Source organism: Delphinapterus leucas, chromosome 19 (assembly GCF_059928025.1).
Source record: "Delphinapterus leucas isolate spDelLeu-1000000601 "Yukka" chromosome 19, BTC_Dleu_Yukka2, whole genome shotgun sequence".
NCBI classification, from domain to species: domain Eukaryota; kingdom Metazoa; phylum Chordata; class Mammalia; order Artiodactyla; family Monodontidae; genus Delphinapterus; species Delphinapterus leucas.
The window spans coordinates 46882726-47001612 of record NC_143147.1 but is presented as its reverse complement, the minus strand read 5'-3'; the positions used below and the strand labels follow the sequence as shown (position 1 = coordinate 47001612).

General features: G+C 44.1%; 1 protein-coding gene and 2 long non-coding RNA genes across 10 annotated transcripts; 2 read left to right on the top strand and 1 right to left on the bottom strand.

The window, feature by feature from the left end:
* The first annotated feature begins 10298 nt into the window (after positions 1 to 10298).
* LOC111166441 (uncharacterized) lies at positions 10299 to 29549 on the top strand. The gene is made up of 3 exons (XR_002642621.3): positions 10299 to 10814; positions 14898 to 15088; positions 16225 to 29549. It is a non-coding gene; the product is annotated as an uncharacterized LOC111166441 (long non-coding RNA).
* Positions 29514 to 95344, bottom strand: ZNF652 (zinc finger protein 652). Of its 5 annotated transcripts, XM_089901117.1 has the most exons (9): positions 95003 to 95344; positions 57945 to 58041; positions 55295 to 55395; positions 48246 to 48315; positions 46232 to 47391; positions 43500 to 43647; positions 43025 to 43140; positions 42414 to 42558; positions 29514 to 34771 (listed from the first exon to the last, which is right to left on the bottom strand). In XM_089901117.1, exons 5-9 carry the CDS (start codon positions 47132 to 47134, stop codon positions 34260 to 34262), a joined length of 1824 nt encoding a protein of 607 aa, XP_089757243.1. In that variant the 5' UTR covers positions 47135 to 47391; positions 48246 to 48315; positions 55295 to 55395; positions 57945 to 58041; positions 95003 to 95344; the 3' UTR covers positions 29514 to 34259. The 5 variants fall into 5 exon arrangements, with proteins under 5 accessions (XP_089757243.1, XP_089757244.1, XP_089757245.1 ...); XM_089901118.1 differs by lacking the exon at positions 48246 to 48315; XM_089901119.1 differs by lacking the exon at positions 55295 to 55395.
* Positions 53747 to 117601, top strand: LOC111166440 (uncharacterized). 4 transcript variants are annotated; one of them, XR_016388985.1, is made up of 5 exons: positions 53747 to 54967; positions 61437 to 61498; positions 92569 to 92662; positions 101595 to 102875; positions 104863 to 117601. It is a non-coding gene; the product is annotated as an uncharacterized LOC111166440 (long non-coding RNA). The 4 variants fall into 4 exon arrangements; XR_016388986.1 differs by having other exon boundaries at positions 53753 to 54967; positions 101595 to 105850; positions 106875 to 117601; XR_016388987.1 differs by having other exon boundaries at positions 53754 to 54967; positions 101595 to 105094; positions 105747 to 117601.
* The last annotated feature ends 1286 nt before the right edge of the window (positions 117602 to 118887 follow it).

The following is a 118887-nucleotide window of genomic DNA, read 5'->3' as shown; positions in this document are numbered from 1 at the left end:
TTTTGTGTGTTCATGTACCAATGTGCATTTTTAATGTAAACTTTCAAAAGGTTTCGTGACACCACCTGCCCTCCTCTCCCCTTCCTGCAAAAATGTTAAGCACCACTGGGGTAACACATGCTACTTATTGTAAATGGACAGCGGCCCATGTGCTCAACAGTCTGTCCTGTTTGTTTGGGTGACTAAGGCCCCAGCACGTGACCGTCTCTGGCCCACATGACCCATCCTCGGCACTGAGACCCTGGACAGCTCCTCTCAGCCACTTCTCCTGGAGGAGTCAACATACAGAAACACACACACGCCACACGCAGCTCTAAAACTGCTCCTGACGCCAGGGAAATACTTTGGTTTTTCCCTCTGGTATTAGTAACACACAGTACGGCCCACGATGGTTACATTTCTTGAGGGCTGTGCGGGTCGGACGCTAGGATGCTTACACCCTCATCTCTTTTCATCCCCACAACAGGCCCGTGAGTTTAGCAGCTTGCCCGAGGTCACATGGCTGGGAAGAGGTGGAGGTGAATTATAAGACAGCATCGTGGGGACAGAGGTGGGGGGGAGGGGGAGGGAAGCTGAATGTGGTCCAGATCCTTCAGGGATGGGGCAGTGGTCACAGCTGTTAGCTCCCCATGAGAACTGATTTCTGCTGAAATCATTCCTATCTTCCTTCTTTCATTCTACAACTGTTTCTTGAGCATCTTCTCTGTGTGGAAGATGTGTTGGAGATTGGTAGCCAGCTTCCAAGATGGCCTCAGTGATGCCTGCCTCCCGGTGGCCACACCCAGGGTTAGTCTGAGTGACCTGTGGCATTGAGCAAAAACGAAGGGACGTCTCTTCCAATATAGGTTATAAGACTGTGGCTTCCCTCCTGGGGGCTCTCTCACTCTCTTGCTCTTCCTCTTTTTGGATTACTTGCTCTCGTGGCAGCAAGGTACCATGTCATGGATAGTCCTATAGGGAGGCACACAAGGCAAGGAACTGAAGCCTCCGGCCAGCAGCCAGCGCAGACCTAAGGCCTGTCAGCAACTACACAAGTCAGTGTGGACGCAGACCCTCAGCCTGGGTCAGGCCTTGAGGTGACTGCAACTTCACCTCTGGCTCTCAAAAACTGTGGGAGATAATACATGCTAGTTTTAAGTTGCTAAAAATTTAGGGTCATCTGTTACACAGCCATAGAGAACTAAACGAGTGATACATCTGTACATATATTTCTTACATTCTGTAGAAAGGAGACAGTGGAAGGAAGGAAAGGATGGAGGGAGGGAGGGAGGAAAGGAGGGAGGGAGGGAGAAAAGGAACCCTATATGTTAGATAAGCAGTAAGTGCTATGGAGAAAAATAAAGCAGGGAAATGGGGTGGGAGTGAAGGAGGTTCCATTTAAATAGGGCGACCAGGGAAGGTCTGACTGCGAAGGGGCCAGTTAAACAAAGACCCATGGGTGTCAGCCCTAGAGAAACCTGAGGGGAAGAGCATCAGGCAGAGGGAAAAGCAAGTGCAAAGGTCCTGAGGTGGGAGCATGTCTGGATCATGGGACCTACCAGAGCTCACACTTTGTAATATATTTTGCCTCTAGATTGATTGTCCTAACCAGGCCTGGCTTTGGCCACATCATCAGGCAGCCTCCAGGAGCAGGGAGGCTTCTACCCCTAAAAGGCCTGGGCCCTAGACCTCGGCTCTGTGGCTGTATCCCTGGGAGTGGGTCTCAGGCTCTCGGGAGGTAGAAGCAGCTGCAGTGCCCATATTTTCCCAGTCTCCCAGGCAGGCGGTCTGGGAGAAAGTCAAGTGAAACTTCAGGATGAGAGAAACGATGGAGGAAATGCAATTTGGATGCAGAGATCAAATTTCAGAGATCCTCCAATAATTTAGGGGGATAACAGGTAGAACAATTTAACTCCTGCTTCATTTCTGTAGTTGTAGGCTCTTCTTTACAATGTCTGTCTTTGGAGCAAGCAGAATACAAAGTGTGTGATACGGACGTATCACGGCAAAAAGTGCCGAAATAAGAACCCGCATCTGCCTCCTAGTAACAGAATTGTTGCTTGTAAGTGACCCATGGCCTGGGGACTCCCTCTTTCTGTGCCTTCCTCCCTCTCAGCACAGGGGTGTCTGCCTTGTCCTACAGTGCGTCCTCAGAGCCCCTCAGGGCTCCGCAATGGCAGGCCCATGACGATAGCAACTGTATATTCCAGATCAGAACGGACAGACAGTACAGCAAGCCTGAAGTTATACTTAGAGGACAAAGGGACAGAACACTGAAGATGGGGCTTTCTGGGAAAATGAAGGGCCCAAAGCAGCAAATACCCCTGCCCCTAAGAGACCCACTCATCCTGGAGGGCAGAGGAGCCAACCCTTTATTCATCAATGAGTTCTTTCAACAAACGTTTTTTTTTTTTGGCCGTGCTGTGCAGCTTGTGGGATCCTAGTTCCCTGAGCAGGGATTGAACCCGGGCCCCCTGCAGTGGAAGCACAGAGTTCTAAGCACAGGACCACCAGGAAATTGCCTTTCAACAAACTTTTCTTGAACACCTACTCTATACCAGGACTGGGCTAGGTGTTAGAAACAATCTGAGCAAGACAGAGTTCCTGCCCTGGGAGCACTTAAAGCCAGCAAGCGAGAGAGACAAAGTGTATAGGCAAGGGCCTGGTGCTTCAGGTGAGCCTGGGAGGGACACTCATTCCAGTCTAAGGGAGGACCTGGGAGGAGCGTGATGTGTGGTGATGTCAGGGGAAGGGTCCATGAGAAGTGACTTCTAAGCTAAGACCTGCAGTATGAGTAGGAGCTAGATGAAGAGAAGAACTCTTTGCTTGTGCAAAGGTCCTAAAGTGAGAGAGGTGGTAGAAAGGGCAGAGGGCAGTGGGTGTTATGAGCCTCATCCCTAAAGGCCATGGGGAGCCGCTGAAGGTGTGGAGCTAGGGATTGACACAGTCACATTTGCATTTTAGAAACATCACTTTTGCTGCTGTTACTGACTGCCACACGCCCCCCCCCATGCCCCCCACCCTACCCCTGTGGCTGAGAATGCCGAGCTGAGGCAGGGGCCTCTGGGGAGACCACAGCCTAAGCTGACCCAGTCCTCAGGGTGTTGGGGGCATAATGACAGGCTCTCCTCTTTTCTGCACCCCACCCGCCCTGGCAGACTGCAGGGTCAGGTTCTGAGGGCTGCTATATTGGGCTCTGGTGGGTGAGAGTTCCATCCTTCCTTTGCCTGCCTTGGGCTGGCTTCCGCTGGGATTGAGGGGTCATTTGTATCTCCAGGTTGGCAGGGCCTCCTCCCCAGAGCCACGGGCGCCTAAGATAACAGGGCAGCCTAGGAGCTGTTTATGAAAAGGCAGCCTAGTGGGGGTGGGCAGGGCCTGAGGGAAGGGTAACTGCTACCACAGATAGCAATTGGGGTGGGGAAGGCCGTCTAAATTACAGCTCCCAGAATAGAGGGACTCCGGAGGGAGCGCTGGGGCATCCTACCAAGGAAGTACTGGTAGCCTGCCAGGCCCGTCCGGGCTCCGGGCCCTGCAGCAGGCAGAGGTGGGGTGACCACACGCTGGCAGGGGCTGTGGGGATTGCCCTTCATCCTTGGCCAAGGCAGCTGTGAGGTGGGGCTGGGGCCCGGTGGCAGGGTGGCTCCTGGGGGTTGGGAGAGAATCAGCCTGGTGTGACCTTCTGGAAGGGGCGAGAGCAGGAAGGGAGTGAAAGCCTGGGATGAGGGAGGGGCTGACACCTTGCTCACCCCTGAGGAGACTCTATAACATGTCTCTGTGGATATTTCACATAGAAGTGTGAGAAACTGTAAAAATAACAAGAACGACAGGCATAAAAATAGCAGCTATGTGTCAGTCGCTGCTCTAAGCAATAACATACATCAGTTCACCCTCACAGCTTGCGTGACATGGGTATTATTACCCCCATTTTATAGATGAGGAAACCGAGGCCCACAGAGGTCAAGTAAGTGCTAAGTAGAGCTAGTGAGCTGTAAACTTTGTCTGACTCCAAAGCCTGGGCTCAGAGTTGGGAATCTGGTTGGAGCCTTTACCCACTGGGTTTCGGTTTTCTCTTCTGTCATATGGATCATAGTCTCCTGCTCTGTAGAGATGTTGTAGGAATCACATGGGGACAGCATGCTGGGCTGGGAAGATCTTCAAGTCCAAAAACCTGGCTGAACTGTACGACTTACCCACTCTAGGCCTCTGTTTTCTCATCTGTAAAATGGGGATCTCATAGGACCCTCTGATAATCTGATGAGAATATATATGTGGAAAAGTATTTACATCTTTGAAGGCATTTTATAAATCAGAGAGTGCCACATTTCAAATGATTGTTATGGGGAAGCGGAATATTCATAAAGGCAACAATTTCCAGTTCACTAGGGGAGCTCACCCATGCCCACTATCCCCAAACAGAGTCCTTCTTTAAAATATGGACTTGCTCCTTGGTTTATCCTCAGGAGCTATGCAGTTTTCCTATAAGTGGTGGCTTAAAGCAAGGCACACTCATATTCACTTTCTGTGAGGATTTGCTGCCTCCAAACTGTATTTTTTTTTAACATCTTTATTGGAGTATAATTGCTTTACAATGGTGTGTTAGTTTCTGCTTTATAACAAAGTGAATCAGTTATACATATACATATGTTCCCATATCTCTTCCCTCTTGCATCTCCCTCCCTCCCGCCCTCCCTATCCCACCCCTCTAGGTGGTCACAAAGCTGATCTCCCCGTGCTATGCGGCTGCTTCCCACTAGCTATCTATTTTACGTTTGGTAGTGTATCTATGTCCATGCCACTCTCTCACTTTGTCAAACTGTATTTCTTCAACTACTTGTACCCCAGGTGCTGATTTTCAGCTGAGGCTGGGAGCCCCTCCCCACCCCCAAGTTCCCAGCATCAGCTGTTTTTTGTGCTGGGGTCTCTATACGGAGACACAGCCTTGGCCCTGGATGACCCTTGACCCCAGGCTGCTGCTGGCTTCCTGAGCCTCCTGCCCGCCCAGGTGTATTACTTAATGTCGCGCAAGATCCTCTGGCCCCGAGGGAAGTGCAGCAACAAACCCCAGAGGCTGGAACTTGCTGATTCATCCAGGGAGCCAAGGTCAGGTTAAGGGTACTGAGTCAGGGGATAAGAGGGGACACCTGGCCACAGCCTCAGCCACTCCCATCACACATGGCTGGCTCCTCTCTCTCTCGGTCCCTGGCTCAGGGTCTGTGGTGACTGAGCATGTGCAGGGAACAGGGAACCGAGCCTTCTACCTGCTCCACCCAAGCCCTGTGGTGGTCCTTCCCAAGGCCGGGTCTCCCTCCTCTCCCCGGGATCCTCATCATTCACTGTGAGGAACTGGTTCAACTTGGCACCTGCACCTTCTGCTGAGATTTACCATCTGCTCTTATGACTGCTCGCGGTGAAATTGCCCCAGGACGTAGCTGGCTCCTACGCTGTCCCCAAACCAGAGCTCCTGCCACCATGAGCAGCCCTCTCCATCCTAGGGAGGATTCTACGGAGAATCCTTAAGGGGAAGTCATTCATGCACTCATCCGTTCAACGAATGCTTATTACATACCTACTATGTGTCTGGTGCTATTCCAGGCACCAGGGGCACAGCCCTTTTTGCCCTCATGGAGCTCACATCTAATGGGAGAGGCAACCAATAAGTAAATGTATAGAATGCCGGACAGCTATATGTGCTATGGAGAACATAAGGCAGGGAAGGGTATTGAGAGTGGGGGGAAGGGCGATATTTACTCAAAGACAGCTGGACGAAGCCCAGCTGATAAGGTGTGGGACGCAGTGAGGGATCCAGCTGTGTAGATGTTTGGGGAGGAGGCTTCCGCAGACCGAACAAGCAGCAGGAGGCCAGTGCTTGTGAGAGAGTCGAGTGAGCCGGAAGGGGCCACGGGAAGGATAGAGCCGCTATTTATGGAGAAGCAGGTTTGAAGGATGGACGTTTTGGCTGTGAAGATCTAAACCCAAGTCCCTCAAGCCAGTTAGTTTAATTCAGCTGGAGTTAAGGTTTCAGGTCCCGATCTGCTGCTTCTTCGACTCTGACCGTGTCTGGAGGGACAGTGGCCCAGCTTCCGCCCCGCAGGAAGGCTGTCCTGCTGTTCCTCCTGCCTTTCCACCCAAAGCCTTCTCCAGCTCCCCCAAATCCAGAGAGAAGATGACTTACCTGCCTGCTCGCCCGCCTTCACCCCTCACCCAGCACACACCTGCCTCATGCCATCACTTCTATTTATGTCTTCTCTCTCCAGGTACATTGAGGGCAATGGGAGGGCAGGGACTAATTTTAAACTGCTTGGAGTTTATTGCACTGGGCACATTGGAGGTCTCCATAAATGTACTTGAATTGATCGGGATGTAGCTGCTCAAAGGAGGCCACCTCTCTTCTTGGGGACGTTGGGGCTTCCAGCAGCTTTCTCTGTAAACTGCCTTCATGGGCTTGAGGGATTCGAAGAAGCCTGGTGGAGTTTACCAGGCACCGGGGGTATCTAGGATTCTCCCACCTTGGATTTGACCATCTGAATACCAAGTTCCTGTCACCTCGAGGACGTCAGCTGAGACTGTGGTCTTTCAACCCCTGGGTTCCAAGCAGGTGCCACAGGGGCTGCCATAAGGCAGAGGAGGCTTGCTGAGTGCCCCCTACCCTGCCCCAACCCACTTCAACAGGAGGAAGAGCTCTACTTTTATTTTACATGTGTACAGGTACATGTTCCTTTCAAAAAAAAGATTTGCTACAAATCACACACACACACAGTCCGTAAAACACTGGGGTAGCTGCAAGTGTTGGAAACTCCGGTTCTAGGTCTGGCATGAAGCTGACCAGGTTTGGCCACAGTCTCCTCATCTAGAAATAGGAACATATGGAAATATCTTTCCAACCACAGGCTGATAAGCTGTCAAATTCTTCAAATCAAGTGTTCTCCAACTCTAATGACTGCAACTCAGGGAGCAGACACTCTGGTGATTCTGACTCAGGTGGTCTATAGAGCATGTCCTGACAAACATGGCTTAAAAAAAATTGCTAAAAGAGAGGGGAGGGATAAATTAGGAGCTTGGGATTAACACATACACACTACTATATATAAAATTATCTAACCAACAAGGACCTACTGTACAGCACAGGGAACTATACTCAATATTTTGTAATAACCTATAAGGGAAAAGAATCTGAAAAAAAACAGATACATATGTATGTATAACTGAATCACTTTGCTGTACACCTGAAACTAACACAACATTGTAAATCAACACTTCAATAAAAATAAAGAAGTTTAAAAAAAAGATCAAGGGCTTCCCTGGTGGCGCAGTGGTTGAGAGTCCGCCTGCTGATGCAGGGGACACAGGTTCATGCCCCGGTCCGGGAAGATCCCACATGCCACAGATAGCAGCTAGGCCCGTGAGCCATGGCCACTGGGCCTGCGCGTCCGGAGCCTGTGCTCCGCAGTGGGAGAGGCCACAACAGTGAGAGGCCCGTGAACCGCAAAAAAAAAAAAAAAAAAAAAAAAATCAAGAGGGCTTCCCTGGTGGCACAGTGGTTGAGAGTCCGCCTGCCAGTGCAGGGGACGTGGGTTCGTGCCCCGGTCCGGGAGGATCCCACATGACGCGGAGCGGCTGGGCCCGTGAGCCATGGCCGCTGAGCCTGCGCGTCCGGAGCCTGTGCTCCGCAACGGGAGAGGCCATAGCAGTGAGAGGCCCGCGTACAGTCAAAAAAAAAAAGATCAAGAAAAAGACAAAAAAGATTAAATTCATTTTTCACTTTAAAGTTCCTTTAAATTTCATTTCAAAGTGAATGTTTTCACTTTAACAATTAAAATCATCTATCTAAAATGTGCCATAGGTCTTCCTTGGGGTCCAGTTAAGACTCCGCACTTCCACTGCAGGGGGCATGGGTTCAATCCTTGGTTGGGAAAGATCCCACATGCTGTGAGGTGCGGCCAAAAAAAAAAAAGCACCATAAAATAAAGCAAACAACAATCCTCCTCCCCCCCAAAAAAAAATTCCTAAAAGAGAATATTTGATTTCTGGAAGGACATAAAAGAAATTAATAAGAGTGGTTATCTCTGGGGAGGGGAACTCAAGGCTTGAGGGCAGGGGAGTGAGGAAGACTTGCATTTTACTATATTCTCTTTTGTACCTTTTCAATTTTTTACCACATGCATGAGTATTTGAACCATATACATGTATGGGTAAATGTAAATTTATTTGAAAAATAAATGTAAAATATTTAGAGCATTGTTCAGGTACAAGGTAAGAAACCAAACATCCCAAATATGACCACCTGCTGTGTTTCCACTGCAGGTTGAAGCTGAACCACAAGGAAAGCCAGCAAACTTGTCCCTGGGGTTTTTGGGGAAAGGTTTTTGGAGACCTCAAGAAAAGGTGACAGAGAGTCACCCAACTGACCTCTCCCTTAGGTGTGGCACCCAAGCTGGGTGAAGGGTGGCAGGTCCTGAACTGTGCATATTTCCCTTAAGGGAGCTGCTCAGGATGGCAGAGACGGTAAAACAAAACAAACAAACAAAACAGAACCAACCAACCCAATACACTGGGAGGGGAGGTGCTGCTTACATGCCCCGTGGGGCTGTGTACTTCTTGAAAACCCGCCTTGAGGTTCTGTGCTCGTACTTGGCTGTCTTCTACCTCCAGCACTTGTCTTGCTCATCCTCTGAGTCCAGTGCCTATGCCCAGCCCTATTTATGGACCAGATGCAAATGTCTAAGGTAAGAAAGCTTCTCATAGCCCCATGCCAGGTCACAGTGTTACTGCTCCCACTGCAGCATCCAACAACTAGCAGTTTAACAGCTTATAGACAGCCTTCCCTTCTAGTCCAGCTGAGCTTCCTTCAGTCCTGTAAAACAGGCATTATTATTGTCTTCACTGAACAAATGAGGAAATGATCTTGTATCTGCCATCTTGTATTTTGTGGTATGCTCTTGGCCAAGTCACTTCACTTCTTCGGTTTTGTCACCTGTAAAATGGGAGCCGTTGTTTCTGATAAACCCACAGGCCAGGGAACACCTAAGACTCCAAGGGTTTAAAGAGGCTATGTGCCAGAGGCAGTAAGGGAGGGGCAGAGATCAAATTCAAACCCAGATTCTGAACTGAAATATTTCTGCTGCCCCACCAGCCTCAGGAGGTGGCTGTCAGCATCCCATCATGCAAGGTGTTGCAGAGATATTTGGAAAGAGTTGATAAACCCACTTATTTTTTTCTTTGGTCATCATTAGGAATTTGTTAGGAGAGAGCAGAGAGGCAAAGATATACCTTTATACTTACTTAATAGCCTTTTATTGAGTGCGACTATGGGCACAGGTGCTGGGGAGGTAAGTATAATTATGATATGGAGAAAAGGAAGAAAAGTTAACTCCTTACAGCAGGCTGTTGCCTGCAGAGAAAGTATCTGAATTAGAATCCTGGAATATTAGTGCTGGAAAATTTCTTAGGGGTTAATAGAGTCCTTATATAGATTGGAAAACTGAGGCCCATAATGGGGAAGGAGCTTGCTCAAGTTCCACAAGTTAGAACACTCAAGTGGTCTTTAATCAGATTTATTAATGAGAAAATAGGAGTGGTCCTTAGCCTCCCACCCTGATGGAGTGAAGCCAGGAAAGGTGGAGAGAGACGGGAGGGGGCAAGTGGAGCCATCCAGTAAAAAGAAGCCAGGGAGCCCAAAACAGGGTCCAGGACCTAGGTCCTGCCTCCCTTCTGGCTTACATCCTTGAAGCCTGCCATTCCCTCACCAGGGGATGCAGGCAGAAAAAGAGGGAGATTGGCCTGTCCAATTCTGAGCCCTGCAACGGAGGGTTTTCCAGAGCTTCACTGTGGGCGCTGACAATGGAGGGATAGGAATTCTCTCGTTTCCGTTAGTTGTATCTCGCGATGCGCTTTTGGCTAAGTGGCTTCGCCCCTCAGTTTTGCCATCAGTAAAAGGGGGTTACTGGTCCCGCCGAGTCGCAGGTCCAGATGGCATGAGGATCAAAAGAGAGGCGAGCAGACGCAAGATTATTTGTGCCCGGCTTTTCCCGAAAAAATTCCGCCCCCCCTCCTCCAGGACCTGTCCCAAAGAGGCGTCTGGAAATTCAACAGAGCCAGCCAGTCTGGGAGTTAAACAATCAGCTGTCGACGAGGGGATCCGCGGAGACAGAACAGCTATTCAGACGGCAGGGGTGGTGAACGGAGGCCGCGCAGCGACAGCTGGAGACAGCAGCTTTGCACACACGTCCCCTCCCGTCCCCCACCCGTTGCCATGGCCGCCCCTCCTGCTCCCAGCTCCTCCCCCACCCTGCCCCGCCCCGCGCCTGCCGGGCGTCCCTTGCGCTTCCTGGTTCGCGGTCGCGGGAATGCAGAGCGTGTCACGTCCGGGAGGGACGAGTTGACCCGCGGCAGGGCCGGCGGCGGGGCAGGCGGCGGGCTCGGGCGGGCAGCGGCCCCCTGGCCCCCGCCACGCCTCCGTTGGCGCCACGTCCCGGGACGGGTGCGGCCGCCGGGAGCGTCGCTTCTCTGGCCGGGGAGCCGACGCCCTTCCCGGCCACACGTGGCGCTCCCGGGGCGCGGGGCGGCAGCTCGCGGTTGCAGGGCAACGGGAACCTCGCTGGCCCCCTTGGTCACCTCAGGACACTTGCTCAACTTGAGTTGGCAACTTGGGGGCTCAAACAACTTACGCTGGGCCCCCGCCTCCGATGCCCGGAGTCGAGTCACGAGCCGATCGTAGAACTAACTGTAGGATGGCGTCCCATGATGGAGCGAGCCCAAGGTTTACCCTGTGCGTTTTACTGCTGGGGAAACAGAGGCCCAGAGAAGGGGGTTGATTTGTTCAAGGTCCAGGTCCCAAGGTAAGTTACTGCCCAGCCGGGATTGGAGCCTACGTTTTCGTCGCCCAGCCCAGGGCCCTTTCTCCAACACTCTCCTACCTACGTTCAATTAAATCAAACCCACCCTGGGGCTAAGGACAGTCAGACTTTTTGCCACGAGTGGTTTGGCTAAATTAGTGAAATGCCAGAAAATGGAAGGTTTCTAATAAAAGCCTGCCTCCAGGGGCCCAGAGTGTTACGAGGTCTCACCCACTGTCTCCACAAATGACCTGCACAACCTTGCTGGCCATTTGCCGCCTGGCAGCAGTGGGCCTTCCAACAGCCCCAGGCCCCCTCTTCCCCCAGCACACACACACAATGGCATTCTCTTCTCTGGCACCTGGAAGGGGCGGAGATGCCCAGAGACCTGATTTGACCTCAGAATGCCTGTTTTTTTCTTTACCTTTAAAAAATGCCCAGAACTGGGAAAGTGGGGATGGGAGGTGGATTTGATTATTCTACTATCTTGTACCTCTTGATCGGGTTCTTCCATTCTACCCACAGGCGATTCTCAAACTGTGTCCCAGAGTAATATTTAGACATCCCTTCATTTCTCAGTCTTTATGGAGGGCTAATTTAGCCATTATCCAAACATACCATGGCAGTGTTTCAAACCACATCAAGGAGGACCCTCGGCATATAAGTCCCACTTCAAAAGTAGCTCTTCCTAGGGCTTCCCCGGTGGCGCAGTAGTTGAGAGTCCGCCTGCCGATGCAGGGGACATGGGTTCGTGCCCCGGTCCGGGAAGATCCCACGTGCCATGGAGCAGCTGGGCTCGTGAGCCATGGCCGCTGAGCCTGCGCGTCCGGAGCCTGTGCTCCGCAACAGGAGAGGCCACAACAGTGAGAGGCCCTGCGTACCGCAAAAAAAAAAAAGTAGCTCTTCCTAGATCCCTGCCCTGCTCCCAAACAGTTCAGCAAGGAAGTGGCCAGCTGTGTCCGCTGCGTTGATTGCAAACCTTAGCCTGGTCAAGACTTTCTTTGGTCAGGAAAACCCAGAGGGGAAACTGAGAATGTCAGCTGAGAATCTGGATCACCCCTCAACATGTGTGTGGTTCAGCAAATCACTCAACCCCTCTAGATATTTCTCTTTCCATCCCCATTCCCTTGGGGAACCACTCCATTTTCTCACCTATTAGAGAAACACCATGTCGTCTCACACTGTGATGAGAGACCTCATGCCCACAGGTGACTGATCTATGCCCACAGAAATAAGAGAGGCACGTCTAAACTCCAGATCTTTGTCATGCCTGTGAACATGATGTATCCATGTAACTTCTCAGAGACTAACTAGGTTGGAACACTTGGATCGTGCACACTTGGTCTGAGGGTTTAGGAATCCTAGGTCTTTCACCTCTTTGTGCCTCTCAGGCATTAGGTCCCAATCCTGGAAGTCAGATTGGGGTCATCACAGACTCTTTTTTTTTTTTTTTAATATATATTTTATTTACTTGTTTATTTATTTTTGGCTGTGTTGGGTCTTTGTTGCTGCGGGTGGGCTTTCTCTAGTTGCGGCGAGCGGGGGCTACTGTTCGTTGTGGTGCTCGGACTTCTCATTGCGGTGGCTTCTGTGGTTGTGGATCACGGGCTCTAAGTGCATGGGCTTCAGTAGCTGTGGGTCGTGGGCTCTAGAGCGCAGGCTCAATAGTTGTGGCGCACAGGCTTAGTTGCTCCATGGCATGTGGGATCTTCCCGGACCAGGGCTCGAACCCGTGTGCCCTGCATTGGCAGGCAGATCCTTAATGACTGCACCACCAGGGAAGCCCCATCACAGACTCTTAAATAAGGAACCCATCTTCAAGACCACCCTCTCATTCTGGAGAAATTCCATAATTACTTATTTGTATATTGAGTATCTTGAAAGATGAGATGATCAAGACAGTTCTCCTTCCTCAGGAGCTCACAGTAGGACGATACACAGAGGAAGTGGTGCTTGAGCTGGGTTTTGAACGGTGGATGGTTGGCCCGGAAAGGTGGGTTGTGATAGAGGCTTGAGTTAGGACTAGACACGTGTTTTCTAGGCTGGTGCTCTTTGCGTACATGGTCAGTGTTTCTGTCATCTTGAGATGACTTGCTGGGGAAGCTGGAGACCTGAATTCCCAGCTGCCTGAAATGGGGCACCGATGCAGCAGTCTGGAAAAGGCCATTATTATGTTCAGCCTTGACCCAGCATCCATCAGCAAGACCAGAGCTGCCTGGGCCATTGAGGGAGGAAAGGAGACACAGCCTCGAAGACACACAGACCGAGCTGGCAGCAGCAGTGGGGATCTGAACCCTTTAAAATCTTGGCATCGCCTGGATGGAAACCAGGGTCTAGCGTTCCATTTATCCTAGTCCAGGAGAGGAGAGGTAGTTTCCATTTCTCTCTCCACTCGTAGACACCACAAGGATAGCCTGGTGAATCTGAGCATTTGATTCTCGATGATCTGAGTGTGGCTTATCCACTAGTGAAGAAACTATTTCCCAGTCTCCTTGGTCCCTGCTGTCTGGCATGGGGTGCTCAGAGGATGCAAATGTCTCAGCACAAGACAAAGCCAACTCAGAATGGCAAAGTGCTGCTTTAAACACGCGATTATAGAATGAATATCCAGTAAAAATGAAGCTGGAACCTACAGCTGTTTTTTGGGTTGAATATATTGCTTCCCCTCCTTTAAAATATGAATGAATTAGAACTTTTATATTATTTTGAAAGACTGATACAAGAGAAATACCAACATGCAAGTGTAAGGATGAGAAAAGAGTGCTACACGGAGGTCCTGGGACTGACTTTCCGAAGGATGCAGCCTCAGCTCTGCCATGAGCTTGCAGTGTGGCCTTGATTGGTCAGTACTCTCCAGGAGTCAGTTTCCTCACCTGTAAAATGAGGGCTGAGACTCCAAGCACTGTGAAACGTGGAGTTTAGACCTAGGGAACTCAGACTCTTGAAACTGAAGCCCACCAGGCTAACTTTATCCCCTGTCACGTGGATAACAGTGTCTCCTGGTGACTGTCCTGCCCGTCAGTCTAGGACACAGGAGTGAAAGTGGAGGAGGAGAGCCTGCGCCTGGGGCCCAGGCCTGCGTGAGCACGTGGAGGGTGAGATCAGGGCCAGGCGGAGGGGCCGTGTGGCGGTGAGAGGGCTGGTCTGGAGGAAGGAAGGTGGAAGAGGCAGAGGGGCTATAGACAGTGCTGCCAGTTGCTGGTCAGGTGGCCTTGATGGATCCTGCTCTCCTGTCAGGCCCACAAGCTGTGATTCAACTGATGGCGCCGCTCTCTGGATTCGCTAGAATGGGTCCCCGAGTACAGTGGGGGTTTCAGATGCTCCACTGTTGGTATCCTGAGCTGAAGTCCCCAGCTCTCTCCTTGACCCTTTCGTACGGTCTGGTAACTTGGATCACAAAGAGGTGGAAAAAACCAAATCCTCTGAAAAGGGCCCTGTTCTTTCACTCAAGACAGCGGGTGTGTGTCTTCATAGACCCAACCCAAACATGTCACATCATCCCCCAGTACATCATTCTATTCATTCTCCTTGTGGTGCCGACCTGGGCAGAAAGATGTGGCTCGCTGAGGGTGACGAAGGTAAATAAAAGAGTCTTAATTTGGTAACTAGCTAATGTTTGAAGTTCTAATTTTATAGCTGTCTAGGGTGAGCACTGTTTTGTGGTCTGAGATTGTCTGGGATATTATTTGCTAACCGAAGCCACCGTCATTTACCTCGGCCTGCCTGCATTCCCGTTGTTTAAAAGTTCTGTGGTTCTAGGCCCGCGTTGGGCTGGCATTTCCCCCAATGAGTTCCCTGATTTCAATCCTCCGCTGGGCCGGCCTACGGAAATGAATGTCCTCTCACCTGGGCCCAGCCTGAGACTAAGACAAAGCCAGCTGGGAAATCAGTGCATCAGTCACGGCAGCTCAGTGGCTTCCTAAACGGATTTTTACAAAGTCACAACCAGAAAGCAAGAAAAGTAACTTCCAAATGCTGAATGCTGACTGTTCTCATTTTTCAGTTCAATATTCCTGACTCCAGCGGAGCACCTCTCATTCCTCTGACTGGTCAACCTCTCATTCCTCTGCTTCTGACCCCTTTCAGGGCTTGATCCGGTCACTTCACACATGAGGGACTGCAGGGGGCTGTGCTGCATTCATCCTGCAGAGACCTCGACTTCACCCCAACATCAGCACCTGCCCATTTCTCAAGGGGGAGACTTTTCGATGAAAGTCTTCGTGTATTTAACATCAAGTCCACATTAATGGCTACCACACAACAGGTGCTTGGGACAGGTGAGCTGTGGCTTTAAGTTGGGTTCCCTTAAGTTGGGAAATTGGTGATTTGGGAGCCGGAGGCTTCCTGTCCACTCCCATGCTACTGTTTTTCTTAAAAGTAAGCCCTCAGATAGTGATGCTGCAACAGGCCCTATATCAGCCAGGGCTCGACCAGAGAGACAGAACCAGTAGGAGATATATCTGTATCTATCTATAGCTATAGAGACTTATTGCAAGGAACTGGTTTATACAATTGTGGGGTGCTAGCTAGACATTTCCCAAATTTATTAGGCAGGCCAGCAGGCTGAAACTCTCAGGCAGGGGCTGATACTGCAGTCCACAGTGGAATTTCTTCCTCCTCAGGGAAATCTCACCGTTGAGCTTAAGGCCTTTCAACTGATTAGATGAGGCCCACCATAATTATCGAGGATAATATCCTTTACTTAAAGTCAACAGACTGTAGATGTTAACTGCCTTCACAGCAAAACCTAGATTGAATTGGTGTTTGATTGAATAAGGGTGTTATAGCCTAGTCAAATTGATACAGAGAACTAACCATCACCGTCCCTGTGGCAGGAAAGGCAAACCCATACCCAGAATATGTGTTGATTCCAGTCTTGTCTTGCTTCATCCAGAGTGGAAGGGATCCAATGTGGCCAACTTGTTACCAAGTGGCTAGGTGATTTCTTTGAGGAGTGGTGGTGCCAAATCAGGGCCATGGCACTGGCCTCTTAGTGGCAGGTTGGTTGGCAGTAGCTAGGTGAATCTTGGTGAGTGGGAGTCCATGCTAGTTGGACCAGTTATAACTTTCATTCCCTGCTCTCATGGATCTCCATTCATGCACCCATTGAGTGAGCACTGGGTTGACCAATGATGGAGACTAGCTAATGTCAACTGGCCCAGTTGTTTGGTCTACTTGGCATGTGTGGTGTAGACATGGTAGATGTTTCAGATGGCCTTTAACGTGTATTGCGAAAATCTTCACACTTCATGCCCATTCCCATAGGTCATTCTGCATATCTCTTTACCATGCTTCCTTGTCGTGATCTTCCAAACTTTATTTCTCAAGTCCCTGGACAGCTAGTCAGACCCTTTGCCCCTGTGCGTGTTCCTGGTATGTTCTTACCTCAGGCTGCTTCTCTTTCCACATGCAGTGGATGTCTGGGTGTGCCGCCGAAGCTCTGCCCACGGGAGGATCCTCCCTCACTGCTGTTCCTCGGGAAGACCCAGAGAGGGTTGCAGTGCAGCACGAGTCTGTTCCCAGTGTGCGTCCAGCAAGCCAACCCGTTTGTGAACCAAGCTCTCCTTTTTTCCCCCCTCTTCCTTCAGATGATCATAAAGTGCCCCCCCCCACTCCCATGTATCCACCAAACATGGATAACTAGTGGAGAGGTACCTGTGTAGCGGGAGACATGGGGGTCTGGGCCACGTGCTGTGTAGCTTACTCGTACGTCTTACTTGTGCCCTCTGTCTTTGCTCAAGTTCAACTGATGAATCTGACAGAATCGACCTCATGATAGGAAGTTCTGGCCGCATGAACACTGATGGCCGTGGTCAGGTGTTCTGTTTATACCAGGGTTCAGTGGCATTCCAGAAGCTGTTCTGCAAAAAGTTTATAATGATCTTATGCAAATAGAATAGACCTGCTCCAGACCCCATGTGTCTACATAATTCTCCTATTTGGGCTTGCCATAAACTCCACATAATTTCTTCACGGATGCCTCTAATGCCACAGTTGTATGGCCCTTATCTGCGAGGTGGTAGGCCAGCTTGCACCATGGCCTGGAGCTGCTGAAGAACTCTTTTCAACTCTGGACTCTGCTCAAAGTTGGCATCCCTTTGTGCCATCATTTACATGAGTTGAAGCAGCATTGCCAAGTATGGAAAGTTGTCTCCAGAACCCATAGAGGCCCACAAGGCATTGTACTTTTTTCTTTGAGTTGGGAGGTGCAGGATGAAATCATTTGTCCTTCCTTATGGATGCCCTAGATCACTGGACCCCTAAACATTTCACTGATGTGGCAGGCCCTAGAATCTTCTTAGGGATTATTTTCTACCCTCTAGAGTAAACATGTCTTAGCAAAGCCTCCAAAATACTTGCCACTTCTTGCCCCTCCAGTCTGATTAATATAATGTCATCAATGTAGTGTATCAATGTGATGCTATTCAGGATGTCCAGACAGTCAGGTCTCTTTGGACTATATTATATCAGAGGGCAGGAGAGAGAACACAGGTGGAGGGTAGCGGGAATAAGGCCATAGTATGTACATTTATCCATTTAAAGTGAATGTAAATCTTTTCTGCTTCTCCTTGACAGGGATGGAAAAGAAAGTATTCACTAGATCAATGGCTGTAAACCATGTACCTGAGGCTGGGTTAATTACCTTTAGCAAAGATACTATATCTGGCACAGCAGTTGCAACGGGGCTACGATTTGTTGAGTTTGCAGTGGTCCTTTTTTTTTTTCTTTTCCGCTGTGCCACGCAGCATGTGGGATCTGCCCCAACCAGGGATTGAACCGAGCCCCCTGCACTGGGAGCGTGGAGTCTTAACCACTGGACCGCCAGGGAAGTCCACAGTGGTCCATTTTAATCCCCTAGGTCCTGTCTGTTTTTTGCAAAGGCCAGATTGGTGAATTTAGCAAGGATATAAAGAAGACTGTCCTTCCTGCCATGTTCTATTAATCACCTCCGTAGCTCTCTGTAGATCAGCTACACCACGCCCCCAAATTCTGACACAGCCACTCATTATACTTGAATCCACCTTGCCTCTGACGTTTAAGTGCTACCATCTGCCTCCGTTATGTACGGATGCTACCATCCTTATTGCTATTAGGGAGTCTAGCTCTGTACCATCAGCTCTGGGATGCAGAGGACAGACACATGGAGCTTCTCAGTGATGATGGTGTCCCTTACCAGAGATTTCTAATCCTTTTGGTAAAAGGGGTGTCCTTCAGGCCCTCCTGTGGAATATAGTCAGCTGTTGAATTTTCTAGCTCTTCATAGTATATCCACTCCAGCACTCTCACTTCTCTGGGCCTTCCATAGCAATTTTAACTTTTCTACTTCTCTTAGTGTAGGCCATTTCTTTTCTCCCAATTTCCAACAGCCGTCTTAGCAGTGTATTAGCACCATCTCCTGGGATCTTTGCTAGGGTCCATTATCAGAATGCTCCCATATCAATAAACTGTCACCTATCCAACCTTACACCACCCTATATCCCTTGATCTAGTCCCATAATACTGTCCTGGCTTCTGTTAGTACATGCTGGCTGGGTCCTGCAACTTCAGAATATGGAGCCTGAATCAGTCAGAGTCCAAGGAGGAGACAGAAACCACATTGTAATTTGGACAGGAAAAGTTCAATATGTAGAATAATGAAGTATAATAGGGAATTGGAGTAATAAAGGATTGGCTAGTAAGAAACAAAGAGAACTCAAAAGAGTATAGGAGTAGCAGATCTAAGGAACAGCCACTACCCCTAATGCTGGGATGGAGTCCCCAAGGAAGAGGCCATCCACCCCTGGGCCAAGATACAGATCTTGTTGAGAGGATATGGTCATGGCTCGAAGGACGGCAGAAAAGTCATTGTGGTGACGAGCAGGTGCCCTGCAAACTCACCAAAATCTGCCCTCAAGGATGCCTGGGGAAGCCATGCACGGGGAGGTGTGTCACTGGAGACAGTCCACTATGTAACTTACTGAGGGGAGTGCTGGGAAATGCTGCTGGCCGCTAGGTGCTGCTGACTGTCATGCACCAGAACTGGACAGTTCTGCCGCAGAAGCCAGGAGCTGGAGAAGCTGCAGGAGGCTGGCTGCCAGGAGTGATACACTAGAATTAGGAAGGAAAACCCCTTTCTCCTGCAAAGGTCCTCCATGGCCCTCTAGTGATGAAGCTTAGCATTTTGCCAACTGGCAAAGGAGAAATATTTCAAGGGCTCAGATCCATTCTTCCAGAGCAGGCAGTGAAGGGTGCATTTGGAGCGAAGAGGCAAAAATTGACAATGGGCACAGTCCTTGCCTGCCTTTGGCAAGGCCAGCACTTCCCTGGCTAGGTTATGTTGTGGCTTGGCCCTAGTTACTGGTTTGGTAGCCGGGAGGAGAGATGGAGTAGACTCAGCAAGGTGTGCGAGGCAGAGGTCTCTGCATCCTCTTTAAGCAAGAGGGGGAAATTAGTCTCTTCCAGGAAGGAGTGAACCACTTCTGCAGTACCAGAGGATTCAGGGAGACCTGGGACTCCTTGGATTCAGATGTGTCCCCATTACAGATCTCAGGGTTCCATCCCTTCCCAACCAGGCCCCTGAACTTGTCATAGTAGACTTGCAGTGGACGAGAATTCAACTTTATCTGGAGCTCTGCTACTCTTATATTTAAGTCCTGGACCTGATCAGCTTTTCTGCTTTCTGACTGCAGGAGATGAGAGTTTCTCCTTATATGCTGCCAAGGCAGTTCGTTTTCTATTGCTGCATAACAAGGGACCACAAACAGCTGATCTAAACTACATCCACTTAGTATCGTGCAATTATGGAGGTGAGGAGTCTGGGCAGGCTGGACTGGTTTCTGCTCAGGGTGTCAGGTCAGCTGTGCCAGCTCATAACATAATCATAGGAGCAGAGTCCCATCGAATTAACAGGTTCCATGGATTAGGGCACAGAATCTTGGAGGGCCAGCTTTAGAATTCTGCCTTCTACAGTCTACCCTGTGGCCCCCGAAGATTCGCATCCCTCCTAAAAACGCAAAATACACTCATCCCCTTCCAGTGTTCCCAAGGGTCTCGTCCTATTATAGCATCAATTCAAAATCCAAAATCTCATCTAAGTATCATCAGCTCGAAAGTATAACGTTTCATCACGTAGGTCAGGTACGGATGTGTCTGCTGAGTATCAGCCAGTAAGTACAGCTCCTGGGCGCAGTTCCTCTCCATCTAGGGACCTGTGAGACTAAAGAAATAAGTTATATGCCCCCAACACACAGTGCTGGGACAGGCTCAGGACAGTGGTTGTGTTCTGGTTCAGAAAGCAGGAAATGTCACCAGTCCAAAGCAGCTGTTAAATCTAGTCAAGCAAACTCCACTAGGTTTCAAGGCCTGGGAACAACTCATCATGGCTCTTGACTCTGCCCTCTGGGCTCTTGGATCCCCCCTCTTTGTTTTTCATGAAAGACAGGACATGTTTGTAACTGAGACCTTTTTATCAAACTGCTTCCTGTCAGTGAAATTTGGGGGACCGAAAAGCCTTCTTTCATTTTCTACTCTGTCTTTCTTTTCCTGTGGGTATAAATTTCTCAAGAACCTTGTGGGCTTTGCGTTCATGGCACAGGGAATCACTCCATTAGACAGAAGTCTCTCCCACATGTCTTTCTGGAATAATCCCTCTTCTATATTTGGCTTCTGCTGAGAAGGCTAAGGGGCAATAACCCCTAAGCTTCCTAGAGGACCCCTGGATTGATTGAGATCTATATCAAATACCTCGATACAGATTGAATCGTGTCCTCCCAAAATTCGTACCTTGAAATCCTAACCCCCAGTACCTCGGAATGTGATCTTATTTGGAAATAGGGTTGTTGCAGAGGCAATTAAGATGAAGTCACCCTGGAATAGGGTGGACCCTTAATCCGATATGACTGGTGTCCTTATAACAAGGGTAAACACACACACACACATGCACACACACACACACATACACACACACACACACGGAGATGCCATGAGAAGATGGAGGTAGAGATCAGGGTGATGCTTCTACGAGCCACGGAACTCCAGAGATTGCCAGTAACCCTCCAGAAGCTAGGAGAGAGGCATGGAACAGATGATCCGTCTTCAGAAGGAACCAACCCTGTTGACACCTTGGTCTTGGTTTTGTAGCCTCGGGAACTGTGAGACCATACATTTCTGTTGTTTAAGCCACCAAGTTGGTGGTACTCCATGGTGGCAGCCCTAGCAAACCAATACATTCCTTGATCTCTTGTGACCGGCTTTTAGATCTTTCTGAAGCCTCGGCAAAAGGTTGTACAGCCACATACCAGGGCTTTTCTCTACGCCAGTTTGTGGTAGCCATTTCTGAATTTTAGTATCTTTTGCAATCTGGATAGGCTGAGAATTTCTCCAATCATCAAGTCCCAGTTCCTTTGAACGGTTCTTCCCATAATTTATTTCTCTCCTCTTGTATTTTACTCTCAGCAGCAAAAAGAAACCAGAAACCTAGAAAATCTCTGCTAAATATCCACATTCCTTGCTTACAAGTTCTGTTTTCCACGTAACTGCTAGACACAACTCTGCTAAGCTTTCTGCCACTACGGAACGAGAGTTACCTTCCCTTCAGTTCCAATAACATATTCCTCACTTCCATCTGAGCCCTTACCGTCAGCGTCTTAAGTTCATCTTTCTATTAACGATCTGTTCATGGAGACTGAGGCTTTCTCTAAGGCAATTTAGCATCTCTACATTGTCCTCACGTTCTTTTGACCTGCACTGTCTTTAATGTACATATTTCTACTAAAAGTCAGTTCAAGGCAATCTACCTTTTTAGGTATTTGTTATGGCACCCTGCTTCCAGGTACCCACACATGTTTTAGTGTTCTATTGCTACATAACAAATATCACAAATGAGGGGGACTTTCAACAACACAAGGCCCCCCGGCTTTCACACTTGCCTTCAGTTGGTGGATAAACACCCTTGGCCATTCATTATCTTTCCCTAATGCGTCAGTGCTGCTCACCTCACCGACAGCCTTCAGATTCCACTGTCTTTAGAATTAGTACCTCCCCCGCCTCTCAAAAGCCTGTGATGTGGCCGCCCCCCCACCCTCTGCCACCCCAGAGGTGCATTCCCTTTTACAGGGTCACCACTGATGACAGTCTGAACAGTTGTCCCACCTGTCACTAGTGATGGTGTCTCCATCACCAGCTGCCTGCCAAGGGTACCAAATCCCGTTTTTGACTCTGCTTCTCCTTGCCAATCCTGGTACCAATTGTATTAGGTCAGGTTCCCAAGAATCAAAACTTGGCAAGTCTTCAAAGAAGAACGATTGGACAGAGGTCAAGTTGGGCAGAGTTGAGCTGTGATGAATTCACAATAAAGGCCTCGGCTGATCTCACAGGAGCTCAGGAGAGGGCAGCTCTTCAAAATTTCCCCCTTGAGGCAACAGGTCCGGGTCATTACACCTCTGTGCCAACTAGTCATTGGATGTGGGCTGCCCTTGGGGAGGGGAGGAGGTGTGACTTTGGGGCAGGTGGCTGTCTTCAGCTGAGAGCCATTCCTGGAGAGAGACTCAGCTAAGAGCTGTCAGCACAAACGCTCTGGAGCAGCTGGGAGAATGAGTGCCTTGACCCTGAAGAGGGGAGAATCTGGGAAGCACACCACAGCATCCACTGCCATCATTGTTTTCTCCATCTGCTAATAGACAACATTTGTACTTCGTATTAATTTTCTATTGCTGCACAAATTACCCCCAAACTTAGTAGCCTAAAACAACAAACATGTATTATTCCATAGTTTGTTGGTCATGAATCTGACCTCAGCTTAGACAGGTGCCTCTGGCTCAGGGTCACCAAGCTACTGGCTTGGGCTAAGTCACTTCTAGACCCTACTGTGCTGGAGAGCCCACTTCCAAGCTCACTCATGGGGTTGCTGGCAGGCTTCCGTTCCTGGACAAGTCCTCCATAGGCTGCCTTAAGTATTTTCATGACATGGCAGCTGGTGATCGGAGAGGTAGAGACCACGACCAAGAGTCTTTTTGTAACTAATCTTGGAAGTGACACTGCATCACTTCTGTCATATTCCATTCCTGAGAAGCAAGTTGCGAAACCAGCCCAACCAAAGGCGAGAGGATTGCACAGGGTGTGACTGGAGGTGGGGGCCACCCTGGAGCGGCCTGTCACAAATACTACCTGGCAAACACCAAGCTGAGCATTTTACCTGCACGGCTTTATTCAATCCTCGCAGTGACCTTAAGGGCGTTGCTATTAATATCCTCCCTTGCAGATGTGGAAACGGGTGCAGAGTGGTTAGATAACTTACGGCCACAGAAGTGACGGTTAGGGGAGAAAAGATCGAGCCCAAGTTTGTCTGTGAACAAGCCTGTGTGTTTCTAACTCTTATACCGTCTCCCCGATAACATCTCGGGAAGGTCGATGTCATTGCAAAGATTGAAGCTAAGTAAGGGGCTACCATGCTTTAGGTGCAGGGACTGGGGGTGAGATGTACCAGTCAGAGGGCTCTAAACCCAGGCAGTACCTAACCCAGGAAGTTCTGGGAACACAGAAGAGCAGGCCAGAAATCTGGGTGGAGGGCAATTCTGAAATGGTGGCGTTCTTGATGAAATCAGCTGTGGACATGAGGAAACCCTCCTTCCTCTCCAAGTCCACAGTTGCTGAATAGGGATTGGAAATAGAAGTAGCAGGGTTACACATGAGCTAAAACTGTTACTTCGTCATGCCCCCCAAAGTTCTTGCATAACGGACTGTGCAAAGTTATAAGCTCTTAGTAACTGTTAGACCTAAATCTGAGGGCGTTTCCAGGTTATCTTATTGCTGTGTAACAAACCACCCCAAATCTTAGTGGTTTCTAGCAAAAATCATTTATTTCTGGTGATTCTTTGGGTTGGTTGGGCCGTTACTCTGCTGGCGTTACCTGGGCTCTTAAGCATGCGTTTAGTTGGAGTGTCAGCTGAACTGAAGGGTCTGCGATGGCCTCAACCACGTGCCTGGAACCTTGACAGGGACAGCTGGGACCTCTTCTCTCCACGCAGTTTCTCATCAGTCAGTGGTCTCACCTGAGCTTCCTCAGTCACGTTCCAAGAGAATTAAAGGCAGAAGCTGCACAGGCTTCAGGACTTGCAACATCACTTCCCCACATTCTATTGGTCAAAGAATTCCTAAGACCGGCCCAGATTCAAGGGAGCTGAGAATGGCCACACTTCTTACTGGGAGTTTAATGGAAGGAGGGGCAAGGACAGACTACAAAAGGGTGTGGACACAAGGAGGCGTGACTCATCGAGGATCATTGTACCGGCAGTGGGTTAGAGGCCCCATGAGACGGGACTGACTGCAGTGTGCCCAAGATTTGACCTGTCTCCGCTGCAGGGCACCGGAATGAGAGATGGCTAATCTGTGCAGGGAGCTTCAGAGTTTGGACCAAGGCAGAAATAGAAACACGTAAGACTTAAAATGTTAGAAGATCCAGTTAAAACAACCCGATTCTGTAGGAAATTGAATTCAAGCTGCTGCTGGAATAAAATAATACACATATACACTGCTTTAGGAAAAGATTCTTCAAACGGGCTTAGTGGGTCTTAAAATTAATTTAGTAGTTCACGATCAGCATTTAAAAAATAGAATAGAGGGCTTCCCTGGTGGTGCAGTGGTTGAGAGTCCGCCTGCCGATGCAGGGGACACGGGTTCGTGCCCCGGTCCGGGAAGATCCCACATGCCGTGGAGCGGCTGGGCCCGTGAGCCATGGCTGCTGAGCCTGCGCGTCCGGAGCCTGTGTTCCGCAACGGGAGAGGCCACAACAGTGAGAGGCCCGCGTACCACAAAAAAAAAAAAAAAAAAAAAAAAAAAAAGAATAGAAAATATCAAAGTGCAGCACAAAGATATTTTTCTTGGATTTTTAATTCACTTGTATAAATAAATTCATAGATATGTATATTGGATAGCCAAGTAATGAGAAAATACATTTCTTACTATGGGTCACAGCCAAAGTTTGAAAGCCACTGATTTAGTATACACTGGGGTAGGGGGAATATCTACTTTATATTCATGAAAAAAGTGTGTTAACGTCAGCATCTAGCCAGAGTTACAAGATGATAAAGAATAAGAATGGTAATTCTATGATTTGGGCAGTTTTGTTCCGTTCTAAGAGGTTTGAAACAAAAGGAACCTTGAACAAGATTTCCTTTCTATGTGCTTAACTCCCCCACTGGAATCCTTAGACAGAAAGAAACGGTGGAATCCTGAGCTTGAAAGGCTCGACAGAAAATAGTTGATCCTCCAGTGGCTACAGTAATAGCTCTGAGGGCAAGCCTCACTGCTGGAGAATTATTTACTTGTTTGTTGTCAGGTTTCCTCCACTGGAACACGGGCTCCATGAGAGCAGGGACTGTGTCTTGTTCATGGCTGAACCCCCGGTGGCCAGGTCAGGGCCCAATACATGTTAGGCACTCCATAAACATTTGTGGAGTAAACAAATGAGTGCACGAATTAATGGGAATAGGGGAAGGAAAAGGAGCCTCATCCAAGTGCCACATTTTATAATCACTGCTTTTCACTGAGCGTACTTTGTAAGCGCTTTCCATCTGTCTTCTTTTTCTTCAAACTGATTCAGAAGCCAATCATGATCCTTTTTTTCAAATACTGTTTTCCAGGATATGTTCAGATTATCGTTCAGCTACACAGTGGTGTTACTGAAACCATCAGCGCTGAGCCAGGCAGCCCAGAATAAAAGAGAGCTAATCACTCTTAACTTTGGCCAGCAGCCTTGAAAACATGTTACCCTTCATAAAGAGGTCAGCAGGATTTGTGGGCTGGCCAGCCTATTATGAGGACTGTCACATGACGATAAGGAAGGAAGAAATGAAGTGAAGAAATACACACGATGGATATGACTACTTTTTTTTTTTTTTTTTTTTTTTTTACTGTGAACATTAGCATTAAGTTGGTTACCGTACACATCCAAAGGCCCAGCATCTCAGAAATATCATGAAGTGGCACACCTTGTACCAGAGTCTCATAAGAATAAAATAAACAATGCTACATCAAGTGGTTAAAAATACACAAAAAAGTAGTTTCAACAGTCTATAAATTTTTTATACTTAAAATCATGATTGAGTTGAAATTAAAAAGTGCATTTCAATTGCTAAAAAAATAATATTGGTATAGTTAACACAAGGGGGGAAAATCAGTACATTGAGGGATCTGACAGGATGCTGGAATACAGAGGACTCAGGGAAGCTGGGCAAGTTTGGAGACTCAGGAGGGAAGCTTGGTTCCCCCTCACTACGGTTCCCTGGGGCCAAGCCGCTCTCCTCTCCCCAGTATCTTTCCCATCTTACGAGATCCTGTCCTATTACCTGTCACCTCCCCAACTGAAAGACTCCTCTAAACTTCTTTGCAGCACGAGAGGTACCTGTCCTACATGAGTCCACCTTCACCTTCAATTGCGTCCTCACAGAGGTAGGAGAGGGACACTGCCCTCTTCTGGACTTGACACAAGTACCCCAGCTACGTGGCCTTAATCCTTATGACCTAGCAGGCAGAACAGGGACCAAGCAGCTTCTGTTTTGTCAAACTCCTTTGGACAAATGTTCAACATTCAACAACAAGCTTTGTAAACCTAACGCTGAACAATTCCTGGCAAGCAAACTGGATTTTTTTCTTTAAGAAAAGAGGAAAAGTGCAAGTGATTTCAGTACTGTTGGGGAAAACAAAAATAAAGACAGACAAGTTACACCTGGCCCCCCCCTGTTACCTAAACCAATCCCAGCTTCAGTTTTGTTTTTTGCCAAGTGCTGGGGTTACAAGTGGATGCCTCTATCTGTCTGTATTGCTCAGGGTCAGACTTGGCTGGGGAAAAAGGGCCAGGCAGGTATCTGTTCGCAAGGCCATTCCAGGTACAAATGCCTCCTGGCTCTACGGGCTAAACAGGGTCTGGTGTTTCCTCTTGGTTGACTACTGACCTGCCTCTTGTGAGGAAGGCGCTGCTATGAGCACAAACAAAACTCGTGGTCAGAGAGCCGATGAGGGTTAGGAGCCCTAAGACAAGTAACTGACACAGCGGGAACACACACACTGGATTCTAACCGTAACAGACATCTGCTTGGAGCAGAGAAGGTAAGAAGCACTTCCTCATTCATACTCCAGAGCTACCCCTGCCGCTCGTGTCCTTCTCAGAGATGTAATGGCCCCGCGCTGGCGGTGGGACTTGGGAGGAAAGAAGCAAGGAGGGTGGCCTTCCTGCTCTGCATTTAGCACACAACGGATCCCCCATGGGAAGGTTCTGGCTTTCAATCTCTGGCACCAGTATGTAAAAAGGCTAATTCAGATGCCTGACCCACAAGGACCTCTGACCCACATATCAACCTTTGTTTCCATCATGAAGGCTGAGCACTTAGTAATAAGGGAAATTGTCTTAAAAACCAAGATCTATAAATAAATATTGAGCCTAGAGAGAATATTCTATAAGAGACTTAAAAGCGGGATCTTTCTTTAGAAGGCAAGAATAAAGAAGCTAAAGTATTTTGTTGCTCCCTTGTGGACAAAGCCAGTACTGCTGGTGGAGCAGAATCATGCTGCCCATGTCAAGAGGAAGATGTATATTCAAACATATGGAAGATTGAGAAGAATTCATCTGATTTTCAGAGGCTGCATAGATATGGTTGGGGATGCAACTTCAGCAGTAAACACCAAAACTATGCCACACAGTTTCTTTCTTTTTTACTTTTGGAACAAGTCTAATGAGTTGAATAATGAAGCACAGAAAAGATATTTCTAGGATAGGCTGGAGCTTCTAAAAAAACAAAATATTTCCCACCAACTTCTGAATGCGATTAAACGCAGCCTCAGGTCCTATGCAGAATGTGAGTTGGTGTCTCTGGCCTTGTGATCACACGGTCCCTTTTCACCTGTAAAAGTCAGGTAAGAAGGAAGCTGTGTTTGTTCAGAGGAGCTGGATAGTTAGAAACAACTTGATTCTTTGGCACATCCGCTATAGAGACAGGCTCTTTGGTTGATCAAAACCAACAATGCGAGTTCCAGATTTCCTTCCAAAGTTAAGCAAAATTCAGCTCCTACCCCTTCTTGCCCCATCCCCAAAATCATTTTCAAGTAATTTGTAACATCGCTGATCTCACCAGGGAAGCTCAAATAGTGTGAAACTAGAAAGTGGAGGAGATACTTCTTAGAGGCAAAGGCCCTTTGATACTTGTGCCAAACGTCTCCTACGTACAAAGACATGAAACAAGCCAACAGTCTGTCTCAGGGATGTGGCTCCTCAGGTGTGAGCGCCCCCCCTCCCCCGCTCCCCGCACGGCTCCCACTGCTGTACTGCCTGAGAGTCCCAGGAGAAAAGCCACAGATTCAAAGTGGTTACTTTAGGTAGCCAGTTACCACCTAAAAGAGGCAAACTTCTAGGTTTGGGGACTATCAAGGCATACTAAAGCAAGAAGATTTCAAACAACAAGAAACTCTTGTCACTTATTTCTGTAGAAATCTACCTTTTGCATTTTGTAAACGAGTATTCCCATTCCAAACAGCCAGTGACATCTTCAAATGTCTTGAATTTATTCATTATCAAACATAAGCATTCTCACAATGTCACACTACCCCACCAATAACGTACTGTCGCCAGATAAAAGGAACAAGAATTTATTAACAGCTGCCTTCTTAGACTCCCACGTCACGTGGTGGTTAGTTAGCCTTGAAAACCTGAGTATTAGTATTATCAACTTTAAGGAAAGAGGCATGACGTTTTAAGTCAGAAAGGAAAAATTTCGACTAAGGCCAAAATACCCAACTCAATAGCTTTCATTCACTTAAAAAAAAAAAAGCAATCTAATTTCCTCATTTTAATGAGGTCTGTTTGTCTTCAGTTTGGGAGGAGAACTGAAAGGGAGCCAGACACCTGTACGCAGCACGAACTGCGGTTCTGACCGTGAAAGATGAGCCAATCGCTACAATGTTTTATCAATAAGGTGCTCATATCACATGGAGAACACACTGAAACCTCCTTTTTATGACATCCTTCATATACTACGTATCAACAATATTTTAAAAATTAATTAGATGTGAACAAGTAGAAGAGAGTAACCGGAAGTTTTTGAGGGACAGAAGGATGAGAGAGGCAGATCAAAAATCAGTAAAGGACTTCGGATAAACCCAGAGAGCACTTTTAAATTGATTTGACTAAAATAACATTATGGGTACAACCTGGCCAAATGTTTCTCGAAGAGAGAGAGCGTATCAGAACAGGGCATAGCAAGAGCAGCAATCTAGATCCCTTAATCAGAAAGGGGAGGCATTTCAGGAAGACTAAGACGAGAAAAAGATGTTCAAGAGAGATACTCAATGACCTTTAATTTGAAAGGAACATCTACTTTCTGGTGAAAGAAAGGAACATGAGCAGTTAAGATAAGGATAAAGCCTTTCATCACTAGAGATGTAATAAGTGAAGAAATAAGATATAAATAAAAGTTTAAAATGTAATCTAAAAGTGACATGGGGGAACAAAACAGAAATACATAAAAAATTCACATCCAAGGTTTTAGAGCTAGTTTGTGGAGACAAATCAATTGGAATAAGAGTGAGTTCCAATACTCATGGACGATGAATAATCAGAGGTAGGATTTAGATCAGGAAAAGAATGTTCCATGATGCTGGCTTTTTGAAGGCACTCAAGAACAGAGTGAGAGAGACTGAAGCTGCAGTGAGCTAATACAGGATTAGTGAGAGATGTACACTCACTAATCTGTCATAAGGAAATAAAAACAACTCCAGGAACATTATGACAAGACATATATTATCAAGTTATACACAGAGTCTAACAAGGTAGAAATCCGCTTTGTAAGTAGCTTCTTGCAACAATATAGCTTCTACTTAGGGAATGAGAAAGAGAAGTTTGTTTTCCCGATATGCAATTCTGCAAAAGAGTTTAATGAAAAATTTGATAAGTGGTACATTATCTAGTTCTTTAAACAAATTTACTGAGGCTAAAGCTTCAAAGCTGGGACAACCAAGGAGTTTGATTTTCCTTTGAATCTTGCAAAACCTATCCTCTAAGACAAAAAGATCTGATCACAAAGTCTATAAAAAGTCTAGAGAGTATAAAAGTACAGAACTATGAAAGTAGATATACCGATGGCAACTTTTATGGCTTCCATAGAAAGTGTAGAGAGGATCTCTGGTTTGCTTTATCGAGGTAGTGTCCAGGGTTGGAAGGTCATTGTTATTTGTTATAAACACTACAGATGACAGAAGCAGGTTAGCTAGGGTGTTGCTAGTACATAATAATGCCAGTATCTCTAGTGGCTAATGACCTTTCATTCCCGAAAAAAATGATCTTTTGGGAAATTTCCTATCTTGGTTTAGGTAAATGAAAATTAAAACCCAATATTTACTTGCTCAATTTTATAGTCTGAAGAATTCCAAGTGAGTTGATTTTTGTAATGGGAGATAGTTGATAAAATTCTTAGGTGTAACTTATCCCTTTTTCATCAAATACTTCCCATACAGTCTGGAACAGCATTGAAATGTTCATCATGTGGGTCAGCGATGTAATAAAAGTTGTCTCTCCTATGCAGTAGCTCAAACAGATGGGTTTCTCTAACTTTAGTTTTCCTCTCTCTCTCTCTCTCTTTTTAAACATTAAAACCCCACCTACCATTCTGTGTTTCACTAACGGAAATCTTCAAGATGCGGTAAATATAATACACGTCTGCAATGGATTTCTATTTCTGCTTGATTTTCTTAAGATTTAAAACTTCCAGTGAAATAAAAATTAAGCTAAACAAGCATATCCATTCAAAAAACATAAAAAGTGAAAAAAATTTCAAGAAGTAGAAAAAGTGTACAAGTATCTCTTCAGAGTATTTTGCCTCCAGTTAGTATACAAGGGACAATCAAATTATAGGGAGCATTCTAACCACAATGAAAAGGTACCTTCAACCAATGTAGTTTTAAAAAAGATGGTACAACTGTGGTAATATCCACGCTCAGTCATTAATTTAGAACGGTTAACGGAAAAACGGTAGACTGTAAAAGTATACATAACTGATTTGCAAAGGTTACTTTGAACTACTGTAGTAAAGTTTTATGTGGAGACTTCCCTGCTTGCTAAAAATAAGGATCAAATCACAAATATACACGGAAAGGAAGCCACGTGCTTTTAAACCGTTCATCTTATTTTCTTCATTCAGATGTAAAATCTGACTCAGTATGAGCCCGCCCCACTCAATTTGAGAAAGCAACAAGCAGCCTTTCATTCAGGCTAAGGAAGAGTTTATATTTGAATGATACATCTATGAGAAAAGAATAGAAAAGTGCAAAAAAAATTTAAAAAGCAATAGCAACTCAAGCTGGGAATTTTCAAGTAAGTCTTAACTCTAGCAACGACACAAGCCTTTGAAGACAGTAAAATTAAGTCAGGAGAAACAGCCTCAATTTGGTATCTATATAATGCTGAAATGTGGCCTTTGCTGTCTTTAAAATTTAAGTACAGATAAGGGCTGAGAACTCAAACTCCTCCACAGTTCTTTTTTTCATAAACAGATAACAAGTAGTTAATAAGTTTTGAATAAGTCACAGGGTGCTGTACTATAGGTGGGAGGGAACACACCATATATAAATGCAACTTTTATTTTAGTAAAGGACCCCAATCAAAATTTTAACCCTGAGTTTGAGTCTTAAGCGTGTTAAACCTGATGCACGTATACGTTTAAGGCTTAATTCTTCAGTTCTTCTATTCAGAAGCATTAATGGTATGAATATTCTTAATGCATTTCATTAGGCATATGTAATATGACACTGGTGAGGAGTCATTATATTCTGAGCAGTCTTCCCGAAGACCACAAACCCCAAATCAGGGAGGGTATGCTTATCTAGGGGAAAAAAAATTGGAAGTTTCCAGATTGTTCCACAATACATTTCACTAAGAAATGTATTGTTTGACAATGCTGATTTTTAAAAAAAGATAATCCTTTCTTTGCTTCTGTTAAGGGTGGTGGTGATTATTTGCTTAATATTGGTTTTCCTATGTAGTAGATATTTTCTTATGGCTATATTCACTTGAATGGAAAATCAAATATGACTACCTGAATTTTCCAGTGTGTAATTATAGTACACCTCATAAAATGGTTGATTCAATGGTCTCAAGTCTAGAATTCAGAACTGCTGCCCAATATTGTAAATTTATTTAGAACAAAATAAGGTATAACCAATTAACTAAGCTGTAATTTACATCTTAAACATCATTTTAATATTACAAGCTTGGACATGAAATAATGGTATGTCCACACATATACCACACATGGTATATCCACAAACTTGTCATGGAACGCCAAGGAGACTGTGTAAACAAGGGGAGGCAGCCACTAAAGATATAACAGTCATAAATAAGGAATTAACTTTTCTTATTGGTTTGGGTACTTGAGTGTTCAAAGAATGTATACAAATATTTAATACCACATTCCTTAGAAGTTACATCCAGAAACAGGAAAAGTATGTCTTGAGATACTTTTCCGCCTCACTCCCAAATTTTCCTATGCTCATTATAGAAGACAAAGGCAGTAATCAGAAGGAAAAAATCTGGAAATATTAAACCAAAAAGCTAACAGAGAATGCGATATTTTAAAAATAGGGGCTTAACCTCAATGGAAAGAGTTCCAGTTTTCCTACCACAGAGCTAATCAGCCAGAAAAAGTGCTGTAAGTCTATCTGCACACTTAATATTAAAAATAAAAAAATAAATAAAAGTCAGGGTTCTGATTCAGGCAAAGATTTAAAACCTTGAGGAAAGAAAAATGAAGAAATTTCAAGATTAAAAAAATGAGAGAGAGAGAGAGAGAGAGGGAGAAAGAAAGACCTCGCTTTGAAACTCAGTTCGCTGAGATGAAAAATTACAAAATTTTTATCTACACTGAGTCTGGATAAATGTGATCAGTTAAATATAACCAATCTGTCAGCCCTTCTGTTCAGCCTTTCTTATAATGAGCTCCTGACTGACCATGCTCTTTAGAAGTTACCCAAACTCTTTCAAACCTGCCCCATTTTGCGGCTCTCCTTATCACCAAGAAGGCTGCTATCACATCATCGCTTGCAGAGGACAGGGCAGCAAAACGTCGTTTTCTCTCTCTCACCACAATTTAAACTGTGTTAGAATAGCTCGAAGTTGTGACTACATCCATGGATAGAAGAGACATTTTAAAAGTCATAACCGATTTGTGTTCTTATCCAAATTTCTCAGCCGCTATCAGGCAACACCATGCTTGTGATTTTAGTGTACTATTTTATCTTTTTGTGACAATTAGAAAAATAAAGCAACCTTAAAGTGAGCAGTGTATTAGGAGACTTCAGTTGGTCGTCCCACAGAGGCTGAACCTGAACACATTTCTGGGGGAAGCGAGACGTGACTGAGAGGAAACAGCCTCCGCCACCTCCTCCTCTTGACGGCGAACGGCTTTACTCAGATTTTCAAAACAGGCCAGCTTCAGGTGACCTCCCTGGAAAAGGCTCAACCCTCTGCAAATCATTCCATTCAACGTACTAACTGAACCGAACGAAACATGGAGGACACAGCATGTCCGTGAGCCTAACAGGCCCCCGAGTGTTAAGCAGAGATTAAAAAACTACCAAGGACTTCTGCCAAATTCCGAAAGCAAAACCTCATTTTCGCAGTAACCTGGTCTGGAGACCCTTTCAGATACATCTAGTCTCTGAAGCACCTTTGAGTTGTACGGATGTAAGAATAACTTTGAACTATAGAAGTTATATGCATCTTTAAGAATCACATTTTGATGATTATAAAAATTTTTTCTATTTTACAACATAGGTCCAGCTACACTGAAAAAATTACACTGCTTATTGAAATACATTTCATTTTAGAAACAGACTACTAAAGAAGTCTATACAAAAACTCTAAAATAATTTCTGTAGTAAAATAAAGAGTGCATTAGGAGAGCTACACAAAGAAGAAAATTTCTGTCTTTCTCTATAATGCTTGATATACTGTGAAACATGGCTAGCTCAACTCTGAAGCCAGCACCAAAAGCTGAAAAGAATGTTACGATACACAGTGATACAATTAATGCTCTGGATTAATGTCACAGCCTTCCCGATTAGTACAAAGGAAACCAGGCCTGTCCCCTCTTTGAGGAGAAGTCCAGGATATAAAAGCAAGCATACCTCATCAGCTGATATGAAATTATAAAATTCCACAAGTCTGAGTATTTGAAATTTATAAAAGTCACCAGAAAATGCAAGCAAATTGGGCTTTAGTTCGGTGGTTCCCTGGTTCGACAGTTCCCTCCGTGAGCTCAGGGTCTTCTCGTCCACTCCCTCGGATGTGCTGATTCACCAAGACAATGACAAAGCTCTTGGTGGAGGCTGAGGAGAGTCTGACAGCTAGAGAAACGCTCACCGACCCCTACTCTGCAAACTCACACCGGGGCACGGAACTCGCGGAGAACGCATTTAAGGAGATGGACGTTAGTGATGCTGGGCTGAACTGCTCTTCTCTGCCAGGTGCCGCAGAAAGGTGTCCTCACCCTGGCCCCTGTTATTTAAAGGCTCACTCTTAAAGAGAGCTGGAGGTGGGGGGAGGTGAGGGACTGGGGGGATAGGAAGGTGGTGTGGGTGGTGAGGGTGTGCGTGGATGTGAAGGTGCGAGAAGGGGTGGGGCATGGGCCGAGGGGTTAGCGTGCTGACGGGGTTCATGCTGATGGGAGGGGCGGGGGTCGTGGGGGTGCTCCCCACAGAAGGAACTGGGGTGGCCGGGGAGGTTGTGAGTGGGATCTGGACAGCAGGCGGCACGTTCACGGGGCTGGTCACCCGAAAGCACTTCTCCTTGTGGGCCTTAAGCATGTTGGAGAAGCGGAACCGCTGGCCGCACACATCACACGGATAGGGCTTCTCGCCTGTATGAGTTCTGCGGTGCCTCTTCATGTTGGGGCGGCTGGTGAAGCTTTTGCCACAGATTTCACAGATAAAGGGTTTCTCTCCTGAGACGAACACAGACACAAAAACAGGATTAACACACTAGGTGGCAAGTGTGTGCCCCAGCTATTCCTCATACTAAAAAAGGAGGTTACCACTCCTCTCCCTTATGGCATATTATATTCTAGTAGTCATAAAAGAGTTCCCCAAAGTTGGGACTTAACAAAAAGGAGCAGATACAACTAAAACTTACTTACAACCTACCATCTGGGCTTGGTTAAAAGAACAAAAAAGGCTTCTACAGTAGTGATCCTCCACATCCTACAGGAAGAAGTTGTTCAAATGGCTTTCCTGTGTTCCAGGGAACCAAGCCCACAGATGAATCTCTGCCTCTAAGCATAGGCGAGCCGATCTGTGAGCAATTTCTGACATTCCAACCCAGAGTAGGACTTTGCTGAAAATGTCTTGTGGAGGACATAAGTCTCCGCACGTCTACTCGAACATAATCCTTAGAATGCGGCTTACGCTTTGCTATCTGGGGAAATTCTGGACTGACTCACCCTACAACACAGATTTCGCACCACAGTGTTTCTCTGCAGGCGGCTCTCCATTACGTGGGGCTGTCTGCACACCTGAAGAGCGCTCAGTGGTCCTGGCGCCAGACTACTTATATGCCCCCAAGAAATTCTGACCATCAAGAATGTCCCCACACCATTTCCAAATGCCCGTGGGTGTGGGGAGGGTTGAGCGGCAGGCTACCGTTCTTGGTGGAGAACCACTGGGGAAATGAGCCAAAAAGGAAACAAAACCCCCTAGCTCTAAGGGCACTTAGGGAGGAAATTAGGTTTGGGTTCCAAGGGCTTAATTTTTAAACTTCCTAACTTTCCTTTGGACTTACTGCTTAGTTCTATGCTATGTCTGCCTGCCTCTCTCCCCAGACCATAGGGAGAAACAAAATGATGTCTGGACACACACGTCCACGGTCACTGCATCCAGAACGCTGTGGTGCGGCGCGGAACACCTGTCCACGTGTGCTTCAGTGACCATGTGCTTGTATTTAGCAATTCCTTCACCAATGCTCAGTGTATGTCGCTTGTATCTCTACTGTAGCTCCTGCTACAAGAGTTTGCTCTCACTTCAATTATTACTCCCTTTGTTTCTAACAGGTGTCCTTATTCTACTCTGTATAAATAAGAGCTGTTGTGTATGGAGTCTTAGTGTGTGCTTGGCACTGTTCTAATCCCTTGACACCTTATTAACCTCTGGTGATCCTCACAGCCTCATGAGGTAGGTACGCTATTATCCTTATTTTACAGAGGAGGAAATTAAGAAACTTGCTGGAGGTTCTACAGTCAGTGGAGAGGCAGGATTTAAAATTCTGCGGTCTGGCGCCAGACATGTAAAACAACGGCGCTTCACACCTCAACGTTTTGTGCATTCCTGAACACGCAAAGGAATGTTATTTTCTTACTGTTTTCCTCCACTTTGGGACTCCTTCTAACACTATGAGCAAACTCCCCTTTATCCATATTGTAGTCCTTATTTCTTCTCTCTGCCTTTGAAAACTGACATCTCCTGTTGCCTCCTTCCATGGAAGCCAGACTTCTCCTCACTTCCCATGAGAGACTGAATCGAACCATCAGGAGGGATCAGTTTTCTCCATAGTTACCGGTACTATTTGCTGACTATAATATTTCTTTTATCTTCCTACCTTTCATTATTCAATCACTGCCACTGCTAGGCTCTTCACTGTGATTCATACTCATCTTTCTAGATAAATTCTGTACTGGCTTGTGTTCCTTCCTTTTAATCCATTTCCTCCAATTAAAAACTTCAAATTCTATGTTAAATGGAATTGATTAAGTCAGTTGTGGTATGCCCATCTAATGGAGAGTGCCATTAAAAACAATATTATAAAAGTATAGAAATGTAGTTATTAACATGAAAATCTATAATCTATTATCTATAGTCTATTAAGTAAAACAAGCAAGTTATGAACACGTACGCATGGTATTATCCATTTTTAATGAAAAATACGTGTAGGAACATACGGAAAGAAATAAAACAAATGTTACCGGTGATCATCTCTAGATAATGGGATTATGAGTGACATTTTACTCTATTTTTGATGCTTATATGTACTTCCTGTTTTCTAAAATAAACATGATTTACTTGTATAATAAAATGTTTTAAAAGCACACCTGTTTGATAACCTATCAATCCCCTTGACCCCTTCCTCCTTGACTCTCCAGAGTTAACAGTCTTCATTGCTAACAGCCATGAGGAACCAGAGCCTAAGGACCTAATGTTTGAATTATTAGTCTAATACAAGCAAACATTCTCCACTTAATTCACTAATCACTTCCTAGGTTCACTAGACACTTTATTCATTGACAGTTTACTTAATGTATGGACATGTAACTTTCTGTTATGTGCTCAAACCTGGATCCAGTCCTGGATCTCTCTCATCATCCATCTCTCATGTGTAGTCTTCTAGGCTATAATGATTTGCCGCAGAAAGACTAAAAACTGTTAGAACTGGCCTACCATAGATCCATGTATTCAAATTTAAACGGGCCCTTTTAACTACTTAGTAATCTTTTATCCATTTCTTGATGTCCTACCAAGTTTTCCACATTTGCTACTCAGACGTAAACCCACAATCCCACCCAACTCTAGCTCTCATTATTCATTAGGCCCCATCTCCTAACTGTGCTAATGACTCATGATAAGGTTTCCCTGAAACCTCAAGGTAAGATTACCATGAGGCTGAAACAAGGAAAAATCAAAATGTAACATTTGAAATCAACCACCTGCACAATGTCCCACTTTAAGGAAGTGCTAGTAAATGGGTGGCTGGAGGAGGTACTAACAGCTAAGTCCATCAAGGTAACTAGAAAGCACATATGTCAATACATCTTATGATGTAACCTAACTTACATACAGATAAAGCTAACCTAATTATAAGAAACGGTACCGTAATGAGTCTGAAGAACGCACATAATAAATGAAGACAGAATCTGCAGGGAAGATAGAAAGAGCAAGAATTCGGCTACTTAGCTGTCTTTTGAACTTTCAAAGGAAAAAGTGATCTGGCCAATGAACACAAGCACCCCAGTCTGCTTATGAATATCCTGGAGCAGCATCAGAAATCTGTGTATCTATATATCTGGCCTACCATCACGTTACAATCGTTCACCTGGATTACTGCAATGTCCACCCGACTGGCTTCACCATCTCTATTCTTGCTCCCCACCCTCCAATCCACTCTCCACACTGTAGCCAGAGCGACCTTTCAGATGTGTCACGTTCTGCTTAAAGCCGCTGAAGAACGTCCCGCTGTCCTCAGAATAAAGCTCAAACTTTTCTACACGGCTCATTCTGTGATGCGGTACTTGCTTACGGCTCTCCAGTATCGTGTCTCATTATACTCCCTGCCTCCCCTCCTCCCCCAATCCATCAAACTCTAACCAACTTCATTTAGTTGTACTTACTGTGCTCTCATCGCCAAACCACTGTAATGCCTTGCCTGTCTACCACCCCAACGTGACTGTAAGCTCTGTGAATCCAGGGACTACTTCAGTCTTGTTCGCTACAGTAGCCCCGTTTAGTAGATTCTTGATTAATATTTATAAATAAATATTAGTTCATTCTAAGACATGCATTTCCCCCCAAATATTTACATTTGTGAAACTGACATATACCATAACAATCGGTGACGTGTCATTCTTTAATTTGCAGCATTTTCTTAGCGATATATAAATGAGGTTTGTCTTAAAACCGATGGCTTCTTGGATTCCATGAAGGATGGTACTCACAATTAAGATCACTCAATTACCTTCCTTTGCTGTAATTTTCTGTCCCTGATGATCTTGTGATTATAATTTAGCTTCTCATATAAATTTATTTCAGGCAAAGAATATTCAGACCAAAGAACGTAAGAGTTCGGAAGCACTTGTCACTCACTCAGGCTTTTCACTGTAAATTAGCAACTTTATTTACATATTATTCAGATTGTTTAGCACAGATCAATCCCTCTGACCCTCATCTGCTTGGGTACACTGACAAATTCTGGAAGCTGAGAACCAGACTCTGGGATGGTGCTTTTTGCCCTCATCATGTCCTGCGTATCCCTCCATTTTATTACTTGCTTCATTAAGTTTGTATCAGAGTAACTAAGTATGTGTTTCTGGAGTCAGACTGCCTTGGACAAGTTCTTTTCTCTCTGAGCCTCATCTGAAAAGTGAAGATAATAATAACAGGTTATTGCGGTAAGTCAGAAATTCAAGGAAAGCGCTTAGAACGGTATTTGGTACGTGGCAGACATTCGGTGCATCTTAGTGCTGCTATTATCATCATCACTACCACTGGACTGTAAGCCCCTTGAGGGCAAGAAGCAGGTCATAATTCATCCTGTATCCCTCGGCACTTAGCACTGTGCCTGGTACAAAGAGAATCGACAATTATGTCCACACCATCCCAGGAAACCCTGCCTGAGGGCTGGTCGGCTTCCCTAGATAAGATCTACCTCACTTCTCTTTAACTGCAAAGAAACAGCCCAATCAGTGTCAGTTCCTGCAATGGCCTTAACCCCCACCAAAACATACTCTAAGTGTGGTTTCATCCAGCCTTGAAAGACCTATCCCTTTTCTTCTTTAAAAGCTAACCCTTCTCGGATCCTTTCAGGTACTATTGTAATCCTTATTTAAGTACCAAGGAACCAGAGGCCTACAGGGGTTGCATGATTCACTTAAGGTCACACTGCTAGTGAGCGGCAGAGCCAGGTGTGTCCAACTCCACCATCCAGCGCTTTCCCAGTGTGATCATTACAAACAATACTAAAAGGCAGATGCAAACCAGGGAAAAGGATTTTAATATCGGTGTTAGACAAGGTCCCATATATATAAATATATACAAAGAGCTATATATATAAAGAGCTATCATAAACAATAAGAAAAAGCCAAACACTGCAATGGCAAGATGAATACAGAAAAGGCACAAGCAATTCAGAAAAGAAAATATACTGATACCCAACAAGCATGTGAAAAAAAATGTTCAACCTTACTTAGCAATTAAGTGCAAATTAACACCGTAAGAAACCATTTTTCACCTATTAATTCAACAATGATTTTATTTAGCATTGGATAGGGTTGGGAAAATGGGTATTTTCACGTGCAGCTGGTAAGAGTGTATGTGGATGGCTATTTTGCAATACATACCACCAAGTCTTAAAACTATACACATCCCTTTGACCTAATAATCCCATTTCTAGGAATTTATCCTAAGTAAATAATCATGGCTGTGTTAGCCATAAAGTTGTTTGTCACAGTATTATTTATAACAGTAGAAAAATTGGAAATAGAAATCATCTAAATGTCCAAAAGGGAACTGGCTAAATAAAATAGAGATAACATCCTTAACAGGACCACTGTAAAGGTTATACTGATTAAATGAGATAATGTATGTAAAGTATTTAAGATAGTACTCAGCATATATGTGCATAATAAATGATGGCTATTATTACAGCTAATTTATAAGAAGGACTATTATACAACCATTAAAATGATATTACTGTTAATGACATAATACAGTAAAATAAAAAGCAGGTTGTAACAGAGCGTAAAGACCCAATTTTTGTTTTGTTACTATATACATGAACGTATAAACACTTATGCATAGTATCTATATGTATATTAAGAAACTATAGAATTAAAAAAATATGTGCTAAAATGTTAACAGTAGTCACCTCTCATTGATAAGATTATAGATCATTTCAATTTCCATATTTTCTAATATACTTTAATAAGTATGTACTACTACTTTTAATGAGAAAAAGAAAAACTTAAGTGAATTTAGGTGGCTGTACTCCTTTAGAGGAAACAGGGAATGTTCAGCTTGCCTATTTGGTCAAAGAAGAATACTTAACATAAAGTTTTATTCAACTTACACATTAATCACAAAATGTACACTTCAGTTTCATATTATGGACATTCAAGGGCCTGAAGAAAGAAAGAAGGACAAAGGGGAAAGAAGAAAGAGTAAGAAACGCAGAAGGAGAAGGAGAGAGGGGGGACCCGGGAGGAAGAAGCACAGGGAGACGGGCAGAAAAGAGAAGGTGAGCGCAGAGGCTTAAGTGGTGGAGGTTCCTTCCAATCTTGAGACAAACATTTACTGGGCATCTACTATGTGCCAAGCACCGTGTGTAAATATGACACAGCTTCTGCCTTCAAAAAAACTTATTTTCTGTCTAGTTCCATAGTTTCCTGCTGAATTAACAGAAAACTGCACCCTAAATGCTACTCAGAACTAAAAGCCTATCCAAGAGCCACCAGATTTTAAGAGGAGAATTTGTTAAAATACTCTGACATATCCTGCTATCCACTTAGGCTTCAAAGTTATCACTACCTTTTGAGATGTAATTTACGTAAACTCCTCTCATGGCTCTTCCTCTAGCTTATTCCTTGAAATCAGAGGTCCTGCTCTGAATGGGAAAGAAGCCCACCAGGCAGGTGTTTTTCTTTGGACTTAATAGAGATGGGAACTACAGGGGCGCAGCTACGGGCAGAACTTCCTCACCACTAGTTAAGCAGGCTAAGGAAGATAATGTCTTGTGGTTCTTTCTGGCTCTGCTACTCTGTAGACTAATAGAACCTAGAATCCTGTGATTAGATTTTATTTAGAAACTTGAAATATGTTTCACACTGTTCAATTTGTGCCAAGACAGCTAATTCCAGAGCATCAAGATAAGACAGACGTACAATGCCCCAGTGTTTACAGGGGGCTATTATTCTAACTAGCTTCCTGGAGGCTGTATGATCCAATGCTTTCAAGACTCAAATCGACGCTATGAAGCATATACCTCTGAAAACACAATGTAGTTAAAATACTACTTAAACTCATTTGATGGATGTGTTCGTAAAAAGTAGTGAATTTTGGTAAATAAAATCCAATCAAACTTTAAGAATATTGAGAGGGTATCCTATTAAAAACAATGTCCTCAGGGACTTCCCTGGTGGTGCAGTGGATAAGAATCCATCTGCCAATGCAGGGGACACAGGTTTGAGCCCTGGTCCAGGAAGATCCCACATGCCTCGGGGCAACTCAGCCCATGCGCCACAACTACTGAGCCTGCGCTCTAGAGCCCACAAGCCACAACTACCGAGCCCGCGTGCCACAACTACTGAAGCCCGCGCGCCTAGAGCCCGTGCTCCGCAACAAGAGAAGCCACTGCAATGAGAAGCCCGCACAGCGCAAAAGAGTAGCCCTCGCTCACGGCAACTAGAGAAAGCCCACACGCAGCAATGAAGACCTTAACGCAGCCAAAAATAGAATAAATAAATAAAACCAAAAAAAAATGGCCTCCATTTTTTAAAGACCCAGAACCCTTTCCTTAGAAAAATAACATGGACACATATGCAAAACAATTTTCATACAATTTCAGGAGATCCTGTGTCCCAAATAAAGAGTCCATCATCTTGAAGGAACCCACAGTTAAAAGGCACTAACAATCCTTTTTTAAATAAATAAAATTATGAAAGCCTAACTTTTCGGTATTATAAATTTGTATTTTTATATATCAGGTTTATTTAAAGCGGAATTTGCACTTAGAATGCAGACTCGTGGCTTAGAACTTTAAGTAAACAGACTCACAGGTGATCATTAACAAGTGCTTGAGACATATCTGTACCTTTCCCAAGAAATTCTTACCAGTGTGTGTTTTCATGTGTTCGTCGAAGTACTGCTTCATGTTGAAATCCTTGCCACACCACTGGCACATGAACTGTTTGTGCCCAATGTGGATGCTCATGTGGGAGCGTAGCTGGTACTTGTACTGAAACCTTTCGTCACAGTTCTGCATTGGACACAGTGGAGATTTTTGAATGCCAAGCATAGCAGCTTTACCTGCGCCCACCCTACATAGCCTGAGATTAGGTATATTTTTCATACTCAGAATAGAACCTGCTTGTGTCAACTATTTGGCTCTGCTATATTTCCGTAGCTGAGTTATAACAAAAGGGAAAATTTCCCAAATAATTATCCCTGAAGTATATCTAACTTCTCTGAATTACTGAGAAAAGTAAAATGACTCGTCACGTGTTATTCCCAAACCTAACCTGATCTAAGTTGAGTTAACTCTGCGTTAAAAATGACCGCTCTCTATCCAGCAGTGAGATAACGCGACGCTCAGAGCACGGGTCTGACGGCTCTGTGGAAACGCAGCCTTGTGCCTTGCACGAGGCACGCCTCTCTCCCACGGCTCACCACGTCAACGCAAGCCAGCCCCCGCGCCTGGGCCTGGTGGGCAGCGCGCGCCTTACCTCGCATCTGAAGGGCTTCTCTCCAGAGTGCTGCAAGGAGTGCACCTTGAGTGACATACTGCGTTTGAATGACTTTCCACAGGTTTCACAGGTAAATGGCATGTCTTTCGTGTGTGCTGCAACACAGAACGCACTTATGCTCAAAAACAGTCCACCAAAGGGCTCAAATGGGAAAAGAGATATGTCCTACTGTAAGGCGGTCCTGCCATCTTAATTGATTGTTCTCTAATCTGTGAGGCTTTAACGGCAAAGTTCTGAAGGAAAAAATAACAACGTTGAAAAGAAACCTGGGTGTGGAAGACTCTACCATCCAATTTGGTGATGCTTACCGAAGACATGTTGTATTTAGTTTCAACAAGTCAAAACTGATTCAAATAAGGCAGTTCCTCATATCCTGCCCAATCCAAAGTATAAAACACACCAAAAAACAAGGGAAAATTATAGGTGTACGAGAAAAGCAACAGAAAAGACTTACCAACCATGTGTTTCCGTACGTGAGCCATGGTATAGAATTTCTTCTCACAAATTTCACAGGAAAATTTCTTTTCTGCATATCCATGGACGATCTTGATATGTTCGTGAAGGGACCAGAGTTTCTTGAATGATTTATTACAGGAAACACACTGAGCAGGATAAATAGAAATAATCTTTATTTATAGGAGCTTCCAGAAAGCCACGCCTGCTGACTGGCAGCTGAAATGGGTGTGCCTTATTATTATTATTATTATTATTATTATTTGGCCAAGCTGCACAGCTTGCAGGATCTTAGTTCTCCTGACCAGGGATGGATTGAACCTGGGACACGGCAGTGAAAGTGCCGAGTCCTAACTACTGGACCACCAGGGAAGTCCCATGAAACGGGTGTGCTTTAGATTCGTGGCACAGGCCAGAATCCAAAACAAATCCACGGAGTCCAGATTCCAACACCAACGTCCTTATGTTCTATTTTCCAAGATGAATTGTTTTAGAGACACTTTGCGAGTATGAAGACAACGGCAAAACGTAAGGCAAAAAGAAAGTTCCACTAATGTCAAAGAACTGACTGAATTAGCATTATACCTTTGAAAAGAACCTTCAAGTTTTTTTTTTTTTTAATATATGGATTACCAAGAGCAGCTGTTTCCTACACGTGGGTTACTATGCAGTTAATACGTGTTTACCAGAGAATACAAACTAATTTTAAATTAACATAAATAAAAACAAGATAAAGCGTACATTAATGGTTATATATCTGTAGAAATACACCAATGTTTTTGTAGCTTAGAGAATGCATTTGGAGCCTTCATTGACACAAATTATTGAGATTTTATTATATTTTCCCAAATCTAATTTTCTCTATTAAACATTCCCCCCTTGCAGAATTTAATATGACCCCTCAGTTGTTGGTCTCATCCTCCCTTTTCCCGGGGAGCCCAGCTCCAGATCTCTCACGTAGGCATCTGTAGGAGACACAGGCGGTCCTGCCTAGTTCCCTGTACTATGGATCATCACTAGTCTAGGCTATCATAACATGTGTCTAAATAAAATACTTCTGGTTAAAAGCAATATTAGAAGGTTCTAGGTAACCATCGGACTCTGGGATGCTGAAGGGAGCGAGTTGTTATTCACTGTAAATAAAGATCTCTGAACACATTATCCCTTCAGGAAACAAGGACTCTGAGAAGAGTCACAAAGATAAGCCTCTGGTTGGATACTGCTCGAGAGAAGGACAGACAACTCCTATAAGCTATTTTGTAGGGCACAGTTTTAATTTTTACTTGTTACCAGGTCATCAGGATTAGAAATGCAAAAAGAGTTCCTTTAGCAGAATCCACAAAACCTAAATACAAGTTTAAATGAAATTATGGTGAGGAATAGTGAAGAAAGTCACACACGAAAAGGATTTATTGAATGTTTTCTGTACTTAATGAAGCAAATTTAAGTAAAAAAACCAAACAAACTATATAAACATCAAGATCAAGATATACCTTTTTCAGCAACGAATCATTACAGAACTAAGTTTGACCCCTAGGGTGCAGCACAGCATTGCACTCCTTTTGGCCTGAACTGTTGCAACCAATTCAGAACCAGGCCCTGGGCACCAGTAGTTATTGGAGGGTAGGCACCATGATCCAGTCTTCTTTTATTTACCAAGCGTGTCAGAGATCAAGTCACAACTGACAAATCAAAAAGCAGTGAATTTTTAGCAAATATAATTTATATTTTTAAAAAAAACCTCTTTAGAGTAAAGCAATGATCGTGGTTGTCGATTAAAAGCAAGAAAGAACTGTGAAAAATAAGGAGCACTCCAAATCAGGAGTATTCCAAGAAACACACTGAAACAAAACAATTTCATCTTCTAAGAGAAGTTTAGCTTAAATATGGTACAAGAAATTTCTGTTTTACATATCTTTTGGAGACATTAATAGACTTACCTTTTATGAATATTCATTAATATCCATTCACATGTGCAAACCGACATAGCTCAACATAATATAATTCACTCAACATGACATAATTAGCGCACTTCTTAACCTATCACAATATAGTCCTTTCAGGGACTAGCCTGGTTTGAATACCATGTTCTGTTACCTTAACAATACTGCACAGTAGCATTATATAACCCTACTGCCAGGTGGGCAACATTTTCAACCAGCTCAGCCTCGTTTAAAGTCTGCATATTCCCATGGGCTCAGCCTCTTGACAAATTTAGTGTTGTCATCTCTCCACTGGTAAAAGCAAACTCACTCCTGGAGATCTTCCATTTCCACCAGTCTGATTCATTGTGGGTTTTGTCCCCATCAGCTACACTAGCATCTGGCATCCTTTCAAACCTTAGAAAAGGACCTCTCTCTACTCCTGACCTTTACTTGATATCTCCCACCTTGACAGAGAAGATGCCAGAATGAATTATATTACATGTCTTACAAGAGTAAATCTCAGTGCAAAGTCGGTGTTGACTTTACCTCCTTGTCAATCGCCTATAACAGATCCCCCTTCCAATGTACCTGGGTTCCCACTAGTCCAGCATCAGTTAAATTTAATGCTTTTGAAAGAAACTGTTAAGGCTGCTTTTGAAAAGACCAAAGCAGGGGCTTTCACAAAGATAAATTGGTGAAAACTGTCCCTTCGGCCTCTATTGTATTTATTCTCTGGGGCAGATACCAGGTGAGTGTGAACAGCCAGGTTCTATCCTGGAAAGTTTGCCCTCTTGGTGATGAAACCTACCTGAATATTTTTTTCACAGTCTGTTTGCTGGTGAAGGGACAGCTCACTTTCCAGGACAAACTTCTTGCCACACTTATCACAAATCTGCATGCGCCTATGAGTAACGTTCATGTGCTTCTCCAGGTACCAGCGAGTATTAAACACCCTGGGGCACTTCTCACAGGTCAGAGTCTCTTTCTCTTCACACTTAGCTTTCTGGACTGGCGCTTTGGGCTCCTTTGCGGCCCGCTTCTTACGCTTAGGTGGCTCTACACTCTTCCTACGACCTCTTGTAGCTCTGGGAGTAGGGGAAGTGGCAGCTGCGGCAACAGAGGCAGCTCTCCTCGTCCTCCTTTGTGTAACGCTGACTTTCTCCGCTATCTTCTCCTTTTTCTTCTGCCTTTCGTTTTCTCCATAGTCATTACTGTCATCCGTGGCCTCTTCCTCACTCTCTTCCTCTTCCTCCTCACTGCTTGTCTTAAGAACAGGAGTCTCTTTGGACTGAGAAGAGACACCCTTTTCCCCTTTAGATACATTTAATGTTTGATTATTAAGGTTTACCTCCACTATGATCTGCTCCCTTTTGTAGGAGACTTCCTCCTCCTCCTCCTCTTCTGTGTCATCAGAATTCTCCCGGTCTTCTTTCACAGCATGCACGTCAGACACTGCTCTTGTCTCCCTGAAATACGGCTGCTCCTCTGTTTCATGGAGATGTGGTTTGCTCATCTTGGTGTCCACTAACACAGAATAAGGACTTCCTGATTCCCTTTTGTACACTTTGGTGGACAGGTCAAGCTCCTGGTTGGCACCATGATAAAAGGGAGATGGCACTTGACCACGACGGCTATCTTCTTGTGCCATCCCTGCTACACGCACAGCACAGTTTTCAACCAGCTCCTGACAAGAACTGACTGTGTGGCTCATTGGTAAGTGGCCTAATTTATGAAGCAGTTCAGGCTATAGAGAAATAGCTTTAAAACAGGGTAATTATTAAGACTCAAATCCTTTTCCATCCACAAAGAATCACTCAGATGAAAAAAAAGGTATTCCTGGAACCTGTGGGCAATTCTTCCAGTGTTGCAGCACCAAAGCATAAGTCAAAAGGTTTGGTATTATGGCAAGAGCAGAGCACTAGTGATTTTTCTTTTGAAGAAAGCTGCAAATGACGTGGAGCATCTTATCTGCAAAGAAAAGCAAAGACAAAAAAGATCAGATATCTCTTATTTCCTTCTTATAGCATGTACTGACATCATACAACAAACATAACTTAAAATGATTAAACTCTTTATATATACACTTCTTTATCCTGCTTAAATGGTTCATTGTGGGCCATCATTTTACTGGGTGACATGAATTCAACAAACATTCTGTTAGAATGTAAATTCTAAGACAGCAGGAGTTTACCTGTCCAGTTCACTGAGGTATTCTTAGAGCTTAGCACAGTGACGACCAGCACTTAGTAGGTGTTCAGTGTATATTTGATGACTAAGTGAATATCTGTTTTTGCACGGCATTCATTATCCTGGACGTACTGACATGGCAGAATATATGGTCTGTGTCCCCAAGGAGTTTACAGTCCAGTTACACAATATGTGTTGTCCATGAAACATGTAAGGACCTTATCCTGGCTGGTTTTCTTTTCAATACCAGTCACCACCATCCACCACAGTGAGAGCTCATGGAACAAAGGCAGTAGTGGGCTAGGCACTGTGGACCAGGAAAATAAAGCAGCTAACTGACAACTACAGAAGAGAGAGAGATGTCACTGGCCTTAAATAATTTATAATCTAGGTATAGATATCATTGTTTTCAGGTTTCTTAGAGTAATTTCAGAGTTGCTAAGTATTTTTAAATTTGTTCTATGCATAGCTCTCTAGATCCACTCAATGACCAGGTGATTTTTCATGTGTCGGTTGCACAGAAGTCTAAATTCTAAGAAACAGTAACCATAAGGTTGACACGGCTCCAAGAAAAATAAAACCATCCATTAAAAGATAAAAGATGAGAAAGGCACATAATTTGCTTTGTGACATACCTCACACTGCTGCTTGGCCAACCAGCTAACCTCTGAGTCATATGAATGTCACTGCAAGCACACACCCTATCTAATTGACAAAAGGAAGGAAACTAGTATTTACTGAATACCTGCTATGTGCACAGAATTGTAAAGGTGCTCATTATTTATTATTTTTAGTTAATATTCACTACAAAACTTCGGGGTTGATTTTTTTTTTTTTTTTTTTTTGCGGTAAGCGGGCCTCTCACTGCTGTGGCCTCTCCCGTTGCGGAGCACAGGCTCCGGACGTGCAGGCTCAGAGGCCATGGCTCACGGGCCCAGCCGCTCTGCGGCATGTGGGATCTTCCCGGACCGGGGCAAAAACCCGTGTCCCCTGCATCGGCAGGCGGAGTCTCAACCACTGCACCACCAGGGAAGCCCTGGGGTTGATTTTTAAACTTATTTAAAATTTTTTATCAAAGTAGTCACTCAAAAAAATCATACATAGTTTTACAAGTCAAATATACTGCAAGGTTTATAAAAAAGCAGCCATCCTCTGCCTGCTCCATCCCATCTGAGTCCCATACCTGAGACAAAAGTGTTCCTTTTAGCTGTTCCTCTTCCCCCTCCCCTTGTATTCTTCTTCTTTTTTAAACATTTATTATTTTAAAAAAATTTTTAATTTATTTTTTATACAGCAGGTTCTTATCAGTCATCCCTTTTATACACATCAGTGTATACATGTCAATCCCAGTCTCCCAGTTCATCACACCACCACCCTCACCCGCCGCCGCTTTCCCCCCTTGGTGTCCATACGTTTGTTCTCTGCATCTGTGTCTCAATTTCTGCCCTGCAAACCGGTTCATCTGTACCATTTTTCTAGGTTCCACATATATGCGTTAATATACGATATTTGTTTTTATCTTTCTGACTTACTTCACTCTGTATGACAGTCTCTAGACCCATCCACGTCTCTACAAATGACCCAATTTCGTTCCTTTTTATGGTTGAGTAATATTACATTGTATATATGTACCACATCTTCTTTATCCATTCGTCTGTCGATGGGCATTTAGGTTGCTTCCATGTCCTGGCTATTGTAAACAGAGCTGCAATGAACATTGTGGTACATGACTCTTTTTGAATTATGGTTTTCTCAGGGTATATGCCCAGTAGTGGGATTGCTGGGTTGTATGGTAATTCTATTTTTAGTTTTTTGAGGAACCTCCATACTGTTCTCCATAGTGGCTGTATCAGTTTATATTCCCACCAACAGTGCAAGAGGGTTCCCTTTTCTCCACACCCTCTCCAGCATTTATTGTTTGTAGATTTTTTGATGATGCCCATTCCAACTGGTGTGAGGTGATACCTCATTGTGGTTTTGATTTGCATTCCTCCAATAATTAGTGATGTTGAGCAGCTTTTCATGTGCTTCTTGGCCACCTGTATGTCTTCTTTGGAGAAATGTCTATTTAGGTCTTCGGCCCATTTTTGGATTGGGTTGTTTGTTTTTTTAATATTGAGCCGCATGAGCTGTTTATATATTTTGGAGATTAATCCTTTGTCTGTTGATTTGTTTGCAGATATTTTCTCCCATTCTGAGGGTTGTCTTTTCGTCTTGTTTATGGTTTCCTTTGCTGTGCAAAAGCTTTGAAGTTTCATTAGGTCCCATTTGTTTATTTTTGTTTTTATTTCCAATACTCTAGGAGGTGGATCAAAAAAGATCTTGCTGTGATTTATGTCAAAAGTGTTCTTCCTATGTTTTCCTCTAAGAGTTTTATTATGTCCGGTCTTACATTTACGTCTCTAATCCATTTTGAGTTTATTTTTGTGTATGGTGTTAGGGAGTGTTCTAATTTCATTCTTTTACATGTAGCTGTCCAGTTGTCCCAGCACCACTTACTGAAGAGACTGTCTTTTCTCCATTGTATATCCTTGCCTACTTTGTCATAGATTAGTTGACCGTAGATGCGTGGGTTTATCTCTGGGCTTTCTATCTTGTTCCACTGATTTATGTTTCTGTTTTTGTGCCAGGACCATACTGTCTTGATTACTGTAGCTTTGTAGTATAGTCTGAAGTCAGGGAGTCTGACTCCTCCAGCTCCATCTTTTTCCCTCAAGACTGCTTTGGCTATTCGGGGTCTTTTGTGTCTCAATACAAATTTTAAGATTTTTTGTTCTAGTTCTGTAAAAAATGCCATTGGTAATTTGATAGGGATTGCATTGAATCTGCAGATTGCTTTGGGTAGTATAGTCATTTTCACAATATTGATGCTTCCAATCCAAGAACATGGTATACGTCTCCATCTGTTGGTATCATTTTTAATTTCTTCCATCAGTGTCTTATAGTTTTCTGCATACAGGTCTTTTGTCTTCCTAGGTATGTTTATTCTTTTCTTTTTTTTCTAAATTTATTTGTTATTTATTTTTATTTTTGGCTGTGTTGGGTCTTTGTTGCTGTGTGTGGGCTTCTCACTGCAGTGGCTTCTCTTGTTGCGGAGCACAGGCTCTAGGTGCGTGGGCTTCAGTAGTTGTGACACGCGGGCTCAGCAGTTGTGGCCCACAAGCTCTAGTGCACAAGCTCAGTAGTTGTGGCGCACAGACTTAGTTGCTCCATGGCATGTGGGATCTCCTGGGCCAGGGCTTGAACCTGTGCCCCTGCATAGGCAGGCGGATTCTTAACTACTACGCCACCAGGGAAGCCTCGGTAGGTTTATTCTTAGGTATTTTATTCTTTTTGTTGCAATGGTAAATGGGAGTGTTTCCTTAATTTCTCTTTCAGATTTTTCATCATTAGTGTATAGGAATGCAAGAAATTTCTGTGTATTAATTTTGTATCCTGCAACTTTACCAAATTCATTGATTAGCTCTAGTAGTTTTCTGGTGGCATCTTTAGGATTCTCTATGTATAGTATCATGTCATCTGCAAACAGTGACAGTTTTACTTCTTCTTTTCCAATTTGGATTCCTTTTATTTCTTTCTCTTCTCTGATTGCTGTGGCTAGGACTTCCAAAACTATGTTGAGTAATAGTGGTGAGAGTGGACATCCTTGTCTTGCTCTTGATCTTAGAGGAAATGCTTTCAGCTTTTCACCATTGAGAATGATGTTTGCTGTGGGTTTGTCATATATGGCCTTTATTATGTTGAGGTAGGTTCCCTCTATGCCCACTTTCTGGAGAGTTTTTATCATAAATGGGTGTTGAATTTTGTCAAAAGCTTTTTCTGCATCTACTAAGATGATCACACGGTTTTTATTCTTCAGTTTGTTAATACGGTTTATCACATTGACTGATTTGCATATATTGAAGAATCCTTGCATCCCTGGGATAAATCCCACTTGATCATGATGTATGATCCTTTTAATGTGTTGTTGGATTCTGTTTGCTAGTATTTTGTTGAGGATTTTTGCATCTATATTCATCAGTGGTATTGGTCTGTAATTTTCTTTCTTTGTAGTATCTTTGTCTGGTTTTGGTATCAGGGTGATGGTGACCTCATAGAATGAGTTTGGGAGTGTTCATTCCTCTGCAATTTTTTGAAAGAGTTTGAGAAGGATGGGTGTTAGCTATTCTCTAAATGTTTGATAGAATTCACCTGTGAAGCCATCTGGTCCTGGACTTTTGTTTGTTGGAAGATTTTTAATCACAGTTCCAATTTCAGTGCTTGTGATTGGTCTGTTCATATTTTCTATTTCTTCCTGGTTCAGTCTTGGAAGGTTATACCTTTCTAAGAATTTGTCCATTTCTTCCAGGTGGTCCATTTTATTGGCATAGAGTTGCTTGTAGCAGTCTCTTCGGATGCTTTGTATTTCTGCAGTGTCTCTTGTAACTTCTTTTTCATTTCTAATTTTATTGATTTGAGTCCTCTCCCTCTTTTTCTTGATGAGTCTGGCTAATGGTGTATCAATTTTGTTTATCTTCTCAAAGAACCAGCTTTTAGTTTTATTCATCTTTGCTACTGTTTTCTTTGTTTCTATTTCATTTATTTCTGCTCTGACCTTTGTGATTTCTTTCCTTCTGCTAACTTTGGGTTTTGTTTGTTCTTCTTTCTCTACTTCCTTTAGGTGTAAGGTTAGATTGTTTATTTGAGATTTTACTTGTTTCTTGAGGTAGGCTTGTATTGCTATAAACTTCCCTCTTAGAACTGCTTTTGCTGCATCCCATAGGTTTTGGATCATCGTGTTTTCATTGTCATTTGTCTCTAGGTATTTTTTGATTTCCTCTTTGATTTCTTCAGTGATCTCTTGGTTATTTAGTAACATATTGTTTAGCCTCCATGTGCTTGTGTTTATTACGTTTTTGTTTTCCCTGTAATTCATCTTTTTTTAAAATTAATTAACTTTTTTGGCTGCCTTGGGTCTTTGTTGCTGTGCGCGGGCTTTCTCTAGTTGCGGCAAGTGGGGGGCTACTCTTCGTTGCGGTTCGCGGGCTTCTCGTTGGGTGGCGTCTCTTGTTGCAGAGCATGGGCTTTAGGCGCATGGGCTTCAGTAGTTGTGGTATTTGGGCTCAGCAGTTTTGGCTCGCGGGCTCTAGAGCGCAGGCTCCATCGTTGTGGCAGACGGGCTTAGTTGCTCCGCGGCACGTGGGATCTTCCCGGACCAGGGCTCGAACCCGTGTCCCCTGCACTGGCAGGTGGATTCCTAACCACTGTGCCACCAGGGAAGTCCTGTAATTCATTTCTAATCTCATAGCGTTGTGGTCTGAAAAGATGCTTGATATGATTTCAATTTTCTTAAATTTACTGTGGCTTGATTTGTGACCCAAGATGTGATCTATCCTGAAGAATGTTCCATGCGCACTTGAGAAGAAAGTGTAATCTGCTGTTTCTGGATGGAATGTCCTAGAAGTATCAATTAAATCTATCTGGTCAATTGTGTCATTTAAAGCTTCTGTTTCCTTATTTATTTTCATTTTGGATGATCTGTCCATTGGTGTAAGTGAGGTGTTAAAGTCCCCCACTGTTATTGTGTTACTGTCGATTTCCTCTTTTATAGCTGTTAGCAGTTGCCTTATGTATTGAGGTGCACCTATGTTGGGTGCATATATATTTATAATTGTTACATCTTCTTCTTGGATTGATCCCTTGACCATTATGTAGTGTCCTTCCTTGTCTCTTGTAACATTCTTTATTTTAAAGTCTATTTTATCTGATAGGAGTATTGCTACTCCAGCTTTCTTTTGATTTCCATTTGCATGGAATATCTTTTTTCATCCCCTCGCTTTCAGTCTGTATGTGTCCCTAGGTCTGAAGTGGGTCTCCTGTGGACAGCATATAGATGGGTCTGTTTTTGTATCCATTCAGCAAGCCTGTGTCTTTTGGCTGGAGCATTTAATCCATTCACGTTTAAGGTAATTATCAGTATGTATGTTCCTATGACCATTTTCTTAAATGTTTTGCATTTGTTTTTGTAGGTCCTTTTCTTCTCTTGTGTTTCCCACTTAGAGAAGTTCCTTTAGCATATGTTGTAGAGCTGGTTTGGTGGTGCTGAACTCTCTTAACTTTTGCATGTCTGTAAAGCTTTTGATTTCTCCATTGAATCTGAATGAGATCCTTGCCGGGTAGAGTAATCTTGGTTGTAGGTTCTTCCCTTTCATCACTTTAAATATGCCATGTCACTTCCTTCTGGCTTGTAGAGTTTCTGCTGAGAAATCAGCTGCTAACCTTAGGGAGTTCCCTTGTATGTTATTTGTCGTTTTTCCCTTGCTGCTTTCAATAATTTTTCTTTGTTTTTAATTTTTGCCAGTTTGATTACTATGTGTCTCGGCGTGTTTCTCCCAGGGTTTATCCTGTATGGGACTCTCTGTGCTTCCTGGACTTGGGTGGCTATTTCCTTTCCCATGTTAGGGAAGTTTTTGACTATAATCTCTTCAAATATTTTCTCGGGTCCTTTCTCTCTCTCTTCTCCTTCTGCGACCCCTATAATGTGAATGCTGTTGCTTTTAATGTTGTCCCAGAGGTCTCTTAGGCTGTCTTCATTTCTTTTTATTCTTTTTTGTTTATTCTGTTCCACAGCACTGAATTCCACCATTTTGTCTTCCAGGTCACTTATCTGTTCTTCTGCCTCAGTTACTCTGCTATTGATTCCTTCTAGTGTATTTTTCATTTCAGTTATTGTATTGTTCATCTCTGTTTGTTTGTTCTTTAATTCTTCTAGGTCATTGTTAAACGTTTCTTGCATCTTCTCCATCTTTGCCTCCATTCTTTTTCTGAGGTCCTGGAACATCTTCACTATCATTATTCTGAATTCTTTTTCTGGAAGGTTGCCTATCTCCACTTCATTTAGTTGTTTTTCTGGTGTTTTATCTTGTTCCTTCAGCTGGTACATAGCCCTTTGCCTTTTCATCTTGTCTATCATTCTGTGAATGTGGTTTTTGTTCCACAGGCTGCAGGACTCTAGTTCTTCTTGCTTCTGCCGTCTGCCCTCTGGTGGATGAGGCTATCTAAGAGGCTTGTGCAAGCTTCCTGATGGGAGGGACTGGTGGTGGGTAGAGCTGGGTGTTGCTCTGGTGGGCAGAGCTCAGTAAAACTTTAATCCGCTTGACTGCTGATGGGTGGGGCTGTGTTCCCTCCCTGTTGGTTGTTTGGCCTGAGGCAACCCAACACTGGAGCCTACCTGGGCTCTTTGGTGGGGCTAATGGTGGACTAGGGGAGGGCTCACACCAAGGAGTACTTCCCAGAACTTCTGCTGCCAGTGTCCTTGTCCTCACGGTGAGCCACAGCCACCCCCCTGCCTCTGCAGGAGACCCTCCAACACTAGCAGGTAGGTCTGGCTCAGTCCCCCCTGGGGTCACTGCTCCTTCCCCTGGGTCCCAATGCGCACACTACTTTGCGTGTGCCCTCCAAGAGTGGAGTCTCTCTTTCCCCTGGTCCTGTTGAAGTCCTGCAATCAAATCCCACTAGCCTTCAAAGTCTGATTCTCTAGGAATTCCTCCTACCGTTGCTGGACCCCCTGGTTGGGAACTCTGACGTGGGGCTCAGAACCTTCACTCCAGTGGGTGGACGTCTGTGGTATAAGTGTGCTCCAGTCTGTGAGTCACCCACCCAGCAATTATGGGATTTGATTTAACTGTGATTGCACCCCTCCTACCGTCTCATTGTGGCTTCTCCTTTGTCTTTGGATGTGGGGTGTCTTTTTTGGTGAGTTCCAGTGTCTTCCTGTCCATGATTGTCCAGCAGCTAGTTGTGATTCTGGTGTTATCGCAAGAGGGAGAGAAAGCACGTCCTTCTACTCCACCACCTCGGTTCCTAATCCCCTTCGCCTCGTATGTACTTTCATATTTCTAAACAATTTGATTGTATTTCCTTTTTTTTTTTGGCCATGCCGCATGGCATGTCGGATCTTAGTTCTCCAACCAGGGACTGAACCTGGGCCCTCAGCAGTGAAAGCACCGAGTCTTAACCACTGGACCACCGTGGAAGTCCCTATGATTGTATTTCTATTTCTTGACTTTTTTTTTTTTTCCAATTTTAGATAGTACCACTTGTCTCCCACTATAGTTTTCTTACCTTATTGCTCCCAACTCTTCCTTCATCCTCCCCATATAGTTGTATCACTTTTTTGTTAAGTGATTTATTGCTTACACTATTATGACTATAATACGTAATTCACAACTATTTCTATCATTCCTCTGCTATTGTCTCTCTTCCATTTTCTCTCCTTATGGATTTATTCTTTTAAAAAAATTATTTAGGGAATTCCTTGGCAGTCCGATGGTTAGGACTCTGTGCTTTCACTGCCGAGGGCCTAGCTTCAATCTCTGGTTGGGGAACTGAGATCACACAAGCCGTGTGGTGTGGCCAAATCAATCAATTAATTAATTATAAAAAATTATTTCACTTTCATTTTAGTAGAATTTCAGAAAGAAACGGTGATAAATGCCACCATGTTTTACTTGACATCTGAATAGATATATTTATACTTTTTTGCATTTATAAAAGAGGAAATTATGCCTCTGAGTGGTCAAATTATTTGTCTAAGATCACCTAACTATTAAATGACAGAAGCAATGTTTGACTCCAGGCCTGCCTGACTCTAAAGCTCATGGTCTATTTCTACTATGACAAATGACATTCCAAAATAATTAAAACTCAATTATTCCTGTAACCACATACCTTTTTGCATCAGTTTTGTACCTTGCATTTTAAGCAGGAAAATCATAGTAGCTTTATTTTGTATTGCCCAAACTTCTGACCCGTGGAAATAATGTAAACTACTACAAGTACAAGTAGATAAACTTAACCACATTAATTATCTCAAATTAAGCAAGGGAGGAGAGACAGTAAAATTCAATTAACCAGAAAAAGAGAGGAATAAAACAAAATCATGAAGACAAAGAAAAATAAATGAAAGGATATCCTCTGTGGTGGTGGTCAATTTGTTTTTCTGAAATACCCCTGACCCTCGGCCTTCTGGGCACATGACAGACCTGCACTTTCTGACCCTGCCCCCTCCCCTGTAGTTGGGTGGGGCTGTGTGACTATTTCCAGCCAGTACAGCTGAGTAGAAGTGATACATGGAAGAGCAATATGAGACCCTCCAGACCTCTCTTCCCTCTGAGACAGGGACCAGCAATCCTTAAGGTGATGACTGCTATCAACCTGGGACACCAAGTAACAAAATGACCCACAGGATATGCATAATGCTGTGGATCTTTAAATTTTTTTGTTTTTTATTTAATTTGAAGGAGAGCATGTTTTCAAAGCCACTGAGTTTTTTTTTTTTTTTAAATACATCTTTACTGGAGTATAATTGCTTCACAATGCTGTTAGGTGTTAGTTTCTGTTGTACAACAAAGTGAATCAGCCATATGCATACATATATCCCCATACCTCCTCCCTCTCGAGCCTCCCTCCCACCCTCCTCATCCCACCCCTCTAGGTGGTCGAAAAGCACTGAGCTGATCTCCCTGTGCTATGCTGCTGCTTCCCACCACAAAGCCACTGAGATCTTGTGTTGTTTACTACTGCAGCATAACCTGGCCTCTCCTAGCTGATACAGGTGGAATCCAGAAGTGTGGTGCTGCCTCACCAAAAAACCTAAAGTATATGGTGAAGGCTTAGGAGCTGGGTAGAAGGAGGCAAGGAAAAAGTTATCAGAGGCTAAAAGGAGAGCAGCTCATATTGCACAGTGGTGACGAGAGTTAATATGCCATAAAAACTTATAGCTCTAGTGGGAAAATGGACTATTAAAAGAGTGTGTTGGTTACTCTTGGCTGTATTTGACAAATTATTATTTGAAAAGGATGAATTCAGAAAAGAATCAGTCAGTTTCCAATCATAAAAAAAGGAGCCCAGAAGGTCAGTGATTTGTAGGGTTAGAAGAAGCAGGTGCTTAACACACAACTGAGAAGGTCTCTGAGATACAAATGCTGATCAGAATTCAGTCTTGAGGCAAGGATCAAGTGAACGTTTTGGCCTTCACAACCACTGATAAAACCTCCCAACTGATTAAGGTAGTGCTGAATAAAATAGCTTTTCTAGAAAGAGACTAAAGAGAGGTTCTCTCACCAAAGCAGTCTCTTAGTCTGTTTTGCTACAAAGCACGTTTCTTTGATGTGAATTAGTTCAAATGCTATTAGTAAATAGGGAAATGATGTCAATATAACACAGAAGTCATGTTGGTTTATACGAAATTTTCCTGTTGGAAGTGATCAGGAGAAAGCTTTCCCAAATTAAAAAGAAAGCTTTAGCAATATATGAAAACACTAAGAAAAATGCTAAGCATCCCACTTCTGTACCTTCCTTTAATGCAAGTTGTGGCTGGTTCAGCCGCTTCATGAACCACTGCACTTTCCACTTTATATCTGGTGAAGTTGAGGGTGTATGTTTTTCCTCCTGTGTTTAAAAAAGAAAGAAAGTTTTTGATTGCTGAAGCATACACCATACCATAGATCAAATTTTTACTGTCATGAAATTAGTCCTATTATACGTAAATGTCTTCAACACCCCAAAATCTCAGAGGAGGAAACAAGCACCCAGGGGACTGAGTCTGTAAAGCTCCAACCAACTGATGCTGAGTGCATATGCCGCTGGAGATTCAATATGCTACTGTTTTTATTTTAATTAATTTTGCTTTTATTAGTGCACTGGTTACAGTGTTCCACAGCTTTTGAGTGGTCTGCCCAATCCTGTTTTTCCCATAAGCCCTGTTTATTTTAGTGTGCAATTTTGCAGAATTCAGGAAAGCATATACGGCATTATGGCAGAAATACCTGTATTCAAGATTACGTCAAGGAAGAAGTATGAGACCAACAAGGCAGAGTTATGCAGCAAATCTATGAAGTATGGCTAGAAAAGACTGGTGGACGTGGCTAGGGCACATGGTGCTGACTGGAAACAAATAAGTAAAAATCCAACTAAGTTTTTGAGAGTTATACTGCCAAAACGACCACCAGCCTGGGCTTGAGAGCCTATGACTATTCAAACCTTCTTAAAATGATCTTTGGGTTCCCAGGCATCTATGGCAGGAAGTGGACTAAGAAAGCTGTTCGTCCCCTTAAAGGGGTATATTCCTCATTGTCCATTTGGGATACAGCCAAGGAACATAATAGGAAAAAAAGGAGGAGGAGGTCCAATAAGATGGAGCCAGGGGAGCAAAGAAAGAACAGACAAGTGAGCTAAGGAGCCAAGTCAGGGTCTCTTCAAGAACATTCCCCATCCCTGGAGGGGTCCTCTCAATGACTGCTCAGAGGAATTGCAGAATTTGCTGCAGTCCACTGACTGCTATATGTCTCCTGTTCTTCCCCCTTTCAAATGGGAGTGTTTATTTTTATCATCCTGTCGCTAGTCACCACTGTATATTGTATGTGACGGCAGCCAATCATTTGCCAATTTCTTTCACAAATCTATGGATCAAAAAGAGCAACATCTGGGCCTGATATAGAGACTGCTATGTGCATCATCTCCTCACGAATAGACCACCAGTCATCACATCCTTGCGTCACTCAGAGATCCTGGACTTCAAGCTTGATGCAATGATTTGATAGGACCTTGGGGTTCCCTACTTGGGGAGGAAGTGAGTGTATTTTGCCTGTGAGAGAGGGTAGATCGACTATCTGGTGACCAAAAGAACAGTGCTGTTTATTGTATATTTTCAGCTGTCTCCCTGGTACCGGCAGTGTTGCGCTTCCTGGCCCTGCCTAGTTACATGGGACTACATGACTAGATCTGGCCATCATGTTGCGAAATAAGCAAAGTGAATCACTTCTGAGCTAGTGAGAGACCCTCCAGACTTCATTTCCCTCTTAGCATGGTGACCAATAGTGCGCAAGAAGGTGGTTGTTCCGTCAGCCTGGATCGCTGAGTGACACGAGCAGAGCTCCCCTGCTGATCTATCGTGGCCATGGAGTGAGAAACAAATCCTTCGTTGTTTAAGCCACTAGATCGGGAGGTGGTTTGTTGCTGCAGCGTAACCTAGGTAATGCAGTTCTTTATGAATATGTATATGTATTACACATATCAATGGTCTCAGTCTTAAGCTAGGCAGCAGAGACAGAATTGCTAGGTGAAAAGTTTAAAAATCAGACAGGTGAAGGGATCAGTTCACATGGGAATTCTCTACTTAATAAGTTAGAAAATAAGACTTTTCCTTATTTAAAAAATTACAATTAAAGTGCTGTATTCTATTTTTTTTTGGGGGGGAGGGGCGCACTGCCCTGCGTGGCTTGTGGGATCTTAGTTCCCCGACCAGGGACTGAACCCGGGTCCCGGCAGTGAGAGTGCTGAGTCCTAACCACTGGACCACTTGGAAATCTGCCCTTTTTTGCTTTATATGATTTTAAATGATGTACACATATATAGGATTACCATATGAACCTGCAATGGAAGAGCTGAGTCTTAAGCACTGGACCACCAGGGAAGTCCCCCCACATGAACCTGAAAGTGACATCTCACCACTATTAAAATCAGGAAGGCTCACAGAAACACCAATAAATCACCCTGTCACAACAGAAGACACAATCTAACTGTTCACTTTGAGACACACATGGGCATTCTGCCCACATTTTCTTCATTTGGTTTTGGCACCTTTTCCCTTGTCTGAGTTTGGTGATAATCTTCCTTTAGTCTCTTTCCAGAAAACTTAAAATATCTCCTAAGGGCGCAACAGAGTAACCTTTACAATACCAAAACCGCATTAGGGAAATTAGAACCTTCCATGTTCCATTATCCAACTCTTCATGCGTATCCTCGGTTCTAACTTACTTATTACAAATCATCTTAGTTTTTTAGAAGACTCTCTAAGTGCATGTATTGAGCTCTAAGAACCTGAAGGTAGACAGAAGAGGCAAAGAAGAAATAACCCTCAGTGATATTTCAAGCTGCTTAAATTCATCTCTCTATGGTATTAAAACAACACAAGTTCATCTGTTCTTAAAGATAATTGTCTGAAGTGTCATAAAATAAATTCCAAAAGGAAGTGGGTCATTCCTTAGTGTCTTGCTATAATTAGTGTACACAACTTGGGGGAAAACGTGGTGTGTATGTCAGGGGTTCACCAGCTGAGAATCAGTCAGTCCTAGTACTGTAAAAGCTGGACCAGCTACTGGGAAGAAAATACAGTTTTTTAAAAAAAGTTAGAACATATGACAGCATATATACAGATAGTAAAGTACAGCTTCCAGAATGTGCTTTTTCTCAATGCCATTTTTTCCCCACGTGGACCACAAAATAAGTTTATGCAGTCTTCAAGAGTGTTTATTAGTTTTAAAAGGAAAACAATTTTGTTCCCTGAGAAGTTTTAATAGTTACTTTCAACAAATTTAATTTTTTTCTATTAAAATATGTACCTATGCATCCTCCTTGTATGTTAAAAAGACACTATTTTGGACGAGTCTTTGCAAGTTGAAAAGGCAGCCTGGTAAGGTATATCAGTCTGATACCTCTGCTTATTCCACTCCTTCAGAGCCATGGCCCCTGACCTGTTTCCAAAGCTCAAACCACCCATGTACCGCCAGACCCTGGTCCTGCTGAATGGAGAGGTTTCTAAAGCATACAACTACCTATGAGGATCAGGCCAAAACTAAAACCACCAAGAAATGGAAAGAATCAAGGAGGGAAAGATAAATGCCTATCAGCAAAGTTCTTTCAAAAAAAAAAAAAGAAAGAAATAAAGATCCACTAGGAAGAACAGACAGGATGACATTTGGGTCTGTGATAGCAATGCAATGGTCTGATACTTTAGTCAAAGCTTTCCTGCTTTTGCTGAAGGCTACTCATTTTTTTCTCATTAGGAAACTATGTCAGTGATACATCTGTCAAATAACAACTAATCTCAACGTCTTTGGATGGTCAGGTAATTATTTAACAACTACTAACTATGTGCTTACTATGAGTAAAAAAAAAAAACAACTAGAAATCTGAAAGTTTGGAAGAGACACTGCATGCAGGTGGGAAAATCAGTAAAAGTTTTGTGAAGGATAGTACATTTCAGGAAAACTTCAAGGGCAGGCAGGTTTTAGACTGGCAGAAATGAAGGCAGAAAAAGTCACTTCTAGTAAAGTGAAATTCGAATGGGGTAATAGTGAGGTATATTCTTAAACAAGAGACCGTATAAGCTGTTTAGTTTTGCTAGAATATAGGGCTTGAGGAAGGGAGAGGTGGCAAGATAGGTGAGTTATTTTTTTTATTTTTAAAATAAATTTATTTATTTTTGGCTGTGTTGGGGATCTTCATTGCTGCGCACGGGCTTTCTCTAGTTGCGGCAAGCGGGGTCTACTCTTTGTTGTGGTGCGCGGGTTTCTCATTGTGGTGGTCTCTCCTATCGCGAAGCATAGGCTCTAGGCGCGCGGGCTTCAGTAGATGCAGCACGCGAGCTCAGTAGCTGTGGCTCACGGGCTCTAGAGCGCAGGCTCCGCAGTTGTGGCGCACGGGCTTAGTTGCTCCGTGGCATGTGGGATCTTCCCAGACCAGGGCTCGAACCTGTGTCCCCTGCATTGGCAGGTGGACTCCCAACCACTGAACCACCAGGGAAGTCCCAATAGGTGAGTTATTGCCATATCGTGGCTAACCTTGAAGGCTGGACTGAAGAGTTTGTAGTTAATATGGATGACAAGATAGAGCATCAAAGGTTTTTAAGGAAGGAACTAATATAATTAGAGTTGTGTTTTAGGGGTCAAATTACATGACGGCAAACAATTGTAGACCTATATGTAAGTATATCTTTGAAACATATATATGATAAAACAGATATACAATTAAGCAAAATAGAATAAACTTAAAATAAGTAAAGAAATTGAAGTAGAAAAGGAGTAGGAAAATAATACCAGGAATTAGGATAAAAACAAAATAAAAGCACAAACGATTTTACACTAAATCCTATATTAGTACTGACTAAAATAAAATTTAAAATATCCAAATTGTAATTCTAAAAAGTTCTCTACAAGAATGCATTCCTTATGAAATAATTAATTTCCCTACCTAGTAATTAAACTGAGTTTAAGACTCATGTCCACACTAAAACCTTAATTTTGTTTTTTTGATAATACAGTAGGTTCTACTTTCAGTAGGCCTAAAATAAATGAAATCTCACCATGTCCTGTCTTTTCCTTAAAAACAACCTGTAAGAGCAGCCACTATGGAAAACAATATGGAGATTCCTCAAATAATTAAAAATAGAACTACCATTCGATCCAGCAATTCCACTCCTGGGTATATATCCAAAGAAAACTCCTATGTTCAATGTAGCATTATTTACAATAGCCAAGAAATGTAAGCAACCTAAGTGCCCATCAACAGTTGAATGGAGGAACTTCCCTGGCGGTCCACTGGTTAAGACTCTGCGCTTCCATGGCAGGGGGGGCACAGGTCCAATCCCTTCTCAGGGAACTAAGATCCCACATGCCATGCGGTGCAGCCAAAAAAAAAAAAGATGAATAGATAAAGAAGATACGGTGTGTATGCATACATATATATTTACACACACACACACACACACACGAATATTACTCAGCCGTGAAAGAGAATGAGATCTTGCCATTTGCGACAATATGGAGGGATCTAGAGGGTATTATGCTAAGTAAAATAAGTCAGATACTGTATGATTTCACTTATATGTGGAATCTAAAAAACAAAACAAGTAAGCAAACAACGAACCAGAAACAGAGCCACAGATAGAGAACAAACAGGTGGTTACCAGAGGGGTGGGGAGCCGGAGGGGGGGGAGGGGGGAGGAGAGAAATAAGTGAGGGAGATTAAGATCTTATTTTATATAAAACAAGCCATATTATTATGGTAAAGAGTGTGTGACCATACAGGCTTAATGATGGGATCGATAATTAGGGTTCATTTTTTTTTTGGCTGTGTTGGGTCTTTGTTGTTGCGCGCGGGCTTTTTCTAGTTGCGGGAGCGGGGACTACTCTTCTTTGTGGTGCGCGGGCTTCTCACTGTGGTGGCTTCTCTTGTTGCGGAGCATGGGCTCTAGGCGTGCCAGCTTCAGTAGTTGTGGCACGCAGGCCCTAAAGTGCAGGCTTCAGTAGTTGTGGCGCACGGGCTTAGCGGCTCTGAGGCATGTGGGATCTTCCCAGACTAGGAATCGAACCCACGTCCCCTGCATTGGTAGGCGGATCCTTAACCACTGCACCAACAGCAAAGTCCCGGGGTTCATTTTTAACCTAAATTTTGGTACTGTCAACCCTTAAATTTTACCAACCTATGCCTCAGTCTGCCAACCTGAAAAGCGGGAGCCAAGAAAACAAACTGCAAAAATGAAAAACTCGGTAAATTCTACCCTCTGATCTACGAAACACATATGGTAGTGGTGACAGTTATATGCATTTATATGATACTTTACATAAAGCACATTTATCATACATTTGTTAAACATTTATTAAATGCTCACTTTCTAAAGGTGCTCACAAAATCGACCTGGGATGCACTAGAAAAGCTACCAACACCAACATGTAAAAGTCAACTTTACAATAAACAAAACCTCAAATGACATATATCATTGGACCATATTTTAGATAAACATCATAAAGTGTTCTCAGATGCCTGTATTTAATACAGTTGAAAAATATAACTAGTTTTAATGCAATCTCATCTAACAAAATTTAATGTCAAATAATTATTTTTAAGCAGTCCATTTAATCCGTTATCTGTTAGAAATGAAACTGAGAAATACCTGTCACCTCCAACTTTGGACAAACCTTTTGTAAAAATAAAATTTCACTGCAGTTTTTCACATATGCATTTATTTATTATAAATTTATTTATTTTTGGCTGTGTTGGGTCTTCGTTGCTGTGCGCGGGCTTCCTCTAGTTGTGGAGAGCGGGTGCTGCTCTTCTTCGCGGTGCGCGGGCTTCTCATTGCGGTGGCTTCTCTTGTTGCGGAGCAGGGGCTCTAGGTGCGTGGGATTCAGTAGTTGTGGCACACGGGCTTAGTTGCTCCGTGGCATGTGGGATCTTCCCAGACCAGGGATCAAACCCGTGTCCCCTGCATTGGCGGGGGATTCTTAAATCAGGGAAGCCCCACACATGCATTTAAATGGGACTGTCGTTGCGTTTCCTCAGTAATATGCAAGTGAAGCTAGTAGAAGAGTACAAAGGAGAGGTACTTTTCCTAAGCACTACCTAATTACCTTCAAGCATCAACAGTCTCCACATTTCCTTATATAAGATAATAAAAACTAATGTGCGTTACTCATCACACAGTGGCTTAAGCAACCTTAACTTTCACCAGTAACCCCTAGGGCCAAAGACGAAATCTAATGCTAAGTAGGTTACACTGCAGGACCTGGATGATTACAACATATTTTTACAACATCTTTCCATTATTCAGTTCCATTCACAAAAGTCATCTACAGACAGGAGAATGTAATTTAAACAAAGGAGTTATTTTTAAAAGAAGAGTAAGAGTTTTGTATTACTTAGAAAGCCTCAGTCTAGCTTTAACCAAAGGTTGTTTTATGGAACGCAATGATCACATTTAATGCGCTAGTCCATTTTCAAAATGGCTATCAGTGTGAGTACCTTGATCATTAGTAGTTGATATCCTGCCTATTAGCTTTATTAAGAAAAATCAGAGACTTAAAAGGCCTTGTGAATCTTACTTTTCTTAAACTCCTTAAAAGTAACACTTTAAGTTAGAACTGAGACCTGTTTAGCAGGTTCAGATGTTCACATTGTGGCTACCTATAATGTAAGCCGTTGTGAGAGGCCTATGTATACATCAAGTTGACTAGATCATTGTGAACTTGAATTAAAAACACATTTAGAAAATGAAAAGAACTGAGAAATGCCCTCATTACACTCACACGTTATATTTTACAATGTGTGAGCACCACCAGGAGATGCTGGAATTTAATTTATATATTTGACCTACCGAAAGACAAAGGATTGTTACCATTTTCTCATTAACAAAAAATTTTTGACACTTCAAAAATTAACATTTGGAAAAAAGGTTAACTGAACTAGTCTTAAACCAGGTATAAACAACTAATCTAAAACAAATTATTTGAAACCCTATGGGAAGGTTTAACCCAAACCATGACATACCCAAAACATGTCCAATGGAAAAAGATGAATTGCTAACATACAACTTGCCTTTTCCTTCCTAAGTCTGTATTTTCCTCTCCTTGGCTGTAATTCTTAAACTTTTAAGAATCTTTGGAAAACTACAAATCCTCTCTCCCCACAAAAATGAACACACACACATTTACATGCAATTTCAAGGAGTCTGCCCATTTTGAGGAACCCATCCATGGATCCCCCTAAGGATCTCCAAACCCCCGTCTAAGAACTCCTGTCGTACAGCAGCTTTTACTTTTCTATATTTGTAATATACATTTAGATTAGGTTTGTAAGTTAAAATTTCCTCTACCTCCTTTGCTCTTCTTTCCTACATCTTTTTCTCTGAATCTCTCCAGCATATCTATGGTCATAAAAGAATTAACAGTTGAATGAAAGAACTGTGTTGAGTAACATCATTAAATGTAGAATAAAAGATCCCCAATATGCTAATTAACCAGATGTATAACCTCAGACAAGCCAATTAATCTCACTTGATCTCAGTGTGTTCCCCCGTAAAAGAAGAATAATAGTACCCACACCTATTTAATCTGATAACACAGGCAAAGTTCCCAGTACATAGGGGGCTTTCAGTGTTGGCTCCTTTCTCCTTCCTACTTGAGAGGATCATTCCTAAAGAAGTTATAGACTATGGATAGCAGAGCAGAGATTTATGTAATTTTAGAGTTTGTTGCATGCATTTTTCCACAGTGAACACGATGCAGTGGAGATGAAAGAAAAGAAAAGATGGGGAATGGAAAGTTTAAAAACTGAAGTAGGCCATAAGCAACCAAAGAAAGAATATAAACTGAACTTTACCAAAATAGAAACCTTTGGGGTGTCAAAGGTCACTATCAGAAAAGTAAAGAGATCACCCAGAGAATGGGAAAAAATATTTGCAAATCATAGGTCTGATAAGGGTCTAGTATCCACAATATATAAAGAACTCTTACAACTCAACAATAAAAAGATAACCCAATTTTTAAATGGGCAAAACACTTGAATAGCCATTTCTCCAAAGAAGATATACAAATGGTCAATTTGTACAGGGAAAGATGCTCAATATCTTTAGTCATTAAAAAAATGCAAATCAAAACCACAATAAGATACCACTTCATACCTCCTACGGTGGCTATGACAAAAAACTGGAAAGAAGCAAGGGTTGGCTAGGATGTGGAGAAATTGGAAGCTTCATACATTACTGATGGGAATATAAACTGGTACAGTCACTTTTGCAAACAGTTTGACAGTTCCTCAAACTGTCAAACACAGAGTTACCACATGACCTGTCATTCCACTCCTAGGTATGTACTCGAGAGAACTGAAAATATACGTTCATACAAAAACTTGTATGTAAATGTTCACAGCAGCATTGTTCATAATAGCCCCAAAGTGGAGACAATCCAGTTGTACACCAACCAATGATGAATGCATACATAAAACCTATGTCCACACAATGGAATACTATCAGTCATAAAAAGGAATGAAGTACTGAGGCGCTGTGCAGCATGGATGAATCCTGAAAACATTATGCTAATCGAAGAAGCCAGACACAAAAGACAACACATCACATGATTGCATTTACATGAAATGGTCAGAATAAGCAAATCCATGAAGACAGAAAGTAAATTAGTGACTGAGAGGAGCTGGGGTTAGGGAGGAGCAGGGAGTGACTGCTATCATGGATTCCAGGTTTCCTTTTGGGGTGCTGAAAATATTTTGGAAATAGATATTCGTGATGGTTGCACAGCTTTCTGAATACACTAAAAAACACTGACTTTGTACACTTTAAAATGGTGAATTATATGGTATATAAATTGTATCTCAGTGTAAATAAATAAATGAAATGAGATGAAATAGGCTATCTGGACACTAGTCGTCCAAAGATGGTCTGAAATAAAAGATTATCTGAAAATTAGGTATTTTATATAAAAATGACATTATTGATTTACTGGATAGGTCATAAGTGATGAACTGGGCTCTAACAGCAGTGATGCAATGAGATTGAGTGGAAAATTCAAAACCACCCACAGTGCTGAGCGTCACAGAATTTGGACTGGCTCTATTTAGGGCTTTTCCATACTGCTCTGGGCAGGTGACTTTACTTTTCGAACCCTCAGTTTTCTCAGCTACACACTTAAGGGATTCCCTCCCACCAGTGACACTTACTGTTTGTCCTGATTGTTTCTTTCCATTTTCTTGCCTAGCTCATCTGGTCACCTACTGCCACACAGTATTCCCAACCTTTTCAACATTAAGGGCTTTAATGTTGAGCCCTTTAATTAAGGGCTCGCCCCTCTTCCTACGCCCCTCCCATGTTCCCATGGAGCACTTTTTTGTTTTTTGTTTTTGTTTTTTTGCGGTACATGGGCCTCTCACTGCTGTGGCCTCTCCCGTTGCGGAGCACAGGCTCCGGACGCGCAGACTCAGCGGCCATGGCTCACGGGCCCAGCCGCTCCGCAGCATGTGGGATCTTCCCGGACCGGGGCACGAACCCATGTCCCCTGCATCGGCAGGCGGACTCTCAACCACTGCGCCACCAGGGAAGCCCTGGAGCACTGTTTTTAAAAGTTATGTCTCAGGGGGACTTCCCTAGTGGTCCAGTGGTTAACACTCCACACTTACAATGCAGGGGGTGCGGGTTTGATCCCTGGTCCGGGAACTAGGATGCCACATGCTGCGTGGCACAGCCAAAAAAAAAAAAAAAAAAAGTTGCGTCTAAGAAATTGCATTTAGGTCATACTTTTTTATTTTTTGCTGACCAAATATAAAAAAGTAGCCTAACTTTTTGGTTAGACTCTCCAGCTTTTGCCATAATTTCCATTTGACTTTCTGAATACTAAAATTAGTTTATTAATCTCAGGATGGGGATGCCTGAGTTAAGGGAATATGCTATCTACAATCTTGAAATAAGTATGACACTAAATGGGACTGGCCCATAGCCTTAACCATGGTATAGGTTAACTTTTTCCAAAAACAACACTAGGTCTACCACACCTTCTCAGAGTAGAGAGAGGTATGACCACGTATAAGACCATTCCTTGATGATTCTGTTCAATCCTCTGCCTTGATCAGAAGGCGTTTAAGGCAACATGCCAAATGGGATGTAGAAGCAACCTATGAAGCCTCAGATAACGTGCCATATCCATTGCTTCCTTACTGTTAATAGTCCTTTCTTTTTAAAACATAAGTTGTAGGCTGAGTAAAAACAAAGCCAGGTAGCAATGCCACAGCTGTGTCAAAATTAAAGGCAAAAGTGCCCAATCACTCTGTAGGTGGTGTAGAGCACAACTCTACCCAACAGAGAACGTTCTATGCTGGATGGTGGCAAACTGAGCCAATGGATCCTCCCTCCCTTTTGGGAAGTACAGCTGAACATAGAGAAGAGGTTGATACTGGGGTCTGGGTTGTAACCCTAACCACACTGAGTTATGGTTAATGAATCCTCACGAGATATCCAGTGTGTCACAGTCTTGGAAGTGATAGGACTCTTTATTAAAATTGCTACTTCTCAAACATAGGGTCTATTTGTGAATGCCCAGATCTCCTTTATTCCTCTAAAGAGAGATATAGCTTTTAACTTTTTTTTTCTGATTATAAAGGCAAAGTTTATAGGTCAAACGGGTTTATGCACTGTGTTTTCTGTCCAATTACCGCACTCCACTCTTCATTCACAAGCTTTAACTATTATCTACACGCAAAGTACCAAGAGTCTAATATAAGAAGGTATTTATTTATTTATTCCTTCAAATAATTATTGTATTGACCCCAACCTTCACAAGCTTAAATTTGTTTGGGGAGCAAGAACTATACACAAAAAATAAGTCACAACTGGGTCTTCCCTGGTGGCTCAGTGGTTAAGAATCCACCTGCCAATGCAGGGGACAGGGGCTTGAGCCCTGGTCTGGGAATATCCCACATGCCACGGAGCAACTAAGCCTGTGTGCCACAACTACTGAGCCTGCGCTCTAGAGCCCACGCGCCACAACTACCATAGCCCATGCGCCTAGAGCCTGTGCTCCGCAACTAGGGAAGCCACCGCAATGAGAAGCACGCGCACCGCAATGAAGAGTAGCCCCTGCTCACTGCGACTAGAGAAAGCCTGCGTGCAGCAACGAAGACCCAATGCAGCCAAAAAAAAAAAATTATAAATAAATTTATTTAAAAAGTCACAACTGCCAAATAAAACAAATGGTATTTTTTAAAAAGGTGCCATATAACTATTTAAAAGGGCAAGAAAGATGTAGAATGGACAGGCTATGGAAAGCCTTGTGAAGAGCATGAGATCTGAGCTAGGTCCTGAATGATGGAGGGATCTGAAGAAGCAGAGAGGAAATGAGAAGACAGGATGAGGAGAGTAAGGCTGTTACCATGGAAGCACAGTATACTTAGGCCCAGTCAAAGGGACTTTACCAGGGGTTAGCTGGTGATAAGGTTATAAACATAGTCAATGTAGGGACAGGAAATGGAAGGGTTTGACTGTAGAGCTGAGAGATGTGGGCATCACTAACAGTGGCAGAGAGAGTCAAAAAAAAAAGGGGGGGGAAATCAACAGAGCTTTCTCATTAGATGTGAAGGATAAAGAAAGATATCAAAGATGATTTAGACAATTTGAATTTCCATACCCATATCTAACAGGAAAATACAGGTGGGAGAGCACATCTTTTTTATTACTGTTAAGACAATCAGCCTCAATCCAGAGATCTAGTTCTATCTTTTGCAGAGTGACTAGATAAGTTTTTTGCTAAATATTCCTAACATTCCTTTGCAATGACAACCACTACCAAAAAATTAAGTCCAAACCTCTTTCAAGATTAGACCCCACGCGCCACAACTATTGAAGCCTGCGTGCCCTAGAGCTCATGCTCCACAAGAAGAGAAGCCACAATGAGAAGCAACGAAGAGTAGCACCGCAACGAAGAGTAGCCCCCACTCGCCACAACCAGAGAAAGCCTGTGTGCAGCAACGAAGACCCAACGCAGCCAAAAAAAAAAAAAAGATTAGACCCCTCACTTTACCTTTCTAACCTCATTTCCCTCCACACCCCTCCACAAACTCTATTAAGGTCTGTCTACTCAACGTTCCCTGAGCTGAGCATGCCATATGACTTCTCATGCCAGTCATTTGTGTATCCTGCCCCATCAGCCGAGAATGCCCTTATTTCTCTCCCTATCAACTGAATCTCACTAATCTCTCAATATTCAGTTCAAACACCACTAACTCTTTCTAAAAATCCCCAGCCCCTATCACTTTTCCTGTGTGTATTTCTACTCTACTACTCCTGGCTTTATTATACTTATTTCATCCCGTATTGTATAAAATTTGTTTATATGACCACATTCCCATTGCCAGCGATTGATTTAGAGGTGGGTCCATGATTAAGTTTTGGACAGAGAGATTTAAGGGAAGTCAGCTGGAAGGCTTCTGAGAAAGATTTCCAAACTCTTAAAAAAGCATAAGAAAGCACTAACCACCACCCTCTGCTGGATGTCATCTTGTCTGGATATGATGCCTGGAACTGTGGTACCCATCTTGCATCCATGATGAGAACTGGCTAAAGGACAAAGCAGACAAGTCCAAGATGGCAGAGCAGAAAGGTGGAAAGAATGTGGGTCCTTGATGATGTCACTAAACCACAGATTTAAGCCAATCCTAGACTGAGGCATCTTGTTACTTGTTATGATAAATTTTCCTTATTTTCAAATTATTTTGAATTGGATTTTCTATCATTTGAAGCCCAAGGCATCCTAATTTATAGAGTCATGTTTGAGATGCAAATTAGACATCTATGCAGAGACATCAAGTAGTCAATTGGATAGAAGATCAGGGGAGAAGTCAGGACTGGACCCATATATTTGGGAGACAGCAGCATACAGAAAGAATTTACATTTCAGGGCTGGGAAGACAGGATCGATAGAGAAAAGAAAGCTTTAGGGCACCCCATGGGCAGAGGAGAAAAAGCCAACAAGGAAGAGAGAAGAAATTAACACTGAGGTAAAATGAAAACACTAAACTGCAACGCGCAGAAGCCAAGAGATTCAGCTTCAAGAAAGAACTGTTCAGCTGCAGCAAATGCTGCTAAAACACCGAGTAAGAGAAAAATGACCACTGAATGTAGTGGCTGAATAATTCCTTAACATAAAGGCCACCTTGTCCTTCCACAGCCTCCTTCTCCCTGGAGAAACGGCCGTCTTGAGTTAATTAGCGTAATGGTTAAGGGCTCAGACTTGGGCTGAGTTCTGGAGCTACCACTCCTAGCTGTGGGGCCTGCTCAATCAACCAGCCTACCCTGTGAGGAGGAGGGAATGGCAGCTGAGGAATGGCAGCCGGAACTGGACTCCAAATAGACAAAAAGTTCGCATTCGGTTTTTAAAGATGGAAGAGACTTAAGCGTGTTTAAATGCTGATGGGAAGGAACACCTTTTACCACAAGGAACCCATTACAAGAAAACATTTTGGAATTTATTAGAGTAGGTTAGTTCATTAAACTTTAAAAAATTATATACAGGGCTTCCCTGGTGGCGCGGTGGTTGAGAGTCCGCCTGCCGATGCAGGGGACGCGGGTTCGTGCCCCGGTCCGGGAAGATCCCACATGCCACGGAGCGGCTGGGCCCGTGAGCCATGGCCGCTGAGCCTGCGCGTCCGGAGCCTGTGCTCCACAACGGGAGAGGCCACGACAGTGAGAGGCCCGCGTACAGAAAAAAAAAAAAAAAAAAAAATACAGATGAAAAAGTATAATAAAGCCACAAGCTTAATCTCTACCTCATTTCAGAACCTATCAACCAAAAGAAAAAAGATTATCTATCACAATAAGTAGTAATAGTAAATAGTTAATAAAAAGTGCCTAATCTTCTCTTGGTTATACTAAAGATGATTACAATATTAAAACACAAAGTACTAAATCATAAAAGCTCAGATATTTTAAAAGCTAAGGAAATCTATAACATAGCTACCTAAAACTGTTTGGAATACCCTCCTAAAACACTTTGTCTTTTATATATATTTATACAGCAGGTTCTTATTAGTCATCCGTTTTATACACATCAGTGTATACATGTCAATCCCAGGCTCCCAATTCATCACACCACCCTCCCCACCACCACTTTCCCCCCTTGGTGTCCACACGTTTGTCCTCTACATCTGTGTCTCAATTTCTGCCCTGCAAACCAGTTCGCCTCTACCATTTTTCTAGGTTCCACATATATGCATTAATACATGATATTTGTTTTTCTCTTTCTGACTTACTTCACTCTGTGTGAGTCTCTAGATCCATCCACGTCTCTACAAATGACCCAATTTCATTCCTTTTTATGGCTGAGTAATATCCCATTGTATATATGTACCACATCTTCTTTATCCATTCGTCTGTCGATGGGCATTTAGGTTGCTTCCACGACCTGGATATTGTAAATAGTGCTGCAATGAACACTGGGGTGCATGTGTCTTTTTGAATTATGGTTTTCTCTGGGTATATGCCCAGTAGTGGGATTCCTGGATCATATGTTAATTCTATTTTTAGTTTTTTAAGGAACCTCCATACTGCTCTCCATAGTGGCCGTATCAATTTACATTCCCACCAACAGTGCAAGAGGAAAGGTTCCCTTTTCTCCACACCCTCTCCAGCATTTGTTGTTTGTAGATTTTCTGATGATGCCCATTCCTACTGGTGTGAGGTGATACGTCATTGTATCAGTCTTTAATACATTCTCAAATCTGAAGTATTTTTTCCCTTTGGTCTTATTTAAGAAATACGCTGTCCGGAGATAAGACTTCTATAAGCTTGTGTACACAGCCACATAAGAAAATATTAAAACATTTTAATGTTCACTTCAGGAAATTCTAAAATTTAAAACCACTCCAAATTAAAATATGACCACTTCAAAGAAAAGGGAATAATTTCAAAGTTAAGACAAAAACAGCTTTTGATACAAACCACTGCATGTTGCAGAAGCAGTAACCTAGTTTCACTTTGAGTGTAGTGTTTGTTGCCCTCAAGGGATCTGCAACTTTCGAGCAAGATTTTTTCATTAAATGCCATATAACAGGTAAAGCAGAGGAGGAAAAAAAGTCAATACATCTTCATGCTACAACACATCTCAACTGTTCAGTTTAAGGGAAGAAAAGCACAGTACTTACGAACACATACATATACAAACATGCACACATATACACGTATCACATTGATAAGCTTCTGCTAGCTATTGGTGAGATAACACTAAAATGTTAACTCAAGGCTAACCTATAGAACATGTGGCAATTTAACAATCCGCTTGTGAGGCGCAAAAATCCCCAGCATCACACAAAATTACGCTTGACTATTTGCTCCCTGGTTCAATAATTGGTCAGTAATAACCTGAGCAGAGAAAGCTGGTGGAAGATGTTCAAATATACAAAAGTTTTTCCACATAGAATTCTTAATTACTTTTTCCCAAAACATGGTTCTCTATATTGAGCTGTGAATACTATGCATATTTCAGAAAGACAAAACTCCCAAACACTCACATTTCTGAGTGAACAACCTGTTCCAAGACACTATCTCCCTACAAGCCCCAGAGAAATTACTTGGAGGGTATAACATAAATTAATTAGTAACAATACACACTTTAGACATTTATATTTTAACTGCACTGGAATGTCTATAAAATGAGCCTACGAACAGCAAAGGCACTGAGCCCAAGAGGAAGTGAACAGACTCCTGGCTTGCAGACAAATGAGTGGGTGGAGGAAATATTTATGTGGGGAGGATGATTTTTACACGATGCTTTTCTTAATCTAAAGAAAACCACAGCTCTTCGCAATATATGTGCTATAAATAGATGTAGTCAGTCAAAAACCTGAATAAATGCTTGTTTGCCTACTTGTTTTGTTTTTAAATAACTTTTGTCACAACCCAAATCCAATGGGTGATCAAGATAATCAAGCCAACGTGACCAAGCAGTTAAAGGCCTGGGGACACAGGACCAAGACTAATTCCCCTGCACCTGTTTATGCTGAAGAAAATATTTTAATTAGTAATGTGGGTTTTTCTTGTAATAGCTTTAAATATACTTCCCTCACCAGAATCAAAGAGTTTTCACACTGGTTCACATCAATGTAAAATTTCTACCAACTACTTTTGGCAACACCTTTAAGAAATGTGGCTAGAGCAATCAGAGTTTTGATCACAGAACCATTGTTCTAGTAACTGCTCCCTCCTTCCCCAGCTCCTCCCCCCCAAAACCCCACATCTATCTATGATCACAAAGTTCCTGTCAAGTAAGTATTAGTCTCTTTCATAAATAGAGGAAATTAAGGCCTGCTGACTAAAAGGTGAGAGGGGCTCTGAGAGAGTAAGAACTAGTTGAGTATATAACTGCTATGCTCTTTTCTCCCTTAAAATAAAACCCAATCGGAGGACAGATGACTTTTTTTGGAAGTGGAGGTGAGGGTTGCTGGTAAAGAGGTAATGTAATCTAGGTTTTCTAATATTTTTACAATGGACATGTATTTTTTTTTTTTTAATAAATTTATTTATTTATTTTTGGCTGCGTTGAGTCTTAGTTGCTGTGCACAGGCTTTCTCTAGTTGCGGGAAGAGGAGGCTATTCTTTTGTTGTGGTGCGCGGGCTTCTCATTGTGGTGGCTTGCTCTTGTTGTGGAGCGTGGGCTCTAGGGGGGCGGGGTTCAGTAGTTGTGGTGCATGGGGTTCACTGCTCCATGGCATGTGGGATCTTGCCGGACCAGGGCTCGAACCCGTGTCCCCTGAATTGGCAGGCTGATTCTTACCCACTGTGCCACCAGGGAAGTCCCTATTATTTCTATAATAAACCAAAACAACTGATCCTAAACTTAAAAACTAAATGAATTCATCAAACCTATTCAGATTCAACATATAAGATCATTTAGATGCAAGTGTTGATGAAAGTGCAAACGTTAAGTTAACTAAGCATAAAAAACACTTAAATCTACACCAAGCCTCAAAATACCAGCAGACTTTCAGTAACACTCAACAAATATTTATTGAGTACCTACCATGTATGAGGTGCCACAGACATAACTACGAACATGATACATATGACCCCTGGTTTCAGAAGCTTACAATATTGCCAGTTAGACAGGGTGGCCCTATATCCTATTTTAATGAGCAAAGTCCTGGTTTATACCTGTTTCTCCCAGAAAAGAGGGGACATATGACCAAGACTCCCTTCTCTCCCAGGGAAGCCCAGATTAATTGTTAATAATGCCCCTCTCACATATCTCTCCCAGTCTGGATAATAAATGGTTACCCATTTATGCAAAAAACAAATAAACTACTGTTCCTATATGGCAATAGGTTTGTAAAATGTGTATCATTTCCAGATTTTATCTCTTTAAATTCATTTTATTCATTTTTATTACACATTAGATTTTCTTAAATTATACAAAGTAACTTATTTTAGACCTTCATCTCATTCTGATATATACCTGTCATACAATAAAATCAAAGATTTGCTTTAATCAAATAAGAGAAAATCAAAATCTGATTTTACCACATCAAAATGTATACAGAGGGACTTCCCTGGTGGCGCAGTGCTTAAGAATCTGCCTGCCAATGCAGGGGACACAGGTTCGAGCCCTGGTCCGGGAAGATCCCAAATGCCGCGGAGCAGCTAAGCCCGTGAGCCACAACTACTGAGCCTGTGCTCTAGAGTCCACGAGTCACAGCTACTGAAGCCTGTGCGCCTAGAGCCCGTGCTCTGCAACAAGAGAAGCCACCGCAATGAGAAGCCCGCGCACAGCAACAAAGACCCAGTACAGCCAAAAATAAATAAATTTATTTTAAAAAAATGTATATAGAGTAAATAAATCAAATGAATAAAAAAGAAGCTTTAAAGACTATAAGCCCCTTGAGGAGAGACAGTTCTTTTAAAAATACTACTTCAACATTCTAGCCTGTGTCTAGCTCAGTACTGAGAACATAATGAGGTCCAGATTGAGGCCTGTGCTCTAGAGCCTGTGAGTCACAACTACTGAGCCCATGTACCACAACTACCGAAGCCTGTGCGCCTAGAGCCCGTGCCCCACAACAAGAGAAACCGCTGCAATGAGAAGCCCGCGCACTGCAACGAAGAGTAGCCCCCGCTCGCCACAACTAGAGAAAGCCTGTATTGTAGCAACGAAGACCCAACTCAGGCAAAAATAAATAAATAAAAATAAATCTATAAAAAAATATTAAAAAAAAAAGACTCAGGAGGGACTTCTCTGTGGCGCAGTGGTTAAGAATCCGCCTGCCAATGCAGGGGACACGGGATTGAGCCCTGGTCCGGGAAGATCCCACATGCCCCAGAGCAACTAAGCCTGTGCTCTAGAGCCTGCGCGCCACAATTACTGAGCCCATGTGCCACAACTACTGAAGCCCGCATGCCCAGAGCCTACGCTCCGCAACAAGACAAGCCACCACAATAAGCCCGCGCACTGCAATGAAGAGTAGTCCCCACTCACCGCCACTAGACAAAGCCTGCACGCAGCAACGAAGACCCAACGCGGCCAAAAATAATAAATAAATAAATTTATATATTAAAAAAAAGACTCAGGAGCCAGCCTGATAAGCTCCTAATGGACAAAAACAGGACAACTGAGTATCAACAAGGATGAATAACAGTAATGCACTGCAACACTTCAAATATGCTTAAATCCATTGGTCACCTTTAGAGGATGCTAAGAGAACCAACTCATTCTTCTGAAAACTGGTAAGTGAAGGGCAAGAATCAAGCATTTAGTCTGCCATTCCTATCAGATCTGTACCTCAAGGAAACTAAATATTTGTTGAGGGGAAATTTTTTTTTTTTTGCGGTACGCGGGCCTCTCACTGTTGTGGCCTCTCCCGTTGCGGAGCACAGGCTCCGGACGCGCATGCTCAGCGGCCATGGCTCACGGACCCAGCCTCTCCGCGGCATGTGGGATCTTCCCGGACGGGGGCACGAACCCGTGTCCCCTGCATCGGCAGGCGGACTCTCAACCACTGCGCCACCAGGGAAGCCCGAGGGGAAATTTCTTTTTATAGAAGCATTCCAGCTAATAATTGAAGAAGAAGTTATAGTGTTTGGTATTATTTTGCAACCCATAATGAATTAATAGATATAGGCAAAGATCATCAGTGGCTGGTAACAGTACCAAAGAAGAAACAACCAGCACTGTACGTCTCCTGGTAGAATTACACACCACCAGCTATTAGTCTTGCCCCGCACCCACAAGAAAAATTGAACCTTGATCTGATCAAGCCTGTAGATCTAAAAGCCAATTTACAGGAAGGCACCGAGGAACATGTTAAACGATATCACGTGGATACAAGCAGCACAATCCAGACTATGGGAGACTATACAACAAATGACAGGGATTCTTCAACAAAAATTCCAAGGAAAAAGAAAAAGAAAGGAAGGAGAACTTATAAAGAGACTTAACAGACATATTAACCAATCACTTCTTTTGAACTTAATTCAACATTCTAGCCTGTGTCTAAATGTTGAAAACACTAACTGAAAAAACAATTATGAGTCATTTGGGAAGTACAGACACTGAACACTTAATGATGGTCAGGAAGTCTTTTAGTATAATCATGGTATTGTCTTTTTTTTTTTTTTTTTTTTGCGGTACACGGGCCTCTCACTATCGTGGCCTCTCCCGTTGCGGAGCACAGGCTCCGGACGCGCAGGCTCAGCGGCCATGGCTCACGGGCCCAGCCGCTCCGCGGCATGTGGGATCTTCCCGGACCGGGGCATGAACCCATTCCCCTGCATCGGCAGGCAGACTCTCAACCACTGCGCCACCAGGGAAGCCCTGTCTTTTTTTTAAAAAAGAATTTTTGTATATAAAAATAATATGATATGACATTTAGAATTGCTTCAAAGTAATTGGAGGGAGGGAACTATAGTGAGGGTGGATATATATGAAACAAGATTAGCCATGTACAATAATTGTTGAAGCTGGGATATGGGTATATTTCGGCTCATTATATTTTCCCTTTTTTTATATTTGAGAATTTCTATAATATAAAAAGGGTTTTGAAAGACCAAAAATAATATCATAATTTAGAAACATACAGGCCACTGTAACCTGACAACAATGGAGAAAAAATATTTTATGACAAGTACAATTAACTCTAAATTAATCTTTTGACTAAGGAATTACAGAAGTAAAATATAGTGTGAAAATCCCTCTGTATTATGACTACATTTAATATTCTTTTATACAACTTAAATTTTATATCTCTAAAAACTATAATGTAAGCAATATGGTATTTTTTTTTTTTGCGGGAGAAAAAATATTTATTATTAAATAGAAATAAACCCAGCTATACATTATGGTGAGTGTAGAGTACTTTGTGTGTACTTTTTTTTTAAATTTAATTTTATTTACTTTTTTAAATACCAGGTTCTTATTAGTTATCCATTTTATACATAGTAGTGTATATATGTCAATCCCAATCGCCCAATTCATCCCACCACCACCCTCAACCCACACCACTTTCCCCCCTTGGTGTCCATACGTTCTCTACATCTGTGTCTCAATTTCTGCCCTGCAAACCGGTTCATCTGTACCATTGTTCCAGGTTCCACATATATGCATTAATATACGATATTTGTTTTTCTCTTTCTGACTTACTTCACTCTGTATGACAGTCCTTAGATCCACCCACGCCTCTACAAATGACTCAATTTTGTTCCTTTTTATGGCTGAGTAATATTGCATTGTATATATGTACCACATCTTCTTTATCTATTCGTCTGTCAATGGGCATTTAGGTTGCTTCCATGTCCTGGCTATTGTAAATAGTGCTGCAGTGAACACTGGGGTACATGTGTCTTTTTTTTTTTTTCTTTTTTTTGCAGTACGCAGGCCTCTCACTGTTGTGGCCTCTCCCGTTGCGGAGCACAGGCTCCGGATGCGCAGGCTCAGCAGCCATGGCTCATGGGCGCAGCTGCTCCGCGGCATGTGGGATCTTCCCGGACTGGGGCACGAACCTGTGTCCCCTGCATCGGCAGGCAGACTCTCAACCACTGCGCCACCAGGGAAGCCCCATGTGTCTTTTTGAATTATGGTTTTCTCTGGGTATATGCCCAGTAGTGGGATGGCTGGGTCATATGGTAATTCTATTTTTAGTTTTTTAAGGAACGCCCATAATGTTCTCCATAATGGCTGTATCAGTTTACATTCCCACCAACAGTGCAAGAGGGTTCCCTTTTCTCCACACCCTCTCCAGCATTTGTTGTTTGTAGATTTTCTGATGATGCCCATTCTAACTGGTGTGAGGTGATACCTCATTGTAGTTTTGATTTGCATTTCTCTAATAATTAGTGATGTTGAGCAGCTTTTCATGTGCTTCTTGGCCATCTGTATTCTTCTATGGAGAAGTGTCTATTTAGGTCTTCTGCCCATTTTTGGATTGGGTTGTTTGCTTTTTTAATATTGAGCCGCATGAGCTGTTTATATATTCTGGAGATTAATCCTTTGTCCGCTGACTCGTTTGCAAATATTTTTTCCCATTCTGAGGATTGTCTTTTCATCTTGTTTGTAGTCTCCTTTGCTTTGCAAAAGCTTTGAAGTTTCATTAGGTCCCATTTGTTCATTTTTGTTTTTATTTCCATTACTCTAGGTGGATCAAAAAAGATCTTGTTGTGATTTATGTCAAAGAGTGTTCTTCCTATGTTTTCCTCTAAGAGTTTTATAGTGTCCGGTGTTACATTTAGGTCTCTAATCCTTTTTTTTTTAGCCGCTCTGCGGCACGTGGGATCCTCCCGGACTGGGGCGCGAACCCGTGTCCCCCACATCGGCAGGCGGACTCTCAATCACTGCGCCACCAGGGAAGCCCCTCTAATCCATTTTGAGTTTATTTTTGTGTATGGTATTAGGGAGTGTTCTAATTTCATTCTTTTACATGTAGCTGTCCAGTTTTCCCAGCACCACTTACTGAAGAGACTGTCTTTTCTCCAGTGTATATCCTTGCCTACTTTGTCATAGATTATTTGACCATAGGTGCGTGGGTTTATCTCTGGGCTTTCTATCCTGTTCCATTGATCTATATTTCTGTTCTTGTGCCACTACCGTATTGTCTTGATTACTGTAGCTTTGTAGTATAGTCTGAAGTCAGGGAGTCTGATTCTTCCAGCTCTGTTTTTTCCCCTCAAGACTGCTTTGGCTATTCGGGGTCTCTTGTGTCTCTATACAAATTTTAAGATTTTTTGTTCTAGTTCTGTAAAAAATGCCATTGGTAATTTGATAGGGAGTGCATTGAATCTGTAGATTGCTTTGGGTAGTATAGTCATTTTCACAATATTGATTCTTCCAATCCAAGAACATGGTGTACCTCTCCATCTGTTTGTGCCATCTTTAATTTCTTTCATCAGTGTCTTATATTTTTCTGCATACAGGTCTTATGGTATATTTCTGATTTAATAAAACTTTAATCCCAAATACGCTAACACAGAATGATCAAAAGTATAAAAGAAAAATTAAACATGTTAGAAGTAAAACAATTTGCCTAGTAAGGTCATCACTCAGTCAAGATCAGAATCCAGCCTTTAGAGAGTAGACATTACTGTATCCCAGATACTAAGTTAGCTTTTAATGTTTCAGTGACAGGACAATAAAACTGAACCACAAACTTCTGTCTTCATGTGGAACTTACTATGTAGACCTGGCTACAGGTAAGGTTTTAGATCTATATTGCTTAAGTACATGGCCAATATTTTAGTAAGAACTGCCATTAAAGCTGCTTTATATTTGTTCTCCAGCTGATACACTACACAGTACATTCTGCCACCTTCATACTTACAGGTCGAACTAAGAAACCACTGTCCAAACAAAATACATGTATGCGTATATAGAGAGACTTGTGGGTGTGCAGAAGACCATTTTAGATGATTTTCTAAATCTGCTGTACTATGAGGTGACCAGGATTCTCTTCTTATTCAGTCAGTGTTGTGGTGTTGCTATCACCGTAAGTGCAATGGCCGTAAGCATTTCACTGTATAAAAGTCAGATGTAAGCACAGGCCATAGCCACGGTTCTCACCATTCAATGAAAAACTACCTTCTTCCTTCCTTGGTTTTCTCCCTCCATCGTGAGCCAGCAAATATCATGTATTCTCAGTTCTAAGCTCCATTTTATTGTTTCTAAAACAAGGATGCTACATACTTTTCCTCAGTTCTAGGATGCTATTGATTTTTTTTTTTTGCGGTACGCGGGCCTCTCACTGCCGTGGCCTCTCCCGCTGCGGAGCACAGGCTCCGGACGCGCAGGCTCAGCGGCCATGGCTCACGGGCCCAGCCACTCCGCGGCATGTGGCCTCTTCCCGGACCGGGGCACGAACCCGTGTCCCCTGCATCAGCAGGCGGACTCTCAACCACTGCGCCACCAGGGAAGCCCTAGGATGCTATTGATTTTAAGTTCTTATTTTATGGTCAAGTTTGTGGAAGATCCAAATGAAGCAGCTACAGTCTCTGACTGAGGATCCAAACCTCATATTCATTTGGGGCTTGTTCCTTCTACCTTACCCCAATATCTAAGGAACCAACAAGTCCTGTTTTTAAAAACTGCCCTGTCCTCCCTGTTCCAATTGCTAACGTAACCTCTGAGTTCAGGCCCTCATCACCTCATACACAGATTACAACAGTCTGTCTGCCTCCCTCTTTCAAACCACCTTACACAGAGATTTTTTTTTTTTGCGGTACGCAGGCCCCTCGCTGCTGTGGCCTCTCCCGTCGCGGAGCACAGGCTCCGGACGCGCAGGCTCAGTGGCCATGGCTCACGGACCCAGCCGCTCCGCGGCATGTGGGATCCTCCCGGGCCGGGGCACGAACCCGCGTCCCCTGCACTGGCAGGCAGACTCTCAACCACTGCGCCACCAGGGAAGCCCACAGAGATTTTTTAAACTACATTTTCCTAAAGAATTTGGATCATGTCACTCCCTAGCTACAAACCTTTACTGGTCTCTAGAGCCTCGGAATAAAGTTCAGTTCCTTAGCAAAGCATTCAGAAGCCCTCCACCATCTGCGCCCAGCTGACTTTTTCAGCCTTGGCTCCCAAAGTCCTCCCCTCCCACCTAACATCCTCATGCAATTTTTCAAATGAACCTTGACTTTTTCCACTTCTAAACCTTTGACTATGTCATTCTTTCCTTCTACCTAGAACATCATTCCCCCTGCCATCCACAGGACCATAACATCCTAGCCGCCTTTCAAGACCCAGCTTCTTCATGAAGCTTTTCTCGACCACCACTTTTGTTTCGTGGAATGCTTAGGAGGGTTTTTATTTTCTTTTAAAAGGACGTGTAAGCTAATGGAAAGAATACTCAACAGTTCTGTTTAAGCTGGGAGGAAAGTGATTTTTAAAAATCCCTATCTGTGTGATATTGTCAATTTCTTCCTCCTCTTCCATAAAATAAACTGTTTCAGGGAATGATTTAAATTAATGTAGAGTTTGGAGGTCACGGTTTGCCTCAGGAGGGATTTTTCTGCATTAGCAAGCGCAGAGTGAAAGATACTCAAGCAGTACCCCATCTGTAATGGTAGTCTGCCTCAAGACCAGCACCTTTTTCTCCTTCAGGAACTGCTTAATACCTACATGCTCTCAGAGCCAGACACTGCAGACAGTGTAACCATCTGGCACAAGTTAATTTTCTAGTAAACAAAAGGTGGCTATTTTCCATGTGCTCCTGGAGACAGGAACTGGTGACTGGACTGAAAAGGGTTATCACTATGCAAGAGCTATACTCATCCGTGTTATAAACCATTTTTCTGCATGGACACAAGAAGGGTGGGGAAAAAGACATTCAAACTTACCCTAAAATAGCCTTGGAGAGAATGACTGTGAACGTCAAAAGATAACTTTCAAAGATAATAATGTCAAAGAAACCTTAAATTTGTCTAAACAAATATAGACATCCAGATACATTATATATGGTATATACATAGGTACACTGTATGACTAAAATTAATCTATGAACAGATATTCAAGTTTATTCAAGTATAGAGTTTAAAAGCTTGATTTAGGATGTTTCCAAATAGAAAACTGATGTCAGTTGAAAAACTAGTGAAATCTGAATTAAGTTTGGAGTTAAGTTGATAGTAATGTACCGGTGTTGGTTTCGTAGTGTATGTAAGACTGTAAACAATAACAGAACTAGATGAGGGGAACTACACTCAATATTTTGTAATAACTTATAAGGGAAAGAATCTGAAAAAGAAAAAAAATATATATATCTGAATCACTTTGCTGTACACCTAAAACTAAGATGACATTGTAAATCAACTATACTTCAATAAAAAATTAAATGAAAAAGTTTTTAAAAAGAGTAATATATGTGAAAAATATCTCAAAATCCTATATAAACGTTATACTCATTATTATGCTTTGTGTTTATATGGTTTTCTACTTTATTCATAAGATATAACCAACTGCAATATTTTCATATTTCTACTTTTATAACTAAACAACAAAATGTCAACACAGTGAAGTAATTTTCAAATGTTAATTTTCATAGTTTGCCAAACATACAATAAAAATGTTCCAACTTTAATGTTCCTACCATTTTATTTTACCTGTTCTAACAATTATAACAATGAATTTAGCTAAGAATGATTTCAGATTAACTTCTCTAATATAAAGCACTCAACTTTTATAATATATGTGGAGCAAGTAATAAGCACGGAAATATGTAATTGCTTTTAAAGAAATATTTGTTTTCAATTTAGGTTTCAGAGTAATGTGGAAGACTAAATTATTTTATCTTAAATGGCTGTGAGGTAAAACTCTAAGTATCAGTAATAGGTTAGGAAATGGAAGCATAGTTATAGAAAAAAGGAAAATAAACTTTTAAGAGCATTGGACCTTAAACTCTACCATTATTCCATAAACCACAAAAAGACCACACAGTTATTAAAGATTATAAATCACAATTTATAATATTTCTATATACAGTTAGTTGTACTCTGTTATTATAATATTTTTTTTTGTTATTATATTTTTAAGTGTAGATTTTAATCCAAGGTTTTCTTTTTATAACCAAGAAATAAATGCATATGTGTTCATTTTGAGGAAGAAAAAAGAAGAGAACTGGATGAGGTGGTATATAGGTACTCTCTTTGTAACTTTTCTGTAAATCTAAAAGTATTCCAAAATTAAAAATTTTTTATTTTAAAAAAGAGAACTTGGGCTTCCCTGGTGGCGCAGTGGTTGAGAGTCCGCCTGCCGATGCAGGGGACACGGGTTCGTGCCCCGGTCCGGGAAGATCCCACATGCCGTGGAGCGGCTGGGCCCGTGAGCCATGGCCGCTGAGCCTGCGCGTCCGGAGCCTGTGCTCCGCAACGGGAGAGGCCACAACAGTGAGAGGTCCGCGTACCGCAAAAAAAAAAAAAAAAAAAAAGATAACTTACTGGGATAACACAAATTGACATAATCACATTAATTAAAAGATTTTCTTTGAATTAAAATTCAAAATTCAAAGTTGGTTTATTAGTTTTTCTCAAAAGTGAGTTTTTTTAAAACTTTTTTTTTGGGGGGGGCGAGCTGTGCCGCTAGGCTTGCAGGATTTCAGTTCCCCCACCAAGGACTGAACTGGTGCCTTCAGAGTCTTAACCACTGGACAACCAGGGAATTCTCTAAAAAACTGTTTTTTTTTTAACTTTGATGTTTTTAAACTTTTTCAGGTTTACTTGGTAAAGACTATCAATTATGAAACGGGCTGGGTTTTTTCAGCCGGATTCACCTACAAACATGTATAGGTATGTTTTATGGCTTAAGTCCCAAAATGGCTAATGCCAAGATAACCTGACTGACTTCTGACATCAGCTGGTATGGCCGACTATAGCTCAGAATGCTATGTGAATATGGAATAACCTTCCTTAGAACAGCTTAGCACTATTTTCCTAAGTGTGAAGTGTGCATATTTTTGGACCCAGCCATCGAGAATTCCTCATTAGTAGATAATCCACAGGTATACAAAGATGTGTACACAAGGGCATTCGTTATAGCACTATTTAATATAACAAAAATTTGAAACATAAATAATGATATACACAGACACTGGCATACTACATAACCGAATTATGACATAGGTTTATATTAACAGACACAGAAATATGTCCACATGAAAAAAAAAACACTAAAGAACATGTGGGAATGGAATCATGCAATCTCACTATGTAAAACTATGCATATACAATCATGCATATATATGCTCATATTGAGAGATATCTCAGGACAGGGGTAAAGATGGGGAAGGAGATATTTTATTTCTTTCTTTATATTTTCTGTAATCCTTAAATTTTTTTTTTTTTTTTTTTTTTTTTTTGCGGTACGCGGGCCTCTCACTGCTGTGGCCTCTCCCGTTGCGGAGCAACGGCTCCGGACGCGCAGGCCCAGCGGCCATGGCCCACGGGCCCAGACGCTCCGCGGCATGTGGGATCCTCCCAGACCGGGGCACGAACCCCCGTCCCCTGCATCGGCAGGCGGACTCTCAACCACTGCACCACCAGGAAAGCCCCTTAAATAATTTTGGATAAGCCTGTACAATTTTTTTAGAAAAATCATAAAGCTATTCTTCATAATGCTATATAAGCAATTTGTTTCACACTCAAATAAGACATTAAGTACCCAAATATGTAATTTTTAAAAAGTGATCCCCTGTTCACAACTGAAAAGGGCAAAATATTTGTTATTAAATTTACTGTAAACTATAAACGTAGAAAGCTGAGAAGTAGTTCTACTATAAAAACATCAGACATTAGCCAAAGACTCTAGGTCGTCAGTGTTAACTGCAACATTAGCTATATAATAGCTAATAGACATGACACGCCACAGTATTATTATGCTTAGCTAGAGCTACGCTATAGTTATAAATATCACGTTATTTCACATAGCTTCTATTTATAAATATGTACCTTAGCTGAGATCAGTCAATAGATTGTTTTTTGCACAAGCAACAGAAATCTGTCCTCTTGCCAAGGATTTATCTTTCTGTACCAATGAATTGGGGAGCTGTAAGAGAACTTATAACACATTCAGTATTCTCCATTATATGAGAGATGAGGGAAGATGAGGCTTTAAAATGCTAGATGGTTCCTGTAAGGTCAACAGCTAGTTGATGGCAGAGCTGGGCCTATCACCCAGATTCTGGTCATAAGGCTCAAAATGAATTATTCCTACATACCCATTAGGATGGCTAAAATTAAAAATACTGACAATTTCAAGTGTCGCCAAGATGCAGAACAAATGGGACTGTCATGTGTTACTGGTGGAGATGCAAAAGGGCACACTCTCTCTGGAAAAGAGTTTGGCAGTCTCTTATAAAGTGAAACATACACACACCATAGCATCAAGCAGTCCCACTCCTAGGTATTTACTCTAGAGGAATGAGAACTTACATTCACCCCAAACTAGAAACAATCCAAATGTCCTTCAACTGGTTAATGAATAAACAACCTGTGGTACATCCACACAGTGGAACATTACTTGGCGATAAAAAGGAACACACTGTTGATCCACACAAAAACTTGGATGAATCTCATAGGCATCATGCTGAGTGAAAGAAGCCAGTCTCAAATGGTTACATACTGAATGATCCCACTTACATAGCATTCTCCAAAAGACAAAGCTATAGAGACGGACAACAGATCAATGGTTGTCAGGGTGGAGGGTGGGGGAGAGTATGAATGAAAAGGGATTACAGAAGGAGTCTTTGGGTGATGGGCTTGTTCTGTATCCTGATTGTGGTGGTGGTTACACGAATCTATATAGGTATTGATACTCAAAGAACTGTACACATGTCAAAATGTCAATTTTACTGTACATTAATTTAAAAATTAAAATAGGGACTTCCTTCCACGCACTGCAACTACTGAAGCCCGTGCACTCTAGGGGTCTGTGTGCTGCAACTACTGAGCCCACGTGCTGCAACTACTGAAGCCTGCACGCCTAGAGCCTGTGCTCTGCAACAAGAGAAGCCACTGCAATGAGAGGCCCGTGCACCACAACAAAGAGTAGCCCCCACTCGCTGCAACTAGAGAAACCCCGCGTGCAGCAACGAAGACCCAATGCAGCCAAAAAAACCCCCAAAACAACAAAAACCCCAGGGACTTCCTTGGTGGTCTGGTGGTTAGGACTCTGCGCTTCCACTGCAGGGGGCATGGGTTCAATCCCTGGTCGGGGAACTAGGATCCCGTATGCTGTATGGTGTGGCCAAAAAAAAAAAAATACATAAAATAAAAAATAAAAAAATTAAAACAAATTACTTACTCAGTCTCTGGCTTCTAAAAGCCAGAAATATTTATGGATTTTTAAATTCAATTTTAAAATTAATTTTTCAATTAGCAAAATAAAATGATTTGATGGGTCTTTTCCTATAAAATCTCAATGCCAAGAAAAGAATACATTCAACTTGGCAAGTTACACAGCCTCATTTTGTCTTAATTTCTCCGTTGGCAAAATGGGGATAATAATACCTACCTCAAAGGGTTATATGAGAATTAAATGGTAGATAAATAAATAAATAAATAAATAATAGACATATTCACAGTATACATAACTTTGGGTATGGAAATGGAAGACAACTCCAACCAAGTAACTTTTAAGTTTTGTCCTTCCAGAGAACCAGGTTCTGATGATTGCTTTTCTGATAGAGCTGTCTCTGAAATACAGTCCAAGCCCGGCGTCTGATTTTCACATAGAAGTAAAAACTCACTACTGAGTCCTTGATGTATTTTTATTCTGTAACCACTCTACACAAATAAATTGCTGTTTAAACCAGACTCTGTGTTAAAGAAGATTACACTGTATATATTTGTATATATTTGTTTGTATGTATTTCTTAGTCCTCTTAATTCTACCTAACTTAATGAATAAACAGGTAGCCAGTGCTCTCGTGTGTGTGTGTGTGTGTGTGTGTGTGTGTATTAAGTAATAGTAGGTTTCCTACCTCTCAGAAGAACACAGTTTAAATGCTAGGCAAAATGAGAATCTAACCTTCACCTTTCCAGAGTTTCAGGTCTTTAAGAATTACCCCTCTATACGGAGTAAGGTCATAAACATGATGATTTTCTTCATGCCACATTTCATAGCTTTCTACTTTCAAACCCATACCTTTAAGCCCAGCTTTTTGTTTTATCACTCCCCCACCCCCATTTAATCCAGTAAGCATTTGCTTAGCACCTACTTCAAGAAAATACTTTTTGCTAAGCTCTATTTTGGGCAGTGATTTTCAAACTGTCTGTCCCAACCCAATTTTTACAAATGAAATGGAATAAAATAACAGACTGCCTCACAGATGGTAAGGGTAAATACTGTTTCATGAAGCTTTTGTTTCAGTTGTGGGTGGGGACATGTATGTGAGTGAATAACGTAGGCATGCATATACTGCTCTTACTGTGGATCATGGTCCAAAAGTTCGAGAAACAGTGTTACAGGGATTAAATAAACATCAGCTCTAGATTTAGAACAGTACAACCCTGCAACAGTTGGCTTCTCTGGACATGTTGTTTGGTACTCACTGCACCACCTGACCTTAGAGACACAAGTCATCTTTAAAGAAAAAAAAATCTAACTTTCCATTTGAGGTGATGAAAAGGTTGAGGAGATACTGAAAGGCAGAACAAACTGTCCTTTGGTTATTGTTACAATCCCCGACAAGTTGGAATGGATGCAGAAGTGTATACTTTCTTTACCGCAACCTGACAGGAGGAAACTGGCCATTTGAAATGAGATAATTTTTAAATTAAAAAAAAATTATGTAGTATACACTTGCATGGATCAAAAATTTTAAATACAGAAGAGAATACAGTGAATAGAGTATTACTCATGACAGCTATACCAGAAACAATCCAAATGTCCATTAATGGTAGAATGGAGAAATAAATTATAATATACACATACAATGGAATATCATATGAGAATAAACTAATTATTCTTACATATAATGATATGGGTGCATCTTATAAGCCATACTCAAACGAGTACATACTGTATTACACTTACATATGGCTTAGAGATTTTCCATAGTAATATACAGTTTCTTCATTCGTTTTTGTAGCCATATAAAATTTATTCAATTGCATGAATATATGTTGATTTATTTATCCAATTCTTACTGATGGGCATTTAGGTTTTTTCCAAACTTTTGATGAGTTAATTTAAATGACTCTGCATGCTTGGTATGCTAAAAAGAAAACTGAAGGGCTCAGGATCTTTCAGGCAAGGTAACTTCAAACTCTAGCTCCTAGTATATTAATACAGGAAAAGTCCCTGGGCATCTGGGTCACAGTTTTAAGAGGAACTGGGAAAAAATACATATTTATTTATGCACAAAATTGAGATCATAAACACTCTCCTTGCCACCCCCTCAAAAAATGAAACACTTCCCATGTATTTCAATGTTTCTAGGCCACTGATACTACTCTAGATCTATTAAAATGATACATTCAGAAGGGTGAAAACAATTCATAAGGACCTAGTTATAGAACTCATTTTATAGCTCACGCGGTGTAATTAAGAAGTTATATTCCATTGAATTCCCCAAACTGAATCAAAATTCCAAAGCTGAAAAGTATAAATGTATAAAAGACTATATTCTACACTAGCATTAAAGACAAAAGGAATCACCTACCACTGCATGTCTTGGTGAAATCCAGGTAGAGTCACAACCCTCTGATGCCACATGCATAGTAAAGACCAAAAAATCAGGCTAAGGAGCCATTCTTTGCATCATTTCCATTCTTATTCTCTTCCAACAAACCCTTCTCACCACACACTGATTCATCTATCAAGAAACTGACAAAAGCAACTAGCTATCTGCTAAGCCATTTGACTCTAGTAAACTAGAAAAAATAATAATTAAAAAAATAGCACCCCTTTCCAAGAAAAATTTTACTTAGCAAAATGTATTATAGTTGAGAAAAAAATATGTAACTCAATCATCTAAATTTTATTTGTTTAGTCAGTCTGGGCTCACATAGCATTAATGATGGTGTTATTAATATTATACATTCTGGCCGAGGTTAAGTTCTTTCAAGTGTTCTGCAAAGTCTAAGGAGAGTCTAAGACCATTATTTGCCAATCCCTCTTTATCAGCAACCCAATACTAGTGACTGATTCCACTGATGGGCAAGCCCCTAGGTGGCTCAATAATAAAAGAAAATAAGGCTTAGCAGGTTCCCTTGAGGTAAATTCTAATGCATTACTGATGTGTCTACCTTATCTGAAAAGTCTCTAGCTAACTTTGGTGGGTTCATAGACTTAACACAGTGATATTCTGCAAAAATGACAGAATAACTTAATTCTATAGAACCCAAGAAATCCTATTTTAAAAGCTCTATGCACTGAATAAAACTGGATACCTGCTCTTGAATCTGCTTTTCAGAGTAACCAGTCTCTTAAACTATATTTAAAAAACGAAAAAGATAATGTCATATTTTACCATAAAACTGCCTTTCTGACTAAAAACCTCAGAAGAGCAATGGGGATTCTTTAAGAAAAAATGTTCATAAGTGTCTTCAAAAATCAAAGGTAACTGCTATACAAACAAACAGATTAACTAAAGCATCTGATGTCTTCACTGATTCTACCAAGCACTTTATGGCTTGCATTAACCATGAAAATTTACACAAGGCTTTGCACGTGATTCAACTCTGGACACAGAACTTATTGAGCTACGTTAATGTCCTAAAACACCCCTTTCACCGCATAAGCTCTGTAAAGGCTTAAAACAAGCACAGCCTGTGGGTAACACTGTAGAATTTGGAGCCAAGTTTTATTGTCTCCACGAAGTTCAGCCAGCCATAGAGCAACAAATCAAAGTTCCAATAAGCACAGTGCACCTGCAAGTCTTAGGTATGCTCCAAGTCAAATATTTGCAATTTTTTCATCCCAAATCAGCACAGATGAACGTATGCAGATCGCAGAACCAGCCCTCTAAATCCTGTAAGCCAAAGTGATCTGTAGTTTCACTCCCACATCACTTGTGTCCTACCATTTATTGAGTCCTTAATGTGCATATGTGCCAGGAACTGTTCTAGAAGTTTGCATACATTATCTCTAATACCTATAACAAATCCTGTTCTGATGAGGAAACTGAGGCTAGAGAGGTCAAGGTGACTTGTCTAATGCCATAAAGCCAGTGGCGCTTTATTCAAACTTCGTTCTCCCTGGCTCCAAAGAGCCACCTCTGTGATCCTCCCTCAGCTAAAGTCACTAACTCCAACAGCAGCTTTCCTTTATCAAAGTAAATTCAAGGGCCAACTGTCTGAAATGATGACAAAGATGAGAAAAATATCATACCTAAAACCATGGCACAAGACCCAGGAATTCCCAGCGAGGAAACTCAGTCACCTCCTTCAGAATAACTAGTTCCAAAGGCTGTGATTCAAAATCAACTGACTTTTTGGAACAAGGGAAATGAAACTCAAGAGTGTATTCACATTTTTGGTGAAATTTTCTAAAACTCTTGAGAAAAAGGTGATTTCTTGAAGCAATTCACTTTTACAGTTTACTTCTTTGATAGGCTTCAGACATTCCAAAACAAAATCACATCCACAGCATTACTAATCAACTTTTTTCTACAGACTTGAAAAGTATCTTCTTACCACACTACAAGATTACTTCCCATACTTAGAGCAGAAATGGAAACAGCTCTGGGTGTCACGAATCAGATCTTGAGGCCACAGTTGCAGAAAGTAGGTGCTGTTTCCCTTGAGTAGGAGCTGCTGATCTGAAACCTCCCAAGGGAAGGGTGTCTGAAGAAGGGTGTCTGACAAAGAGCATTGAAAAAACTAAAGCAAGCTGTTTGTATTAATGAGAGTGAGCTGCTGGCACCACTACTCCGTAAGTGTTTCACTGCTATGCAATTGTTTTCCAGCTTCCAAGCTCTGAATCTGGCAGAGAGAATGCTGTTCTCACAGCCATAGGAGTTACATGATCAGCTGCTTTGTGGTGTGTGGGTGTTTAACTAGGTAAGTGACTGGTTAGAAGAGGTTCTGCAATATTAAATCAAGGAAGCACACACTGTCCCCTGAGATTTTAATGATTTGTCACTATACTACACTGACAAAGAAAAGCAACATACTTGCAACTTTGAAATACTTTTGAGTTTAGGATAGGCAAATAATTTCTGACAGTAAAACTTCAGGCATGACATGAAAAAAATATATAACCTGTAATATAAGCCACTTCAATCACATTTATTGAAAATCCTTCCATTAAAACATTTAAAAATGGATGATCCTGATGGCAACATCACCCTGAAAAAAGACATGAAATCATATTTAATAAAGTTGAAAAACCTTCACAGAGCAGGTGCTCTATTAGGGGAATGATAAGGCCTTCTTTTAAGAGATGGGATCAACCTCAAAGAACACAAAACAATTCCAGATAGGCATCACAAAACAGACCACTGACTGTTGTTGAAATTTACTACATTTAGAAGATAGTGTAAGGAATATATGTTATCAACTGGTCAAATTTAGGCAAGTTATTTTGAGTTCAGTTTTAACTGTTTCTTAAACTCACATACATCTCTTTACAGGAAGACAGGGAAATGATACCTTACAAATACCTAACTCACTGTAATCAAAGAACAGAACACAAGGATACATATTTAATCTACTTTGTTGCTTATTGCTCAGGATCAAAGTAATGCCAATCCTCAAGAGACAAACAAAACAAAGCAAAACACAAAACTCAAATTCCTTTCACTTTTGCATAATATAGATCTTAACCTGAGGTCCCAGGACCAGGCTCAAGATGACTGTAATTGCATACAAAATTATGTGTGTCTATTTCACCGAGAAGAGGGTCCTAAAGGCTTCCGTGACTCCAAAGAAAGGTTAAGAACCACTGAAGTAGACTTTTCCAGAATCCCTAAAACTCAGCAGTGAACATTTTAAACAAAATTATACTAAAGGTAGTATCTATCTGAATACATGTGCACAGTCCTGATACAAACATCCAAGATGCCTGCCAGCCCTATCACAGTACAGCTCACCACTCTCAAATCAGCCCTACATGGGAACATCACCTGCACACACTCTCACGTGCCAGCCACAGCAGCTCTTCATTCCCTAAGCATATACATGTGTCAACAAAGCATGTGCTAGTTGCCATTCCCAGAACAATATGGATCTGACCATCTCTGGGAAAAAATACACGTTCTTCCTAAAATATTACCCTATATATTTACTATGCCTTGACCATAGATGTTAAAAATTACAACAAAAATAAATGAAATTTAAAATACAATGAAATTCCCACACACCATATGTATGTAATTAACTGGGAAAAAAGCATCACTCAGGTATTACTGAGGGTCCATGGGAGATGCATATAGGGGAAACACTGTAATAATGATGCTTGAACACGGGACAATCAAAGCCAGACTCACGCAGCACCATCCTGAGAACATGGTTGTGGAAGGCACCCTTCTCCAAAGGCAAAAGCACATTCCTTTGATTGGCACAAGCCATTCCTGACAATGGATCCGCGATGACAGGGACTGTTCCGCAATCAGGAAGTGTGCGTGTGTGTTTTGTGGGGGAGGGATATGCTAGATGTGATCAAAGACTGGCTCTCTTCAAGAAGAGCATATGGGATCTTAAATCGTGAAGACAGTCTTCGAGGGTGAGGCAGGGGCATTTATCATTTCTACAGGAGACATTCCTCGACAATGAACATGTTCTGTGCAGATGTAACGCGGGTGTCACTACCTTTAGTGGCTCCCATCTAAGAATCTCAAGCAGAGCCTGATTGGAGGGGAGGAGGTGGTGGGGGTGGAGAAAGGTCTGCATTACCCTCCGGGTGAGTGTTGGGCGGTTGTACACTAGATACATTTTATCTCAGGCGGCACAATACTCCCGGGGGTTGGGGGTTTGGGCGCAGCCGCAGGGAAGGGGAGGCAGGGGGTGCAAGCCACCAGCTTCAGGGCAGGCGAATCCTCGGAGGAGGACCGGTGCAAACCTCCCCCTCGGCCCGCTAACCCGTGCAACACCAGCCTCTTCTCGGGCCGCGGGGCGAGCGGACTCTGCAAAACTGGAGTCCGGCCCGGGTCCGGGAAGGAGGGGGCGAAGGTGCAGAAGCGGGCGCCCCCGGCCCAGGCTCGGGGCCAGAAGAGCGCAGCGCCCCGGGCCTCCCCGCCGGATGGGGGCTGCTCCGGCCTACTGGACGCAGCTGCCTTGGCGAAGGGCTCACCCGGCGCCCAGAGCCCCAGTCGGCTCAGCGGGCGGCGGAGAGGAAGGGCTGCTGCCAGGGGCGCAGCCGCGACTGTGGCGTGTGCGTTGGGGGCAGGGGCCCCTACTCACCCGGGCCGGCCGCCTCCGCCTCCGCCGCCCCGACCACCGCCTCGGCGGTCCATCCCTGCGGCGGGGGGCCTGTAGCCGCGGCGCTCGAGTAACAACCGCCGGCCGGGCCAGCCCCTCCCCCCTGCCCAACGTCTGTCCTCAGGGCCGCTCCGCAGTCCCGGCCTCGGCCGCCGCCGCCGCCGCCGCCGCCGCCGCCGCCGCCGCCGCAGCGCTACGTGGCCGCCGCTCCGACGTCTCGCGACTCCCTTCCGAGCGCGCGAGGGCGAGCGGGGCCGGCGGGGCGGGCGGCGCGCGGGGAGGGAGGCAGGGGAGGGGGTGTGCGTGTGTGCTTGTGTGTGCGGAGAGGAGGGCAGGGAGGGAGGGAGGGACGGCGAGCGCCGGCGAGAGCGCGCGCGCGCCCGCGGCCCCTTCCCTCTCCGGCCCCCCCGCCCTACGGGGAGCCCGACACCTCCCTCCGCCCGCCCCCCTGGCATCCCGGCCGCTGGGCGCGGCGGCGCGCATGCGCAGCCCTCGGCGCCGGCCCCGGCGCACCTTTTCTCCCTCCTGCTCACATTGTGAGCGCTCCGCCGCCCACAAAACTGCCGATTCCCGCTCCACCCCCGCCTCCCCCACTCCACCCACTCCCGGGCACCCAGGTAAAGGCGTGGAGTGCGCGTGCGCACCGCTCTTCTTGGGTTTGGGGGCGTGGCTGCTGAAAGGAAGCCAAAATGTAGAGTGGGAGGGAGCTTTGGGTTCTGGAGGGTGGGATTCCACGAAGTAGGGGGCGGGTTAAGATTAGGGAAAGGTGAAGTGAAGAAAAGTAGGCCCGAGTGAGATTTAGAAGTAAAAGAGCTTCTTTGGTTTATGAAATAAGGTAAGAAAACAAACAACTTGACTCTGGCCTCCTTGTTACTGAAGAGCAGTGTGAGTGACAGAAGACAGAAATAAAAGAGGCAAAATATAAGCAGTAGTGGTCATTCGCTAGAGTAATGGGACAGCTAATAAAAACGAGAAATTTAGAGATCACCCAGGGTGGTCAGAAGAACATATTTAGAGCCGTGCTTGTTCTGTGGCCAGAAATAGGGAAGGGGATATGTGTGTGAGTGTGTGCGCGCACGCGCGTGCACTTGAGACAGGGAGCTGCTGAAAGAAAGGAAGCCTCCATTTAAGTATTATAGCATTATGACTAATTAGCTATTAATCATTAATATAATTAAGGGTACTATTAGCTAACAAGGTAGCATTTATCCAAGTTCATAGCCGAGAGAAGTAGTCCATAATTGAAAGTGCTTGGAGTACAGAGAGGGGAAATGAACCCAGCAAGGTAAAGGCCTTAGATGGAGTAGAACCAAGGCATGACCTTTCCCACCATAAACCAAACTTCCTTGATGATTTCCAAAGTTTAACTTTTTTTTTTTTTTTTATGCGGTACGCGGGCCTCTCACTGTTGTGGCCTCTCCCGTTGCGGAGCACAGGCTCCGGATGCGCAGGCTCAGCGGCCATGGCTCACGCGCCCAGCCGCTGCGCGGCATGTGGGATCTTCCCGAACCGGGACACGAACCCGCGTCCCTTGCATCGGCAGGCAGACTCTCAACCACTGTGCCACCAGGGAAGCCCTATCCTTCCATTATTAAAAGCACACTTAACAAATGTTCTTGCACTGAGGCTGAGCTCTCAACATTTTGAAGACACATGCAGGTATTTCTCCCCCCAAAATAGCAGCCCCCCAAAAATTCCTGTGGAGAGTAAAATGACCTGAGTCTGGGAAAAGGTTAGGGAAGAGATTGAAACTTTATAAAGGGGTTTGAGGGTTAACTCCGTCCTTAGCTACTTCCAAAAACCTATGCTTGGTTTTTATTACACTTGGACTCCATACTCTAGGGATTGCAATTTAGCAACTTTGGGTCTTGTTCTTCAATAGTGAGTGTCTTCAGTAGGTAAACACTAAAAATGATATCATATTTTAGCAAGTAGAGAAAATCTTCAGGCAGAACAGGAGGAAGCAAGCATAAGTAGTAAAAGAAAAGACTTAGATTCAGTGTGAGAAATAACTTGGCATCCGTGGAGACTGGTGAGCCTAGAATATCTGACTGAGGTGTCCAGCTTTGCCTTCTTGGACATTTGATCCATCCCCCACCCTCTGCCGGTCAGGGCTATCCTGCTTGGAAGAGGGGTATGCAGAGTGACGGCTAAAGAACCAAGTCTCTAGGAGTTTCTACCCACAGGCCAAACCTCTGAAGGGCTCCTAGTCATTGGAATAGTAGTATTGTCACCTTCCATTTGAAGCATGCTTTATGGTTTTTGCAGAAAGGTTATGTCCATTATCAGATCTTGCAACAACCCCATGAAGCAGGCAGAACAGGTATTATTCCCAGTGAAGGAAATCCAGGCCAAGGTATGTTTACTGGCTCAGCCCATGTCACCCAGCCCAGTCAACAATGGAGGCAAAGCAGGACTCCCAATGTGCTGTCCTGTCAAAGGGTTTAACAGGCCTTCTCGGAAAAACAGCCACATATTCCTCTGGATTTAAAACAGGTAGCCTGGCCACGTGAGGGACAACAATTCTAATATTCAGTTCTACATCTGCATCTCCTTTATTTCATGGTTTTTTTCATCCTTGCTCTCTCCAGGACCCTGGCACTTGCCCTGTGTATCTGAAGCCTTGGCAACTGGTACTCTGGAAGGCCCTGGGCCTGGCAAGGCGAGCCCAGTCCCTCTGCTCTCCCTCAACTCTTCCCCCTTGAGAAGCTATAGGAAGAAGGGCTGTCATCACTTTGCTAGTCCCAGTGCCTCCCTTCTTCGTCTTAGCAGTCATTATAGGCAACATTTAGCACCCACATCTGGCCTTATTGGAAGACGAGGCTTCTGTCATCCTGGTTTCCTGGCCCTGGATAGTTCTTCACTAACTTTCTCATTAAGGCCGTGGGCAGAAACCAACAGAACCCCCTGCCCCCCCCCTTTTTCTTTTGGTCACGCCACATGGCTTGCGGGATCTCAGTTCCCTGACCAGGGAATGAACCTGGGCCATGGCAGTGAAAGCCTGGAATCCTAACCACTAGGCCCACCATTTTTTTTTTTTTGATTTAAAAATTTTAGTGAAAATTCTTTATATTTTGACAGCTCTGGAAACCTTCACAAATTTAATTTAAACAGCAGCAGAGTTATCTTGTTCCTGTAAGGTGAGCTGGACAGGCTGGTACAAGCTCCCTATTCACTGCGTTTCTTTGCTCCCCAAGTTTCCAGGGGTGTACCCCCAGTCAATTATAGTCAATAATAGTTCTTGCCACCTGTACTTATAGAGGGGCAGTGGTTGTGGCTCCCTGCCCACCCATTAACTAATGTAACCCCGTCCTACTGCACCGGACTTGGGGCCAGAGCCCTGGTCGTGGTCTCCTAGGCCCTAATACTTGTAGTGCTGTGACCTTTGTTCAATCACTCCACCTTTGAGGCTTTGTAAAAAGAGGGGATTATATGGCTCTTAGTGCCTTCCAGATCTGATACCTAGGATTCTACTTTAGAAAGTTGACTGCGTTCGTTAATACCTTGGAATTCCATTCCTTTCCTAAGAGTTACTATCCAATTCTCATCTTTAAGCCCTTCCTATTGGAAACTGCCCCTTTTACAGAATGGATAAAGCTGTCCTGGACTCCCCTTTTGTATTCACTTCTTTTTTCTCAGATCTCTAAGCAATAATGTTTAAAGACAGCTCAGAAAGCTGGACTTTTGGCTTGTCTGCCATGGGGCTTGTACGTGTGCGTGCACTTGTGGACATGTGTATATGTGGTCCATGGGCACTTTCATTCTGTGCCCCCTCAGCTCCCACCACCCCCACTAAAATTCCAGAGAAAAGTTAAAACAAATGCCAGAATGCACCAAAAGGCCAGGTATGTGAGTGGAGCTGTTTTGCTTTGGGGATGGAGATGAGGGAGGCCATTGAGATAGCCAGTGTCACTTCAGTCTCAGCTGGTTTTAGCTGTAGCATGGCCTGGGACCATCATTTGGTTCATAGTTCCCTACAGCTGTGGTCTCTATACATCAGCTTCTCCATTTGAAACATCTCAGAGTTTGGATCATGATTTCTCTGGTGTCCTTATCATCAAAATGCATTTCATAAGTTTTTAAAAAACACACATATGGGGACTTTCCTGTTGGCGCAGTGATTAAGAATCCGCCTGCCAATGTGGGGGACACGGGTTCAATCCCTAGTCTGGGAAGATCCCACATGCTGCGGGGCAACTAAGCCCGTGTGCCACAACTACTGAGCCTGTGCTCTAGAGCCCACGAGCCACAACTACTGAGCCCACGTGCCACAACTATGGAAGCCTGCGCGCCTAGAGCCCGTGCTCCACAGCAAAGACCAGCCACCGCAATGAGAAGCCCGCGCACCGCAGCCAAGAGTAGCCCCCGCTCACTGCAACTAGAGAAAGCCCGCGCGCAGCAACAAAGACCCAATGCAGCCAAAAAAAACCCCAAACCAAAACCGAACAAAAAACCCAAAAAACAAACAGAAAACACGCATGTGACAATTTCTACAAATCTTTCTTTTACAGTATTTCATTTAACGCTTCCCTCAACCCTGGGAGGTAGGAAGGGCAGAAAACATTTCTGCTATTTATTTTTAACAGCAAATTAAAAACAAGGTCCGGATTTTAAGAGTAACATGGCCAGAATGAAATCCTGGGTCTCCAGGGTCCAAGTCCAGGACTTGTCTGTGACGCGGTACTGCAGCCCTTTGCTGGACACCATACAAAGCCCATGGAACAGATGTGGTTTCTGCTGTCTGGAAGTTTGGACTCAGACGGCCAGCCACGATTCTGGCCAACATAAAAGGACAAAGTGATTCACGGTCGACTCACATACGCCAATAAAGAGATGAGTTAAATAGATAAGGAAAGCCATGTTTACCTGGCCTATTAATGATTTTTTAAATTCCAGTTGGGTAGAAAGGACAATGTTAATGAGGCTAAGGTTTTAGGCCAATCCCATTCTGCCTACTTGCTTCGCACACGGAAAAACTATTTGTAGCCGCACTGCATGCTCTTTCCCCTTCTTGTCTTCAACATTCTATCAACCTTCCTGAAATAACTACTAAGTGTCTGTCATGCAAGGTGGGAATCAAGGACCATGAAGAAATCATCTCTACCCTCAAGCAGCCTCTCTAACCATTTTCCTCATTCAAACCACTTGTGAAAGCATTAGTTAACCCTGCGTCTACCATCTCTACGGATGGAAGGACAGATTAACTTAGCCTCTGTCCTGTTGTGTGAGGGTCTGAGATTCATCTTTATCCATGCAAGATGGCCAGTTAGGACAGTAGAGAGGTGGGCTTTGGGATCTGAGGGACGCTGGTACTACCCCAGAGAAAACAGGCTACCACACTACCTGCAATAGCTTAGCTTCCTGGATATCTAAGCAAAGGCCAAGAGGAATCCTGGGGTTAGGGAGTGTGGGCAGCCCAGGGCAGGGACCCACAGCAGGAGAACATCTCCCATCTCTAAATGGACTGTTGCAGGCCAATTCCTCCCCTGGGGGGTGTTCTGCCTCAAGGTCCATCTACAGGGCAGTGATCTAAGGCAGTTAGGCCCGAATTGTGTTTGAGTCTTTAAAGAGGTTCTGGGATTCTTTTAGGCAGCATGCTTAATTGTTGTCAGTAATTGATGTGACATATGCCCCAGAGGCATGCACTGAGGTCCAATGGAAGACATGGTTTTTAAAAATTGGAATGAATTAATTAAAGAAGGCGGCTGCACGGGGCTGTGAGTTCATGCCAAACTCCACAACCCTAAACCTGGCAATCCACCCAACTGGCCTCGCTGCCTGAGGAACAATCCCCAAATTCTCACAGAGGTGGGATGGGAGACCTGGGATGCAGTGCAGGACATGGGGGCTGCAAGGGGGAAGGACAGGGCTCAGGGAACCCCCTCTTAGCTTTTGTGACCCTCAAAAGGCTCATCTCAGGAGAACAGTTTGGGAGCCCCAAGAAACGTGTTGGGGGGGGCCATAAAACTGCAGAAAAGGGGAAGGCATGGCCAAAGGAGGTGTGTGAGATTACGGGGGAGGGGTGGCAAAGGGGATGAGGGTGTCTGAAACTGGGGGCTGCAGTGGGACCTGGAATTGTTAGCAGGACTGAAGAATGATGGAGCCCCTCAGGTAGCGCCTGGGAAGATCTGGGGGTGGAGAGGACTCTGAAGGCGGAGCTCAGAGGAGGTGGAGCCTGGATGTGGCGGGGCGGGAACCCAGTGCCTGGGGCCTCTGGCATTCAGAGGTATTCATTAAACCCCTGACCCGAGGTCGTTAACAAAGCTGTGGCAGCTTTTCTCAGGAGTTGGGTTAAGAACAACAATAGCAACAATAATAACAACAATTAACGATAATGAGACCTTAGGTGCAGCAAGTTGTCCCTAGAGCTTTGTAGGCTTTAAGTCATTAATTCCCCTGGCCCCTCAGGGCCACCTTTTTCTAGAAGTGATGGAGGCGCTAGAGGACACAGTTAATCCTGTGGGGCTCAGCCTCCTGCCATTGGCTGGGTGGGTTCGTTCACATCCAGAGGGGTAAAATCCAGGGTTCACTTCCCATTTCATAAACTGTTATAATCTTTTGCATTTACTTATAGAGTCTCTGAAATGATACTTAAATGGGGTGAGTATAGAAATGTAGAAATCAGCCATCACAACACGTCTAAAGAACTTGGATGTGAAAACTCAAGTCCCACCTGACGGCACCAGGCTGGATAATATGCTGCAGTGGAGAGTGGCCTGCAGATGACCAGGGAGTGACCAGGAACTGACCATCTGCTTGAAGCCCTAACTGGTGGCAAGGCTGAGCCTTGGCCTGCAAACAAGGTAAATTGGAGGATTTCAGGTGTTTACCCCCCACAGACCAAGGACGGAAGTTTAGAGTGAGAGCTAGAGGTGAGTAAAAAAAAGGAGGGTCACTCTAGATTGCAGAGTCATATGGGATGCAGCCTGGGAGCCAAACCCTGAGCAAACCTAGTGCCAATAGTGACTACCCTTGCAGATTTCAACCGTTCTTTTATTTATGTGTTTCACGTAACAGTGACTACAAATTACACACACTCAATCCAAAGACGGACTTTCACTTACATGCCATAGATGGTGAGAGTCATCATCGTTATCCGATTCAACATCAAAGACAGCAATATAGACAAAAAAAATCTCAGTATACCTAAACAGAATGGGTATCCTGGTCATCCTTAGGTCATGGAGCGGCGGGAATGATGCTCCCCATTAATGACGAGGGCAGGTGAGATACAGAGCAGGATCTGAGCTTCTCTGAATCTCAGAGTTGGGTAGAAGAAGAAACTGTGTCACAGCTGAAGTGCCATCACCATTCATATCAGGGAAATAAGAGGGACCAGTCCTTACTATTCTGACCCTCGCCATCCCTCTAGAAACACAGCCTTCCCTCCCTTCCCTGTATTAGTACAGAGAAAGCCACCTTCTAGAAGGTACTAGAATTTGCAGGGCTTGAATACCAATCTCCCTTGCAGATTACATCACAGAACGTAGAGTAAAGTGTTATATGGTGGACTTAGGGAACGGAGTATTCTGGTTAATCAAATAATCTGGTTTTAAAGTAGTACTAAACACATAGTAACGTTTGGGACCTACTAAAATTATTCATTGTTCATCCAAAAGTTCAGATTTAACTGGGTGTCCTGTGTTTTATCCACTTGCAGGTAAACTTCTAGGAGATCCAAAGCCACTCCTTTGGAGTTCCTTAGAGAAAAAAGCAACAGGAAAGAGATATTCTTTTATAGCTTCAGGTTCATTGGTGACAGAAAAATGGGGACAGAGAAGATAGGGAAGCAAGAGGCCCTAAACCAGGTGCCCATCGGCTCAGAAGCACACTTACCATCACACTGGGTGCATAGGTAAGATGTCACCAGGTCTTTAACTGGCCCTGTGTCAAACCAAACAGTTGTTTCAGAGATCTCAGGGAAGAACTTAAGACAAAACATCACCTACTCTCTAGTATTATCCAACACAGACGGAGCCTCACCTAAGAATGGGAACAGACGGGGGCAACTTAAATCCCTCATTTCATTTTGCCAACAGAGACGAAGAAGGTTAGGGCAGTGTGGTGCCATTGAGAGGAGCTGCATATTTCCTCTGCGCCAGAGAATCCCCTGGTGCTTGGAGACCTCCTTCCTGTCGTGTTGATGGTCCTGTGGAAATGGGCCCCATAGGAAGCTTGGTTCTGCTCTGCGTGGCATTGACTGTGCATGTCTTTTTCCTGACCAGGTTGCTGTTCTTAGCACCTACTAAGCACCTAGATGTCCCCAACTTATTGAGTGCTTTCCACTGTCCTAAATGTTGCACCTCTGTTATCCCATAGAATCCTTCCAACTTCCTTTTGAGGTAGGTATCCCCGTTTCACAGATGAGGAAACCAAGGCAGAGGGAAGTAAAGTAGGAAATGACTTAAGGTCACGTAAGCCTTAGGTGACAGACTCAGGACTGAACCCAGGCAGTCAGACTCCTAAACCTGCTCTTTGGACCGCGGTGCTGTACTGCCCAACACCCCGGTTCAGTCACACCACTGTCCTGCTCAGAATTCTTCAATGGCTCCTGTGATAAGCAGAATAATGGCTCCCTAAACCTGGAACCTGTGAATATGTTACCTTACATTGGTGGAAGGGACTTCGCAAATGGGATTAAAGTTAAGGATCTTGAAATGCAGACCTTAGCCTGGATTATCCAGTGGGTCCAATCTAATCACAAAGGTCCTTAGACGAGAGAGGCGAGAACATTAGAGTCAGAGAAGCAGATGTGACCAGGAAGCGGTGGTCAGAACGGTGTGATTGCTGGCTTTAAGATGGGAGAGGGACAAGCACCAAGGAATGTGGGCAGCTTCTAGAAATAGGGATAGGCAAAGAGCTGACCCTTCCCTAAAGCCTCCAGAAGGAACACAGCCCGCTGCCGCGTTGATTTTGGCCAAGTGAAGCTTCTGACCTCCAGAGCTGTCAGATAATACGTCTGTGTTGTTTCATGCCACTCAGTTTGGGTGATTTGTTACAGCAGCAGTAGGAAACTAATACAGCTTCCATTGCTTAAAGGGAAATCTGAACTGCTTTGCAAGGCGTTCAAGGGCCTCATGTTCTCTTCCCCCTGTCTAACTGCCTGGCTAGCTTATGCCCCCCACCCCGTGCTTTACATATTGAACTTCTTCAGGATCCTCAACAGCCGTGCCCTTTCTTACGTCAATGCCTTTGCCTGGAACACCCTATCCTCCCTTGTTTGTCTGGCAAACCCCTCATCCTTTATGTCTCAGCTAAAACAATACCTCCTCTGTGAGGCTTTTCCTACTTCCCCCAAAGGAACGTAGGGCTCCTTTCCTGCATTTCGTGCCTCTGCTGCAATTCATATGCACTTCTGTTAAAGGAGATGTTAAGGACCGGTCACTTCCCTCCCTGGGTTAAAAGCTATTTGAGGGCACAGGACCTCTCTTCTCACCTTTGGTCTCCCTTAGTACCTAGCACGGTCCCCAGCACATCAAATAAAGGTCCCCAGAGAATAGAGCTCTTATCCTGACCTGTGCACTGGACCAGTGATGCAGCCCCTCCAGCCCCGTTTCTCCGTTGATAACAAGCATTTAGGGGGGAAATCATCCCTTCCCTTCCCTAGTGAGAGATAATGACAAAGAAAGTGAGACATGGGAGTGTTTCAAGTCAAAAAAGAAGAAGTGCTAATCAAAGTTTTGTAATATTCCAGCTGTACCCACGGTAGACAGTGCTTCCTCTCCAAGTCTCAATTTTTTCAGCTGGGAAATGGGTCTAGAGACGAGCTGTACGGAGACAGGAGCTATGGCCACTTCGCGGCCTATTGTATCCCCTGCATCTACACTGCTCTTGATTCTCAGGTGAATCCTCTGATGGTTGGTGAAGATCTTGAGGGAGGTTTTTCCACATTCTTCGGATTCATGGTTTCTCTCTAATGTCCACGCCGATGTTGGGTCTCATCTTGAGCGAAGGTTTCCACACATCACATTCTATGTAATTAAATTCCTGGACACTGAGTCAGATGTGCCTTCCAAGCCTCCAGACTCACCCGAGGGCTCTCGCACGGACACATCAGATACAGGTTTCTTTCCAGTAAGAATTCTCTGATGTTGTATAAGACGGTTGGTGACTCTACCCAAATGAAGGCTTATTCACATTTATTACACTTAAATGAATTTTTTTTCCTGTGTGAATTATCTGATGTTTAATGAGAAGTAAAAGGCAAATGAAGGTCTCAATAAAGGCCTATTACATACCCAGCCCTGGGCTGAGGGACTCCAAAATGTAAGGAATGGCCTCTGCCCTCTAGACATCTACAGCCTGGTTGGGGAGACAAGACTCATGTACATAAAACAGCTGGGGAACACGAGACACTGTGTCGTCATACCAAACCCCAGAGTGTAATAGAATTCGATGGGAATTCAGAGAAAGGAGCAGACCACCAGAGACTGACTAGACGGGAAAGTTGTATGAAAGAGGTTGGCCGTTAGCTTGACCTGAAAGGATGGTAGAATTGAGGCTGGAAGAGAGGAGAAAGGTGTTTCCCTTGAAAAAGAGAAAAGAAAGGAAGGAAGAAAAGAAGGGAGGGAGGGAATGAGGAAGGAGGGAAAGAAACTCTTTCTAATGTAGGGATTTGCCCGTTGATTCAGGAAACTCCCACAAACGAAGGGCAGCAGCCTTTAAAAATTTTATTTCTCTGACGCTTTTCTTGTTTTAGAGCTCAAGCCCCTTTCACTTCTACCAGGCACCCCTCAGAAGGAATGCTCTACTGCTGCCCTGCACATGCCAGCCACGCCTCGCCTGCCACCTCCACAGCATTCTTGGGGCCCATTCCAGTTTCACAACCAGGTGACAGAGGCACCAAACAGGGAGAGACCCCCACCAGGAGAGGGGCCCAGGAAAGCACCCAGGAGGCTTGTATTCAAGAATGTGTCACCCCTCACCTACACCCACCATCACTACCTCTAAAAAAATTTCCATATGGGATGCTGACACTTAGAGAGAATGAGGGTCATCAGATCTGAAGCCCTTTAAAATATGTCAGGTGTTTTTTTTTTTTTTTTTTTTTTTTTTTTTTGCGGTACGCGGGCCTCTCACTGTTGTGGCCTCTCCCGTTGCGGAGCACAGGCTCTGGACGCGCAGGCTCAGCGGCCATGGCTCACGGGCCCAGCCGCTCCGCGGCATGTGGGATCTTCCCGGACCGGGGCACGAACCCGTGTCCCCTGCATCGGCAGGCGGACTCTCAACCACTGCGCCACCAGGGAAGCCCCGTATGTCAGTTTTACAGAAGCTTTGTGGGAACATCAGGAGTAGGGAATGCTTTATAACTTTTCCTTATTTTCTGCATCCCACAGAGAGCAGCAGGTGAGCAAGAGGGTGGAATTTGCAGTGTCTCTTCTTGGTTAGATAGCTGGAGGACTTTTTCTGCCAATTACAGTGGCTAAACACTGACTCAACATCTAACATCTGCATGAGAGGTTAGAGCCTTCATTCATTGACAAGTTTCCAAATGAAACACAGGGGCACTACCTCTCATGGGTGACGTAGTCAGAGAAGAGAGGAGAGTGGATTTCACCCTCAACAAGGTGGCTGCTTTCTGGAGAAGTGACGGGACCTGGTATTTCCCAGCATGGTGAAATCGGGAAGTGCCTTTTGCAGCCCTTCTCAGTTTCATGGCCCAAATGGTTTGTTTGGACGTGGAATTCTTTTTTTTTTTTTTTTTTTTTAAACATCTTTATTGGAGTATAATTGCTTTCCAATGGTGTGTTAGTTTCTGCTTTATAACAAAGTGAATCAGCTATATGTATACATATATGGACGTGGAATTCTTAAGCTCTTAATTCTGTCCCTGCTTCCTGTGTCACTTCCCTAGGAGACTGAATTCATGAAGGGCGGGACCTAGGCAACCCCGCCCCCATGGGGAGAACAGAATGGGGGCTGATGCCCTTGGGGTCTTACCATGTGGACATCCTGTTGGAACATTCTTCACTCCTCCCCAGCAAGGCACACTCTGCTCTGTGAAGATTCCAGGCAGGAAGTAAAGGAGATCGCTGCGGCCACAGTGGAAATGCCCAGACTCTCAGGAACCCCGGATGGTCATCCAGTCTGACCACACATACCATTCTGTTTTCATTATTAGTGTCTGTCCTGACTGCTAGTTCATGGGCTCCCCCAGGACAGGAGGCATGTGTGCCCTAGACACCAGTAGAGCCATTTCAGTGTGTATCACAGTGCCTGGTACAGAGCGGCTGTTATTAAATATTTGTTGAATAAATCAACTATAAATGTGGAAGTGATTCCCTTAAAGAGCTCTTCGCTCTTGCTTAGATGTTGAGTTACATTACAAGATGGGTGTGTTGGGGGTGCATAGGGACACCATTGGGTAAGAAATGCATGGGAGGGCTCTGGAAAATAACCCCAAAGTTCCATTTGTATCTGCTGAGTAACAGGGAACCCCTGCAGGTTCTTCGGGTCACCGACAGGAGAAGGCAAGCAGGCGCGGGTTTTACAGGCTGTATTTGATCTGGAAGAGGGTAGGGTTACCCGAAGAACAGTGCGTCTTCTTGGAGCCACCTAATCACAGTGGCAAGCTCCAGAGATGACTTTTGTGGCTGAAGGGTGAATGTTTCAGCCGGGTGAGTGTCAAGAATGCGGTAAGAGCTCTAGTGAGCCTTGCTGCTGTGTGAACTCAGAGCCGACGGTGGAAACAGAAGAGCCAGTGCAGTAATAGCCAAAAATGGCCAAAGAGGAAGACGCCTTGGGACCCAGCCCTGGATCCTGGCGTTGCACCATGTGGAGTGGGGGTGAAACCAAATAGGAAGATGTGTCTTTCTCCTGAGGGCAGAGGCCATGTCTTAAGCATCTACACCCACAGCTCCAAGCAGAGTGAGCGCCTTGCACACAGTAGATGCTTAATAAATGCTCGATCAATGAATGCTGGTTGGCTGGCTCTGGGAGGCACTGAGGATGTGAGAGCTTGTGCGGGCCCCTGCAGCCCTGTTTACTGTCTTCTCTCCTCCAAGCTCCTCAGCCCACTCTTCTGTGTTGTCCCACCTCTGCTTTAAGCCAGAAGATGTTCCCAAAGATTGCGACTCTCTAGGTGGACAGCAGAGCGTAGGAAAGGTGACTCTAGCACCTGCCGACTGGGTCTCAGCCTCAGCTGGTCAGGTCACTCCCTCCCTTCTCCTTGGGGTTCCCACTGCCGATAGGATCCCACCCAGCCCCCCACCCAGTCATCAGGTGTTGTTCACGTTTCCTCCTAGTCTTTCTCTCTTTGATCTCATCTGGGCAGGCAGGGACATGTCACTGCTGGAAGCCTGGCAGAAGCAAATGTGTGCGTGCAGGCACACACGACCCTTTCCCTGTCTCGGAGCCATCGTCTGGGCCTCTGCCTCTGGCCTGGCCCATCTTTATGAGACCGGGGCTCTTCCCCTCCAGGTGCTGAATGTAGCATCTGATACGAGAGGGCCAGGCATTTTGCACATCCGTGTCTGCGGCGTTGGCCTCCCTCAGGGGCTTGGGGAAGATCCACCCATAAGGAAGGAACTTCCAGAGAGACAAGAAATCGGGAGCCTGACCTCGTGATTCCCACAGCACCTGGCAAGGAAGGTACCAGCTCTGCTGTCCTGGCCCAGACCCAATTCTCTCTTCCAGCATCCACGCCTTCCCTGGCTCCCCTCCAGGCCGACAAGATCTGCTCCAGTTGGGGAAGGATAAGTATGGTCTAATGAGTAGTGGCAGGAGAGGGAGGCCCCCATGATCTCGGTCACATCATACCCTGGCTCTGTGCCTCAGTTTCCCCCTTGAGAAAGTCTGCCCCTGCTTCCAGGGTTCGGAAGTTCCCTGGTCTCACTGGGGAAGACACCCACAATGGTGTTGTGTTCCCTTGCAGCCAGGAGCTGCCCGCCCTGCCCTGCCCCACCCCAGGAGGACTTGCTAGTTTGTGAAGCCCGGCCAGCAAGGCAGGGTCCCGCAGGATGAAAGCTCGGAGACGCCAGAGCAGGAATAATAATGATAATCAGCAGCTGTGGCGTCTCAACCGTCCAGGAATGCGAGGCCCACGCCCTGCGCTCCCCACACCCCGAGACACTCCGAGGGCTCCTTTCCCTCGATTTTACTGCAGTGATCCCACACTTAGCCATTCCCAGCCCAATCCATTTGGGTTCCCAAGGACAGCAGTCCAGCTCCCGGCTCATCCAGCCCCCAGGTTCCATGGGAAGAGTGAGCTCGACTAGAGGGTCGAGGGTAGGACGCCAGGCTCCCTGGAGGCTCGGGCTCCTGGGTTTCCCAGAGAAGCACTCTGGCCATCCCTGGCCTGGAGCGCTTTCCCACAGACCCATTTTTGTCTGGTCAGCTTGAGGTCCAGGAGCTTTGCCTGTGTCAATACAAATCAGAATTCAAGTCCTGGCTGGGCCACAAATTAACTCGCGGTAGGACCTTGGGCAAGTTTCGTTTTGTTTTTAACTTCTTTGGGTTCACTGTCTCACCTGCCCCAAAACTTCCAGGGTTCCCCCTTGTTCACTGACGATAAACTCGGAATCCCGTAGTCCAGCATATGGCTGTTGAAGGTCCGGTTCTTTGTTTTTTGTGGCCGTGCCGTGCAGCCTGCGGGATCTAGTTCCCTGACCAGGGATCGAACCACGGCCCCCTCCAATGGAAGTGTGGCGTCTTAACCACTGGACCACCAGGGAAGTCCCAAAGATCTGGTTCTAATTCACCTTTCCAACCCCACTCTTCTTCACCCTCCAGATGCCAGCCACAAGTGACTCCTTGCTGTTGGTCATGCATATCCCATGCTTTCCCATTCTGGGGTTGCCATCCTTCTTTGGGAATGTCATTTTCTTCATTTCTACCTGGCCGGACCTTCCTAGCCCTTGAGGTCCAGGCCAGAGATCATTGCTTCCATGACTGCCTGACTCTCTTCCCACCTTGGAATGCTGGTTCTTCTTTGTCTGAACCTCAAGCCCCTGGGTCCACCCTCTGCTCTGGTTACGTGCATATCTCAACTTGCCCACTGGGGTCGTCAGTGTGCTGAGGTCTCCATCTCTGTGTCCTCATAGCGCCTAGTACAGCATCCTGCATACACGACACATGCTCAATAAATAAGTGTTGGGCATAAATTGTGGCAAATAATCATCCCCACCCTATTAACTTCCCCACACAAATGTGCTTTGAAAAAGTAATTATTTTAATATAAAATTGTATGCATGTGTGTTCTCCCCAGTTTCCTCGGGGTAGTGGAACGCAGGTACCCAAGTATCCGGTGAAGGTATTAGCTCCCTAGCATTGGGCCGACATGCGGAAGGCTTTTCTCAACCAGTCGCTGGTCCAGTCTGAACTTGGACTCTGCCTAGCAGGAGGCGAGCTCTTCCCTTCCTCAGAGAATGGCAATCCCATCCCTTGGGGGCTTCCGTTTTTCTAAGCCCCATCAGCCTCCATGTGCCATGGGACTCATATGCCAGCAGGACCCCTGGATTCAAGTGTTGTTAAGAGATGAGAGGTTGGATGTGTTTAGAAGCCTCTCACCTGGATCCTTATGAGAGCGCCTTGGAGCAGTGATCACTGCTGCTGCCTGGTACTGTCGCTAATAACAGTAAGAATAACTTCGGCAACGCCTTGTATTTACTCAATGCTTTTCTCCAGGGAGCTCAACTAATCTTTCCCTCATCCCCAGAAAGAAGAGAAGGACCATGGCAGTGAAAGAGAAGTGAGCCATTGCGGCCACACTTTGAGTACAAGCATCCTTTGTTCTAAGAGGTAAATACAATACATAGCACTTCAGATGTGTGGAACTGATAAAGTAGGAAAGCAGTTCATGCCCTGGGACCCGAAACCTATGACTTAAGAATTTTCCCCCAAATCAAATCCTGAGTGAGATGATAACTCTCATACTGAGAAGTTACATCTCATCAATTATAAAATTTGAGCATGCGCCCTTCATATAAGTTCAATTACTTACAAAGTGTACACACAGCCTACTATCCTTATATCTCAGGGCACGATATATACTTGGGTGAGGTTTGTTTTTAACAATGGTGGCAAGTATAATTCACATATCAAATAGTGACCTTGATAATTACAAATTACAAAAAACAGTTTTGTGGCTGTCATCGTGTTAGACCTGATCAGGTTGTCCCCGTGTTAACCTCCTGATGGGGCTGACAAAGAGCTCGTGTGACAAGTGCCAGTGGTGCCACTTTCTTGTGTGCCAGTGCAGTGCTTGCTGAATTACTGTGATCTTTAACCTGCAGCTCCTTTGCAGGAATCTTTTTAAACCCCGTGTCCATTTCGTGAAGGTTAATTTAGTTCAATTTAGATAATATAATCCGTAATGTCATTTAACTAGGCAATGGAAACTGGGATACTTTGCAGGTTTCTAGCCATGAGCTAGGGAGTGGGGGAGCCCTGTCAGCCCCTCTGGTACCCTTGCTTCTGTGTTTCCCCCTGCGGATCCCACGTGTCATACATCGCCCATGGCTCCGTGTCCAAGGTTCCTTGATTCACTCTGAAGGGAGTCTCCTGCAACCCCACCTCATTTCCATCACTGCACTACCATTTCCTCCTTCTCCAAGCCCCTCCTGGCTATATCAGCCACCTCAAGCTCAAGCTTGCTTTCTTTCTTTCCTTTTCTTTTTCTTTTTTTTTTTGGCCATGCTGCATGGCTTGCGGGCATCTTGGTTCCCTGACCAGGCCCTTAGCAGTGAAAGCGCGGGGTCCTAACCACTGGACCACCGGGGAATTGCCTCAAGCTCACCCTTTCTAAACCTTCTTTGTCAAGCCCACTTTGCTCCCTTTCTTCCCCATCTCCAATAAGGGCACCACCAAACACTCAGTTGCCCAGACCAGAAACCACAGGGTCAGTTTCCCCTCCTTTCTGCTCGCCATCCTTCCAAATTAGTCCACTTTCTTTCTTTTGTTTTTTCCCTTGAGCAGTATTTTAATTTTATTTTTTAATTGAAGTATAGTTGCTGTGCAATCTGATATGTTATAGGTGTACAACATAGTGATTCACAAATTTGAAAGGTTATACTCCATTTACAGTTATTATAAAATATTGGCTGTATTCCCCGTGTTGTACTATATATGCTTGTAGCTTATTTTTTTAAATTTAATTACTTTATATTGGAGTATAGTTGATTTACAATGTTGTGTTAGTTTCAGGTGTACAGCAAAGTGATTCAGTTATACATATACATATGTCCATTCTTTTTCAGATTCTTTTCCCATATACGTTATTACAGAATATTGAGTGCTATACAGTAGGTCCTTGTTGATTGTCTGTTTTGGATATAGTAGTGTGTATATGCTGATCCCAAGCTCCTAATTTATCCCTACCCCCCATTAGTCCACTTTCTAAGGGCCCTCTTTTTGGTGTCTCTGGCCCTGACCATTGCTGGGTTACTTAACCAATTGGCCTCCCCACCACTGTTCTCGACCCTGCTCATTTCCCCTCCACATCTCTGCCAGAGAATTCTTTCAAATACAAGAGTCTGATTTGGGTCCCCCCTTCCTGGCCTCTCCACTTGCCTCAGGCCTAGAGGCTAAAGTTCGAACTCTTGGCAGAGTATTGCCAGCCCAGGCCCTGCTGACCCTTCCAAACAGCTCACTCCCAGCCACCCTCCCTGCTCTTGAGCCCTGGGCAATCGCCCAGGAGCCCCACCTTGAATACCATGTTCCCTTCTCGGCCTGATGACTTATGTTACTAAACCTCTAAGGCTAGCGTGCCCCACACCTCCCAAACACTGAAGGCAGGGAAAGTGACTCCATCTTCCAAGCGCTCCGGCACTTGGTATGAAACGCTCTTGTATTATGCTGAAATGTGATTGGTTAGCTGTCTGTGTCCTCTGTAAACCACTGGTTCCTGAGAGCTTAGACCACATCTGTCTTATTTCTGTCCCCTTCTTCCTAGCGTGGTGTGGTGCAGGCTCTCTGTGAAGCGCTGTCCCGTGGACATGAGGTGTTGGGAGCTTCTTCCCACCCATCACCTGCACTGCCCCCTACTCCACCCCCCAAAGGCTAACACTTAAAAAACAATACTAGGTACCAGGTACTGTTCTAGAAGGCTTGGGCATATTTGCTCACTTAATCCTCTCCTCACCACAACGCCATGAGGTTGCCGCTCCCGGCATCTCCATTTTACAGATGAGGAAACTGGAGCACAGAGAAGTTATGCACCAGTCCCAGGTCATGCGCTAGCAAGTGGCTGAGTCAGGAGTGAGACTCAGCATCCTGGACCCAGAGCCCTGATTGTAACCTCGGTGGCGTGGAGTCGGTGCCATGCCCCTTCACTCAGCCTTCTCACTGTTCTCCCTTCCCTCCACGAGAGCGGCTGCTGTTCCAAGGCCAACTGAACACCCTTCCACCCTGCCCAGGCGTGAGCTGAGGGTCCGGTGGCTCAGGTGGCTCTCTCCCCCGAGAGGGAAGGACAGACATGACAGTCTGCCTCTGGTCACCCCTGCCCCACTCTCCTTTGGGGTGGCCCCATGCCCAGCCACTCCATTCCTGGGCCAAGGGCTCTTTGGGGGGGATCTGAATCCTGGTCTCAGTAGGTCCAAATCATTTCTCTGGGAGGGTGTGCCTGAACCACGCACATGATCCCCTCCCCTGCCCACCAGCCCCTCGGGCACCTGGAGGGCTTTCCCCACCTGTTCTACCTGATCAGCTTCTGGCCATTAATAATATCTCATTCTTCTCTGGGGCTTTTTGTCTATTCTGCCTTGCCTGCCCACACTTCCTTCCTGTTCTTTCTCTTTACAACAAGATTGGGTATTTTTAAGCTGAGGTTTCCACTCATCTCTTACTGTCCAGTAGTTTGCTAGCCTTGGAGGCTACAGTTTGTGGCCTCATGCTGGGCCCAGCCTTGGCCCTCACCCTTAGCCATCTCTATAAAGCTCTCCCTTCTCTACTTACGGGGGAAACACCCTAAACTGGCTGTTGGTCGAAGCTTTGGAAACTGTGCAGGACACGTAGGGAGCTGACCCCCTCCCGCGATGCTATAAGATTGTATATGGAGCCAGGTGAAGATCACGAGTGCTGGAACCTCACCAGGCCTCCAGGGTCACCTCTCGGTCCACCTGTGTGACCCACATTAGGTGGCGTCAGGGGAGCTGCTGGTCCGTGGTGTGCACCCTCTTTGCAGCTTTGGAGATGTGGCTCAGGGAGCTCCAGCTCCCTCTCTGCCCTCCTGTAATGTCCAGGGTCCCCACCTCCAGGCAGCCCTTCCCGCTTTGCCTTCCGCTTCAGCCCCAGCCTGGCCCCCCATCGCTCAGTCCTCACGGATGGCCTCCAACCTCCACAGGTGCTTAACAGAGAAACTTCTGTTTGAAGCCCAAACAACTGCAAAGGGAAGATAACTGAGCCTTTAGGGTTTCCTAGTTATTGTCTGTTTTTAAGTTTGGTTTCTGTCCTTGGCTTTCTTAAGAAAAAAGAGAACAGTGGCAACTAAACGGGCTGGTAGCCGAGAGTTTTGTTTTTAAGCAACTGATGGTGACTCACTGCAGGCCGCTGGGCCCACAGCTAATGTTCTCTAAAGTGACCGATAGGCGCAAGGACAGCCCCAAGCACCGAGGTGTCCACTGCGCCCTCTGAGTCACCATGAAGGATTAAAAGTATAGTCAGCATTGCTTTTGTGTTGACTGTGCTTTATAAATTTGAATTCGTTAAAAAAAAGGGCACCCTCGCCCCCACCCAACCCCTGGTGTAGCGTATGTAGCAACTAACTGAGGGAACTGATGTTCCGGGCAGTCTAGTGGGCCTTCGGGACTTGTGGACTATAGTATCTGCAGCCCTCAACCCCAGCCTCGGCCCCAGCCACACCTCTGCTTCACACTCTCTTAACAGTCCCCACCACTCCCGCCGGTCAGACGCCCCGTGGTCCGGTCCTGAGCAGCGAAGCCTTCTGACCCCACCATGAGCTGGGACTACAGCCCTGTTCCGTCTCGCTTGTTCCCTGGCACCCCTTTTGGAGTTGGTCAGTCATTCAGTCTACAAACATTTATTGGGCATCCCGCACGAGCAGAGTGCCGTGCTGCGTGGCTACTGGGAAAAGTCAAGAAAATGTTGGTGCTGCCTTCAGGAGAAAACACTCTCCCACCACAAACACCCAGAGAGCTGCTTCCTACAAGTTCAAAAGAACTCCGTCTCAGAACCAAAGGGGTAACGGGGAGCCAAACAGGGTGGGCTTTATCAGAAAAGTCTTCTTGAAATGGGGAGATGGGAGCCTAACTTTGATTCTCAGTAGGGCTGTCCCAGCTGAACAAATAAGTGCCCAGGGCTGGGAAGCTCATCCTGGCAGTGGGACCCAGAATTCCCCCGCCACCTCTGCCAGGAAGCTGCCTTGTGAATCCCGGGCTGCCCCTTCCCCTCTGGGCCAACTGGGCGATAAGGACGGGGGACCAGCCCCAGCAAGGAGGAAGTGGCCTGGCTTCCTGTTTGTTTGTGAATCTCAGAGCAGCACCGTGCAGCCATGAACCCCAGCTAAGCAGAACAAGCCCAGCCTGAGCCCAGAGTTCCAGGGAGACCCACCAACCAACCCAGCAAGCCCTCAACCATCTGGAACTCCAGAGCAGAGACCCATCCCAGGGCAGCCACACTTGGAGGGCTAGCCTGGTAGCAGCCGTGCCAGGTCGGTGGAGTAATGACTTCCCCAGAGAAGTCAGAGTCACACATTCATAATATGAAGCCTCTGGGCAGCTCCAGGGGCTCAAGCAATACCATCTCCCCACCCCAAAGATTATTTCCTGGGACCCTGGACACAACCCTTTTGCCTTGTAAGAAAGCCTTGTGCAGAGATTGGACCCTTTGAAAAATGGGGCAGCCTTCATTGTGGTTTTGTTTGCAACAGCAAAACACACGAAAAACCACCAGCAAGTCATCCAAAAGCCGATTTGTGACAAAAAAACATGATAGATCCATACCGGGGGAAACGCTGTAGCCATTAAAAACAATGGGGTGGATTTGTTTGTGCTACTGTGGTGAGATGTCCAAGATATTTCAGTAAATGAAAGCAGCAAGATACAGAACAGCGTGATCCCTTTTCTGCAAATAATGAACAGCAGAGGACATGTTCATATAGGCTTAGAGATGTATGTGCTCCAGAATGCGTGACTTTTTTTTTTTTTTTTTTTTTTACTGGAAGGAAATTTAAGTAACCTAACAGCGGTTATTTTGGGGAGAGGAACTGTGAAAGAAAAGTGGTGGGAAGGCATTCAGTGTTCATTATGTATCTTCCTGTACCATTTGCATTTTAAAGTGATGTATATATGATATTGAGATAGATATACATATTTTTAAAATATTACCTGTGGGCAATGGGATTATGGTCCATTCTGTTTAATTCTTTGTCTTTCTCTGTATCATTTAAAATAAAAAATATCAAAGCAATAAGTATTATTTTTAAGCCAATTTAAAGAATCGGGCAGTATGCATTTGCAAGATGAAACAGGGTAGAGCTAGGATCATACGTTCTCCAGGACAACTGATGGAGGCGATGGGGAAAGTGCTTTGCTTTAAGATCTGTACACATCAGTAACAACGGAGCCATCTGACATTCCACTTTGTGGATTCCTTATGGCAAATGTTTGAGCTGTCTCTGGTTTCCTTTAACCACTCCCTTTCCCTGTGTCTTCCCCCATTTCATGGCCTCATCATTTAACTTTCTTTTTTTTTTTTGCGGTACGCGGGGCTCTCACTGTTGTGGCCTCTCCCGTTGCGGAGCACAGGCTCCAGACGCACAGGCTCAGTGGCCATGGCTCACGGGCCCAGCCGCTCCACGGCACGTGGGACCTTCCTGGACCGGGGCACGAACCCGTGTCCCCTGCATCGGCAGGCGGACTCTCAACCACTGCGCCACCAGGGAAGCCCTCATCATTTAACTTTTGACCTGAACCAAACAATAAGAAACAGAAATCTGAAGGGAGAAGAACGTATACAATATGACTTCAATACACACGACCTGATCACCTGTCATTTGGACTAACTTGTATTTGCTTCTTTATAAAGGACCTGTATCTGATTCATCTTCTAATCCCCTGAAGCATCTAGCCCAGGACTGCACACAGTAGGTGCTCAATAGTTGTTGGATGAATAAATGGAACAACTTGTGTACATGACACTTGTCTTTTTCAGGTCTGTTCATTCATAGAGTATCCACAAGGTGGAAGGTCAAACCACCCCTAAGCCTATCAGAATTGATTTTGCTCTTCCTCACGAGTGTTTGGGGAAGATGGAAGGAAACTCTTGGGGCCTCCGACGGAGAATGGGATATCCCCTCTGTGTCTCACTAATTCATTAACAACTGTTGAGCTCCCCAAGCTGACCTCAGGCTGCCAAAGCCTCAGTATCCAGCACACTTGGAGCCTCCCTGGTTTTAGAAAGAGTTAAGCTGAGCTGGTGGCGATCTCCCACCTGGCAAAGGGAGGGGTAGCACCAGTTTGGCTGGTGGTTGGGGCAGGACACTTGGTATGTTTACAGCCACAGATGCCCAGGGGGTTTTGTATCAGGAAGTCGCCTGCAGACGGTCACCTCGATCTATTTACTTACCCTTAGAGCTGGTGCTAATGTCCTCCTGGTCCCTTCCCTAGGATATTTTTCTGAACATCTTGTGCTTGTCAACACAGCCTGGCACCTGCAGCAGCAGGCAGGTTGCTGCCATCTGGTGGAGAAGAGAGCCCACAGCTTTGCCGGGCTGGGCCTGAAACAGACTTGAGAGATGGAAGGAACCTTTGAGAACAGCTTCCATGACAGTGGATTTCAAACTTTTGTAGCTGTGGAGCCCTTCCTTTAAATGACAGCAGTGACTAAGGCCTTCCTGTAAAACTGCTAAACTCAACGCTGCTCTGGCTGTAGCAGGGGAAACACTGGACCCGTCCCACACTCCCCCGAGCTCAGTTGGCAAACAGCTGATAGGGTGTTTACCCCTTCATTGTAAGGATGGGGAAACGGAGACCTGGAGATATGAAGGGACTTGCAGAAATTCTCTGTACAAAGCACACTTTGGAATCTGTGCAGCCAACCTGTACCCTCAACCTCAAATAAAGAAGGCCTGAACACAGCTTCCTGAGTGCTAGATCAAGCCACCTACCCCAAGACATCCGGGGTCCTGGGAGGAGAAGCCTGGAACTCAACTTCTACATCTTCTTGTTTGAATCAAACCAGGGTTAGACCCATGATGGTCCCTATGCCCCCTTCTCAATAGCTATAGGCATGGAATCAGGGGCACGTAGATGCCCATTTCTACCTCAGAATTCCAAAGGAGTTTCCTGATCTCTGACATTAGGGAGAGGCAGGCAGCCCCTTAGAACACAAATAGGGACAGGAACGAGAATATTTTGAGCATCTCCTGTGGGCTGAGCCCTGTGCTGAGCATTTTCACAACTGTCAACTCATTTATTCCTCAGCAACGCTGCAACGTGGATATTCGTATCTTTAGTTTTGATAAGAAAAAAAAGGATGATTGAAGCAACTAAGTAATTTACCCAAGGTCTCCCAAGCTAGTAATTGGCAGAGTCAGAATCCAAACACAAATCTTTCTAATTCTAGAACCCATGTTCTTTCTACAAACTTAGTTGCCTTCTGATAAATCTGGGATGATAAATCTGGGATGCCCAGGCCAGGTCGGAGTTTCACAGTGTCAGCAAGGATGGCTGCAGTGCCCTGGAGAGAAGGGCCTTATGAAGGAGAAGGTGTTGTCTCTGCCTGCTATGGTCTAGCTGGGGATGGAAGTGTGCCTACGAAGGGAATGAAGATCCCTCATGCACAAGCCCACCTGTGAGTGCAAAGGATTTACAGGACAAGGGGGCCCGGATGTAGAATCCTGGAAGCTGAGACATGGGATGAAAACACTGCTAGACAGAGTGTGGACACCTGGATTCCACCCTTGGCCTTGC

What these genes read in the sequence shown, in the direction of transcription:
- ZNF652 (XM_089901117.1), bottom strand. Translation starts at nt 47,134, where the DNA reads ATGAGCCACACAGTCAGTTCTTGTCAGGAGCTGGTTGAAAACTGTGCT. An exon ending in CGTACGGAAACACATGGTTG is followed by an intron (nt 43,141 to 43,499) that starts GTAAGTCTTTTC and finishes TCTGTGTTGCAG; the next exon opens with CACACACGAAAGACATGCCA. An exon ending in AGAAGCCCTTCAGATGCGAG is followed by an intron (nt 42,559 to 43,024) that starts GTAAGGCGCGCG and finishes TGTCCAATGCAG; the next exon opens with AACTGTGACGAAAGGTTTCA.